At 41.8% G+C, this 121896-nt stretch overlaps 4 protein-coding genes across 6 annotated transcripts; all 4 read left to right on the top strand.

The window, feature by feature from the left end:
* Positions 1-30538: 30538 nt before the first annotated feature.
* Positions 30539-36443, top strand: LOC133425057 (L-threonine 3-dehydrogenase, mitochondrial-like). Its single transcript, XM_061715717.1, has 9 exons — positions 30539-30719; positions 30825-30867; positions 31018-31088; positions 32848-32997; positions 33949-34121; positions 34202-34292; positions 34373-34465; positions 34861-35037; positions 36087-36443. The coding sequence occupies exons 1-9, from the start codon at positions 30542-30544 to the stop codon at positions 36224-36226; spliced, it is 1116 nt and encodes a 371-aa protein (XP_061571701.1). The 5' UTR covers positions 30539-30541; the 3' UTR covers positions 36227-36443.
* A 4322-nt stretch (positions 36444-40765) lies between these two features.
* On the top strand, positions 40766-60792 carry rp1l1a (rp1 like 1a). 3 transcript variants are annotated; one of them, XM_061715530.1, is made up of 8 exons: positions 40766-40891; positions 49665-49917; positions 50088-50486; positions 50582-50846; positions 50987-55713; positions 55842-56798; positions 56886-57833; positions 58817-60792. In XM_061715530.1, exons 2-8 carry the CDS (start codon positions 49684-49686, stop codon positions 59276-59278), a joined length of 7992 nt encoding a protein of 2663 aa, XP_061571514.1. In that variant the 5' UTR covers positions 40766-40891; positions 49665-49683; the 3' UTR covers positions 59279-60792. The 3 variants fall into 3 exon arrangements, with proteins under 3 accessions (XP_061571514.1, XP_061571513.1, XP_061571515.1); XM_061715529.1 differs by lacking the exon at positions 40766-40891 and adding an exon at positions 47245-47413; XM_061715531.1 differs by lacking the exon at positions 40766-40891 and adding an exon at positions 47245-47413 and having other exon boundaries at positions 55842-56792.
* A 7286-nt stretch (positions 60793-68078) lies between these two features.
* On the top strand, positions 68079-92959 carry LOC133425315 (NACHT, LRR and PYD domains-containing protein 3-like). The gene is made up of 10 exons (XM_061716100.1): positions 68079-68312; positions 68396-68533; positions 70021-70137; positions 70642-70720; positions 70943-71153; positions 71799-73584; positions 73861-74034; positions 76957-77130; positions 89030-89076; positions 89207-92959. Exons 1-10 carry the CDS (start codon positions 68179-68181, stop codon positions 89734-89736), a joined length of 3390 nt encoding a protein of 1129 aa, XP_061572084.1. The 5' UTR covers positions 68079-68178; the 3' UTR covers positions 89737-92959.
* A 14342-nt stretch (positions 92960-107301) lies between these two features.
* On the top strand, positions 107302-121234 carry LOC133425313 (NLR family CARD domain-containing protein 3-like). The gene is made up of 9 exons (XM_061716098.1): positions 107302-107388; positions 111192-111308; positions 114061-114139; positions 114302-114512; positions 116558-118343; positions 118592-118765; positions 118850-119023; positions 120048-120094; positions 120225-121234. The coding sequence occupies exons 2-9, from the start codon at positions 111244-111246 to the stop codon at positions 120758-120760; spliced, it is 3072 nt and encodes a 1023-aa protein (XP_061572082.1). The 5' UTR covers positions 107302-107388; positions 111192-111243; the 3' UTR covers positions 120761-121234.
* The last annotated feature ends 662 nt before the right edge of the window (positions 121235-121896 follow it).

Here is a 121896-nt window from a genome sequence, read left to right on the forward strand (position 1 = left end):
AAAGAGGTGCAGATGGTTCGTGTCGTGTAATTGAAATAGGGCTCATTTCAAATTAATGTTTTAACTGTACGACTCCAGTTTATTACACCCCTCAAATTTTAGCTCTGCAACATAATATTTCATTTTGTAATACTGTATTTAACCCGGTCTTTGTACGTTTTGACCGTATAGAAACGTAATTCTCGTCAGTTGAGTGAAATAAGACCTGGAAACAGGCATTGTGGCATAGAATTGTCAAATCGGTTTAATTAACTGTACGAATTGTTACAGATTATTTTTGTAATACTGTATTTGACCCGGTCTTTGTAAGTTTTGACCGTATAGAAACTTAATTCTTGCCATTTTAAGAATGAGATTTGTTTACCTGCTGTACTCTACTGCCCTTACTTTTTAACAACTTGTGCTTAACTGTGTCTTGCCGTTTTTAATGTTGATGTAAAGCACTTTGAATTACCTTGTGTTGAATTGTGCTATACAAATAAACTTGCCTTGCCTAATAAAATAAAAAAAACAGACAGCGTTAGACCTAAAGTTGAGAACACTACTAGCATCCCCCCTACAGTAAATGGTTCTTACTACTTCTCTTATTAATTTATTGAGGAATTAAGAGTGAATCCTTCCAACATGTCAGCCTGAAGTGACCGAGACAGCTTCAGCTTCAGGTTTCCTCTCACAAACTGCTCACGTCAGGTCCTCCTGCAACATTTGGGTTGGATCAAGTCTAAAGTTTCACTTTCCCATTCAAAAACAGCCACCTCTTTCACCTTGAACCCTTCTCCGGTAGAGAGTAAGGTTCAAGAGAATCGCTGGTCGTCATGCTCAATGACCCTTTATCTGTTCATTTCATGGACAGATGTGTGAACGTTTAACCTGGAATTCGGCTGAATAAATCAGCCTTCAAATATCACACCTGCCGTCTAGATGCCAAACCTCGACTTCGGTGTTTTGCAAAAAGAGCCCAACGTTCTAGCAAAGTGCAAACAAGCATGTTCCTCGGTTGCTTTGTGGTGGAAAATGTTCCTCAAAGAGAGCGCCAACATTTACTCGACATGCCGAACATACTGAACACTCTGGTCTCGCGTACGTCTCCCCGTCATGGTAACAGTCGATCATTCCCTCAATAAACCGATCAACAGATCTATAATTTCGTGGCTTTTGTTCAACGGGCTCTCCCGACCACGGCGTGATTTGTGAGACAATCCTTTTTTTTGTTTTAAAAAAAGAAAATTCACAAACATTTTCAAAGCTTAAAGCATCAATTTACATAAACATTGAGGTCAACATAATGGGATATTGTTCAAAAATGTTTCCTTAAACACTGAATCACTACAAAGAGCAGAAATGAAAAATGAAAACATGTGCACATGTGAGAAGACAGACATTTCTGCAGCATTTCTACAAGCCGACTCTGTGGGTACAAAATAAAATACATCTTGTTAACCATACGTCCCTTGTTAAAAGAACAGCAAGGACTGCTGGGTATTATTTTAAGTAAATGTTAATTATAAAGTCTAGACGCATCTTTCAGCATTCGGTTTCAGAGTTTTTGGAGAAAAGCACCTTGAAATTCAAATGTCTGCAGTTTTTACGCTCTGTTCATCTCTAAAATTAATCTAACATCACATATTTAGTCGGTAGGCATGTATATTATATATATATATATATATATATATATATATATATATATATATATATACATATATGCAGCCCAGGATGTACTTCTGAAATCCTTCATATTCCATCTCTCCATCTCTGCCGTGGATTATCAGGAAGGTGCGTGCAGCCCTCCGTGCACGGATCATAGCCTCCAACTCTTGCTCGCCGTATCGATACGAGCGTGTTGATACATGCAACCGGCGTCCGAGCTCATTTCCAAAACCTCAAGGCCTCCAAAAAGACACAAACAACAGCCAGCGCCCCCTCTTCCAGGATGGCTAAATAACTCCTAGTCCAAATCCAAGTAGATTAACTAGGATACCTGAACTGAAATGATAACACAGACACCTTATTAATAAGGAGCCAAATCACGAGAAAAGTCATCTCAGGGCACCTCAACAACACTTATCCCAAATTAGTCCAATTAACACAAAGCTAATAATATAATAACCATATTATAAATACTAATAACTATTGGGTCCATAAGAAAAACCGACAGATGGCATCAAGACTTTTCTTCGTTCCAATCCATCCTGAGCAAGCACCAGGCGACTGTGGAAATAAAAAATGAACGGGGCAAAAAGAGGCTGCAGGTCGGGTCATCTCCAGTCCTGGAAAACATGACTGGACCGGCTGGTTTTGGGTCTTCAGGACTTTGGTTCCTGCTTCATACAGGCAGTGCACCTGTTACCATAGAAGGTTCGTCCATTTCTGCAGTCGGCATGAAGTACACTGTGTTTTTATTGAATTGTGGAGGGTAAATGTTACTAGATGTGTAAACTAAAGTATTTATTTTTCTTTCCGATACTGATTCCACCTTTAATCTGGTGCTGATTCCATAGAAGTGTAATTTTTCCATTTTTTTTAAATAACAAATCAGACAATGACTTATTTTAATGAACATACAAATAAGAATATATATTGAATAAATAAAACCATGAAGCTGACATAAACTCTTACCTGAGGCGATGAATTGTGTTGTTTTCCAGGCTGCTTTGGGGAGTTTTTGTGCTGCGTTTCATTCTTCTTTTCCTGTGACCTGATAAATGTGTACTTTATCGCCTGAATGCTCTTTAAATGATAAATAAGGCTGCTAGTATTGTTTTAGGAATGCTTGTGCCAACTCTGCAGACTGCAGCCTCGCCTAATGAGCTCAGTGCAGTTTTCCTGGAGGTTTTACAGCCTATATTAAACTGTTTCGTCATCATAGTGCTAATTCTAGATGGCTGACTCTCCAACAACTCACCTGCTGCTGCTTCTCCCCCTGGTGACTCAGAACGCGACGCTGCAAGACAATAGTTTCTACGGAAGAGTATTAGGGCCATGCAGAAGAAAAAATATTTGAGAGGGGAAGATTTTTTTTTATTGTGCACTTTGAGAAAAAAGTCAAAATGTTGAGATTAATGTTGAAATACAATTTCAAGAATAAAGTCGAAATTTCAAGAATAAAGTTGAAATTTCCTGAATAAAGTCGACATTTCGACTTTTTTCTCGAAAGTGCATAATGAAAAAAAATCCTCCTCCTCCAAAGTATTATTTTTATTTTTCTCCTGCCTGGCCCTAATTCTCTTCTGTACTTTTCACTTTGCAGGAGAAGACTGTTTGTCATTATTCAGTTGTATCACAACAAATGACGACATGTAAATAAGCATAAATCAAACAAAGCTGAAACCTATGAAATAAAATTTCAAATCTCACAAAAATAACTCAAAAATGCAGTAAATGTTTTACAGTAGTGCACAACTGGTCAAATCCATCCATCCACCTGTGTTTTATACCTGTATAATACGATAGATTACGGGAAGACGGCGGGAAAGAGGAGTAAACGACGAAGAACGTCTGTTAGACCTCCCGTTACGTCCCCCCCCCCCCAACCCCGGCCCATGGCAGCGCGCCAGCCACCCTCGGCCTTATGTGCTCGTAAAAGAAAATACGGGAAGGCATCCATTACCGTGTCTAAATTTCAAATGACCCACTAACAGGTTATCGCGAAACACATTCCACAAGTCAATGGTTTTAATGTCCGAGGGGGAAGAAAACTCTCAAGCTGAAGTTGGTGCTTTCAGAGACGCTGCTCAGCCATACAACACCCCATCAGCTACTGCAGGAAAGAGGGAGGCCATTATGCACATCATTTTTCTTCACTGTTAGCACACCATAGCGATCGCAGACCCCCCCTCTCACTGGACTCCTCCTCACATGAATCATCTTCCTCTTCTATAAGAACAAATATAAAGTAAAGGAGCTACCACAGCCCCCCCACCCCTGCTTCTCCACCCAGCTTCTCATCTCTGACTGCTTTTTGCTGCGTTGCTCCAACGTGAGGACTTTTCTGGACGACATAAAGAAAAACTCAGAAAGTGCAAATCTTCCTGTCGTAGATGAAGCATTCACGGTCAGAACACTGAAACCCACTTTATCCGACACCCAGCCACCAAGGCCATGCGTTCCCAACATGGCGTTCCCAAAAAGTTCTTCAGGAGCTAATGCAGATATCCATGTTCCACTGTAAATGCAGACAAGCCATTTCTATGTGACATTAGTTTGGTACCTTCAAATATACACATTTCATTAAAGAATCTAGTATTTTCTATTCTTCTTTTCACAGGAAAACATGCATTTGATTAGGCCTGTGTTGAAAAAAACGATTTTCCGATTCTAAATCGATTCTCAAATTAATTGCTAAAAATCGATTCGTATGTCTAAAGATCGATTTTTTTTCTTCATAACATTTTCGCCCGGTGAACTTTAATCCCAGTAGTCACGTCATTTAATTCACACATGGGCATGGTGTGAAACTATCAAACAATGAACATGGCGTCGAAGAGCGGCTGCAGCGATTGCAGTGACAGACCTACTAGTATTCATATGTTGCATAACTACAGTCATATAATTCATGCAAAAGCTCAAAAAGCATTTTTAATAACACTAACCCAAATCAATATTGGATTGAATCAAATCCTGATAATCGATTCTGAATCTTAAGAATCGGAATCGAATCGATTCTTGACATTTGAATCGATACCCAGCCCTACATTTGATCATTCTTGTGTGAATTAATTTTTCATTTTGATAGACTTGACAAAATGAAAAATTAGGCCTAGCTCATATCCTCTACGTTGGCTCTTATATACGTCTTCTTTCAATAAAGCCGTCACTCTAAACTGCATCTGAAATCTTTAGCAACACCGCAGGTAATTAATGCAGGAATTCAATTCAATTCAATTCAATTCAATTCAATTCAATTTATAAAGTGTCTATTGCAACAGAAGTTGACTCTAGGATCTTTCCAGAGACCAGAACACGACCCCCGAGCAATTATTACATAAACATAACATAAACAGTGGCAGGTAAAAACTCCCCTTTAGGAGAGAAGAAACCTGGAGCAGGACCTGGATCATAAGGGGGGACCCTTTTGAAGAAGTTGCCATCGTCGTACAGGGATTCCCTGCAACATGTCTCCAGTTAGGTGCTCAGATGCTGTCAAGCTAACACTGTGTTATTTAAGGGTCTGTGAATTTTGTCCACATTTGTTGTCTAAATCGGGGGGGAGGAGGGTCCTGGTCCACGAGGGTCGATGTCCTGCATGTTTTATCTGTTTCCCTGCTTTAACAAACCCTGCAACTGTGTCATTAGGAGACTTTTGCACACGTTGATGACGAGCTGATGAGCCATCAACGTGAACCCGGTGTGTTGAAGCAGGGAACCATATAATGCAGGACAGCCGTCCTCCAGGACCAGGATTTCCCGTCCCCTGCTCTGAAAGATTTCCAAATACGGCCCTGTAACATGTTGGTGACCTGGCTCCAGCCCTGTCTCCCGTTTTGGCCGGGGAACTACCGTCGTTTACTCCTCCTTCCCGCTGTCCTCCCGTAAATTCCCCAATTATACAGGTATAAAACACAGGTGGATGGATGGATTTGACCAGTTTGTGCACTACTTTAAAACATTTACTGCATTTTTTTGTTATTTTTGTGAGATTTTAGATTTTATTTCACAGGTTCCATTATTTTACACTTATTTGCATGTTGTCATTTGTTGTGATATAACTTTCCTGAATAATGACAAACAGTCTTCTCCTGCAAAGTGAAAAGGGCGGTCCCTCGGGAGCACTTCATAGATATGGCAAATTGTGAATAAAACAAAAAATAAATTCAAAAGAACTACAATTGTTCTGGTAACTGATACCAGTATCAGCAAAACTCACTGATAATACTTGAAAATACAAGTATTGCCTTGCAGCGTCGTGTTCTGAGTCACCAGGGGGAGAAGCAGCAGCAGGTGAGTTGTTGGAGAGTCAGCCGTCTAGAATTAGCACTATGATGACGAAACAGTTTAATATAGGCTGTAAAACCTCCAGGAAAACTGCACTGAGCTCATTAGGCAAGGCTGCAGTCTGCAGAGTTGGCACAAGCATTCCTAAAACAATACTAGCAGCCTTATTTATCATTTAAAGAGCATTCAGGCGATAAAGTACATATTTATCAGGTCACAGGAAAAGAAGAATGAAACGCAGCACAAAAACTTCCAATGAAGCAATTCACAATTCATCGCCTCAGGTAAGAGTTTACTGTATGTCAGCTTCATAGTTTTATTTATTCAATATATATTCTTATTTTTATGTTAATTAAAATAAGTAATTGTCTGATTTGTTATTTAAAAAAATACACGTCTATGGAATCAGCACCAGATTAAAGGTGGAATCAGTATCGGAAAGAAAAATAAATACTTTAATTTACACATCTAGTAACATTTAACCTCCACATTTCAACCAAAGTTCTGAAGACCCAAAACCAGCCGGCCCAGTCATGTTTTCCAGGACCGGGATGCTCAGGATGGGGGATTGTATCGAAGAAAAGTCTTGATGCGATCTGTCTTTTTTCCTTACGGAACAAATAGTTATTTTTGATACTTTATTAGCTTTGTTTTAATTGGACTAATTTGGGATACGTGTTGTTGAGGTGACTTTTCTCATGATTTGACTCCTTATTAATAAAGCTGATTTGAAATTAACCCAAGTGTCTGCATTATCATTTCAGTTCAGGTATCCTAGTTAATCTAATTGGGCAACTTTCTGAACTATAATTAATATTTAAGCATAATACCCACAAAAGAAGTAATAGCAGTAGAAAAGTAGTATTTCCATGGCAACGTGATAAATTTTATCAGCAATACTATTATTTTATTATTCCAGCTGTGGAAGTCGTCCTTGTTTAAGCCACATCAGTGAATTCCACTGATTTCCATATAGCCTGTTAAAATCTTTTACCTCGTTGGTCTCGGACCCGATAAACAACCTTGCTTTGTCAAGGATGAATTACAGAATAAAACAAGATTAGTGGGACCGTTTAAATTAAGCTGGAATGGTATTTGCGAGAACTCAATTTTTTCTTTTGAAGAACACAAAAACATTTTTTTTGCGGCTCCAAAAAAATGCACATTTTTACAGCGGAGCAAACGTGGGCACAAGCGAATGTGAGAATGTGTGGTATGGCGCTCGTAGATCATGTCCGTGTATTTCGGGCACGTCCTGTAATTTATACATTTTGGTGAGCACTTGTCAAAGAAATTACGAATATTTTTGGAAATGAAATTGACAGTTCTTACTCGGGCAAAAACCTCAGAAAATCTCAAAGAAATACAGCTGTGAAGAACACTATGGCCCGGGGTTACGTGTGCCCTCCGACGGAGGACGGCTACGTAACTGTTGTTAACAACAAACTCAATCTGTGCTCCGAGCGATGGGAAGAAAAAAAGGCAGGAAAAAGAACCTGTAGCAGTTCTTCTAGGCAAGGCAAGTTTATTTTATAGCACAATTCAACACAAGGTAATTCAAAGTGCTTTACATCAACATAAAAAGCGGCAAAACACAATTAAACAGTAAATAACAAATAAAATGAAATAAAATGATAAGAAAAGAGGTAAAATAATAAAAAGCACAAGTTGTTAAAAACTAAAGGGCAGTAGAATACAGCAGGTACATCTCATTCTTACAATGGAAAGAATTACGTTTCTATACGGTCAAAACGTACAAAGACCGGGTCAAATACAGTATTACAAAAGTAATCTGTAACAATTCGTACAGTTAATTAAACCAATTTGACAATTCTATGCCACAATGCCTGTTTCCTTCTACATGTACCGCCTGAAAAATGTCACAAGACTTTAAACTTACTAATAATGGAGGATAATGCAGTTGCTGGTGGGAATAACAATATTGCTGCATTTGGTGTCCTGAAACCTGTTTTTTTAAATCATCTTCTTCTTTGCTGCTCTTAAACACGGACGTTCATGAGCTCACTTCCGGGTTTCCGGGTTTCTCACCTCTGGAATTAATAACCAGTCAGTCATCCATTCCTTCACTGTTTTCCATCGAACCCTCCACATTTGTCAACTCCTCCTCGCCATCACATTAGTGTCTTTACTCCTTTTCCTTTCCTCCGACCTTTTTCCTCCCTGTTTCTGCCAAACCCGGCTTCATTAAAACGCTAATGAGGCCCATTAATTGACCCGCGGATCAATTCCGGTGCCGCTCTCCGGAGCCTCGGCTAATAAGGTGTGATCAGTGTTAGTTCTAGTCGCTGACGCGCCCGTGTGTGTGTTTGTGTGTTCTGCCATTACTCTGATCGGTATTGATTTCCTGTTGGCCGGCAGATGCCCAGGTGGACTTTCTCCAAAGAATCTCTGTCTCTCAAACCGACTATTTCATAATCACAGCCAGCCGAGGCGAGCGGCTCGGATAAAACGGAGCGTAATCAGATAAATGCACTGAGCAAGATTAAAAACACGCCTTCGGCCCAATGTTACTCCCTTATTTCCCTGCTTTCGTCTTTGTTTCCGTCCCCCGGCTCATCTCGATGTTTTGCATTATCCCCACCAGTCCGTCTGTGGTTTTGAAGTGTCGGGGAAGGCATGGTAGCCCGGACCTCCATGGCTGAAGCATCCCAGAGGTTATAAGAATGTCGACACAGCAAATCAAACTTTGATGGCATTCCCATATGCTTGCAGCTGACTGGGACCGTCCATCCCAGCCTACACAGTGCTGCTTCTCTAATAATTCTTCGGATTCCTCTTTAACCCTTAAAGACAGCCAGATGGCTGATGTTTAGTGCAAAGAACCGAGTAAGCAATGCATCATAAAATCTGAAAGGAAATGCACGCCTCGTAATTTAGCGTATTTAGTAATCTGAACGAGCAACTCCACTTTTAAACTAGTAAATGTACTACTAAATATTTACTCACACGTTGGAATAGTTATTCTATTTATAAAATGATTAAAACATCCGGTCAACTTTAAGGAGGAGGTTATTGCTGAATAGTTTGATCTAAATAGTTTGATCTAATAGTTTAATCTCCTAAAGGGGAGTTTTTCTTGCCACTGTTTGGCTTAAGGTTTTTTTCCCACTAAGGGAGTTTTTACCTGCCATTGTTTATGTTATATTTATGTAATAATTGCTGGGGGGTCATGTTCTGGTATCTGGAAAGATCCTGGAGACAACTTCTGTTGTAATAGACTATATAAATAAAATTGAATTGATCAAATTTCACATGAAGAAGTGAAGTGAAGCAACAGAAAAGAAAGTTTTGCTGGTTCCTGACTTTCTTTGTCTGGTTTTATCAGCGCGTCTCCTGCAGACGGGCCTCCCAGGACTCCCCCTCTGAGGTTTGCGGATGATATTGTTCTCTGCAGTTTGCATCTGCTGGTTTGATAATCCAGTGGTTTCGCCGTCAGAGGGGGATTCTGGGGAGAGCAAAAAACGCGCAACAACACACAAACTCCTGGACTGTGACGGCAGCCATTGTTCCTGCGAAACAATGTCTTCACTTTGATGTCTGTGATGCTTGGCCGGCCGAGGGAACTTTTTTCAATCTGTGCTTTTAGCGCTCGGCTCCCCTTCCTTTCAGCCTCCCCACTGAAAATCCAATAAAGTACAAAAATATGGTAATATCCACACTTTTAATATCCTACCAAATTATTAGCTTCTTTTTACTCCACATGCACAAAAACACATAAAAGAATATTTTATAATTAAAACACACATAAATCTTGGATGTGTGTAAACTAAAGAGTTTATAAGGTATTGAAATATATAAATGAGTATTTGTGCATTTTAGTTTTGAGCAGATAAAGTTTATTTATTTTATTAATATTTAAGGAGACAAAAGTCTTGTTTTGAGGAAACGTTCAATTTGTCTGTTTTTTTGTCCGACATGACACGTTGTGTGTTTTTGTTCCGTAAGCAGGGGTCACTTTTTGTTTCACTAAAACGCCATTAAAAGCCTGTTCAAAGGCTCGAACCCCCGGTGCATTGTCTTGCTGCAGGAACGGCGCGCCGGCCGGCCCGTGAGTGACAGCTTCAATCCTCCAATGTTCTTCCGCACAAAAGGTGACAAGCAGAAAGGAAATTGGCTTTTTTTTTCTTCTTCCTCTCCTACTCTCTCCTTTCTTTTCTTTTCTTTCTTGGTTTGCCTCCGAGCTGCTTAACCTGGGCCTGACTTCTCATTTATGAAAGCTCGTGTAGTTTTATCACCGACAAGGCCGTGCTTTTTTTCCTTTTACATTTTCCTGCTGGGACGAATACAACTATTTCTTATTTACAAAAACTGATGAATGGGAATTAATGTGTGTACAAAAACAAAACAAACAAATGTGAGTATTTGCATTAATTTTGTAAAAATCAAAAATTAAAACTGTTTTTCTTGAACTATAAATTAACTTATTGACGCTTTCATCCAACTTATCCTCAGCTGCTTTTAAACTAACAAAAAACATTTTTCAGGCTTGTTTTTAAATACTGTTTTCTGTTATTTTTACAGCCAGATCTAAATGTTTTCCTCCTAAAACCTGCAGATGAACCCGTGCAGCCGGCCAGGAGTTGAGGAGTTGAGGCCTGCCGCCGCTCCTCCCTGTGTGGCCTTGCGGCTGGAAGCCTGGAGTTTTGTGCCCCCTTCTGGCAACCCGGGCAAACGCTGACCAGCTGATGTAGCTGTGATCCACACAAGTGAGACGCTCCTGCAGTTGGAGGGGGGGAACACCTCCTGCGCCGCCGCAGAAAGGTTTCCACAGATACACACAGATTCATCAACTCCATCAGTCCATCTTAAAAAAGACTGTTAAATCAGCCTCAAAATGTTTAAACAAACCTCTCCGTAGTTCTTTTCTTGTATTATTTTTATTTAAACGCCCTCAATAATGAACTTTAACCTGCAGAGACTGGAATGGTTCAGAGGGAGAAGTAAAATATTAGCTGGAGCAACATAATCAGAACCAAATCAGCCGTTTCCCACGTCCCCCCCCATCCGCTCGGAGAACCAGACTCTCCATCTCCCCTCACTCACTCCCCACTCCCTCTCCTCTGCGACTCCATAACTTGTCACATTCCCCATTAATTTCAATGACAGATGCTGACTTTGCCTCTCCACCTTTTTCTCTCCCTTCGTTCTCCATCTCCCAGCGCATTTCCCCCCCATTTCTGCCTGATTCTCCCCCTCGTTTATCTCTGCCGCCTTCCCTTCAGCGGATCCGACGCCGTCTTCACCCGCTCGTCCCTGCTCCCTCGGCCGACTCTCCATCTTTCCTCCCGTTCGCTTCGAGCCGTCGTCGCCGAGAGGGGGATGAGAAGCAAGAAAGACGAAGAGAAGAGCTGGAAATGTGTGAAGTGGACAGGAAGCCGAATGTGGGTGGATTGAATAAATAACGGAGAAGAGGAAAAAGAGGAATAAGAGGAATAAGAAAAGGAAACATTGCTTTTAAGTACATCTGTGGTGCATGTGACCTTTATTTATTTATTTATTCTTTTATTTTTGCCATCATCTAAAAACCTGTAGCACAAAACCAAAGTTCAGCAACGAGATTAGAAACGTTGAATCCACTTCCAAACAAAATCCCAGCATGCATCCGACCAGCTCCATCCCATAATGCAATGTGGAGAGCAGTTTCTACACAAATGCAAAAGCATAAACTAAACTACACCAGCCGAGCGCCGAGGACTTCACTCTACACTCTCCAATTACACACTTTACTAATTAACTATATTTGTTCTTTCAGAACCAAAATGTTCCAAATTTTGTCCTCTTTAATTGATCCTGGGTTGTTTTTTTTATTCAATTCTTCAAATTCTGAGTCTAATGTTCTTAGTGTAAAATTCCCTTCTGTTTGATTCTTAAGAAATCATTTTAGTTTTGACTAAAATGTGCTGAAATTTGCTCACTGGTTTTGTCCTAAATTTCTGCGAATCCATTTTTGGAATAATCGTGAAACGTTTTTCCACCAGTTTGATCATTATTAATTTTGTAGCTGAACTCCACACCAAAATATTTAGTTTTTACTAAAAATATCTATATATAAAATATAAAATGTATTTTATTTCTCACGCCTAAATAAAGATAAATAATGCTACGAGGTACTCCAGCGCTGGTCCAGACCATCTTTACTACCCTCTGACTTTTCTCTATTTATTGATTTTATTTGCCCATAATTTGCCAATAAAAACAAAACAAGTAAAGAACAATTTTCAAAGCCTTTAAAGTGTTTTGATCGAATGCTTTTAACGCTGTATCTGTGAGTCCCGTGTCCTTTGACCATCTTCATCAGTGTCCCCCTGGTCGCCTCATTACTACCTGTTTTTGTTGTTATTTTGTCTCCAAACACGCTTTTAATTTGAAAGTGGCATCGATGGTTTTGAATGTTTAGATTCTACAAAAGCAGGGGATTAAATATAACTTCACAACATGTTTTTACAGTTTAATTTTCCATCTTTAAAATTAAATTTCTAAAACAAAAGAGAGAGGTTCAAGTGTCCATTTTGGGGCTCGCCGTGGGTTTCCGGGGCGGAGCCGGCAACCTACGTACTGTTTTGCAAGCAGGAGGGTAAACAAATCCCGTTTTAATAAGGCCTTGTTGCTGATAATCCTCGCGCGCCTGCAGGTGAGGACCAACATACGAGGGGACACCTCACACACACACACACACACACACACACACACACACACACACACACACACACACACACACACACACACACACACACACACACACACACACACACACACACACAGCGCAGCTGTCACTTGTTTTTCCAGGGCGGTACTGATCCAACAAGAACACCGTGGGTTTTCGGGAGCCGGGCCAAAAGAGGGAGGGACGGAGAAAAGGTGGGAGAGGAAGGGAGGGGCGAACCAGTGCGTGGAAACGACAGAAGGTGCGGGAGAGACGACAGGAAGGGAGACGGGAAGCGGAGGCGCTTCTCGAGTCAAGCACTCGGCGGTCGTTGCGACTGAAACCGAGTCTGAAGTCGAGCTCGTTACAGCTCAACTAATTCCCCACTTTGCTGTTTTGTAAGCATAATATGTTTGACGGGTGAGTCTTCTTCATGGTTACTTTACCCTTGTGTGCTTTACAGCGATAAAATTCTTTCAGTGTGTGAAGGAGGATTAAAAAAAAAGAAAAAAAATCAATTTCCCTCCTGACTGATTTGGGTACACAGAGCTCAGACGCCTTTCAGCCTCACAAACGCACTTTTCTGTTGTCATTTTTGCTTATTTCAGCGCGCTGGTAGAGGATTTTAATAAAGAGAGAGCCGGCTTAGCCTTGATTTTCCACTCATCTTCTTTCCTGTATCCTTTCTCCTACCTTTCTCTCAGTCTTTTCCCATGCTCTTCTTCTCTCATTTCATCCCACTTCCCTTTGCTCCATCTCATCCCATTTCTGCTCGTTATGAGCTGTGAAAAATTATCATCTGCAGGATGAAGTGGACAAAAATCCGCCCGGGCTTAATGGCCTGACAAAATGAATCGCGACCTTCCTCGCCATCCATCACCGCTCCGAGGCGGCTGCGGCGCGGATCTGTGAAGGTGCCGGCTTATTGATTACTGCTTGTAACTACAGGAGTGTCTGATTCAGTGCTGGCGGCGTGGCGGTGGCGCTGAGGGGGTTGCTGGGTGGAGGGGAACACAGCCAGGCAGCCAGGCAGCCAGGCAGCGTGCAGCACACTCTCACAAGAAAAAAAAGGAAGAAAAAAAACTCTTTTGATAGATTTTAAATGCTGAAATATTGATTTCTGTCTGGTCCAAGGCCTGGCCGAGCAGGTCGCAGCGATTTGTCGGCGGTATAATGCCGGACACCCGATTCCAGCGGCTACCATCAGTCATCGTGACAGCGGGAAAAATGAAAGAGCAGCGAGGGAAGGGAAGAAGAGAGAGGTTAGGAAAGGGGGGAGAAATAACTCAGCCCTCAACCTTTTACCTTCATGTGGTCGGAGCTCGCTCTCCTGCATGTGAGGCGCTGCACACGTGCAAAAAAAACACTCGGCTTTCTCTGCTTAAATAACAGAACAACAACAACAACGCCCCCAAAAAAGCAGCTCGTGAAAACACAAACCCCCCAAACCCGTGTATGTGTTAAGGTGGTGAGAGCGGAGGGGGGTGCAGGATAACGACCTGCTAAGGGACCCGACCATGAAAAGGTAATTATTGCTCTTAATTGCTGTCCGCAGACGACGCCAGGAAGCAGGCAGGTAGCATTAATCTACATTATGGCGCACTCGGGGCTTTTCTGCTGATTCACACTCATTTAAGGCGGCGCTGATGAACGAGCGCCGCTGCACGTTTAATGCTGAGCTGCGAGGAAAAGAGGCCCAGCTAAACTCCCCACGAGGCAACGCTGCTGCGTAAATATTATGGCAACAATCCCAGGAAATCTGCTCCTTATGTCACTAAAACAGGTGAATATACCTTCAGATATTCAATTTGGGCTGATCTGTAGCATTCAAATGCATGATAACACAATGCCAAAGAGGAGTGACATCAGCAATGATAGTAGAGGAGTGACTGTTTCCTCCCATTTATCTGCGACGGGTAATACGCATTGATTTTAAAATTTTATTGCTGACTTTTAAGGCCCTAAATAACCAAGCCCCTAGTTATTTTAAAGAACTTTTAACCCCCTACCTGCCAGGGCCTCCCTCAGATCAGCAAGGCCCTCTGATCATTCCCAGGGCCCGATTTGTGACCAAAGGTGATGGAGCTTTTGCAGTCCGGGCCCCCAAACTTTGGAACTCTTTACCTGCTGAGATCAGGTCCGCTAAATCCCCCACTGCTTTTAAATCTTTACTAAAAACATTCCTTTTTAGAAAAGCTTTTATTGTGGTGTGAATATTGTTATTAATTTTAGACTTGGTTATTGCTGTCTTAGGTTCTTATACACTATGCTCTGTATTTTTATCTTGATGTATTTTATTGTTCTTGGGAAGCACTTTGCAACTTCATTAAGAAAGGTGCTATATAAATAAAGTTTTTTTTATTATTATTATTATTATTATTATTATTATTATTATTATACCGTATTTTCCGGACTATAAGTCGCGTTTTTTTTTCATAGTTTGGCCGGGGGTGCGACTTATAGTCTGGAGCGACTTATGTGTGAAATTATTAACACATTATTACTGGTATATCATTTCACATGTTATTTTCACACTAAACTGCAACTGACGATGAGTCTGAGACGAGACTGAGACGTAGAAGAGGAAGCGCCGCATCTTCTAGCTCCGGAGTTAGCTGAGTTGTTTAAAAGTGACACCGAGTATGAAGATTTCATTGGATTTTATTTATTTGGAGTGACACGGATGGTTTGGTAAACTTCTTAGCATGTTATTTATGCTATAGTTATCTGAATAACTCTTAATATGTTATGTTAACATACCAGGCACGTTCTCAGTTGTGTCATGTAACGTAAGCGTACCGTACAATTATTCAGCCTGTTGTTGCCTCTATTCTATTTTTATTTCAAATTGCCTTTCAAGATGACATGTCTGTTCTTGGTGTTGGAATTTGTAAAATAAATTTCCCTCCAAAATGCAACTTATACTCCAGTGCAACTTATATATGTTTTTTCCTTCTTGATTATGCATTTTATTGCTGGTGAGGAAAATACGGTAATGCCAAGAAATTATACAGCGACAAAATTACAGTAATAAATCACAAATAGAAAACACGTAATATTGTTAGGATCTTTCCAGAAGTGGATTACCCTCGATAAATACGCCAAAAAGCTACGCCTCAGACTACAGAGCTCAGCTAGCAAGTTAGATGTTCAAGTTTATGACAGTAAAAGTGAAAAAGTGTTTATTGCCATTTGGCAGAGATCTTATCATCCTGTGTACAGTTAGCCAAAATAAAAAGTCATAAATGTTTTCAAATTCAGCCATATTCCCATGCACCTATTTATTATTACTCGATCCAAGTGCACTGGTAAGAGCCAGGTCAAATTATTTCTGCCCTACCTGCCTAGTAAACTCCCCGAAGAAGCTGCCACGTGTTAAATCAGAACTGCCGAAGTGGGCGTCACGCTCCATTTCATTAAAACGTGAGACGGAGCTCGGTCCAATAAAACATCACCATTCAGATCAAACTCCTCCGGACTGCAACGCAATGTTTTGGTCCTGAGAAAAAACTGAAATTAGGTCGAGAGCAGGTGGTGGCTGCCACCCACGCACCCTCCTCCCAACACACACACACACACACACACATGCACACACGCCTGGTGGGAGGTCTGAAGTCTGGTCCTCCACATTCCACAGACAAGTGTCTCGCACCTGCTAGGCCTCAGTCAGCCTTTACTGGCCAACAGATTAGGACGGGCGGACACACTCCAAATCCATGTACTTTACAGTCTGTGTGTGTCTGTGGGAGGTAGAACGATGGCGAGCGAGAGAGAGAGGGAGAGAGAGAAGATCCATTTTCCAAAAGGAGCCCTTCTGGAAGCATAAATTACATTTATTACCAGATTATGAGGATGTGTGAGCGTCTCCAGCTTTTGTTTGTCCAAAAAAAAAATAAAGAGGACGGACGTTAAATCACGGTATACCTGCCAGGGAAGGTCATAACTTAAATATCTTTGGTATGAGGGGCCGGGGGATAGCGGAGCTCACCCACAGAGAAATGTATGTACATACAAATGTGCGCACACCTTCAGCAGCCCATGTCTGACAGGTGCACATGTCAGTGCTTAGTTCAACCTGGATCAGAGCATTTGGTCTCACTCTGTAGCAGCCAGGCCCCAAGGGTGCATATCTGTGTGTGTGTGAGTGTGTGAGTGTGTGTGTGTGTGTGCAAGCCAAGGTCCCAATGATCAGCACCCAGACACTACCCATATTGTTTTCTTCAGTGGAGCTAGAAAAAGGAGGGTGATTTACAGAGCTGTCTGGCACTGGAGCACACGGATGCATGACTGACTCAGCCTAATGGAGTTTTCAGCTTTGGATTTACACTTCTCCATCTCTTGGAGGAGCCGAGTCGCTCGTAAGCACCACGCCGCCGCCGCTGCTCGTCATGGTGGCAGCCACGTTAGCTCCTCTCCTCCCGCCGCTGCTACCGAGCCAACCCCGTCTCAATTATGAACTATTAACAGAACCGCTGGCTTTGAAGCATCACTGACGTCACCACCATTCCTGCTTTGCTTGTTTCACAGATCCAGGAACACGACGTTCTACTGACATCGGAATATACACAGCTACTATAATCACTTTGATGAAACGACCAAAAATACACAAGAGCAAGACGAGTTAATCTGTGGAACAGCTTAGATACAGAAATGAAAATGTGTAGCATGTTATTACAATTCAAAAGCACCTATAAATACAAAATGATTTATACATATAAAACAAAGCTATTATACACATAGGCATGTACCTATGGACATGTGTATGTATATGTATGTATGTATATATGCATATGTATGTGTGTGTGTCTATATATATATATATATATATATATATATATATATATATACATACATACAGTATGTGTGTATGTATATGTGTAGGTATGTGTATGTATGTGCTTATATACTGTATGGAATTATATTTAGTAATGACATGTGGATTATGGCTGTATGTTTGTGTATGTGTTTGTGTTTGTGTTATTTTGCTCATACTCGGGCAACTTCTCATGATTTATTTATGTATTGAGTTTCATTCTCTAAATCCTAAATGCACTAGTTTATAAAAGCTAATATTTTTACTTTTTTTTTCTTTTTCCCTTCTTTTTTTCTTGTGAAAAGGGTAAGCGTCATAAGCTTCAGTCTACACTTTTGGTCCTTGGTTTTTAGATAAAATTGTATATATATATATATCTATATATATATATATATATATATATATATACACATATATATATATATATATATACCAAAAAAATTATAATTTTTTTGTTTTACACTGACGATTTACACCTGTACTTTGGGTTATTTGTGTTGTGGAAATTGAAAGGACCAATAAACTAAACTAAACAAAAGCTTACGAGGTGTTAAAACAGATCTAAATAGAGAGGGTGAGAAGAGGTCAGTTGTTGGACGCTGCCACTGTCACACGTGAAGCTGATAATGCTGGGAATCCGACATTAACGTGTTAACTGGACCTAAATCGCTTGTATCTGTGTCGGATCGCTGGACTGCCATCATGGCAGGACTGTGTAACTGCGCGCAGCTGCCCACAACTGCTGGCCTTAACAAATCACCCATTTCACAGCTCACAAAGTATTTAGCCTTCAGACTATGTGAACAAATCCATTCCTGAGCTTTTGGAAGGACACCCGCCCAATATTTCTATCAGCGACGCCAAGGACCCCCTTCATCAAGGAAATTCCTTCCTTAAAACGGAATCCGCCGCCCGTAATGGACTTGAATTAGTACTTCATCACGGCGCCGGTCCGATTACCGCCACTCTTTTCTTAGTTTGTTTCAGGCTTCAGTGACACCTCAAAAAAAACACAGGATACACCGGGTGTTTTAATTGCTCAGCTGCACACGAGCACGTGTTAGCCAGCTCGTTAGGCTCTGGCAAAGTGAAATAGACGAGCCGCAGGACTGGAGTCCAACCTCCGGTCATCCGAACTACATCCTCCTGGGTAAAGTTGCTTCCATCGAAAATTAGGACTAAATATTGTCGTCAACAGACCTTTATCACCTGAAGAAAACGAGACGCAAGGAAAATGCTGGTCATGTGACGATAACGATAATTAAATAGGATATAATGCAATATCGTAGATGAATAAAAACAAGACTAAAATGTAGATTGCAGAATAAAAACTCTGCTAAAATGTGTCTTCATCTTGGTTGACCTAAACGAGACAAAATGTTCTACCAAAGATCCTTAATGTCCATGTTTTCAGTAGTTTCTCTGGTTTAGTTCTGCTGCTGGGTGACGTTAGTCCTCAATCCCAGTCGCTGCAGCGGGGAATCAGATCCAGAAGATGCAGCTGCAGGTTAGAGGCTGATGGCGTTAACGCAGCTCTAGGTTCACGTCAGTTAAAAACAAAGTTACATAGAGAAACGTGGCGATCTGCTCTGGGGCTGGGAGGAGAAGAAGAAGGAGAGACCATCTTTGGATACACTTAACTACATAGACGTGGAAAAGAAAACCCAATGTGTCGTCGACAAAGAAAAAGATGGGGAGAAATGCGGAAAAATAAATATGTTGCAAACTCAAATTAGAGTCTTCTGTATTTGGAATGAATGTATTCTTGAGTCTATAAGGTAACAATAATATAATAATAAGATAACCTTGTTTGAATTGTAAAATGGGTTTGGCTAAATACAATCTTTGACTAAAACTAGACTAAAATGGACAATTCTGACTAAAATAAGACTAAAATGCTCAGAGTTTTAGTCGACTGAAACTTGACACGACTAAAAGGAGAATGAACGTGACTAAAACTAATAAAAACTAAAATGATAGCTTGACCCAAAGACTAGACTAAAACTAAAACTGAAACAGGCTGACAAAAACAACACTAACTCCTGGGTCACATTTATCAAGTAAGAACTACCAAGTACACAAGTCCAACAAGGACTATCGACTATGGTAACGACATCCAGTCGACCCGGTTTTGATGACACTAGTAGGGTAAATATAGTTGGTCTAGGTGATCAATACTTCATTTGCTACAGTAACTAGTTATCCAGAAAAGTGGGATGTGATAAACTGAAGCTAGCTAACGCCATATCATTGGCAGTTTACGTGACTAGCTAAGTCGTGACCACTGTTGAGCTTATTTCTATTCTTTTAACCAGCATCTATTGTGTTTCAACTGTTCGTTAGTGAGGGAGGGAGCCCCCAGCTGGAAGCCATCCCACAAATATCAGCTCTAAGCTGATAAACGACATTTTCAATAGGGAGGTCCGATTCCGAGTCATTTGCTTTTGAGTATCTTCCGATACCGAGTCCCGATCCGATACATTCGTTACATTTAACAAATGCAAAATAAACAGATCCAAGTTTTCCCCGATTTTTATTTTATTCACCTTATTTTATCATTTAGCTCTTAAACAGAGCAGTTCTCTTCGAGGTAGCCTGAACAATCAAGTAATAGTTAACTACAGTAGTAAAACTGGTGCAGATTTAAACAAGAATTTGAATTAAATTAAAACAAGCATCTCAACTTAAAATACCCAGTAGGCATGTTAACAAATAGGCAAATAAAAGTGCAACAGTGTCGTAAAGTAAGGCAGTAATGTGCTTTTTGTGGTTTTCAATCACCGTTGTAACTTAACTTTATTTATTTACCTCCGCTGTAACGCTGCTTTGTGCATGCGCAGATCACCAAAAACAAACAACTTTATTGAACTCACTTTACGTGACAGCCCACACTCCACATCCCACCTCCCCCATAGCTTTCTTCATATTAGCAGCCTTGTCGCGCAAAATTACGTAGACCTGTTGCTTTTTGATACATCGGTTGTTTAACATTTTTTCCATCATCTGTTTAATGCACTGATCAAAATAATGAGAATAAAATATATATCCGATCCCTGATCGGAACGTCTGAATCAACATGATCTGCCCCGATTTCCGATCACGTGATCGGAAATCAGGACATCCCTAATTTTCAACATAAAAATATAATTCTAACGATGACATGGTGGGCCAGAACTTCCCACAGATAGTTTCTGGGAAGTTTCCTGAAATTTAGAGTAATGTTGCATCCCTAATGTTCACTAGTGGTGCATGTAGTCGTCATTATACAAGAATCACCTCTGCTTTTCCTCTAATGATCACAAAACCTTTACTGGTCAGTCTCAGTTCCCATGTCCCCCCCATCTGAACCCCACTATCCCCCTCTTTTCAAGGGCTCGCCAGGATGTCATGGCTCCCGTCATCGCAGCTTTGATCCAACCGAGGATGTTGGCAACGGCTAATGGACGGTATATAAACTGGAAAACTGATTTCCTTAATCCACTTACATTTCTTTAGATTCTGGGCCGCAGTAAGCCCATTAGACCATAGAGCTGTGGAGAATCGGGGCAATAAGAGGTGAAAAAGTAACGGCGGCGGGAGGCTGAGGAGGCACGATTGTCTTCCGAGCGCAGCCCCCTTAAGAATACGGGACGCAACGTTTCATCAATTCATGCCTAATATATGCCGCTAAAATGAAAGGAACCTTGAGAAAGAGCCAAGCTGACTTCTTCATCGCCCACTTGCAGGGCACTAAGCTCGGATTTTTCTCTTGGGTGCCTTCTGCAACATTTATCCAGGAAAAAAGAAACCGAGGGAGACAGGAAGAGAGAGGAGGATCAAGGTCTCTCCCTATAATTACAAAGATAGCACGGTCTCACCCCCTCCCTTGTGGAGCCTCCGAGGCGTCACTCCCCGTCCCTTCATATTGTACAAAGACTGTTCTATCGGCCCGGGAACGGCATCATTGCTTGTAAATTAATTTGGGGTTCCTGTCAGCCGGGCCCCTTCTCCTCTCTTATCTGGCAGTGTAATATGGGAGGCTGAGAGGCCGGGGAGATACCGCTGAGAGCCTGGAGGAGCAGAGGTGAGGGGAGGCAGGCGAAAGGGGAGGGGCGCGATGAGTATTAAAGAGAAGAAAGATAGATAGGAGGAAAGAGAGAGGCAGGGACAAACTAAGAGAATCAAGTGAAGGAGGCGAATAGGTCCCAGCTGGATGTCAAGAGCGGATTCGGAGAAGGACCTGACTCAGTGATAAGTGAATATGGTCTGGCATCCTATTTTACACACACACACACACACACACACACACACACACACACACACACACACACACACACACACACACACACACACACACACACAGAGGCCATTTGTCATCCAGACTGGACTCTACTCCGAGAGGCCTCCACCTATTAGCACTATTTGTCGCCGTGTCACAGACTGCGGATAAATCTTCTCCCAAGGATCCTCGTTTAAATCCACCCCCTGTTACCAAAGGACCAACCCTGCCATGATCACATGAGCTCAACACCCACACACACACACACACACACACACACACACACCTCTGACCCTCTCAGTTGTTTGCAATTAACCCCTCACTGATATATGTAACCTCAATTCCCTCATGGCAGTAAATAGGCCTGAGTACGATCCCATTACGGGCCGGAGTCGTGATGGTGAATTAGGAGGGACTCCGGCTCAACGCTGGGTGGAATCGAAGCCGAGCCGATCGACACTCAACGTACGCGTGCAACATTTAGTTTACTTGGAATACAGCTACTAGATATTGGTGACACGTAACTCGGGGTTGGGCCGACGTAAAATATGGGAGGACAGGACAAGAAAGCGGCGGCGTAAATTAATACAGCTGTGTTATACATCACATCTTTACGAGGGGCTTTAATTTTCCTAATTTGAGACTGTCAGCGCTGTTTTTCAAGCCGACACCAATGGGGAGTGTGCTTGATAGAAGCTTGCTTACTTTAGAGGGGGTTATACTGCAAAGAGCTCAGGTGTTAAATAGAGATATTCCCTCACTGTACTCAAACACAGTTCATTTTCTCAGCCTGTGAGCAACAGTGCACAGTTATAGAGCACGAAACCTTACGACGCAATTCAAATCAGCTCCACCATGCTGCTGCAGCATTAATAGGATATTTCAACGCTCTGTAACTGAGGAGATTCGAGTAATGTAGTGCTTAAAAACACAGGAATTAGCATGCGCAGCCCTTCTACAAACAGGGGTTCGGGTTGAGAGTTACAGTTTGGTGAAAGAAAAGTGTCCCCAAATGATAGATGCTGCAAAATCCTTGTGTGGCACCAACCAACTGATCATCGCTGTAATACACGCTCGTAAAACGCCGTCTTAATGGTGTACATAATGATACCGTAGATCATCACTTCATTGCGTGTTATTGGTTAAGTCCCCTTTTCCAGTTGCATTGGAGTCTGTCTGTAAACAATGATCATTTCCACTCTGCATTCCACTTAAACAAAGAATATCTTCTTTTTCATGTGGAGAACCAACGCGGCCAGGACAATAAAAGCCTCCCGTTTTTTAAAGTCAAATCGTTTCCAGCAGTTACACAAAGCAACAATGAGCAACACCAGCCAGAAAATATGGGAACATATTCAGATATCTGGCGGGCCTCCAAACTGGCAAAAACAACAGAGGCTATTTAAGCAAATGAACAATAAGACATGAATCATCTATTGTGGCCTGTTCTGCCAGGCTGGAAATGAATCCACGAGAAAAATTGGTTCCTATCCAGTTGTGTGGGCTTGTGGAGGTACGCAGGACTGAAGTCTGAAGGATGATTCCTTCCTAATTTATATCAACAAAAGGACACAGTGTTTAGGGATATTGGTTATATTATTTACTCTGGAAAGGAAAAGTACACAAGCAAATAACTTCATTTTGTGTTAATTTTGAATGGACATTTGGCTTATTATTTGCTACAGAAATGTGAGTAATAAAATAATCATTAATATGTTTTTATGTGTATATTCTGCAGATGATTTTAAAGGATAAAACCTCATAACTCATAAATTGCCTCGTGATTTCTATGCATCTACCGCCATCTAGCGGCGGAAGGTGAATCCTGCAGTTAATTCTTCTTCTGCCTGAACATTAAAAACTTAAAATCGCAGAAAATTTTAGATTTCAATAAAAAAAATTAACATGATCCTGTTGTTTATTATTCATTATTGCTGATTTTTTTTTTCCAGAATTGTATAAGACTGCAGGAAAAGTTTTTTGAGATTTTTCAAAAGTGTTTCTTGCCACTGTTTGGCTTAAGGTTTTTCTCCCACTAGGGGAGTTTTACCTGCCATTGTTTGTTGTATAAATATGTTATATTTATGTAATAATTGCTCGGGGGTCATGTTCTGGGTCTCCAGAAAGATCTTAGAGACAACTTCTGTTGTATTAGATGCTATATAAATGAAATAAAATTGAACTGAAAACTGAAAAAACAACCTCTAAGTTGTTTTAAAGACAGAAAAAGGTCAGCACTGTGGCAGAAAGTGACAAGGAACTCATGCATAGATCAGAGATACAACAAATAAATAGTAGTTGTCAGCAGTTCTCTCTTCGTAACAAGCCATGCTGTTGGGACACGTGCAGAATGTGGCCTGGCATTGTCTCGCTGAAATAAGCAAGGCCATCCTTAAAAAAGGATGTTGCTGGGATGGCAGCAAATGAACGTATTCCAGATCCTTAAATACTGTCTTGTACAGTTGCACAATATTAGGGGGTGGTGATATGCAACGTAGCAGAAAATTGCGATTACAATGTGACTTCCGATATGCAAACCAACACTTTAGTGTAAATTAGCATCTTAATTAGCATCGTAGACACTAAGGCTCCATCTGATTGTAATATTGACAATTAGAGTGTGAATACATGCCTCTTGGACAATAACGGACTTCCATATGTTGAGGTATTTTTTTGTTTTCGTGAAACAAATATTCCACACTAAATGTTTGATATGTTGTGCATCCCTGCCGTCTTGGTTCATTAACTTTGGACTAAAACACCACTCGGGATGTCATCTTGGGCTTTAGGAGACGCTGATTAACATTTTTCTTGATCTTCCTGATCAATTCACCTCTCTGATCATTAGCTAAAATAAACAACACCACAAATAATCATTAGTAGCAGCTAAACTCCGCATGGGTGTGTTTGCCAAGTTGTCCACCGCTCAAGTTTGTGATGCAGATTAATATCCTCAGCTGCAACAGAGAATAAATCACTTGTACATAATTAAAAAGGGGCGAGGATATAAGTGACACTAGGTTTCATCTTAATTACAGAAGGATATTTGTTCCATTAATTTTACCAGCTTTGCGTGAACACATCTCAGCTCAATCACACTTGTCACTGTTCTAATAAAACGCTCTCAATCTGACAGACGCTTAATTTATTCATAAGGGCTTTTTATGATTTTAATAACCATGCAATGGCTTGCATGAAATTAATTTGGAGTAAAATCATGGTTGTATGCATGGTCCCTTGTAGTTCTTGTTCTTTAAAAAAGAAAAACAACACTAATCCATGCTATTACAAACCCTGATTTCAATGAAGCTGGGGAACATAAATAAAAACAGAATGATTCAACCATCAATCAACCTATATTCGGTTGAAGACAAGATATCTGATGTTCAAACTGATCAGTTCACTGCCAGGTAGGGTTGCCTTCACCCTTCCTGGCGTGGTGAATGTTTTTAGCCCCTTTTTTGTGAGTGAAACGATTTTTTAACCATTTGACTCGAACCTGAATTGAATTAGATGCATATTTATGAATGCCATGAACACATGGAAAACACATTATTATCCAGCAATTCACTTTAATACAAAATAACAAAATGAACTGAATAAAATAAGTATCTTTCTTAAACAGAAACGTGTCCTGCTTAACTTAAAATTGTATAAATAAATATAAAACAATAGAAAGAAAGCAGAACATCCATCATGTAATAGTGCACATTTTTAGTGCAATAACAAAAGTGCAAACAGAAAGTCTGTAAAAAACTTTTCTAGTTTATGAACATATTTGTACCTCAAAGGCCATGACTGTAGGCTAGTTGTAGTAAAACGGAAAAAAATAACTTCTGAACTCAACAGCTCAATGCCATTTTCCATTGGCATTTTATGACTATTTTTTGACTGTCACAGTAAATCGGACAAAGTGCATCCCTTTTTCAGCTCAATACGGGATGCATACTTTAGTTTATAGATACGTGACGATTCTGTTTTTCATGGGACGGTTGGCAACCCTACTGCCAGGCCGTATGTTTACCACCTTTCCTCTGAACTACTTGTGGATTGGATGTCCCTTCTTGAGGCCCCCCAGCCCACATGGTTGCGGCCTTCATAGAAGGATGTAAGGCGTTAATGCAGTGACGCCTGATTGATCAAAGGCCATGGATGGAGGGTTTCCAGCCTCGCCATTGGTGTGTAGAAATGTCTCCAGCTTCTCTGTGGCCTTTGACGATATTACAGACTGTAGACGATGTGATCCCTAAATTCCTTCCTTGTATGTTGAGAAACATTTTTCTCGAACCGTTGGACTATTTCCCCACGGATTTGTTCACTAAGTGGTAAATCTCGCCCCATCCTTGCTTGTGAACAACTGAGCCCTTCAGGGATGCTCCTTTTATACGCAATCATGGCGCCCACCTGTTTCCAAGTGTTTTTTTAAGCATTCTTCAAGTCAAGTCTTTCTCGGTCCTGTCCAAGGTTTATTTGGAACGTGTTGCATGCATCAAACTCAAAATGAGTGAATATTTGCAAAAGAAACAAATATATCAAGTCAAAATGATGACATATTAACAGAGGTGTATAATCCAGGTGCAGAGGTGTCAAAAGTATTCACATTCATTACTCAGGTAGAAGTATAGATACTAGAGTTTAAAAATACTCCTGTAGAAGTTGAAGTATCAACTCAAGTTTTTTACACAAGTGAAAGTATAAAAGTACTGGTTTCAAAACTACTTAAAGTATAAAAGTAAAAGTAATGTAAGGGGGAAAAAAGCCATTAAGGACAAAAGCCATTGAAAATGAATGTATCTTAGTATAATGCAAATATATTAAAGAACCATATATGTGTACTATTGAGCATTAACATGTGTTTCAGAGAGCAGGAGATATGATGACTAGTTGCCTATAAGTATTGTAATGGTGCAAAAAGTCAAACTTCAGAGGCATGTTATCATTTATCCTAACCTTTATTGGAATGTACATCCAAGTTTAGTTGCAGGAATCTGAGGGAACGGATGTAAGAACAAAACTGGACAAGAACATCTGAAACAACCACAACCAAATTCACTCTATCCGGATGACGCAATTTAACTGGATAGTTTTTTTTTTAAAGGCCGAAATGAAATAGAGTAACAAGGCTGTTTTTAAAATGTAAGGAGTAAAAGTAAAAAGTTGTCTGAAAAATAATTACTCCATTGAAGTATAGATAAGCAAAATTTCTACTTAAGTAAGGTAACAAAGTATTTGTACTTCGTTACTTGACACCTCTGTCCAGGTGCCATAAAGTAAAAACCCTGCCATGTTTCTGGATCAGCCTGTACATTTAGAACAGGGGTTTTCACTAACGACCTACCATCTACCTTTTTACTTTATGGCACCTGGATTATACACCTCTGCATATTAAATCATAATCATAGGAGGAAAAAGTCAAAATCAATGGCTACCATGCCACATTTGTGAACAACCAGGTCATAGTTCTGGAGGTACTAATATGATACTAGTTTATCTAATACTAACTTAAAGACACCAACTCCTCATTTAGAGGACCCTTATATGTTGTTTTTTAGATGTTTTTTGTTGTTTTTTCCCCGCAGAGGCAGTAATGTGCTTCCAAGGGGGAATCCGCCACGCAAAGTCCAGTAAAATGACCTGAGGAACAGGAAGTAATGACGCAGGTGTGTCGGACTCACCTTTTATGTCGAACTTGTCGTCTTCTCCGCTCTTTTCTGTCGAAGTTTTCCCGTCTGGTGAATTTCCTCCCCACTTGCTGCCATGTAGTTTGTTTCTTGAAAGAAGTTCTCGTGAAATTTGATGGCTTCGTTCAAACTGACGCGGAACAAAAAGTTAATTAATATCATCAATACCAACCGCGGTCAAGACATTATCTTAAAATATTTACAGTTAAATACACACAGTTTGATTAAAATATTAAAATAAAGTTATAGTACATCATTTTTGTTATTTTTTTTAAACCAGACAACAGCTTCACTCACACTTCACGTCTTTGTTCAGTCGTTTAAATGAGTTGAGCGTAATTAAACAGGAGATTCATAATGAACATATCCCGCCAGGGGGCGCTGTTGTTTCACATTGTCAAACCTCAAACATATTTTAAATAATTTAATGATTTGATTTGATTTGATTTTTTTTTATTTTGTACATGTAAAAACAAAAAATAAAGAGAAGATAAGAAAACAAAACAACAAAACAAAGAATTTCATCCTTTAACACTTAATATCTTAATTTACATGTGGAAAAAGGAGTAGGAAGAAGTGTAAAATTATTTAATCCTACCCCCATTTATTAATCATTTATTAACACGTATTTATAATGACTAACGATACTATAATTATACTCACACACTTACCTATACATACATACACATGATTGATTATTTATTTATATATGTACACACATGCCCATATAAATATGTATATAAATATACTTATTTACACCATACTATCTCTTAACTCCATCTGTTCTATATCTATGTATATATCTACTTACACACGTATTCACACACACACACACACACACACACACACACACACACACACACACACACACACACACACACACACACACACACACACACATATATATATATATACATATATATATATATATATATATATATATATATATATATATATAAATATATATATATATATATATATATATATATATATATATATATATATATAGCCTATATATATATACATATACATATACATATACATACACATACACTCATACATACATACACTCATACATACATACATACATACATACATACATACATACATACATACATACATACATACATACATACATACATACATACATACATACATACATACATACATACATACATACATACATACATACATACATACATACATACATACATATATTTACATACATATACACATATGCACACATGCATACATACACATATAATTATAATTAGCTGACCATTTCTGAACATAAATATAAACAAATCTACTCATTCACCCAATAGTAATATAAAAGAATACTCACACTTTATTTATCCCAAGTATTAATTGGTCAGTAATTATTAGACTGCGGTATTTTTGGTCACCGTTTCCGTGTGAGGGCTTTTATTTTGAAACTCCTCGCAGGAAGTTGGCGAGCTGCTGGCCAATCACAGCGCGGCGAGGTTTATTTCCCAACCACGCGACTAATTCATGTTTGATAACAAACCCGGCGGGGCTTGAAAGTCATCCTGTCATCCACCGGCTCGCCTCCACGTAAGGAACAAACACTTTTATTTTCTTACTTTCCCTGTGTTTTTTCCAAGCAGCCCTCCAGCTGTTTCCGCCTTTGTGTGGTTGAAGCACCAAAGCCTCGCTGGAGGATCTAATGTCAGAAATGACAGTTGCTGTTATCTGCTGCTCCCAGGACACAGGAGGGGCTGGTGTCCTGAGAACCGTGTCAGGTTGTTTAGGCTCGTATTTAGGATGAATAATGCAGGGATGGTGTAGAGTTTGTGTGTGGATGCTGTTTGATTCAAGTGATGACCCTCATAAACACTATAATAGAGTACTTTCTGCTTTTAAACTCACACATCTCCTAAAGTCGACGCAAACAAGCTGAAATAAATTGTTTGGACACGATGAACAGTCTTGGACATGCATATTATAATACCAGCTTTACCATTGACAAGTAAAATATCCATTGTATTTGAAAATTTCACAGGTGAAGGCTTTGATTAATCTGACTTCCCTATGAATTTAAGGGTGGTTTGGTATATAAAGTAGTCTATATTTAGATAAAGTCTGCAGAATTTTTTAAATCTCACCTTAAGGCTGGGCGATTTTGGAAAAAAATTAAATCCTCATTTTTTTTCTCTGAAAACCAGATTTTCAATTTCGATTTCGATTTTTTTTGGTAAAACTACAAAAGGAAAACAATGGAAAAGAATTGTTTCAAATATTTTATCTTAATTTTTAAAGAAAAATAGCAAACAAATTTCCCTATTGGGAATGAAGTGCAATTGAAAGATACTGTAAATCCTCCTTGAGTTTAGTAAAGTGACAACATTAACAATTTTCTTGACCAAACAAAGATGACTAGACGAGCTCTGTCTGTAATGCAGCCAGCTGCAAAAAAGGAAAATCGATTTTCCGATTTCCTTTTTTTAACATCGATTGTGATTAATAAATCCGATTTAGATTTAAAATCAATTAATCGCACAGCCCTATCTCACCTTAAAACTCATTTTTACTCACTAGCTTTTAACTTGCCATGATTGTTGTGTTTCCATTATGTGTTTTATGTTTTACATTGTCCTGTTTTGTTTTTCTTTTACTTTCACTTTGGTCAGCTGTTGTTTTTAAAGTGCTTTGTAAATGAACTTGGATGCTGTTTGATTCAAGTGATGACCCTCATGAACACAAGAATCTGCTTTTAAACTCACACAATCTCCTAAAGTAAACTCAAACAAGCTGCAATCAATAGTTTGGACACGATGAATAGTCTTGGACATGCATATTAAAATACTGTAATGTATTTCACAGGTGAAGGCTTTGATTAATCTGACTTCCCTATGAGCTTATGGGTGGTCTGGTATATAAAGTAGTCTATATTTAGATAAAGTCTGCAGCAGGCTTTGGGAGGCTAATCTGAGGTGGCTGTGGGGGTTAGGCAAGAGTCAATACTCATGTAATGTGCTTATTGTCATAGTTTCCCCCAGCTGCCTCCGGAGTAAGTGATGGGACTCATTTCTGCTGCAAGAAGTGGGATCTTAATGAAAAGTTGTTTGGTTTTAGTGCAGTGCATGACCAGGGGGATGCTGTAGGCTTGGTGACCCATCTATGCCCGTGCAGGAGGATCCACATCCATGCTTTTGTTTGCAGAAGGCTTTACGATGCCGCTGGTGCAGCTCGTGCGAGGCGCAGCGGTGCATGCTGGGAGCAGGTCTCACCGGAGTGCTGAGCGTTTGATCTCTGCAGGACGTGGTATCTGCTCATCCACGCAGCGTCTCTCCGGTTCGGAGGGATCTTCCTCAAGCTCTGATGGAGACCAACCCAAAGTTCTCATCACAGGTGGGTCTTTGAGACGTCGGCGCTCCCCGATAACGTCTTCCTGAAACATCCAGACTAGAGACTTGATTCCCACCTCACCTCTTCTGTTCTCTCTTCCTGCTGAAGGGGGGCTCGGGCAGCTGGGGCTGGGGCTCGCCGTGTTGCTGAGGCAAGTGGGGTGCATGAACAGAACTGGCTGGCCCAGAGCTTCACAGCTGGAGATGTGTCATGTCGTTCTTTAACAACGCTTGGATTCCCCAATTTTGATTGATTTGTCTTGTTTTTGCCCAGAAGTGATCAAGCTGATGTTTCCCCTCAGGAGGCGATTTGGGAAAAACAATGTGATCCTGTCTGACATCCGGAAGCCCCCCAGCCACGTCTACGACAGCGGTGAGTGCCGTCTTCTGACGACCTCGCTAGGGCTGGGGATTAGTGGTGGGGAAAAAAATCGATATTGCAATATATTGTTGCGCTCTCTGTCGCAATAAATAATCAAGAAACTGACGGCAAATATCAATATTTTATTACAACACACATAATGGATTTACGCGATTATTGTTCATGCACTTCAATTTGTCCAGCTGTACAGTGTTTACATTTACAGGACTAGGAGGCAGTGAGGTACTATGCAAAATTAAGTTGCTTACTGACTTTTCAGTATAAGAAACAAAGCAGTGCACTGTCCTGGTTTATATAAAACCTTTTATTAATGTTCATGCACTTTAATTTGTCCAGCTGTACAGTGTTTAAATTTACAAGCCTAGGAGGCAGTGAGGCTCTATACAAATGCACTTTCTTTGTACATTCTATGAAGTTTTGGCATTGAATAAATGCATAACTACAGACGTTTTCCTTTTTATGGGTATTTTTTCTTTTTCAGTCACGTATATCGTGATATATCGTTGATGAAATTTCTTACAAAATATATCGAATATCGTAGATATCGTGTATCGTGATATTATCGTTATCGTGGGCCACATATCGCCACAGTATTGAATTGTGAGTTACCCGATTATCACGGTTTGATTTGATCCGATATTGATTTGGGTTAGTGTTATTAAAACAGTTTTTTGAGCTGTTGCATGAATTATATGACTGTGTAGTTATGCAACATATTAATACTAGTATTATATTGAGATTCAATAGCAAGTATTGGCAGCTAATGATGCTGTAAGGACCAATCACCTCCCAGAATGCTGATAGAACTGCTTTCAGAAACATCGTGTGGGTCAGAATTATCAAACAGATCCAGGGCAGCAAACAGAGATGTATGAAATCGTTTTTATTTTTTCCCAGATTCCGTTTTTTATTTTTTCCATTTTCTGTGTTTTTCGGTTTAAAACTTTTGAAAATTTGGTTTTTAGTATTTTATGCAAATGTAACCCCAAGACAGTATATAAAGTAATGAAAAATAGAAAATGTATGCAATTATAACTGAAAACTTTAATGTTTTCATACCTTTTAAACATATTTAAACGCAAAAACATGGCACTAGTTATTCTGGTGTCCAACAAAACATTCCTTTTTTGGATATAAACAAAAAAATTCCAAAAGTTATTTGTATGAAATAAATAACTAAGAAATAAATAACTCAAATAGTCCTTTCAATAGCCATTTAAAGTGAAAAAAAGAAAGAAATTGCAACAGAAGCGTGCAGTGTCCCCAGGTTTTGGTGACCACTCTTGGAGAATTTTTTTCCTGAAAGAAAAGTTCATTTAGTCTAAGAAAAAAAAAAACTTTTATACAAATTCTAAACATTTCAGGAGTTTTAAAACCAGCGCTTTATTAACGCTACCGCTACTCTTCGATGCCATGTTCATTGTTTGATAGTTTAACACCACGTACATGTTTGAATTAAATGACGTGACTACTGGTATTAAAGTTCACCAGGCGAAAATGTATAATAAAAAAAAAAAGATCTTTAGACATACAAAACGATTTTTAGGAATTAATATGAGAATCGATTTAGAATCGGAGAATCAATTTTTTCCAACACAGGCCAAGTCCTCGCTGGATTCCAGTCCGGAATGGAGTTTCTTTCACGCGAGTAAAAAGTAGCATAAATGCTAAAGTGAGATATTTGAAACTGGGTTCGTGTGGTAAAGGTTTCTATGACTGGGCCGCTTTGTGACGCCTGTTTCCTGTCCAGGTCCATTCATCTTCTCCGACATCCTGGACCACAAGAACCTCAGGGAGATTGTGGTCAACAACAACATCAGCTGGTTGGTCCACTACTCCGCCGTGCTGTCTGCCGCGGGGGAAACGGCGGTCGCGCTGGCTAAAGAGGTCAACATCACAGGTGCAGGCCCACATCCCTGGTGGGGGACACAGCTCTGAGCGGCACGCTAACCCTGTCCACTAAAGTTGCTCTCTTCAAGGAAAATTATGACTAAATATCGTCGTCAACGAACCTTTATCACCTGAGGAAAACGAGATGAGACGCAACGAAAATACTGGTCATGTGACAATACCGATAATTAAATATATAATGCAATATCATAGGAGGAATAAAAATGAGACTAAAATGTAGATTACAAAATAAAAACTCTGCTAAAATGTGTCTTCATTTTCGTTGACCAAAACGAGACGAAATGTTCTACCAAAGATCGTTAATGTCCATGTTTTCAGTAGTTTCTCTGGTTTAGTTCTGCTGCTGGGTGACATCACGTCCTCAATCCAAGTCGTGGCCCGCTGGGAATCAGATCCAGAATATGCAGCTGCAGCTGCAGGTTAGAGGCTGATGCCGTTAACGCAGAGCTCTAGGTTCACGTCAATTAAAAACAAAGTTACATAGAGAAACGCGGGGATCTGCTCTGGGTCTGGAGAAGAAGAAGATCCATCTTTAGATACAATTTCCTACATAGACGTGGAAAAGAAAACCCAATGTGTCGTCGAAAAAGACAAAGATGGGGAGAAATGCAGAAAAATAAATATGTCTCAAATGAGAGTCTTCTGTATCTGGAATGAATGTATTCTTGAGTTTATAAGGTAACAATAATATAATAATAAGATAACCTTGTTTGAATTGTAAAATGGGTTTGGCTAAATACAATCTTTGACTAAAACTAGACTAAAGGGTCCTGGACAATTCTGACTAAAATAAGACTAAAATGCTCAGACTTTTAGTCGACTGAAACTTGACACGACTAAAAGGAGAATGAACGTGACTAAAACTAATAAAAACTAAAATGATAGCTTGACCCAAAGACTGAAAGAAACAACACTACACTCCACTTCTCTTTCTTCCTAGGTCTCCACAACATCTTAGACGTAGCCACCGATCACGGCCTACGCTTGTTCATCCCGAGCACCATCGCTGCCTTCGGGCCGTCCTCCCCCCGGGACCCCACCCCCGAGCTGTGTGTGCAGAGGCCCCGCACCATCTACGGCGTGGCCAAGGTCCACGCGGAGCTGATGGGCGAAGTGAGACTCACACTCGAATTTAAGACACATTTCCTCCCGTCTCCGCCCCTTCCTGAGCCTTTCCCTCCCTCGTTTCGCAGTACTACCACCACAGGTACGGGCTGGACTTCCGCTGCCTCAGGTACCCCGCTATCGTCTCCGCTGACCGCCAGCCCGCAGGAGGAACCACAGGTACGCAGCGTAGAGATGGAGCGAAGGTGCTCTCTGAGCTTCAGAGGATAAAACCAAACCCCCTTCCTGTCTTTTCTCAGATTATGCCGTCCAGATCTTCCATGCGGCGGTGAAGACGGGTCACTTTGACTGTTATCTGCGCAGTGACACGCAGCTTCCCATGATGTACATCGGTATGCCCACCCTTCTTATTCCATTTGTGTAGATGTCTGCTACATGACTGTCTCAGAAAATTAGAATATTGTGATAAAGTTCTTTATTTTCTGTAATGCAATTAAAAAAACTAAAATGTCATACATTCTGGATTCATTACAAATCAACTGAAATATTGCAAGCCTTTTATTATTTTAATATTGCTGATTATGTTTTACAGTTTAAGATTAAGATTCCCAGAATATTCTAATTTTTTGAGACAGTCCTGTATATGCTTGCTGATATCTGGTATCTCTGATATCTCTGGAAGGATACTAGAGACAACTTCTGTTGGAATAGGCGCTATATAAATAAAATTGAATTTGAATTTGATATGTCACGCAATGTTTACCCACGTTCCCCCTCTCGTGGCCAGATGACTGCGTCAGGGCGACTCTGGAGTTCCTGGAGGCTCCGGCGGACGCACTCGTCAGCCGCACCTACAACATCAGCGCCGTGGACGTCACGCCGCAGCAGCTCACCCACGAGATCCAGAAAGTGCTGCCCCACCTGAAGGTGGTCTACAATGTAGATCCCGTCCGGCAGGCCATTGGTGAGGTTTCTTTTTACCCAGTCTTTTCTCAGTCTTTGAGCTGTCCACACATACAGATCAGGTGCAGACTGCCGAACAACTGCCAGTTAGTGTTGTTTCTGCAGCATGTTTCAATTTTAGTTTAAGTGTAGTCTTTGGGTCAAGCTATCATTTTAGTTTTTATTAGTTTTAGTCACGTTCATTCTCTTTTTAGTCGTGTCAAATTTCGGTCGACTAAAAGTTTGAGCATTTTAGTCTCGTTTTAGTCAAAGATTGTATTTAGCCAAACCCATTTTACAATTCAAACAAGGTTATCTTATTATTATATTACTGTTACCTTATAGACTCAAGAATACATTCATTCCAGATACAGAATATTCTAATTTGAGTTTGCAACATATTTATTTTTCCACATTTCTCCTCGTCTTTTTCTTTTTCAACGACACATTGGGTTTTCTTTTCCACGTCTATGTAGGAAAGTGTATCCAAAGATGGTTCTTCTTCTTCTCCAGCCCCAGAGAAGATCCCAGCGTTTCTCTCTGTAACTTTGTTTTTAATGGACGTGAACCTAGAGCTCTGCGTTAACGGCATCAGCCTCTAACCTGCAGCTGCATCTTCTGGATCTGATTCCCCGCGGGCCGCGGGAGTTTTTATTTTGTAATCTACATTTTAGTCTGGTTTTTATTCCTCTACAATATTGCATTATATATTAAATTATCGTTATCGTCACATGACCAGCATTTTTTTGCATCTCGTCTCGTTTTCCTCAGGTAATAAAGGTTCGTTGACGACGATATTTCGTCATAATCTTTGTTGACGAAAGCGACTTTACTGCCAATTTGATACCCATATGCTAGTGGGCAACTGGTATTTGGACCTAATATCTATGAATATACAGGTTTAAAACGCAGCCATTTGTCCTTCATTCCTCTGCCACAGACACTTCAGGAGATTCTGCCAACTTTTAAAAATGGTCATAATATCTATCCTTTAATTGAAACCTGTTGTTTTTTCTGCCAAAATATATGAAGTTAATACCCTAATCAGCTGTCTCCGGTGTGTGTTTGCAGCGGACAGCTGGCCGAAGGCGCTGCAGGACGGCGCGGCGAGGCGGGACTGGGGCTGGAAGCACCAGTACGGCCTCCCAGAGCTGGTCCAGGCCATGCTGGCCCACATCAGCCAGGGAAACCAGCAGGATCGGCCCTGCTGAGCCACACGCCCGCAGCATCCCACACCCAGCTCTGTCTCAAGAAGGGAATGTGATTTTTAGGATTTTAGCTTTTTTTTTTTATCTGTTATTGTTCTGTTTTATGAAATCTTATGCAAAATATTTATGGGGGAACAAAAGGAGAATGTATTTGTCTACAGAAGAGTATTTGGACCAGGCAGGAGAAAAATAAAAATAATATTTTAGAGGAGGAAGAGTTTTTTTTCATTATGCACTTCGAGAAAAAAGTCGAAATGTCCAGATTAATGTTGAAGTACAATTTCGAGAAAAAAGTCGAAATGTTCAGAAAAAAGTTGAAATGTCGAGAATAATGTTGAAGTACAATTTCGAGAAAAAAATCTAATTGTATTTCAACTTTATTCACAAATTTTCGACTTAATTCATGAAATTTCTACTTTAGTCACGGAATTTCGACTTTATTCTTGGAATTGTATTTCAACATTAATCTCGACATTTTGACTTTTTTTCTCGACATTTCGACTTTTTTCTCAAAGTGCAAAATAAAAAAAGTTATTTTTTCTCCTGCATGGCCCTAATACTCTTCCGTAATTTATCTGGACCTCAGAGGTAAAAAAGACATTCCTCGTCATCATCATCATCTGCCTTTCCTCGGTGAACGTGTCCAGCTTCTGTCCTCGACGTGCTGGATGTGTTTAGGTCGTGTTGTGTCTGTACTGCACTCGTGTGCCTTCAGGGGCACCGCCGCCGACCTCGTAACCGGCCAGCGTTTAGCACCCTTGAAACGTTTTACCTCTGGGACTGAAACCAGGAATCCTGCACGCTTCCCACAGACGAGCAGGGTTCCCTGTGACACCCGAGGGCGCAGCTTCTCAGGAAAGGACACGAGCAAGGCTTTAAAATAAACAATTTGAGGGATATTACCTTGAAGAAGCTGCTTGACCTTTGCACTGTTTTTTCATGTTTAAATTATATTTATTGTTTTTCCATTGCAGTTGAAAGTAATGTATATAGTTTACATGTTTATTCCATTTATGGTATTCTTTTGGGAGATTTTCTCTTTCAAATCAATTTTATCTTAATAAATCCTTTTAAGATGCTAAATCTTCTAACTTTTCTTCCAACAAAACATCCTCGACACAAATATGACCTATGGCGCCCTCTGGTGGCCGATTCCTCCCCCTACATGATGAGCATGATGGGCAGCAAGCAGGGATTCTACCACCCTTGCAGCAGGAGTACAGACGACTTATAATCTTATAAAACAAATCAAGACTGGCTTTGGACGTACTGCAGAAGCAGCAGACGGCGTCCCTTGATCTTCAGCGACCAACCAGCCTGCGATGGTCATGTGATTCACCCCCAGTGAGGCCTTTAAAGCCCAGATTAGTTAGCCATATTGTGATCTGGCCCTGTGATGCCACAATAACCTACAAGTCTGACTTTATCATCCAATTACGTGTTTATAGGTTTAATTGTCGGGTGAATTTTGACAGCGGTCAGGTTTGGCAAATGCAAGGGACAAGAATGTGCGCATGTGGCGGTTTGTTGGATAAAAGACAACAAAATAAATGGGATATTTTCACAATATCTTTGCAAAAAAACTGAAATTGTGCATTTAATAGGCCACTTAGGGAATGAATGGATATCAAAGTAGGGGGAAAAGCCTCTCTGGGGTACAACAATGACAAGCAGTCTCCTGAGATAAGATTCACTGAAATACAAGCCTTTTCTCAACAGAGACTGAATTTATTATTATTATTATTATTATCATTATTATTAATAATAATAATATTTGATTAATATTAATAATAAGTTGTTATTATTATTGTTGTTATTATTATTATTGAATGAATGAATGAATGAATGAATTATTTTATTTTCGTGTCAGGACATTTAAATGACCCATCCCTCATGGGATTACACAGACACATTAATTACATCAAAATATAACATTCCGGTGTGTAAACCACCTACTTCCAGCTACAAATAATAATAAGGATAATAAGCAGCAACAAATAATAATAATAATAAATAAAATTAAAATGAAAACAAAATAAAATAAAATATCCCACACTAGAAAATGAACAAAAATACAAAAAAATTTAAAAAAATACACCCATATTATTATTATTGTTAATAATAATAATAATAATAATAATAATAATAATAATAATAATAATAATAATAATAATAAGCTTTGTGTGAAATGAACCAAAGACTAAACTATTTAGTTCAAGTCTCCACACCTGCAGTCTCTTTATATGTGCTATCTCTCTTTGTGTGAGAGAATCATAATGGACTCATGAGCACCTGGTTGCTATGGAGACGGACGTGGTTGCCGTGGCGTTGACGTGATGACGTAGCACGCACGTACGTACGTCTGGCAGGTGATCGGGATGCGTGGATTTCTTTTCTGCTAAATATCACATCAGGTGTTAAGACGGGCTGTATTTATCAAATGTCGTGGAACAATTCAGTGTTAGTCTGAAGTGTTTTAGACCGTAATTAAAGGTTCTCCACACTTTTACCGAATAAAATATGTCATAATAAGTATGTTGGAGGCTGCTATAAGGCTTATCAGCCGCAGATGGCTCAAGCTGCTCTAATCCTCTTTTGCAGGAATCCCACTCCTCCATCCTTCTCCCCCTCTCTCCCCCTCTCGTCTTCTGTCGCCCCCTCTTCTCCTCCATCCTCCTCTTCTGTCTCCACCGAACAACGGAGCGAGAGCTGTATGACGTCAAGTTGGCCGCGTTCCTAGTATACTGTATCCGGTGTGTTATCAACAAAATAAAAGCTTAGACCCCGTCCACACGTAGCCGGGTATTTTTAAAAACGAATATTTCCCCCCTCCGTTTAGAAAAAAATTTGCATCCACACGTAACCGAAGATCTGCGTTTTCGAACACATTCATAAGCATTCTAACCTGTAGATAATCTGCGGCTCCCGGGGAAGCTCCGCGGGCTCCGCCGCTCCGCCGCTCCGGGGCTCCGGGGGGCTCGGCGGGGCTCCGCGGAGGTTCAGCCTCCGCGGCTCCGCGGAGCCCTCTGTGTCGGTGTAACGCAGTAAGCGGCCGGTCAAGAGCAGAGACCATTTATTTAATAAATGGCTTGGAGAACAGATGCTGGATCATCTGTATTTCTATAGTAAACAAAAGTCGCACGTCAGAGCAGATTTGTTGTTGTTTTGGCGCATAATGTGACGTTCGAAAACGCAAATCTCCGGTTATGTGTGTCCACACGCATCTACATAAACGGAGTTTTCAAAAATCTTCACTTTGCCCGGAGTTTTTTTAAACCTTCGTTTATTTGCGTTTTCGTGTGGATGACAGGTCAAAACGGAGGAAAATATCTCCGGTTTAGCAGATATCCGCAGATATCCGGCTACGTGTGGACGGGGTCTTAGGCTGAACTTGAAACCATTAAATTATAGATTCAAAATGTATTTATATTTTTGCACTTTTAACACAAAAGTCCAGGAAGTGTGTGTTCAGTTATTCCTTAGCAAACATTTTTAGGATTATTATCTTGTTGTAGGCAGTACTCGAGTTGTAAAAGAAAATCAGGGGGGATGGTGGATTTTATCATATGGGGACAGATAATTTGTGCTGATTACAAATAATATACCGTAATATATTACAAATAATAGCACTGACCAAAACACCTGCAGAAATACTGCAGGAATGACATAGCAGCAGTTAAATGCAGCCTTCTGTAAGCTTTAAATATCCACTGGGCTTACATCAAATACATCAAAACACAACAATAAAAAACAGTTTTCTGAACTTATCAATATGACTCTGTCCTTCACAGGATAAGGAAAATGGATCACTGCAAAAACTCAAAATCTTAACAAGAATATTTGTCTTATTTCTAGTTAAAATGTCTCATTTTTAGTAAAAAAAAAAATCTCATTACACTTAAAACAAGACTCATCACTGGAAAAAACAACAATTTTCACCTGTTTCAAGTAGATTTTCACTTGAAATAAGTAGAAAAATCTGCCAGTGGAACAAGATTTTTTGGCTTGTAATAGGAAGATAAATCTTGTTCCACTGGTAAATTTTCCTACTTATTTCAAGTGAAAATTTACTTGAAACAGGTGAAAATTGTCAAATAAGTTATTTTTCTGGTGTTATTTTTCTGGCGATGACTCTAAATGTTGAAATAGCAGTAAAACCACATTCATTGATGAAATGACATAATGACCCAGTTTTACAGGGGGGGAGGATTTGGACCGTTTTTATTTCAGGGGGGATGCCATCCCACCTCATCCCCCCTCAACTCCAGTACTGATTATATTATATTATATGTCTGTAAACTTGAACTTGATAGGTCTGCAATAGTTCATTCATTGCATTCAGTTAATGGTGTAATTATATTTATTTCAACTCACCATCTTTATTTATTCCTTGATTAATGTATTTGTTTGTTTACTTCTATATTTATTTCAGTAAATTTTATGTTGCTTTGTGAAGAATTATTTTGAAACTCCAGATCATTGTGCTTCCGGTTAATGTTTCCAGCTTGAACACGCGCGGACGCCGTGAACGCGCCGCTCGTCTTTTTGCTGAGCGAGCGGCTGCGACCACGGCCGCTCGCGGATGCTCGCACTTTCTACGTTTCCTTTTTCCTTTTTTCCTTTTTGGAAATATAAATCAATCATTCCTGCTGCCATGAAGCCATACAGGTAAGATTTTTCTTTTGCTTTTCTGTCCCCCTTTGCGCCCCCTTTATTCCACCTGTTGATAAAGAAACATTGTCATACAGACCAGGAGCAACAGAACAAAACAAAACAACTTTATTTCACGTGTGTTTGGAGGGATTTGAACTTTGCATTATTATTTTTGGTTAATTATCATTGAATGTGCAGTGTGTTTCCTTGTGTGGTCCAGTTGTGGGACTGAGGTGAGTCACACCTGCTTACTGGCTCAGTGACGTGCAGGAGTCAGCAGGCGGAGGGCCAATCCAGCAGGGAGGCTCCTGCAGAACTAGGCCACATATCTATAATCTCTCCTGACTCGTGTTCTCCCGTCCTGCTGATTGAGCCGACTCTTCATCAGCACTTTACAGGAGAGGCGTGAGCTCCATCCTGTATTCTGACATGTCCCTCACCAGCAGACAAAACCACCAGGGATGGATTCCTTGATTGAACTAAGAGGAGCAGCCTTTAGGATGAACACCTTTGCAGCGACAGACTGCCTCTCTCCTGTCAGAGGAGCTACTCATCCCTGACTTCCTGTCTGTCCTGCAGTCTCCCAGGCCCACCCACTCCCCCCCGTCCCTCACTGAAGCTGTGAAGCAGATACAGGTTGATGAGAAAAACATGACTCGGAATGGCTCGACAAAATAAGATCTTTTTTTTTGTTTTTGGGACATTTAAAACCAAATGGAAATAGTAGCTGACCTCGTCTTCTCAAACATTTTCTTTTCTTTTATTACTGTTAGTAAATGTCAGTTTCCCCTGCTTCAAGTGACATCTATTATGAAAGGATTGTGTAATAATATTCAAGTTTATTGGCCTTCAGTAGGAAAACAATCCTTTTTTATAACATTATTGTTTTCCAGTGCAACTCTTGTTCGGTCCAACTTCCAGATGTGCTTATTCATATGATTTGTGAGGTATTTTTATAAGAAAACTCTTGCACACAAGCTAACCTTCAAAACATTTAGACATCTGCTCAAATGCTACCTACCTTCCTGATATTTATTATGGGTTAGTTTAACAGGATCTAATGCATATTGCAAAGGATAATAAATGAGAAGAACAAGGCCAAACCCATCATAAAAACTGGAAGTACTCGTATCCAGTGTCTTGCTTGCCTGTTTGACCCTGGAAGGAAGAGTAGCTGCAGTTCCTCGACTGGCCACTAGGAGGCTCCAACAGCGACTCAACCTCCAGTGACCCCCGTATTTAAATGTCTAACTTTTCAGCATGAATGAACATATTTACAGCCTGGTACAAAACGTTTTTTTTGTCTCTGTAGCTAGATTTTATATTCACAACCGCTCTACAGAGATGAGTTTCTAATGCAACTCATCAGGTACATTTATGGCAATTTTCCACTAGTACCTACTCAGCCTGGCTCGCCTCGCCTCGGCTTGGTTCTTTTCCACTAGGGGTCTAACGTGCCGAGTAGATACTGTTTCTGTATCTACTCTGCCGAAGTTCTAAGCGGCTGAGTCGGCTGTATCTGACGTCATCACACTACATGCCACCAATTGGCAGTGTTGTGCATTAACGAGTTCAAATGAACGCGTTCATTGAACACGTTCATTTCTGTGACAACGTTGAACTGAACGCAACAAATAAAGAAATTGAACGTGAACGACGTAGGCACAGTTCATCCAAGTGAGGGCTCTGTGGCGCTTGAACTCGGCAACCGTGTCAGGGGGGCTGATAGGAGGGGAGCCAGGGAAGGCGTTGAAGATGAGGGGGGTGTGGTTATCAGTTGGTGTGTGTGTGTGCGGTGAGTCTGTGAAACTTCGCCCCAGAGCTGCTCTCAGCCATTGTCCTCGATGTTATCAGATGGCTCGGTACAGTTCTGTAAACAGTCCACAGATGTTTGAAAGGGGAGGGCAAGTGCGGGGGGGGGGGGGGGGGGGCAGAGCCGCTTGTTTACATTCCACAAAGGAGATTGTGACACCAGCAGCGAGCCAAGCTGTCCTGTCAAGGTCAGATTGTAGAACCAACAATTGAAAGAAGGTAACCGGCAGACTCAAGTAATTTTCCGTCTGCCGTTAAGTCTCTGATACCTCAATGCGACTCCAAACAGACGAATTTGTGATCAATTCCCGCCGAGCCGAGGTTTCAGCCTCTCCAAGATCTTATCCATCTTGCAAATGAGCTCAAAGGCCGCTGCTAGCCTACGATTCTGTTCAAGAATCGCATCTAGCTTGCGGCCCTGCTCTCCCACCGTTAAAGTTTGAGTGCTTAAAGCAGCACAACGTAACTTTCAGCTTTTCTGAGTTTGGCGGCATCTTGTGGACAAAATCGGTAGTGTTTTACCAGAAAGAACACTACGTTTCCCATGAGCACCAGCGCGTACTGCTGGAAAACTCCTGTCCCGTCGCGTGCATTTGTTTTGATGAGAGGAGACGGGACGCTTTTCTGTTTCACCAAGTGAACAGAAGGAACGCAAAAAAAAGATGTTGGAAGACTGCTGGAAAGGAACTGGAATTTACCGGGATACCTTAAACAAGGAAGCCAGGGAGCGGTATATGGAGAAAATAATCATTATTAACGGTCTGGATCCATATGAAATCCCTAAGAGATCCCTGAATCCCTGAAGAGCCATGTGTTTCAATAAATTTGTATAATAGTACAACATACAGTACATGTTTTGTATCCCTCTTACTTCTCTTTTCTTTTTTTTTGACTGCTATATTATGTTGAAGAGGCGTGAGCAATATTTTTGTTTTCCTCGTGAGATTATTTTTTTCCTCTGCAGTTACAAATAGAGTTAATATTTTTTCCTCAACAAACTAGTTTTATCTGAAGATTGGGGTTAATCGCACCGCAGAGAGCTGGCCAGCAACTGCGTTTAGCTGGAGAAGTGGGGAATAAAACCCGTGTTTTGATCCGACGCCCGTCTGTGTGAGTGTTTGTGGTTTAAGGCTGTTTATGGTTCTGCGTTAAATCGACGCAGAGCCTACGGCGTAGGGTACGCGGCGACACGCACCGTACGTTGCGCGTCGATTTAACGCAGAACCATAAATCATGCTTTACTGTGTGTTTGGTCGTTACAGCCGCGATCCAAAGCGAGCCGACGGCTCTTTCACTCTTTTACTTTGTTATATCAGATACTTGGCCTGCGTGGTTCTGCCTCCGAGCAGGAAACCGTTGAAAAGTTAAACCATTAGGATCTTTTCCCCACGTCTGTTGTGTGGAGCTGCTGCAGCCACAACGCAGCAACAGCTTCTCCTGAGCTATGAGCTCCACGCCCCGCCCATTTTCGTCTCGACTGCGAATCGGGAAGGAGGGGGAAGTGACGTATGCCGTAAAGCAGTCAAAGTCGTAACGATTTGTAGTTTTTTAGTGTGGCAGGGTTCCTACCATGCTCCTCAAAGTTACATAGTGCCAGTGAAGGTGATACAGACTCCCTCAGACCATGACAGAGGTGTCATTACACCTGTTGGAAGTTGATGTACCATCACAATGACTCTGGAAATATGATATTAAGGTGGAAAAGTTACGTAGTGTTGCTTTAACCCCTTGCTCATTCCTCCAGTAACGTCGGGCAGCTCCGAAAGGGCCAGAACGGCTGTCGCCGACTTCCGCGATTGTCGATAGGCCAGGAAAATCCCCACTCCAATTAGAAGAAATCCTGCTATCATAAATCCAATTATGAAGGCGTCTTCCACGTCCTCGACGGACATAATCTTGAGGCACAACGGCTTCCAGTTTTTGTAGGAATCCATTGTGTATCCAGCAAAAAAAGTCCCGTCAGGACAGGAGGGCTCCCTAACCCCCTCACTTCTCGTCGCAAAAATTTGGTCAATTGTGCTGAGGGACCAGTTAATCAATTCCATGAGTGTAGAGTTTTCGGAGGAATGAAAATGAGAGGCTCTGAAGACAAGACAGGACAAAAGCAGTTGCAGGGAATGCTGATAAGGGAGAGGAGACGAAAAAGCGTCCGCCTTCGCTGATAGCCGGAAGAAGAAGATTTATGTGAGTAGATTATGTGAGTTTCAGCTTCACTAGGTCCAATTATTACGGAATACTTTTAACACATTTAAAATACTCGAGGAGACGACGACTTCACACTACATTACCCACAATGCAGTGCACACACCAGCATAACAACAGGCACCAGCTCCATGGCAACGACGGCCCGAGCCCAGTGCAGTCTTTACATGACCAGTGAAGAGAGAGACGATGTAGACACAGATGATGCCTTCTCTCATCATTATCTGCGGTAATTTTACACATCGTCTCCCAAAGAGTCCGACGGTAAAAATCTAACCCTTCTGTGCAAATTATGTCCACCTGCGCTGAGAAAACAAGTCTGAACGTCTGCCTCATCAACTTAACATTTGAAACGTCATGTGGAGTCTTCTCTCCCTGCGTTGTTTTAATTTTATATTGAATACAAGAATGCAAGCAGCAGATATATCAACTCATCCATGTTCTCCGTCTTTGGCGTTTTACTTCTGGAGCCATTAGCAATATTTCCATGCTTCTGGCACCCAACAACTCAGCAATACGGCACCTTCAAAGCCTTCAAAGCCTTCAGCTGTTCCGTTACAAAACATAGGCCCTTAAACGGTCCGTGTGAAGCCACAAATACATGCATAATTACAGGCTTTTACTTTATTTAATGTGATAACTGCATTATAGTCTGTAGTGATGACAGCGGGCTACTTAACACTTGTCTGTGATCTTGACTCGTGAGGTGGGAATAAAGATCCAACAGGCTGGAAATATCACAAAGCTAAGCAGGACCTTAGTGGACCTGGTCAGTATGACTGGACCGCTGAAAGCATTACCTCGTGTGTAATAATAATAATAATAATAATAATAATAATAATAATTATTATTATTATTATTATTATTATTATTATTATTATTATTATTATTATAATACATTGTTGTTACGAAGTTCAGGGTGAGCAGTAGGTGTTTTATGTGAGCTCTTAAACTGCAGGTAAACAGATTTTCAGTCATTACAATCCTCTGTTGACTAGAGCTGTGTGTGTGTGTGTGTGTGTGTGTGTGTGTGTGTGTGTGTGTGTGTGTGTGTGTGTGTGTGTGTGTGTGTGTGTGTGTGTGTGTGTGTGTGTGTGTGTGTGTGTGTGTGTGTGTGTGTGTGTGTGTGTGTGTGTGTGCGTGCGTGCGTGCGTGCGTGCGTGCGTGCGTGCGTGCGTGTGTGTGTGGGGACAGGCAGACTCACATGCCGAAAGCATTCCTGTCAGACAACGGCTCACCGACATCACGCTCTACCTTTAAGTATCATCAAGGAGTGTAAATGAGTCATTAAAATGAAAACATAAGCTCATTAAGGAAATGTCGAGAAATCCAATCAAGGATCAATCTTGAAGATATTTATCCAAAGTGGATTTTGTTGGCGACCACATGGGGCCGACCTTCTGTTGGTTGTTGGGTAGACTGTAGGATTAACACTCTTAAAGGCCCAATCCTGCACTTGTTAGATGAATAAAAGAAACACTTTTTAAAGTCAATGACTTGTCCGTTTGAACTTTTGTGCCAGAAATAATAGTGACATAATAAGTCCCGTCTACATTTCCTCCCACCAGCAGGTGGTGCTGTCCGCTCTGCTGTTTTACAGGAGTGAGTTTCTGCAGGTTGACGTGCGAGCAGGAGTTTCAGATTTAAATGGAAATGTAACAATAATAAAAGTCAGGTTTGGTTCGTCCTGTCTCTCAGGTGGAAAGATACGAGACTTTTGACTTCCTCTTCCTGCCTGGAAATTCAGAGCAGAAGGTTGCAGCGCTGATGGCTGATTTAGATCATTATATATGTTGTAACTCGTAAGAAGATGTCTTAACAGGATTAGAGAAGTGATTTTTACCAGGGTGGACTTTAATCTCTATAAACTCTATTTTTTTCATTTTGATTGAAGTTTCTCCTTCACCGTTCAGTTTATTCCCTGATATAATATATAATAAGGAATATAATATATATATAAGTAATATAATTCCTAATTTGATTTACAAACAAATAACCTTTAATTTTCTACTCAGTGATCATAAACACAGCTGGCATAATTATAATCATAATAATTCATACATTTTACCTTTCTCATTAGCAGCTTGGCCTTGCCATTAGCAACCCCCCTTTAGAAGACACACACACACACACAAACACACACACACACACACACACACACACACACACACACACACACACACACACACACACACACACACACACAGGTTATTAAGCAGGCTTTTCTTTCTATCCTTAGCCTTGTCCCTCCTGTCTTCTCTTTTCTCGCCTCATTTCTCCTCCCTCCATCCTCCCCCTCCTCCCCCTTGTGCCTGACTTACTGTACCTACTTACTGTGCCATTTTACCTCAAGAACCGTGGAAACGCGGGCGTGCGACGGGCGCTGCAGAAAGAGCCACCCCACCTTAACTTAGAGATCCCCGCACCTTCGGTGCCAACCCCTGGTCTGGTTGACCAGCGTAGACTTCCACACTTTTCTCCTCAGCTTTCCCCACATCTCCTTGGACCATGATTCCTAAATGTGTGAGTAGTCTGCTTAATAGCTTGGCGTAAAGTTACTGTTACCGTAACTGTTGCCTTATTGTGGACTTTGATTAGTGTGATCTGATAAAAAGTGTTGAAAAGATGTAAAGATGGTGATTATTTGGTTCACACCAAATTATCAATATGCATCTAAAGACACTCAGTTTATCGTTACCCTGGGTTATGATCCTTTAACCTGACAATGTGCGTAATAATTTGTGTGTTTATAATAGGAAAAGTGCCTGTATTTAGGTTCTGAACACATCTGATTCTCTCGTTTGGACATTTTTAGCATCTAAAGACTTGGAAAGTATCCAAGAATATCACAACTAAACAACCCAACAGTGACATTGATTGGTAGTTGAAGCCTTACATTTCTAGTCTCTTAAACTCATGATGTAGAGTAATAATAATGCAGTGGGCTGATAATGGGTTGTTTAAACCTCTGCAGAGAAAATGAGCTGAATTCTTCACTTGCGCAACTGTTTTCACACATCACAGGAGCATTGTATCAGTTTTTTAACCTATTCTCTTTAAAAAAAACACCATCTCCTCCAACCTATCTTTGAATTTTCACCATCTACTCATCAATCGAGCCAAATGCTTTCCTTTTTGCTGTAAGGATGTAGTTAAATGTTGGGTTTAGCCGTTATATTTCCCTCAAAGTGGAGCGATGCTGTCGACGAAAAGGTGGTAGAGAAAGCAAGGCCGAGGAGGGATTAGGAGGCATACTGTCACGTTGGGTCTGTCTTCAGATAAGAGCAGTGATTTGGCCTCAAGTCCAGCTTCATGGGACTTAAAAGCCTGCTAAGCCATCCAACAACATTTACCTTTTAACAGAGGTAATTGGAAGTATCACAGTTAAACCATCAAGTGTATCATTATTAACATTACACCATAAAAAGGGACTTCTTACTCCCTATGGGTGAGGTCAGGGGGTGTTTTTATAACTGATTTTCAATCTCTGTATGCCTAACTGCTTCTTAGACCTGTGAAACCCATCAAGACTTCAGGAAAAGCAGAATTTTTGTGTAATAGTAAAAACTTATAAAACATTTCATTGCACAAGCCATTTGGACGCAGGACAGACACTTATGGCGTGTCTTCCAGAGGATTTCAGGATGCGTGCCAAACCACTCCACTAAAAATAACCAGTCTTTAACATCTTCATGAATACGCATGGGGCCGCATTTTACACTGTCTGCTTACGTCATGCAAAAGTTTTTCGTTAAAGGTGAATCCCAGTTTAATCCCAGTCTTTTTGGTCCCAGATTTCCTGAATGGAGCCAGGATCTTGCGTTTCAGCCTGTGTGATAATAATTTCCCCATAAAGCTCCACATTTACACTAAAACTGGTCACCTAATAAGCCATTATGTTGGTCGTCTATAGCAGTGGTTCCCAACCTTTTTTCCTTGAAGCCCCCCCCCCCCACTTGTATCTAAGACCAGCCGGGCCCCCGGACCCGTATGTACTGGCACCAAAATTGTTTTTAATTGAAAAAATGAACATTAATTATGTTTTTTCAATACATTTCTCTTTGGTTTACTCTGTATACATATGACTTTGTTTTTCTCCAATGTCATCAATGTATAAAATACGCACAAAAGGACATAAAAGGACATACAAATATTTCTGAAAAATGTCTCTTTTAATATGAGACCAACATTTTTTAACATTTTTCCTTTAACAACCTGTCGGAGTTGATTAAATGTTGAGTAATGATATAATAATAAGGAATGAAATAATTTCCTGTGTTTGTCACCAGTGTATAAAAAACACAAAAAATATTCAAGATATTCATAAATTATTCCTAACAATGTCTTATGAATGACTCATTCGCAAATATAATTTTTACAACTGCATAATTTCAAAGCAGACAAAGTTTCGCGCCCCCCCAGGGGGGGCCTGGACCCCAGGTTGGGAGACACTGGTCTATAGGTTTGATTACAAATGGCTACAAATGGTTATATGTGATTACAAAATGTTTCCCCCTTCGAGCCAAATTCCATACGTAACAGCCTGGTGTGTCAGGTTGCCCTGTTAGCGGACGTCCTGTCCTGAATCCTCCATTGGACATCCTGCTTAGGACTTGTGACCTTGTGAGAATGATTAGGGAGCAAAGGTTATCTTACGAAATCAAAGAAACCTTCAATGAACTTGAATGTTTTTAAAACCCTTGAGGCCCGTTATGCATTGCTTGTCAGCAGTTTCTTAAGATGCTGTGTTGCATGTTTTTCTTGCGCTCCACAGGCCCGTTTGAGCTCAGAGCATGCATCCGGTCCAGATGGGGTTATGGGATCCCCGGCCCCCGTCTAAAAATGCCACGGCACCCCGGGCACCACCTCCTGTGTATTTCCGTCACCCACATGTGACCACAGCAGTGCCAGCCAAGAGGATCACCTTTTTCAGAAGCGGCGACAACCAGTTCGGGGGCGTCAGGATGGCCATCCACAAGCGCAGCTTCAAATGCTTCGACGCCCTGCTGGATGACCTTACTCAAAAGGTTAGTGGGATGGATGTGATGCGGGGGTCTCCTTTGAGGCTGACTCCTTGGTTGCAGCCACGGTGGACCTTTTAACATTTTACCTCAACAAGACCATCAGCTAAAGTTTCGTCAATATTTACAGAGGCTTTTGAAGTAAATAAGGTTCGTATTTGTGTATCCATGAACAGGTACCCCTTCCGTTTGGTGTGCGGACTATAACAACACCCAGAGGCACGCACGCCATCAAGCACCTGGAACAGCTCCAAGATGGCGGTTGCTACGTCTGCTCTGACCAGCGGCAAGTTAAGCCTATTAACATGGACCTGGCCAACAGACCCCGGGGCATCTGGGTCCATCACGGCCGCAGGCCTCACCGTCCAGAAACTTCATCTGTAACGCCGCCGGGCCATTCGCACTTGCCACTCAGGCCACGGCGGGTCCTCCTCGTGAAGAACAGCGAGCCTGGGATGAGGAGGAGCATTGTCCTGAACAAGAGGTCAACCAGAAGCCTGAGGGCGTTTCTAGAGGAGGTGTCTGAAGTGATGGAGTTTCATGTTCGAAAGCTCTACACGGCAGAAGGACGAAGGGTAAAAACTGACATTTGAAGATGTAGCTTTAAGGAAGAACATATTTTACATTCGATACTGTGTAGTAAAACCTTACACTGTGTAATTGTTTCCAGATTGATAGTGTACAGAGCCTGGTGACTTGTCCCGGTGTGTTGGTGTGCGTTGGCCGGGAAGCCTTCAGTCCAATGCTCATCAACTTCATTAGGAAGACATCCGAGGAGAAACTGCCGGGTCTTTACAGAAAGTCTCCTGGTCTTGGGCCCCGGACTCCTGGTAACGGGGCCCGATCTCCTGGTACCCATGGAGTAAGGTCCCCTCCTCATGGAGCTCAGTCCAGAGCCAGCGAGTACGACGAACAACACGAAAGCAAGAAAAATGGTACGTTTACCAGTCGAAATAAAAAAAGTCTCTTGTTTGATGGATGTTTACCAAACTCAGTTTCAACGGCAGACCTTACACTGCAAAAAGAAGTGGAGAAATGTGTATTCTCAAAAGTGTTCTTTCATTTTTCTTTTCAGTTAACTTTGGTTTAGAGACCAGGAAAAGCATCATCCACCCTCGCTCTGATTCCTCGAACCGCTCCACTCGTTTCTCTGTTTCCTCTGAAAAATCATACGGGCTCTCTTCCCAAGCAAGGCCAGCTATTATGAATGACGATATTGAAAAGCGGGTCCTAGTCAACAAAGATGGCAGTGTCTCCGTGGAGATGAGGGTCCGTTTTCGCCTCCAAAATGATGAGACTGTCCAGTGGTCCACGCAAATTAAAAGATCCCCCTCTCTGACCAATGAATCTTCCCCCCTGAGCCAAGCCCAGCCCCACTACCTGCAGCAGGGTCAGTCAGAAAGCTATTCAGACCCCGATTCTACACCCTATAGGGGTGTGGACAATTCCAGCCAACCTGTCAATTTTGCATTGGAGGAGAACCATTGCCCCTGCTGCTACCACAAAGAAGAGCGTCCATTTGATTTGTGGGAAAATCCGATACACACCTACAAACGTCCTCCCGTTCCACCCCCGCATCCATCCAGCCACCCTGTGAGACACACACACTCCTCCAGCTCGTCCTCGTCATGTAACTCCAGGAGGGTGCTTCGCTGCAGAGCGCAGCTCTCCAGGTCCCCAGGTGAATCGGCTTCAGATCACAGCCAACTGGTCCAGGAGGAGATGTGTGTGACGGAGCAGGTCGAGCGCAGAGTAGAGGTTGCGCAACATGGAGACACTCAGGTTGAAGTCTGCAAGGTCAGCCGATGCTGTAGTAGGACTGAAGTGGTTGCCATGGATACCAGTCTTCGACCACACAGCACAAAGTCTGCAGAGGGCGAGCTAACAATAGGGGAAGACGACAATCGGCCAGTGTCTGCAGTCAGTATCTCCTCACATGTTCTTCAGTCACTGAAAGAGGACCAAGATGATGAAGAAGAGGATGAGCTGCCACCCAGCGCTTCTCAGTGCTGCCATAGAAACGAGCCATCCCCATCCCCTAGCCATGCGACTCTACAGGATGACAAGCCAGCAAGCAATGTCTCAGTACATTCTGGTTACTCTGCCGAATCCAAGAGCCTCGTGCAGAGGGGAGGCAGCAGGACATTATCTGCAGTGTCTTCATGTCACTGTGGAAAGGCTACCCCACACTCAACAGCTGACGCAGATGCAGCCAGCACCATATCTAATGTAAGCCAATCCAGAATCCCAAAATCTGAGGAAGACCTGTCAGCTGACGTTGGGGATGAGGACGTACATAGGGTTACCAGTGGATTATCTGGTTGCAGCTCTCAAAGGTCTGTGGGGACCGGTGTGTGCTCACACTGCGGGGCCTGCAAACGTACTTCCAACAGCAGAGCATCAAGGATGTCTGACCAAGCTTCCTCACAGCCCACCTCCCCTCCCCCCGTCAGCGAGAAAGCCGAAGACGGCCATGACGATGCAGCCTCAGACGTCTCGGTGGAGTCAACGCAATCAAACAAGACCAATCGCACCGATCATGAGTGCCAGTCCGCCTTGGAGGAAAGAGCTCAGAGCGTTATGTCCAGAACCTCTAATCTAGACTTAAATAGAAAAGAAAATGAAAGGGCTCCCAGTGCCGCCTCAGCCACGAGCCAGAGGTCCAACAAGTCACACAAGTCTGGCAGTTATAGTATCGCTGCTGTTACAGCAGACAAAGAGAATGAGAGAAGCCTTAGCGCATTGTCTTCTCAATCCAATCTGTCTGCCAAGTCCGGCATGTCTCACAAGTCCAAATGCAACACTGAAGCGTTTGTCCACACTTCGAAGGAGGAAGCAGAGGAAGAAAACACTGTGGAGAGAACAGATGACTCTTTTTCAGACCAATCTGCTGCTTTAGTTAAGACTCAGCTGGAAAAAGAAGAAACAGACAGGCGAACTCACAGTAGCCTCTCTGTTAAGTCAGATGCTTCTGCCAAGTCTGGAAAAGCTGGCAGTGTCCTATCACATAAATCAGCTCAGTCCAGTCTCTCAAAAAAGTCTGGCACATCTTGCAGGTCTACTTGCAGCCACTGTTCAAGAGTAGTAGCCCCAGGTGATAAGGCAGAAGACGAACCCATGGGAAATATAACTGGAGAGGAAGGTGGAGCAGAGGAGGACGCAGGAGACAGGGCAGCAAGTGTGATGTCAGCAAAGTCAAATCTGTCTGCCAACTCCAACAAATCCCGCAAATCCAATAAAGCTTCAGAAATATGTTGTCATCCTAGGTCTGAAGCTGAGGGAGAAACAGAAGAAAGGGCAACAAGTCAGATGTCTGGGAAATTGTCTGTTAAGTCTAAAAAGTCATCCAAGTGTAATGACAATGAAAAGGCATCTTCTCCAAACTTAACGGTGGATGCTGGAGAAACCGAGAGCAAAATTACAGAAGTGGAAACACAAGAGAGGTCAGGAAGTATGATGTCAAATAAATCAGCTTCTTCTGCAAAATCGAACCGTGCAAAACCACAAGAGGACAGATCTCCAAGTGCTGCTTCTGGCCAATCGCAAATGTCCGCCAAGTCCAAGAAGTCAAACCACAGCAAAGGATTTCCAGATCCAGATGATGCTGTTGATAATGTCACTGAGACAAATGCAGAGGAAAAGGAAGATGAAACTCCAGACAGATCGGAAAGTGCCCTGTCTGTTAAGCTAGAATCTTCGGTTGGCTCTCACAAGTCAAATTCCGCCAGGAATCATTCAAGTCCAAATCTCGTCACCATTAAAACACCTTATGACGAGGAAAATGGGATACAAGAGAGAGCGCAGAGTGCTTTGTCTGGAAAATTAAGCATTGCATCTGCTGCGTCACTCAAGCCCGGTCGTAATGGAACAGCCGTTATTTCTGTTATTGAAACAACGGAAGCGGGTGAAAATGTGGACAATAGTGCACCAAAAAATCAGTCTTCTGAGCATTCTCACGGCCAAACACTCTCACCGAGAAGGACAGCTTCATCGCGGGCCCGTTCGCCCAAAGCTTCAGCTGCATCCCCCAGACCCTCTCGGTCCCCTGCACAACAGCTGTTGGACACCAACGGCCTCGAAGAGACGAGAGGGCCCAGTGCCTTGTCAGCTCACTCCAGGGTCTCTGCTCATTCAAGCAGGTCCAGCTGTCGGAGGTGTGGAGGGGCAAAGTCACCACTTGAAAATGCAAAGAAGAAAAAGGAAGGGGAGGATGCGGAGGGTGAGAAAAGTGATGAGACTTCTGAGCGACCAGTCAGCATCCTGTCATCATCGTCAAAGAGACAGAGGAAAGAATCGGGAGGCACGGAGCAACCTTTGAGTCGCGCTTCATCCGGATCGGTCTCTCTTGGTCTCCCAGAGGACCAGGAGGCAGCTGACTCAGACAGTGGCAAGTCTACTGTTTCTTTTAGCAACAACACTGAGAAAAAGGCTAAGAGCAGTGTGAAGACTGCAACTCCAGATGTCTCTAAAAGTCCAGAACAAGGAGAGAGAACAGGGTCCATCCGGTCTGAGAAGTCCAATAGTCATAGCAGGAAAAGCGATTCATGTCACAATCATCCAGGAGTTGACATTCCTATTATTGAAATGCCCAAAGGAAGTGAAGATGGAGGTGAAGAAGGTAGAGAACAAAACACAGAGAGAGCACTGAGTGCAATTACAGTCAAAAGCGGCAAGTCTCAAAGAGCCTGTTCTAACTGTAGCGTCAAATCAGCAGCTCGGATGGTTGATAAGAAGACAAAGGACAGAAGTGGTTGTTCAAGCCCCATCACAGTCACAAATGGAGTTGACGCAGAGAGTGTGAAGTCAACAGTATCAACAAAGGCTTGCGGATTGGACGCATCGACTGGCAGGACTTCGTCTGCAAAGTCAGAAAGCCTTAGAGGTCAGAGTAAATCCCCTGCCAGTGCCAGGGTTAAAAATGCCAAAGTAGCTGGCAGTGTTTCAAATGGTGAAACTGAAAACCAGGATACAAGCCGAGCCGGTAGCAAGGCCCAAGAGAAGGAAGATACTGATCAAAATAAGGCACCCAGTGTCTCATCCAAACGTTCCTGTTGTCTCAGCCCTGAGGTAGCACCTTCAACGCACTCAGAGTCCAAAAAATCTTCAAAGAAGAGTCAAGGAATTGCTACTTCAGCTCACAAGGCCAAGTCTAATGCAGGAAGTGACTGTGGTAGCGCCACACAGTCAAGTTGTCATTTACACAGCCCCCGACCGAGCAGCAAAATTGACGCAAGTAGTGAAAGCACCCTGTCCCACTCTCTGTCTGCTGCCGACCTGCTGAAAGAAACCATGGCTGCTGCACGGCAGCACAGCCAGCAGTCCAGATCCAGCAAAACCAGTGAGAGGCCTAAGAGTGAGAAAAGAATCAGGAACTTGAAGGATCATGGTGTGCAGGAGCTGACGCCTGCATGTCTCCCCAATGCATCCCCCAACGAGGTTGTTAGCGACTGGCTGCGGAGCATCCCGGCAGACAGCAGCATGCTCGCGGCCTGCAGCGATGAAGAGGCAGAGCAGACGCCGGAGGAGATGGAGGAGACAACTGAAGAGGGGGTACCAAAGGAGGAGGAGAGTGCTGAAGATCAGAAAGTGGACATGGACAAGAAAGTTGGGCCACAAGAGGAAGAAAATCAAGAGGGTGAAGCTAAATGTGCTCCAGCGGAGGAGGAGAAGAGCTCTGGTCCAACCTTAAGGAGTCCCTTGAGGACTTCTTCTTCTTCTCTCTCAAAGAACTGGCAATTCTCTGCTGCAGTAATGAAGGTTCTCCTGAGCTCTTCTCTGGGTCGATGTCGAAGCATGCCCGAGGTAAGACACTTACACTAACACGTTTTATTTTCCACTCTGGTTCTTGTTACTGTAAACTACTGTAACTCTGATGAAAGTGAACATGATTAACGGATATAACATCTCTGCACATTTGCTGTTTCTTGTAGGTGTCTCCGGTTTATGGCCGTAGACTTAGTACATCAGCTCAGGGGCTTTTGGACTGTTTGGCCCAGCTTCAGCTCATTGAGCCCACCATGAGCTGTAACAGTCACCAACTAAAGGACCACAAGCAAAAGTATGACGAGATCATGGGCGTCCTTCAGTCGCTCTGGCTCACCGAACCAAGGGACATAGCGACAAAGGATGCCAAAGAAGAGCAGGTGACACCACCAAGATCCTCATCTGGAGTCGGTATGAGCAGTGGTTCAGGCGGATCTGGGAAAGACAATGGAAACCAAGTAAGAGAAGAAACGCCACCAAAGGAGAATGAACCTCTGCATGAGGAAGAGGAAGTTGCAAAAGTTTCAGAAGAGGACGAGGGGAATGCAAAGGCAATAGGTGAGGAAACTGAAGCTCCCAAGGATGTTTCTAAGGCAGAAACAGCAGAGGAAGTGGTTAAGAGGGAAGAAGAAGGCCCAGTTTCTCAGAGTCCTGACAGCCCAAAAGCCACTGAGAACCCTTCATCATCAGACAAGAGCTCTACCAACAACAGCTCCAAGTCTGCCACCGATAATGAGAGAGAGATGCAGGACGACTCTCAGTCAGGCACACCCCCGGCTGCCCCACGAGCCTCCTTGTCCAAAAGACTATCCCAAGACCCCGACCCGGTGTGGGTTCTTCACCTTCTGAAGAAGCTGGAGAAACAGTTCATGAGTCACTACATTAAGGCCATGGCAGAGTTCAAAGTCCGCTGGGACCTGGACGACAACGTCATCCTGGATACCATGATCTCCGAGCTGAGGGATGAGGTGAGCCGGCGCATCCAGAGCAGCGTTGAACGCGAAATGAGGAAGATTAACAGCCGAGCTGGGAAAGTGAGCAGGTCACCGCGGCCGCCGCAGTTAGCAAACATCTCCAGGGAGTCCACCATGACAGAGAAAAGGCGCCGAATCCTGATGGTAAAGGCAAGACAAATCCTCATTCCACCTAACATGACACTTAACCCAGATAGTCTGGACCCATAATGAGTGTTCTTTTTTGTCTTGTTGTAGGTTATGAAGAACCAATCGGTAAAAACTGCTGACTCTGTAAGCGACGAGGAGATGACGGGCGAGTTCAGTGACCAGCGGAGTGAGGATGAGTACTGCCCATGCGATGCTTGTGTGCGCAAAAAAATGGCTGCACGGCCTTTCAAAAAGAACCCACTGGCAGCCGAAGCGCCTATGATGATGGAGTTTGATCTCCTCAAGATACTTCAGCTGAAGAAAAGCCCATCTCCTGCACCTGTGAAGGTGATAGAACCAGAAGAGTTGGAAGATGAAAGTATGGTTGAAGAGGAGGAGGGGAGGAATCTAGAAGTCGTCAAGGAGGAAGAGGAGGAGGATGAGACCAAAGAGGACATCCGAGCTGATGTCGTTTTAGAAGAGACAATCCCTGAAGAAGACGAGGAGTTAGAAGAGGAAAACGATGAAGCCAAAGGAGAGGTAAACGAAGATGAAGAGCAGCAAGAAGGAGTAACAAGTGTTGACGAAGCTGAGCAAGATGAGACATCTGAAAATGGAGATGAGGAGGAGGGATCAGGTGAATGCACATGTCATTCAGGCAGAGATGAAGAGGATAGCAACAATGAGGGAGAGGACGCTGAAGACACCAGCAACTACAGTGATGATGCAGGAGAGACGGGAGAAGGTGAAACTGGGGGAAATGAGGCAGAGACAGGAACTGGGGGAGAGGGTGAGGGGAGCGACACGGACATCGCGAAAGAAGCGACGGCTGGTGAAGACGAATCTGGAGATGACAGTTCTGCAAAAAATACAGCAAATGAAGAATCAACGCCGGTGGAGGAGGCGGTGGAAGGAAACAGCGCTTCTGCAGAAGCAGAGGACGAAGATGAGGGAGATGATGACACCGGTGCAGGGGAGTCACATGGAGAGGAAAACGGGGAAGAGAGCGAGGAGCAAGAAGGAAAGGCATCTGAGGAGGACAGAGCCTCCTCTAAGGTACAGATGGAAACTGAATGCTTTATAAATGTGGCACAGGGGTACTTTTACACTCTTAGCTCAGAGGGTCCCCCTGTAGGCTTGGAGGTCAAGTTGCTTTTCAAAAACAATGAGGTTTCACTTTTGTGTTTTAAGTACTTGTGCAAACAAAAAATATATTTATATATATGTTTTTTATGTGGTATATTAAGGTATTAACAAAGATCTAGTCTAGCAATGGCAGACATAATGTTTTGTGGGTGTTCTTAATAGTACTTTAGGGTTCGTGATCTCTGGATCAAAGGATGATGACCCATTCTGCACTCAAGGATGTGGATAAACTAGAAATTGTACGAGGGATGAGGAAGAGTGGAGGTCTGAGCCTCCTGAGGTCAACAGATCAGACCAGTAAGACCAGGTCCTTCTGGGATAGACTAGTAGGGGGAGCTGTGAGCATATTCCCAGAGTTCATCAGGCGAGCAGCAGAATATAATTTAAACTTTGTCCAAAAAACAGGCATGGAAGAAAAAAAGTGCTTTAGCCACATTTTAGGATTATGACACAAAGCTAACGTTAAAGAAAGTCTTCACTATCAAGACTAGTAATAAACAAACCCAGATGCATAACTAACACTTGCTTAAAACATTTTTCTTTCCATCACTCTATTTTAAAACTGCACTAAGTCTCTGAACAAGGGGTTAAAGTCTGCTGTACCTTAAAGAGGAATCTGACCTACTGCTTATTCTAAGCCTGTGGGAAAAGATAATCTCACCATCCAATTAGACGGCCTGAACAAATCTGTTTTGTTTGGCAGCGACGTCCATCAGCTCGGTTCTCCTGACGGGCATCTGCTGCCACCAGTCACCAGCTGCCTCAAAAAAAAAAAATCTTTTAAATGCTTTCCTGTGGTCTTCTCTTGTGCAGCTCAAGAAAAACTAACTGTAATAGTGTATAAGTAAATTATCTGGTTTAGTTTATCGTGACTCTTATTATTTAATCCCTAGAGTCGACATGCAAGTCCAGCTGCCTGCGTGACCGAGGGAGAGGAGGCAGACGCCGAAGACTCAGAAGACAGCAAGCATCGGAGCGACACCGGTGCTGAAGAATCTGGACGCGAGGAGGTTGACGGCACCGGAGGCGAGGAGGAGAAAGAGAGCGGAGAAGACGGAGACGAGGAGGCGACCGACGAAGATGCCGTAGAGGCGTTCAAGCCTGAGGAAAAGAGCGAGGAGAAGCCCAGCGGAAGCAAGAAGGAGAACGGCACCGTCCTGCATCAGTTCACCAAGGCCTCGGTGGAGTCTCAGCCCGGCTCCATGGAGGACGTCGACAGGGATTCACCTTCAAACCTTGTACACTCCATAAAAGTGCCCAAGAAGGCTGACGGAGTATCCACAGGGGGTGTTGTTGGCAGCAAGAGGAGCCGGTCACCAGGCAGAGTCAAAGCAGCACAAGGCCAAGGAGAGTGATAACGAGCCGGATGACTTCTGACCTGCGATACTCTAGAACCTGTGAGGAGGATCACAGGTTTAGTGAGCATGAAGGACTCATTGGAACACTTGAAGCACTTTATCTCTCCTGGTCCGGTGCACAAAGGGCGTCAGAGTGATGGATATTTCAGCTGAAAGGCTCTGAAACTGTAGAAACCTGAAACTTGAAACCACCTATTTATTTTCTGTAACCATATGAATTATACTTGTACTTGTTATTTATATATTTTCCAAGTTAATCACACTTATGAAGGCACATGCTAATATATTTTTGAAATGAAAAAAAAAAAAAAAAAAATCACCTTTTGGTGAATTATGTTAAGTTTTCTCTTGATATTTTACAGAGTCAAATAGCCAATAATATACCAAGTACCTCGAACACTTGTTTTCTGTTAATTGACTGTTTTTAGCTTGTTTGACAGAAGCAGTTTCTAAACACTTGGCTAATCTGTGTTTAACTTTTGGACTTGAAGTAAGTGCTGTATTCTCAGGAGTTTGGATGGGTCATCTCTTAGCTATTACTTAACTACCTGCGTAAACCTGTAGCCTGCTGAGAAGTCGTCTGTTTAAATCTACATAATCTCTGTGATGTAATCTGATTACTTAAAAAAAAAAGGACATTCTGGGAACATGCTCCTTTTGTTGCATTACAGGTACACAGTTGGAACATTGAAGTTATATTGTATAAGTACTTCTGGAGTACTGAGGAAATGTCCTTTTAAGGTTGATGGAAACCTTTGATCTGCTGCTCAAGCTTTATAGCTTTCCTTAGGTGTGTATTTCATGCTGTAGATTCAGGTTGAGGTTCCCGATACCTTACTGGACCCATGATTTTAGTGGTGCATCAATGGAGACACGGCGGAGCTTTATTTATCTGACATCTTACTCCTCTTGGTGGCTGCTCTTTGGAAAACTTACCAAGTTGCTTTCGTCCAACCAAGCTGAGGAAGCTGGGCTCCAGGCCAAGTCCTTCTCCTCTGTAGTTTTAAAGATGAAACACTACAAGTGGTTAGCATGTGTTCTGGATTTATATTTGCGGTTCAAGGAAGGTGGGGGTGTGTGCCTATGCTGCTATGAGTTTCTTTGGGTGTGTCATCGCCAAGTGAACGTCATGTACTTAGATCAAACTGTTATATGACTGTAACGACACTGAAAAAAATAAAATAAATGAACAGATCATTGCTTTGATATTGGTCGTGCTTGAGGGTTGACGTATTTGGAGAGTTATTCAGTTTTGGGTCGTCAGCTTTGCGTGTCCAAAACCCCAAATTCATATTTTTTTTACACTGTCTTCATTTAAAGGGTACATATTGTGGAAAAAGTGAAACAGAGTGTATATCTGATTACCAGAACTGTCGACCAAATGAAAAAGTAAAATATAAGATAAGCTTGTTACTTGTTAATAAATTTGAAACCAGGTTTTTTACTGAGCTGTTCAAATTTAGAGTACTGTGATATGCAGGGCCGGCCCAAGCCTCCATGGGGCCCTAAGCAACATTTGATTTTGGGGCCCTCTATTACTGCCAATAATACTGATTATTGATCATTCACACACCCACTATAAACTTATTTCATGTTCTTCCCTGTCATTACACTTGTAAAACTAGGTGTAAGAACTTTTTGTTGTAGTTAAATTGTAATCCACAGTGATTAAGAGCATGGAAGCAGACAACAGATTAACAAACTTGCAGAAAAATCTTTCAATTAATATTTAACAAAGTCAGCAACTGCCCCTACTGGCCACACAGAAAAGCAACAAAAGGTCAAAGAGCTGTACAGTTGCAGCAGTGTTGTTTCCATCATCCTCAGCCTGGCATGTTTTTACCCATCTATGGTTTTTAATCTGAAATTGTAGCAAGTTCAGCTACAAGAGCGGCCTGGGGTTGATTTACACTTAATATTTAAAGTGATATAGTACTAAGTGTGATACTGAGTGTCATCTACAGTGTAGGCCTACTAAAAGAAACAGAATAATCAAATAGATCATTTATAAACCATTTACTGTAAACACGTTATCTACTTTATTTTTGGTTTTAAATAACTGCAACAACAATTTGAAGGGAACAACAACAATAAAGTGCAACAACAAAGTACTACAAAAACTAGAACTATAAATAAAATCACTCAACTTAGACAAACAGTACCTCGTCAATATGTGTATTTATGTTAAAAAAAATGTTTTATTTATTTATTTTTTACTCTTGGGGGCCCCCTTGTGGTCACGGGGATGACCATGACAGACCGAGACCAGAGCAGAATTAGCCAGCCTCCCCCTCTGTAACTCCACCCAGCTGAATTTGCTGCACTTAACACCCAACAGAAGAAGAAATTGGTGTATCCTGGAGAGGTCAACAGTCCATCACAGGAATTAGGATTGAAAGGGTCCACATAATGTTCAGTTATAGGTTCATAAATGTACTACATTCATCAACTAGTTCACTTTCAAATTCTTTAATTTGTATAAATCTATTCTCTTTCCGTATACTGTACCTAACTATGGCTAAGTCTGACAGTTTGGACTGTTTTAGAAGTTGGTCCCTTCACCAGTAGGTGGCTCTGTCAGACTGGCTGAAAGTATTGACTGCAAGAAGAATGAAAGGGAACATGTCTGAGGTCCAATTATTCACCTCCTGCTTTTCATAAATATACATAACACTTGGTTTGAAACATGTCACTACCACAGCCAAATATCTTTGAGAAACAATTTGCTGAATTAATTAATTGGTTAATTACTAACTAATTAGTTACTATAATGGCAATCTTTCTTCTTCTGGCTACTCCACTTTACCACTACTATTAAGCAGTCTTCTTGGCAATAAGCTTGACATGAGAAAAATAATCTTCCAAGGCAGTAACTCTGTTCAAAAATAATTTTACTTAAAAGCAAAAAACAAAGTTACAAGATTCACTCTGAGGTATTGTCAAAAAACTGTCTTGCTCCTTAGGCTGCTTAATCTGGTCTGAGCCAAGCTACTGTGATGTCATCAGCAGCATAATTAAAGGAGCAACTCCACATTTTAAAGAACAAATATAAACTATTGTAAGCAATACTAATATGGCTCTTACATTTACTATGTAAATATGTCGGCTTTGAGTGTTGGAGACTCACAGTTGGAAGATTACAGGTTTGAATCCTGCCTCTCTATACATATTTCTCCAAGTGCTTGCATGCATTTTTTCTGGTAGTGACTCCAAAATCATACATGGACCATAGGAGTGAGTCAAAGTCAATCCTTTAAGTAACTAACAAAAGCAAAGAATCCCTTGTTTTTATTTCTATATTGTATATAAGTCTGATATTTATTGGACTTTTAACAAGTTTACAGTCTCAGTGCTGGTATTACTTCTTGATATAGAGCTTTTTTTCTGTAAAAAGGCTGAGAATGACATGTTAATGCTCTCTGATCCAGACCCGAGGTGAACTTGACCTTCTTGAGACTGCTTTTGCTCTGTGCTGTCCAACTGCGTTTGGCTCTGCACTAAAGGTGTGTCTAAAGCTGCTCAAGTGCGCTCAAGATGCACACACACACGCACATGCACGCACACACACACGCACACACACGTCACACTAATCCAATACCTGTGATTGTGTCTGTGCATTGAGCCAAAGAGGAACAGAGATTGAGGTTATTACGTCACACAATATGGCTGAACCTCAACCCACCTGACAGTGGCTGACAGTCAGATCATCAGTGAAACATCAACCAAGTATCAAATCTGAAGTGTTTAATATCAAACAATCTTAATCTCAGTATGCCAGAGTAGTTTTTTTCATGTAGTTTTTGTGTATATACAGTACAGACCAAAAGTTTGGACACACCTTCCCATTCGAAAAAATGGGGAAGTGTGTCCTAACTTTTGTTTGTACTGTACTTCATGACAACCACATCTCCACGGCCACCCTAGCAATTGGCTTCTGCTCTAGACAATCAATCTGATAAAATCTCATAAAATATTAAGTGATGAAAGTCCCTCTTGTCCCACCTGTCCCTCTTGTGGAGGTGCTAGAACAGCACCTCCACAAGAGGGACAGGTGTAAACTGACTTTAAAATCAAGTTCATACATAAGAGGAAAAACTCACAACTGTGCCCAAAAACTCACTTGCTACACACAGACACGGTTGGGAAACTGTAGCTTCCCCTAATTCACTGACATCATCAGCTGAGATGTAAAATACAGTTCAGCCTGTCCAAGGGAACAAAAAAAGAGGTGCCATAAAAGCTACATCGAGGTGCTGTTATTGTGTATTGTGGTGAAGTTTGGGTGGTGAGGGAGTGTGAGGAGGAGCAGCACTGGTGCACACAGGTGCAGACAATCAGGACGAATGGGAAACAGGAAGGTCAAACCAGAACTTAAAGGAGCTGTATGTAAGAGCAATAATAAAACGAATCATAAAATGACCCCGATATGTCAACAGTCATTTAAAAATCATGTTCATTTCAAATACTTATGTCACTGACAACAGCACTCAAGCCAGGATATTCCAGTTTAAAAAGAGGAGTTGCAGCCCTCAACTGATGTTTATGTTGTCATTTTTTGTTTTGGCCTGAAGCTCCACCCTCCACCTATCTCCCAATCACCAAGTCAGTATTGTTTCTGAAGCTCCACCCTCCACCTATCTCCCAATCACCAAGTCAGTATTGTTTCTGAAGCTCCACCCTCCACCTATCTCCCAATCACCAAGTCAGTATTGTTTCTGAAGCTCCACCCTCCACCTATCTCCCAATCACCAAGTCAGTATTGTTTCGGCATCCGGGTTGCCAGCTCGGCTCTAATTATCGCAGCCATGGCAGCCTACGTTCCTGCTGCATTCTGCAGCCTACCTGGCAACCTCTGGTCGGGGGGAGGAGGGGGAGGGTAGACGCCGCTCAACAATATTTTGAAAGTGACTGCAGTACCAGTTTTGGCCATTTCTTACAGACGGCTCCTTTAAACACAAAGACATGGGCTTCAAAATAAAACAGGAAGGGTCAAACCCTGACAAAAATAAACCCAAACCTGATTTAAGCTTTAAAAATGCAGTTTATTGAAACCTTCGCAGTAAAGTACAAATCTTGAACATGAAACTTTGTTCATATCAACTAATTCAGCATTTGACGTTAGAAACAATCATATCGGCCCCGGAAACAGAATATCTGCAACAAGTGCAGCAACTGCTCGTCTTTTAACAGGAACCCGCAAGCATGATCACATCACCCCCGTTCTGGCCTCCCTTCACTGGCTCCCTGTCTCTTTTAGAATTCATTTTAAAATACTATTGTTTGTTTTTAAGTCATTAAATGGGTTGGCACCAAAATACATCTCAGACCTCCTACACGTTTACACTCCCTCAAGGTCTTTGACGTCCTCTACTAAGTCACGTCTTGTCGTTCCCAAAACCAGTCAAAAAACTAGGGGCGACCGTGCTTTTTCAGCAATAGCCCCTAAACTTTGGAACGAGCTACCTCCCCACATCAAAATGGCCCCCACACTCGAAATTTTTAAATCTCGTCTTAAAACCTATTTTTATTCTTTGGCTTTTAATCCAGCATGAGAGTTGTGTAGTCTCTGTCCTGTCTTTTATGTTTCTGAATCACTGGTTGTTGTCTGTTTGGTGTGTTTTTATTTTGTGCTTTTATGTGCTCTTATCTATTTTACTCTGTTTTTACTTTTTTATTATTTTATTATGTCTTGCTTTACTCATTGTGCAGCACTTTGGTAACCTTGTTGTTTTTTCAAATGTGCTATACAAATAAAGTGGATTGGATTGGATCTTTCATCAACTCTTTCTCTGACACAGGTGCAGTTAAAAGTGATGACATTTTGCCTTTAAGATATTCACGTTGACATAGTTTCACGAACAAAAACATCTTATCATGAAGTGCATCTTGAACGTTCACAGTACTTTGTTTTGTTGGGGAGGCTGAAACACACCGAGATTTAACAGCCATCTTTTCTTAACTCGTGTTCAAAATGCCACTTGAGTATTTTATTAGTATTTATACAAATATTCAAAAATTTTAAAGCAATTTGCACACCAGAGATCCTGAGATGAGAAGCTTGATTTTGAGAGTCAAACCTGAGGTTTAGTTTTGGGAAAATCCTGCAAAAAAGTCTTTGGAAGTCCCCAAAAGTTAAGTCCAGTTTAGTCGGATCCTGAAGCTTTACGGCGTTGATGACATCATCCCAGTGAGCAGGCTTGCTTTAGAAAGATTACCAAGATCACTAAGGACTGGGAGTCTCTCCATGATGATATCCACTGCATCTGGCTCATGGCATTCGTAGATGATCATACTGTGATTGATAATAACAATAATACATTGTATCTGCTTAGCGCTTTAAAAAAAACACAAGACAAGCGTAACAGGACACAATCACACATTAAAAGCAGGTGTGAACAGGTGGGATTTGAGGATTGATTCAAATGTGGTTAGGTCTGTACAGTCACAGGTGTGTTTGGGGAGAGAGTCCCAGAGGGTGGGAGCAGGTATGGAGAAGGTTCTGTTGCCTCAGGTCCGGTACTTGGTTCTGAGGGCTGGAGACAGGAAGTTGGCGTCGGAGGGACGGAGGCTGCAGGAAGGAATGTGGCGATAAAGCGGGTTTGTGAGGTTCACTGACGCAGGGAGCCAATCTTCTCATCTCTCCTGGCACTACTCCAGCTAAAAGCAGCTCTTTCACTCAACATTCACACGGTTATTGCAGATCAGGGGATATTTTTTAAATGTTTCTATTTTATGTTTTATATAAACCTTAGTGAAACCCTTTTTTCTTTATCCATCGTAGAAAATCGTACAATTTTTTACATAAGCCAGGATGGAGGAATGTGTTGGTGAAAAGAAAGCCACAATGTGGCCTTACTTTGGCAGGTTCACGGGAGACAGTAATCACAGAGTACATTTAAATTCAAATAACCATTTGTCTTAGGGGTGGGATTAAAAGTTTTAATTCTGGAGTTAGAGCAAGTTAGAGAGACCAAACATTACTTGTGCTAAAAAGGTCATGTACAATGAACTAGACCAGTGTTTCCCAACCCTGGTCCTCGAGCCTCCCCTGTCCTGCATGTTTTAGATCAGGGGTCACCAATCCTGGTCCTCGAGGGCCGGTGTCCTGCATGTTTTAGATGTTTCCCTGCTTTAACACACCTGATTCTAATTAATCATTGTCACCAGCTTGTCATCCAGGGCTGCACAATTCTGTTAATGACACAGTCACTTGTATCATGGTGCAATGAAGCAGGGAAACATCTAAAACCTGCAGGGACACCGGCCCTCGAGGACTAGGATTGGTGACCCCTGTTTTAGATGTATCCCTACACCAACACACCTGATTCTAATTATTGGTCCTCATTAGCTTGTCACCAAGGTCTACACAACTCTGTTGATGACACAGGTATTTCAACATCGTCTCTTTTTTAGGCTGCAATCTCTGCACATCTTCCAGAAAGGGTATTGCAATTCATTTAAAGACCCTGATACCCTGACAACAGTTAAAACTCCAGATGTCACCTGACCTGGCACTGGTGCAATGGATTTTCTCACTGGTAGTAGTTGTCCGAACTGGCTTGCAGCACCAAATCGGCTGGTAGTATTGAGCAGGCCCCCAAAACTGCCAGAACATCCTTCTGGCTTGGGACAAAGCCAGGCTCCAGTCACTGAAATCAATCTACCAGCAGCTGGACCCGCCCACAACCCAAGTGGGACCCCAGGTATTGGACATTCTTCCATCCAACTACTCCCTTCTCCGGTTGGTAGTGACTCCATCCTGCGTCAGGGGCTTCAGCATCACGGCCAGTTGCCACAAATGCTCCATGGAGGTGTTAGAATGGATGATCTTTGATAGTAAACCAAGTTCCTAAAGTAAATTACAGTTAAAACAGAGACTCACACCAACAATGTGAGTCTCTTTTGGTCAAAGGAGGTGAAGTGGAAATTATTCTGTTTCTCCAGAACTTTCTGAAGTCAAATTTTTCTGCTTCTTGTCACTTCTTTGCCCGTGAGCTCCAGAAATATCCCGCACGTCTGTGTTGTTACAATAAATTCTTGCAGCGTAGTGGAGGTGGAGAGCTTTCCTGGAACTGGAGGAACGAGTTCTGTTACTGATACCTGTCCCACCTCCTCCTCCTGCTCCTCCTCCTCCTCCTCCGTCTCAGGTGCAGTTCTGACCCATTCCAGGATCAGTTGTGTCTCAGTTGGTTTTGTTCCGACTGCAGAATCTTCTCCTTCAACTCTTTGGACTTTTTTGAAGAAACTGTAAGTTTGTTTGTTTCACTCTTGAACTTTGCCTTCAGGAACTTTCCTCCTCGTTTCTGCTCCATCATGTTAGGAGAAGATGTTCACTGTAGAATTTGACCCTTCTTGTGTCTGAATACAAATTTACACGATTGTTAGATGAAAATATTTATATTTTATTTTATTGATCAGCTGATGATTAGTCTCCTTCATCAAACAAACTGCGAGGTGTTTTTATTTCCTGGAATGAAGCCGTCGTCTCCAGCGTTAAAGTCAGACTGCTATTTCCTGCGGAGCTTTTCAAAATAAAGTGTGGTTCCTGGAAGAAGTGGATGTTTTCTGCTTGTGAATGACGCTTGTCTCTGCAGGACAGCTTTATCTTTGAGCTTCTTCACATTTACAGGAACCAGACTGACGTAGAGGCCGAGTCTCATTCAGGTTTTTCCAGTTTTTCAACTCTACTGTTTCTCCAGTAAACACTCTGTTGTTCAAAGAATGTTCTATTTTTAATCAAACAAGCAAATCAGGGAAGTTGGTGACTGGAAGCTCCACCTCCCAATGCTGTCTGACTGCATTCAAGTGACACTGATATAAACACTAAAGAGAAGAGCAAACCAGTGCAGGATCAGCTGATCTCTGTACAGTACTAGTGATGTGTATTTCCTCTGCAGATGAAGGTGTGTGTGTGTGTGAGCTGGTGTGGAGGTGAATTCAGCAGAATGGATCAATGTGAGGACAGAGAGGAGGAAGTCCCTCCCTCTAAAACTCTGTGTGTGGAACATGAGAGTCAGAACCAAGCCCACAGGTGAGATGAGCATCTCTAACTGTCCGTGACTCTTCTGCAAGTCAGAGGGTCCAAAGTTACATCACCAAACATCATGATTACAGGAATCAACCTGGACCAGGACATGGACCTGGACCTGGGCCTGAACCTGATCATGAACCCAGCTGTGTGTCTTTGAAGAGTGACCGGTCAAAGAATGTTATTATTGAGTTTAAAGAAAACCAAAGTTCTGCTGTAAAGAAGTGAGTGAATCAAAATATTGAATATTGTGTTGGTGTGTAACTTCTGCCAAAACCATGTCGGACTTCGTGGGTTTCTCTGGTCCCCTCCCCAATCTGACCAGTGATGATATGTTTAGCCGCTTGTTATCGCTCCGCCGCTGGTTGTCTTGGTGGTGTTGAGAAAACGACATGGCCTTTATTGACAATTGGAAGACATTTTGGGGAAAGCCCGGTCTGATTAGAAGAGACGTCATCCCACTTCATCCCACCCGGGATGGTGCAGCTCTTAGTTCTAGAAATTATTACTGACTACTACTACGGACTACTAAATATACGATTTCTAAGCTCCAAGTCTATTAGTAAATTATCTAATTACCGAGACCAGGAGTGATATTTTCTGTTGAACAGAAACGTGGCTACAGGAGGAACAGTATATAGTTTAAATGAATTGTCGCGCCTCAGTTACTTTAATTATTATATTCCTCGAAGCAAAGGCCGAAGCGGAGGAGTAACGGCGATCTATTATCCAAGTCTTCAAACAAAATATAAATCTAAATGCGATTATAATACATTCGAAACCCTCACGCTTGTTCTAAAACTCCCAAGCTGGAAATCAGAGAAGCCAGTTTTGTTAGTGGTAGTGTACCGGCCCCCAGCTGGTGCTTATCTAGAGCTTAGCTCCGCAATATTTGGAAGACCTGATAGCACCTTATATTCCTAACAGAGCTCTCCGTTCTCAGAGTGCAGGTTTACTCGTATTTCCTAGAAGGACAGGTCTTCTGATACCAAGAACCGTTACTATGGAACCAACTTCCAATCTGGGTTAAGAAGGCTGACACCACCTCCACCTTTAAAACCAAACTTAAAACCTTTCTGTTTAGTAAACCTCTAGTTAGAGAGTAACCCTCTAGTTATTGTTCAGTAAACCTCTAGTTAGTGTTTAGTAAAACTCTAGTTAGTGTTCAGTAAACCTCTAGTTAGTGTTAGTAAACCTCTAGTTAGTGTTAGTAAACCTCTAATTAGTGTAACTCTAGTGTGTTAGGGCCAGTAGTCATAGCTGCGACTGCAGGACCAGACTAAAGCAGCTGGTCTGAAACAGAGCTTCATCCTAGATATGCTGCTATAGAGCTATGCTTTTGGGGGACACCAACATGATCCACTGAGCGGAGCCATCACCCCTCCTTCTCTTTCCTTTCTCAGTTATTATTTATAAGTATCTAATCAACATAATTGTTCTCCATTGTTCTTTTAGTTTCTTGTGCTGGTCCGCCCCCTCCTTTTCTCTTCTGTGTATGTTTGCAGGCCAGAGCTTGAGGAGCTGCATGCTGACCTGCAGTACAACCCCTTGTAATAGATGCTATATAAATAAAATTGAATTGATTTGAAGTGAAAAATGCTGTCAATTATTTATTTTTAATGATTTTTAAATAGCCTGAATATTTTTATCTTGATAACATAGTTTTAGTGTAAACAGAATTTGTACATTTCAATGTTTTGTCTTCTATCAGGGTCCATCAGAAAAGAGACTCTGGTGCAGATGAACCCAGTTGTTTGTCCTTGAAGAGTAACCGGTCAAAGAACGTTATTATTGAGTTTAAAGGAGACCACGAGTCTTCTTCAGAGAGGTGAGTTGTATTTAAAGGCATTGAATGAATTTAAATCAGTCCTCACGTTAGGAAATGTCCACATGTTCCCTCTTGAGTAGATCCATGTAACCCTGGACCCCTGTGGTCCTCCATCTCCTGGCTTTGGTCTTCCAACTCATAGACCTTCATCTCCTGTCATGAGCTTTTTCCTCTTGTTGAAACATGTGGAGGTCTTACCTTCCAGAGGACTGATCATGATGATGATGATGAGTTTAATTTTCCATCAGTTGTCCATGTTCCTGATCTTGTTGTAACCTTTCTTGGAGCAGAACTGGATCTTGTAAATATGTGAATGAGCAGAGCTCTTATTGAGGTCACATGTATGTTGTCGGTGGGATCAGCAGAACTAGTAAACCTTCAGCACCACAGCCAGTCCTCTGATGGACTGTCCTCATCCAAACATGACTTCATAGACCTCCAGCTTGTATTTGTCTCTGTGAGGACAAACATGATGTGAGCTAATTCTTCCTGATTCCTCCACAGAGTGGACCAGCAGAGCTCAGAGCCTCCCAGCAGTCCGTCTGTCCAGCAGCATCAGACACAGTTGGACTCCATATTTCTGGTCTGTACATGGACAACAACTGCTTCTCCATCTGTTCTGGTTATGTTTGTCTCCATGCTGGTCTCTGGAGACCAGTGGACTGTCAGTCTGTCCAACATGGGTCTGATGTTTGTCTCCATGCTGGTCTCTGGAGACCAGTGGACTGTCAGTCTGTCCAACATGGATCTGTTTGTGTCCATGGTTTCAGTCTGATTGTGTCCTTCATGTGGTCTTCTGTTCCAGCTGCTGGAGGACAACATTGCCGTGTTTGTGAAGAATGAGCTGAAGAAGATCCAGAGGGTTCTGAATCCAGATTACCCAGAATCCCTTGAGCATCTGTTGGAGGGTGAGGATGAAGAGGAGTGGAAGAGAAGCAGAGATGCGTTTGTGAAGATCACAGTGAACTTCCTGAGGAGAATGAAGCAGGAGGAGCTGGCTGAGCGTCTGCAGAGCAGTAAGAGGATTTCTCTGAACAATTAAGCTGTTGAATAAATGACACAGAATCAGGAGATGAACAACATTCATAGATCAGCCACAACGTTAAAACTACTCAAAGTTGAAATGAAGAGCTGTGCTCATCTTTTTCCAACAATGTTCTGCTGGACTCAAATCTGCATTCTTCATCCACATGATGGTCATTATGACCGATGACACCCACCTAAACATTTCTGCAGACAAGTCTCTGGTCACACCTTGCTTAGGAAGGTGTCTAAGAACACGACTAACAATCTGAGGTGTTCATTTATACTCCAGACTTCTGAGATACCAACCTGATGTGATCTGACAGCAACTGTTGGGACCAATTCCACTCCAAGTCTTAAACCTGGACCCTCCACTTCAACCCTCAAACCCACAACCCCTCAGGCTCTACTGCTAACATCCTGGTATTAGAAGCTCCAGTACCCCCAGATGTTCTTGTCACTTCCACGTCCTCAATGTTTAGAGGTGTTTGAAAAGCGATCTACTCAATATCGTACAGCTCATCGTAAAGTTACAGCTGATCAGTGGATGTTCAAATCCTGATTGTTTTTAGAAGAATTAAGTTGTTGAGTGAGCTTTATAAAACACTAAATCTCTTTCTTTACGTTATTTTATCAAGGTGCGTTTGGTGCAGTTTATCAAAAGCAGCTGAAGTCTAAGCTGAAGAAGAAGTACCAGTGTGTGTTTGAGGGGATTGTTAAAGCAGGAAACCCAACCCTTCTGGAGCAGATCTACACAGAGCTCTACATCACAGAGGGAGGGACTGGAGAGGTCAACGATGAACATGAGGTCAGGCAGATTGAAGCAGCATCCAGGAAACCAGACCGAGCAGAAAAAACCATCAGACAGGAAGACATCTTTAAACTCCCACCTGGAAGAGATGAACCAATCAGAACAGTGATGACGAAGGGAGTGGCCGGCATCGGGAAAACAGTCCTAACACAGAAGTTCACTCTGGACTGGGCTGAAGGAAGAACCAACCAGGACATCCATTTCTTGTTTCCATTCACCTTCAGAGAGCTGAATGTGCTGAAAGAGAGAAAGTTCAGCTTGGTGGAACTTGTTCATCACTTCTTCGCTGAAACCAAAGAAATGTGCAGCTTTGAAGAGTTCCAGGTCGTGTTCATCTTTGACGGTCTGGATGAGTGTCGACTTCCTCTGGACTTCCACAACAATGAAGTCCTGACTGATGTTACAGAGTCCACCTCGGTGGATGTGCTGCTGACAAACCTCATCAGGGGGAACCTGCTTCCTTCTGCTCGTCTCTGGATCACCACACGGCCTGCAGCAGCCAATCAGATCCCTCCTGAGTGTGTCTCCATGGTGACAGAGGTCAGAGGGTTCATTGACCCACAGAAGGAGGAATACTTCAGGAAGAGGTTCAGAGATGAGGAGCAGAAAAACAGAATCATTTCCCACATCAAGACATCACGAAGCCTCCACATCATGTGCCACATCCCAGTCTTCTGCTGGATCACTGCTACGGTCCTGGAGAAAGTCCTGGAGACCAGAGAGGGAGGGGAGCTGCCCAAGACCCTGACTGAGATGTACATCCACTTCCTGGTGGTCCAGGCCAAACTGAAGAAGGTCAAGTATGATGGAGGAGCTGAGACGGATCCTCACTGGAGTCCAGAGAGCAGGAAGATGGTGGAGTCTCTGGGGAAACTGGCTTTTGAGCAGCTGCAGAAAGGAAACCTGATCTTCTATGAACCGGACCTGAAAGATTGTGGCATCGATATCAGAGAGGCTTCAGTGTACTCAGGAGTGTTCACACAGATCTTTAGAGAGGAGAGCAGCCTGCACCAGGACCAGGTCTTCTGCTTTATCCATCTGAGTGTTCAGGAGTTTCTGGCTGCTCTTCATGTCCATCTGACCTTCATCAACTCTGGAGTCAACCTGCTGGAGGAACAAAAATACACCTTCATATGGTGTAACGCAAGAGTAGATACTGACCTCTATCAGAGTGCTGTGGACAAGGCCTTACAGAGTCCAAACGGACACCTGGACTTGTTCCTCCGCTTCCTCCTGGGTCTTTCACTGGAGACCAATCAGACTCTCCTACGAGGTCTGCAGGAACCACAACAAAGAAGTTCAGATAACAATCAGGAAATAATCAAATACATCAAGATGAAGATCAGTGGGGATCTGTCTGCAGAGAAAAGCATCAACCTGTTCCACTGTCTGAATGAACTGAATGATGGTTCTCTGGTGGAGGAGGTCCAACAGTCCCTGAGGTCAGGATGTCTCTCCACAGATAAACTGTCTCCTGCTCAGTGGTCAGCTCTGGTCTTCATCTTACTGTCATCAGAAGAAGATCTGGAAGTGTTTGACCTGAAGAAGTTCTCAGCTTCAGAAGAGGTTCTACGAAGGCTGCTGTCGGTAGTCAAAGCCTCCAAGAAAGTTGTGTAAGTACCAACAGAAACATCTGTTTTAATTACATTTAATGATTTAATTACAGCCCAATGTTGTGTTCAAGGAGAACCTCAGTTAAATTTACTGTTAAACTGAATTCATGTAGGACCAGTTCACATCAATGATTCATCTCAGGAAACTTTACATGAAGACAAATGCAGCAACACTTAATAATAATTAATAGTTCACTTTATCAGTACTTATTAAGGTTCTGTTATTTATTTCTTGACATAATCAATGTTTAAATAACTTAATTATCTCCTCTGCAGGTTGAGTGTCTGTAACCTCTCAGAGGACATCTGTGGAGATCTGTCCTCAGTTCTCAGCTCTCAGTCCTCCAGACTGACAGAACTGGACCTGAGTGACAACGACCTGCAGGATTCAGGACTGAAGAAGCTGTGTCCTGGACTGGAGAGTCCACACTGTAAACTGGAGTCTCTCAGGTCAGAAACTGTTGACTGTTAGAGCTGTGGTTTATGTTGAACGGACTTCTAAAGTGTCCTAGTGTGAAGTTCATGTGAGGGGTTCATGGCTTACAGTGATGGACGGTGTGACCTGACACTAATGGACCTTGACCTTAGAGTTCACCCTGAATCTCTTTGGAAATTGTTCTGGTCTCTTTGGTTTCCAATCATATTTTTTGTCTCAGTTTTTTAATCAGTTGTCTTCTTGTGTCCACGTCCAGGGAGGTTGTCTACAGTCCTATGAACTGTAAACTGTGGTCTGGGCAAAGGACTTGGTACCTCCCAAAATGATGAAGAATAATTTCCATAGTGACGTGTTAAATTAAAGTGTGTCTTGTAATGAACATCTTAGGTATCTTCAGTCTTCAATTAAATTAAATTCAATACAATTTTATTTATATAGCATAAATTACAATAGAAGTAGTCTCTAGGATCAGAACATGACACCCGATCAATTATTACATAAAAATAACATAAACAATCGCAGGTAAAAAACTCCCCTAGTGGTAGAAAAACCCTAAGCCAAACACTGACAAGGAAAATTCCCCTTTATGAGGGAAGATACCTTGATCGGGACCGGTGGAACCTTCCTGCCAGAGGCCAACTGGGCAGAGCAGGAAAAGAGAGAACAGACAGAGAGAATGAATAACAGAGAAAGGAGAGACACAGACATGATGACTAACTGGTGCACTACAGGGGTGACTATATAAGCAGATGTAGACAGCAGACACTGTCAGCAGGCATATACCATACATCCGTACAGACAGGTGGAAGCAAGCAGTGCCAAACAATGACAGGGGAAAATGGAGGGGAGACACCTTATGCAGGACCTGGATCATAAGGGGGACCTTCCTGCCGGAGACCAGCTGGACAGAGCAGGAAAAGAGAAAACAGAGAGAATGAAGAACAGAGGAATGAGAGACACAGACACAATGGCTAACTGGTGCACTATAGGGATGACTATATGAACAGATGTAGACAGCAGACACTGAGATGGTCAGAGGTGGGGGGGTCAGCATGCAGCTCCTGAAGCTCTGGCCTAAAAACATGCACAGAAGAGAAAAGGAGAGGGGAGACAGCACAACAAACTACAAGAACAATGGAGAACAATGATGGTAATGAGATACTTATAATTAATAACCAAGGGTTGATATGAACAAAGGAAAGAGAAGAAGAGGAGAGAAAGAGGGATGAGGGGCATGTTTACTAAACACTAACTTTAGGCTTTACTACAACCTTTTACGTTTGGTTGTAAAGGTGGAGGTCAGCACAACAAACTATGGCTATGACATACTTATAATAAATTAAAAAAAAAAAGAGGAGAAGAGAAGTGGATCATGTAGGTGCCCCCCTGCAGCAGAGGCCTATAGCAGCATATCTACCACCAAGCTGTTTTCTTTTTGTTTTTTTTATCCCAGATTTTTTTCCCATTATATCACCCAGTGATGGGCATTGCCATCCTCTAACAACCCCGGGAGGCCCTGCACTGAACTCAGGTCTCCTCCTTAACCTGAGGAGTGAGCAGGCCGCTTCTTTTCACCAGGCAGAGTGGGGCTTCTCTGGCCGGACGTAACACGTGGAGCACGTTATTCCAGCCAGATCCTCCCCACCCCATCTGGCACCCCGGTTGGCCAGAGGGGGCATGTATAGCCCAGGACTGTGTGCATGTTTTTGTGAGGGTAGCTCACATTGCTACCCAAGGGAACACGGGGAGAACATGCAAACTCCACACAGAAAGGCCCTTTCACCAACCCCACCCAAGGTGTGGGCACTGAAGTCATGGGGGAACTAACACGCACTTCAGCGCCCACAGCGTCCCCGGCGGGAATCGAACCCAGGACCTTCTTGCTGTGAGACGGCTGACTACTGACTCCATCACACTAGAGTTTACACTAACTAGAGGTTTACTAACACCAACTTGAGGTTTACTAACACTAACTAGGGGTTCACTAACACTAACTAGATGCTTTACTAAACAGAAAGGTTTTAAGTTTGGTTTTAAAGGTGGAGGTGGTGTCAGTCTCCTTAACCCAAACAGGAAGTTGGTTTCTATATTAACGGTTAAGTAACGGTATTAACTAGGACCTGCGAGTAAACCTGCACTCTGAGAACGGAGAGCTCTGTTAGGAACATAAGGTACTATAAGGTCTATTAGGTCCTAGGCCGTTTAGGACTTTATACGCAAGTAAAACAATTTTGAATTGGATTCTGAATTTTACGGGGACCAATGGAGCGATGCTAACAATGGAGAGATGTGGTCTCTCCTGCTGATTCCTGTCAGCACTCGTGCTGCTGCATTTTGGATCTGCTGGAGCCTATTCAGCAAATTACTTGGACATCCTGCTAATAATACATTACAGTAATCTAGTCTAGAAGATACAAACGCATTAATTAGTATTTCCCTCTGGGAGAAGATGGTCCTAATCTCTATGATATTATGGAGATGGAAAAACGCTGTCTTACAAACCTGATTAATATGCTTTTTAAACCACAAATCCTGATCAGAAATAACACCAATGTTTTGCACAGTAGCACTGGAGGCCATCGTAACATCATCTTATCCCTTCTTAAGATGCTTGGGACCAACAATAATAACCTCTGTTTTATCAGAATTTAGAAGCAAGAAGTTAGTGGACATCCAGTCCTTGATGTCCTTAAGACATGCCTGAAGTTTCAGTCAGTCTGATTATTAAAAGGGTTAAAACTGCTACCCCTCCCAACGATTCCAATTACACTTAGATGTTAAAGAATATATTAACCACAGTTAGAGAGCTGTGAAATGTTTTATTCTTTGATGCGAAATAGTGCCATTTGCCTTCTTTTTGTCCACCTTAGACCGCCTCCAACTTCATATTTTGTAAATATTACCCAAAACAAGCTTTTTTTGCTGTGTTTCTGCAGGCTGTCAGGCTGTCTGATCTCAGAGGAAGGCAGTGCTTCTCTGGTCTCAGCTCTGAGCTCCAACCCCTCCCATCTGAGAGAACTAGACCTGAGCTACAACCATCCAGGAGAGTCAGTAGTGGAGCTTTTGTCTGCTGGACTGGAGGATCCACGCTGGAGACTGGACACTCTCAGGTACGGACACAGCTGCTGTAGACACACACAGTGTCTGATAGATGAGGACGTCTCTGTCCTTAACTCGCATTCTGTCACATTCAGAACAGCGTGAGGAACTTGATGCGTTTCAGCATCAATCATCTAAACTCCATCATACTTACTGATGGAGCACACAGATTCCTGCCTCTGGAGTCCTGATGTTGGTCATTACTGCCCATCACCTTTGTCTCACACTAAAAACACTCAATCCCAAATTATCCCAGCTGAGATCAGAAAAACTTTCATCTTTTGGGTGTTTTCCAGGGTAGTCGGTCTCTGACATTGATCCCATCTTCTCTGGAGATGAAACAGTAGCAGTCTCTGGATGTAGAAGAACATTATTGTGCTGGATTCTTCCTTGTGTTGACGTGATCATCATCTTTGTGCCTCTCTGGCTTTGAACAGAGATCGTTCAGCAGATCAAGTTGCTGCTGCTCATCTGGTGCTGCAGCAGAGCTGATAGATGCAGTTCACAACTCTGAGCCGTTATCGGCTCAGTAAACATATCAGAACCACAGCAGGGTGGTTTTCAGGCCCATCACAGCACAATAACAGCTGCACTTTCACTCATCTATGATATGGTATCCTCCTGCTCCTGATTCAGCAAAGGAACGTGACGACCACAGGTCTTTAAAGATGCTGCATTCAAGTGCATCTGTCCAAGTGTTGGGCTGTTCCTTCATCAGTGTGAGAGCCATGTAATGTCCATGTTTGCTGAAAGATACTGTGCTGGTCTGACACCCCTCCTTAGCAATTAGGTCTGGCAATCCATTAGAATGGCAGACATACTGTAAAATTAGAAACAAAGTGACCAAACTGAACAGAAAAAAGAACAAAATGTATTATGAAACTAAGATATATAATATAAAGCATGATGGGAAAAAGCTCTGGGGTACATTGAATAATATCATGGGCAAAAAGAGTCAACGCCATCCTTGATTGATGATGATCAGAAGGTGAATTTATTACGAAACCTTTTGACATTGCTAATCATTTTAATAATTACTTTATGGACAAAGTGAGTAAATTAAGGCAGAAAATGCCAAAATCCAGTTGTGAATCATCGTAAAATGTATAAAAGAACAAATAATGAGGGATAAGAAATGTACCTTTAAACTGTGTAAAGTAAGTATAGAAGAGGTGGAAAAATTATTGCTGTCCATAAATAATGAGAAACCAACTGGAATAGATAATTTAGATGGAACGCTATTGAAGTGTATTGCCAGTCATATTGCTGCTACCGTTTGCCACATATTCTTTTTTTTTTTTTACTTGTCTGCACACATATTAATGGTTAATACCATGCTGGTAAGAACCTAAGGCATATATGTGCATTGTTAATATATTTATCTCATTAATATATATACATATATATATATATATATTAGGGTTGTCCCGATCAGGATTTTTTAGCTCCCGATCCGATCCGATCACTTGAGTTTGAGTATCTGCCGATCCCGATTTTTCCCGATCCGATCACTTTTTTTGGCTCCCGATACATTTCCGATACTTTTTCCCAATCAGATACATTTTGGCAAAGAATTAAGTAAAAAAGTAAAGTAAAAAAAGTAAAGTAAATTAAGTAAAAAACTGTATTGTCCATTCTCTCCAACATGGACATATTTTTGTTTTTTCACTGACTGCATCATTGGATCAAAACAAAGCTTATCAGCTCTGGTGCCACAAAATGTAGAAACATGAAATTGTAAACTAAAACAAAAAGTTCAGAATAGTAAAATAACAAAAATAAATCAATTTCACTTCAAAAGGAGGTAGTTTACTTACGAGGTTTAAAAGTTGAATGACATCCAGTCAAACTCACAATCAATAAGAAAATGAAAATACATTTTGGCTTAACCGTAGTGCAGAATTCTCAACAGCATGAAATGAATAGCAGCAGATATTCATTGTGGCTGTTATAGTTTTCTGTCACTGTGTTGTGCTGATGTCACGCAGAGCGTAGGAACCAATTGTGGTTGTTCAGACACGGACCCTTTAGACCGTAACACCAGCCTGCAAAATAGCAGTCCGTCATCTCTGTGTTGTTACCGAGTCAATAAAGTGGACCAAAAGATGATTTACGAGTGACGGATAATCATTTACATAACACTACAGTCACTTTTCTCCGACAGCTTTTCTTTGTTTTTAAAACTTTCAGACCGTTTATCTGAGCGTAGCCTAGCTGCTGTTAGCTCTCTGTTAGCCACGCTTCCTTCCCCACCAGCACAAACGATTCTTCAGCCGCCGGCGCTGCCCAAAATCTTACAATAAACACACATCAACTGTCTGTATTGTTAAATGCAATTATAAAATGATTAAATAATTAATATATGTTAAAACATAGGCACAGAGCAATAAGCAAACAAATAAGACGAACTGGCCTGGAGCTGCTGGAGCCGCTCTGAGCTGCAGCTGGGGCTCAGAGCAGAGCCGCCCGGCTCTTCTGGCCGCTGCGCCGACTCCGCGCTCCCAGCGCTACCGGGTCGCGGAGTCGGAAACCAGCCGGCCGAGCCATAACAGTATGTCCCGATACTTTTTTGGCCGATCCCGATCTTTTGAAAATGACGTGATCGGGCCCGATCGATCGGCCACCCGATCGATCGGGACAACACTAATATATATATATATATATATATATATATACACATACAAACCCAGAAAAGAAAAAAAAAACGAAACCGGCAGAAACACGAGCAGCAACCGTCCCAGGTCTTGAGATCCAATCACCATCTAAGCTAAGCTACCGCGATTAAGTAACCCCAAAAACTATAGAGCCATCATGCAGGTGAACAAGCCGGTATATCTGTCTCTATGTGTGTGTGTGTGTGTGTGCGTGTGTGTGCGTGTGTGTGCGTGTGTGTGCGTGTGTATGTGTGTGTGTGTGTGTGTGTGTGTGTGTGTGTGTGTGTGTGTGTGTGTGTGTGTGTGTGTGTGTGTGTGTGTGTGTGTGTGGCTATGTGTGTGTGTGTGTGTGTGTGTGTGTGTCTGTTTGTATGTGTGTATATATGCGTGCGGCTATGTGTGTGTATATGTATGTGTGGCTATGTGTGTGTATGTGTGTGTGTCTATGTCTGTGTGGCTATTTGTGTGTGTGTGTGTGTGTGTGTGTGTGTATGTCTGTGTGGCTATGTGTGTGTGTGCGTGTGTGTGTGTGTGTGTGTGTGTGTAATAATCCGATCAAAGCTCCACCTGAAGTGTATATATAGTGGGGGAGGGGGGGGCGCAAAAGACCCGAGAGACCCGAGGCTGACAAGGAAGAACACGGAACCCAGGCCACCAGCAACCCCACAGAGGGCGAGAAGAGGGCGGGAGGAAACCCACCCCAGCGAGGCCCGTCCCCTCCCAGCGGCGGCCAAGGGGGCCCGCAGGCGGGGCCCCCTTGACCACAGGAAGAGGCCACAGGAAGAGGCAGCCAGGGAACCCACGGCGGCGGACCGGGACCCAGGCGAACCCCGACCACCCGGCCCGGGCCGGACATGCGGCCAGGAGGCCCTCACCCCCCAGGCCAACGACCCCCACCCGGCGAGAGGCCAGCCTGCCCGGAGAGACAGAACCGCCCGCAGGCAGGCGCACCCGCCCCTGCGAAAGCGGCCCTCCAGGACCAAAGGAGCGCTCCTGCGCAGAGGCAGCGCTTTTTTGATGAGGGAGGTGATGTTCAGCTCCCACTTGAAGTCCTGGGTTATGATGGTCCCCAGAAAGCGGTAAGACTCCACAGTGTCTGCTGGAGAGTCACACAGGGTGAGGGGGGCAGGTGGGGCTGCGTTCCTCCTGTAGTCCACTATCATCTCCACTGCGCGGCTTAACAGACTGATGACTGGAGGTGCAGCTGTTAGTGTACAGGGAGAAGAGCAGAGGAGAAAACGCAGCCTTAAGGGGATCCGGTGCTGATGGTCATGGGGTCAGAGACATGTTTCCCCAGCTTCACCCGTTGCTTCCTGTCAGACAGGAAGTCAGTGATGGGATGATGGTGTTGAAAGCAGAGCTGAAATCCACGAACAGCATCCTGGCGTAGGTTCCTGTGGAGTCCAGGTGCTGGAGGATGAAGTGCAGGGCCATGTTTACAGCATCGTCTACAGAGCTGTTGGCTCTGTAGGCGAACTGCAGTTGATCCAGTAGTGGGTCGGTGATGTTTTTGAGGTGTGGCAGCACAAGGCGCTCAAAGGACTTCATTACCACAGAGGTCAGTTAGTCTTAAATATTCCAAAAACTAAAAGCATGGTATTAGGTACAAATTATGCATTGAGATATAAACCACAGCTGAACCTGATTTTAAACAATATAGATGTTCAACAAGTGGAAGAAACAAAGCTATTGGGTGTTATTGTAGATTGTAATCTGTCATGGACGAGACACATAGGTGCTTTTCCACTAGTCTATCGCCCGTCTACATCCCTTTTTTAATTGTCTCGTCAGCCACCAGGTTTATGAACATCTGAACCTCAGAGTTGGATCACCAAACAGACCTTTGCGCTGTATAATAAAATCGCTGCAACCCGCCAGTCGTTCTCGCGCTGACTCCCGCTTCCTGATTCAAACGTCTGGCGGCCCCGGCCCCCGACCAATCGGTGGCGTGGAGGGTGATGACGTCAGATCCAGGGTCGACTCAGCACGCTTAGAACTTCGGCAGCCTCGGTACAGAAAAAGTATTTGCTTGGCACGGCTCCACCCGCCTCAGCCCGTAGTGGAAAAGCGCAAGACGGGGGCGTTGCGGGTAGAAGCGCGCTGAGTAGGTACTAGTAGAAAAGGGCTAATAGATGCTGTTGTTGGGAAGATGAGAAGGAACATATCGGTTATTAAAAGGTGCTCAGCTTTTTTGACACCATAGCTGACCAAGCAAGTTCTGCAAACTCTAGTATTGTCAAACTTAGACTATTGCTCAGTGGTCTGATCAGGTGCGAACAAGAAGGAGATAGGAAAGCTGCAGCTAGCTCAGAATAGAGCAGCTCGGCTGGCCCTTCGATGCACACTAAGGTCTAATGTAAATAAAATGCATGTCAAGCTCTCCTGGATGAAAGTCACAGAGAAACTGACGGCATCACTCCTTGTTTTTGTCAGGAATATTAATGTGTTAAAATGCCCGAATTGTTTATATAACCAACTGACACGTAGCTCTGACATACATACCACACATCTCAGTGTACCACACAATCAATGCAAAGAACAGTTATATATCGAGCCATAATAGAATGAAACACTCTTCCAGGACAGATTACTAAAGAAAAAAACAAAAGCAAGCTTTAAAAGACAACTGAAACAACATCAAATAGCCCTACGCCGGTAAACAATTCTGCACATGTAGACATACACATAGGATACTATCACACGCGCGCACTCACACGCACACGCACGCACGCACGCTCACTTATAATTATGTTTATTTATTTTATATTTTATTATCATTATTTTTTTTAACAATATGTTTATTGATTTTCGTTTTTTTGACAGAACATACAGTCACAAGCAGTTTTCCAAATATTTCTGTGGAGCCTCAAAAAGCCCTTTCAGGGCCATCATCAGTGTAATACTTTAGTCCAGGGGTGTCCAAAGTCGGTCCTCGAGGGCCGCAGTCCTGCATGTTTTATACGTCTCCTTGCTTCAACACACCTGATTCAAATTAACGATCGTCACCAGCTTGTCATCAAGGTCTGGACAACTCTGTTGTTGACACAGCTACTTTTATCACGGTGTGCTGAAGCAGGGAAACAACTAAAACATGCAGGACACTGGCCCTCGAGGACCGACTTTGGACACCCCTGCTCTAGTCCATTATTAGACTTAAACAAAAAGAGCATGTTTTACTATGCTTTAAACAAAATGTCAAGAGCTATGACATCCCAAATATCCCTCTTCTCCCCACCCTCAACAACCAACACTCAAGGGTGAATTAAATCAAATACAAACATACAATGACATAATATCAAATCATATGGTAACCCCCCTCCCACCCCACCAAAACAAAACAAAACGAAACAAAAAATATACGTATAAGCGGTCCTGCTTGCTTATAAAAGGCATGCCAGCTTCCACCAGCACCGCCCCTCAGGTTTTAATCATCAATTACAATTACATCAGTTACTTTCCAGGAACTGCATAAAAGTGTCCCATATCTCTGTAAACTTGTTTAGTTTCCCTTTGACAACATACATTAATTTCTCCAGTGCCAAGCATGACGCCATCTCCCGTAACCACATTCCCCGTGTCGGGCCATCCATACTTTTCCACCTTAATGCAATCGCTCTCATAGCCTGAAGTAAGGACAGGTCAATCAAGGGAGCTATTTTGCGGCCTGGTGCATAGTGATCAGGATAAATACCCAAAATACAGAGCCTTGCCTCAAATGGAACCACCGTGTTAGTCATACGTGAAATAATGTTAGTTACATCCATCCAAAAACACTGAATTTTGTGGCATTCCCACATGCAGTGCAGCAGAGTGCCAGCATAACCATTACATTTTATACAGCTATCAGGAATGTTGGAATTGTAGTGATGTAATTTTACAGGTGTCACATAAGTTCTGAATAGCCATTTGTATTGAATTAGTTTTAGTGCCGAATTTATAGTCTTTGTTTGCGCCTTTAGACACGCTTTTTCCCACTCATTTTCTGTTATATTAATTCCCAAGTCGTCTCTCCATGCATTGAGTCTACAGTGGGAGTTATCCTTCGATTTGGATTGTAGTATACTGTACAATACTGATAGCTGACCCTTACCGTCTTTATTTCTTACAATGCATTCCTCTATATCTGACATGGGGGGTCTATCCAGGGTATGGGCCTGTGATTTTATAAAGCTTTTAACCTGTAAGTACTTAAAGAAGTGGTTTCTAGGTATGCCATTTTTACAGACCAACTGATCAAAGGTCATCAGATTCCCATCTAAGTACAGATCAATTATTTTACCCAGGCCTCTGTTAGCCCATTTTTTAAATCCTCCATCAGCTCTGCCAGGTATGAAGTTATCGTTACCCCATATTGGGGCAAACTGAGAGAGTTTGGGTGTATCCCCAGTGTAGGCATGCACCTCATGCCAAACAGAGAGGGTGTTTTTTACAAAAGGATTTTTTGTCTGCTTCTTGAGTTTTTTAGCATGAGTGGAGTACAGATACGACTGGAGAGGTAGACCTGATGTTGTAGTACATTCAATAGTTAGCCATGCTGGAGGATCGGACGCTGAGAAATAAAACATTGCTGTACGCAATTGTGCCGCCCAGTAGTACCATTGTAAATTAGGGACCTGAAGCCCACCACCATCATAGGGGAGATACAGCAGAGTCGTATTCTAGGACGTCTGTTGCTCCATATAAAATTCGAGAACAGATTTCTTAGCTTACAAAAGAAGGATTGTGGAAGTGGCAGAGGAATAGATTGGAATAAGTAGAGGAATTTAGGCAGAACTGACATTTTAAGGACATTAATGCGGCCTAACATGGAGATGGGCATGGACATCCATCTATTCAGAGATTCAGTAATGGACTGCACTAAAGGATCATAATTGGAGGCAACAATCTTTTCAATTTCTGGAACAACATTGACCCCCAAATATGTAAAACCCTTAGAGGCTGAGAAAGGCGAGATGGTCTGTGGGTGTTGCGTCTCATCCTTATTCAAAAATAAAATACTAGATTTGGAATTATTGACCTTGTATCCTGAGAATTTCCCAAAAGATTCTATTAACGTAACTAGTGTTGGTACAGATGATGCCAGGTTGGACAAATAAATAATAATATCATCAGCAAAGAGTGAAATTCTATGCTCTGTTCCTTGTATTTTCACCCCTAGGATTCCCGGATGTTGCCGTATGGCCAGGGCAAGCGGCTCAATAGCAAACAAAAATAATAGAGGGGACAGGGGGTAGCCTTGTCGCGTCCCTCTGTGTAATCTAAATGGTTGGGAAATCTGATTGTTTGTCAAGATCTCAGCTGTTGGGTTTGCATATAGGAGCTTCAACCATTTAAGATAGACGTCTCCCAGTCCAAATCTGCTCAGAACTTCCATCAAATATTCAATCAATCCTGTCGAAGGCCTTTTCGGCATCCAACGACAGGATTGCGTTATCTTTAGCATCATGCTTTTCATATAATATATTTAATACTCTACGTATGTTATGGAATGCTTGGCGTCCTAGAACAAAACCATTCTGGTCATTAGGGATCAGGAAAAGAACATACTTCTCAAGCCTCCTCGCGAGAGCCTTGCAGAGAATTTTGGTGTCACAACACATTAGGGATAGACGACGGTAAGATCCTCTTTCTGTGGGTGGTTTGCCAGGTTTTGGGACCAGGGTGATTAGTGCAGTTCGCAGGGATGGAGGTAGGATTCCTGACTCATATGCTTCCTCAAACATTTCCAGCAGAGGGGGACAATTTATCTGGGAACAATTTATAGATTTCTATGGGGATCCCATCCGGACCTGGGGTCTTTCCATTTTTCATTTGACTCACAGCTTCTGACAATTCATTGATCGTTAAGCGTTTGCTCAGTATAGTCTTGTCATGATCTGACATGATTGGAATGTCAAGGTTGTCCAAAAATTCCGACTGTAACCGTGCATCATCTGGGTATTCAGATTGATAAAGGGATTCATAAAATGTTCTAAAGGAGTTGTTAATTTCCACTGGATCCACTGTATGATTTCCGTTTTCTAACTGAATTGAATTAATAGCTCTATGTGACTGCATTTCTTTAATTCTCCATGCGAGAAGCTTACCAGCCTTATCCCCTTGGTCATAATAGGACTGTTTCAGCCAGAGAAGATTTGCAGCAATTTTATTGGTGGATAACTCTTTATACCTAGTTCTCAACACAAGGATCTCCGTATGCTTCTCTGGATTGTCATTTTCATATAGCTCTAGCTCCAGAACTTTAATCTGAGATTCAAGGCCAATTAGTTCTCTATGGTGGGATTTTGACTTATAACTTGTATAGCTTATCATCACACCTCTAATATAGGCTTTAAATGCCTCCCATCGTGTACCTGCGCTGGTCTGATCTGTGTTTATACAAAAGTAGTTATCTATATTATCACCAAGAAATCTGACGAATTTGGGGTCTTGGAGCCATTTTGTTTGGAGACGCCACCTGGGGGGGCATCTGACAAGCCCTGGTACACAAAGAGAAAGTGATATGGGAGCATGATCAGATAATACTATGCTATCATAAGCACAATCAGTCACATGGGGTAGCAGACTCATAGAAATCAAAAAGTAATCAATACGCAATTAAGTTTTAGAAGTACCAGAGTAACATGAAAATTCCTTTTTGTTAGGATGGAGTTTCCTCCAGACCTCAGTTAGGTTAAGATCAATTATAGACTGAAGTAAGATCTTTCTGGCATGCGAATGAGAAGCATCAACACCTGTGGAGCGGTCGTTCAGTGGGTCCAGCACACAGTTATAGTCACCACCAATTATATATTGTCCAGGAGTAGAGGATACAGTAAGAAGTAGATTTTGAAAAAAGGTGGGATTGTCCATATTGGGCCCATAAATATTTACTAGGGTAATTGGGGATGTCAATATTGTTCCTTGTAAAATAAGGTATCTGCCTGCTGGGTCAATTACTTCATGGCTGAGCCTGAAGGGAACCGATTTATGAATTAAAATAATAACCCCTCTGGCTTGAGAGTTAAATGGGGCTGCAAAGACTTGCCCAGGCCATCTCCTTTTAACTTTAGTCATGTCAGTCAGATGTGATTCCTGCAGGAAAATTATTTGGGATTTAAGTAATCTAATTCTGCCTAATACCTGTTTTAATTTAACAAGTTTATTCAATCCTCTGACATTCCAGGATGTGATCTTAATTTCTGAGTTAACCACCATTGAGCATGAAACTACCTATGCAGCAGGAAATCACAAATGAAAACATATAACATAAATAAACAAATAAATAAAAATGAAAAAAAATAAAAAATCCCCCACATGTATAAAGTACAGAAAAGCACTCTGAGGCCCCCTATGCATGTCCCCAACTGATAATACATATTTGTAACCCCTTAGGTAACTACAGACTTCAGTTATTTTGAACATCTGATCCTCATAATGAGGAGCAGTGTGACGTAAGAGCCTTATAAGCCCCATTCTTCGAGGGCTCCAGCAAACTATTAAATAGTCAGACCATTTGAACATTTCTGAGAACATATGAGTTTCGCCTTTGGCATATGCAGATTGTTGTCAAATAAGGAGATAAAAGATAATTAAGCCAAACAATAACATGGTAGAACAGCTTCACTTTCTTAACAGTACGTCATGAGGTTGTTTACCTCTGGCCACAAGGGAGCAGCACGTGTCCTTTGTTTACCTTTGGCCGCGCAGAAGCAGCAGGTGTCGCATAGACACGGCGCAGCATATTCAGTTCAGGCTACCCATCGTTAGGCGCGGGTGTGGAGGCAGTATTTCCCTTTATGTTTTGGACAAACGCTTCTGCGTCGGGGGCCAACGTGAAGGAGTGTCGCTGCCCGTTGTGTGTGATAACCAAGGTGGCCGGGTAGAACATGCCGTAGCGGAGCCCCAGGGACTGGAGCTGCCTTTTCACCGCGTCAAAGAGCCGCTGCTGCCGGTGAGATTCCGCTGAGAAGTCCGGGTAGAACCTGATGCTGTGGTTTTCAAACCCCACATCTCCCATTCTTCGGGCTGCTCGCACAACTTTTTCTTTTTCTTTATAGTTGAGGAATCTCATAATTACCGCTCTTGGCCTTGAATCCTGGCCAGCGATGAGTCGTCCTATCCGGTGCGCTCTCTCAATAACGGGAGGAGTGAGAAAGGTGTCGGCGCCGAGAGCTTTTGGTAGCCATCCTTCCAAAAAAGCACACATATCTTGGCCCTCAGCTTTCTCAGGGATACCAATGATTCTTAAGTTGTTGCGGCGGCCTCTATTTTTCTGCTCTTCCACTCTCGTTTCCAGCGTGGCGCATTTCTCTTTCAGCTTTTTAATAGTGCTGTGCATGGCATGTAGATCGTCCTCAGCCTTCCCAATTCTGTCTTCAGTTTCTGTTATCCTGTTTGCTTGGCTTTGTAATTCATTCCTGAGTCCACTTATCCCGGCCAGCACATCTTCGAATTTCTCCGTGAAGTCCTTTTTCATGGAGCGTATTGCGCTGAGGACCTCAGAGCCGAGCTGCTCTGCAGGCGCGGCCTCCATCATCTCCCTGTTAGCAGCAGGTGCGCTAGCTGCAGCTTCCGAGGTAGCTGGTGAATTTGGTGGTGTTGAACTTGCCCCGCTATTCTTCGGGATTTCCTCACCACTAGACTGCCCAGTGTTATATTATTTCAAGTTGTGTGAAGTTCAAGCTGTTTAGGGTCTCTTTAACAATTATTTCAGCAAGTTAGCTTCGGAGCCTCGTCAGAGTGCGTCTCACCAGCTCCACGCCATAACCGGAAGTTATTTTATTATCATTATTACTTTTTAATCTAATTTTGTTATTGAGGTTATCTTGCATTATTATTATTACTGTTAAGGTTGTTTTATTTGACTGTTAAGTGTACTTAAAGCAGCACAACGTAACTTTCAGCTTTTGTTGGGTTTGGCGGCGCCTTTGGACAAAAGCGGTAGTGCTTTACCAGTAGTGTGGCAGGGTTCCTACCATGCTCCTCAAAGTTACATAGTGCCAGTGAAGGTGATACAGACCCCCCCGACCATGACAGAGGTGTCATTAAACCTGTTGGAAGTTGATGTACCATCACAATGACTCTGGAAATATTATATTAAGGTGAAAAAGTTACGTAGTGTCGCTTTAAGCAGGGAATATCAGTATGGATCATATTGTTTCTGTACTTGTAAATGTATATTGTTATGTCTGTTTGTTATGTGTGGACCCCAGGAAGAGTAGCTGATGTACTGCATCAGCTAATGGGGATCCTAATAAATTCAAACTCATTTCAGGGTGGAGCCTGCTGGACAACGATGGTTGACACCAGGTCTGAGGAAATGTAAGTGTGTGTTTATTTCATTCACACATTCAACCATCTTCACACTGTCACATCACTCATTCATGAGTCCATCAATGATCAATAACAGATCAATAATAACTGCAGCTGGGTTGTTTGTTCTTTCCATCAGATTCCTGTCAACTTACCATCGATACAAACACAGTCAACAAACACATCAAACTGTCTGACAACAACAGGAAGATGACATATGTGAAGGAGGATCAGTCATATCCTGATCATCCAGACAGGTTTGATCACTGTTGTCAGCTGCTGTGTAGAGAAGTTCTGACGGGTCGCTGTTACTGGGAGGTCCAGTGGAGAGGAAGAGTTTCTGTATCAGTGAGTTACAGAGGAATCAGAAGGAAAGGACTCTCTAATGACTGTATGTTTGGGAGCAACGATCATTCCTGGAGGCTGCTCTGCTTTGGTGATGATGGTCGGTACTCAGTCAGGCACAATGGCAGAAGAACATCTTCCTCCTCCTCTTCCTCGGTCTCTGACAGAGTAGCAGTGTATGTGGACGTTCCTGCTGGAACTCTGTCCTTCTACAGCGTCTCCTCTGACGGACTGATCCACCTCCACACCTTCAACACCACATTCACTGAACCTCTTTATCCTGGGTTCTGGTTCAGGTATGGTTCTTCAGTGTCTCTGTGTTGAGATCAGTATCACCAGTCTCCTGTCAGAGAAACTGTTGGACAGAAAGTCCAGCATGATTTGAAACTTCTTCCTCCTCCAGTCCTTTAAAGATGGAAGCTGCCGTTGTTCCAGGATCCATATGTTATTCTTCTGTTTCCAGTCAAAGCTCCCCAATGAACATCAGCATGATGTTTTTTCTGAAGCTCAGTTCAGAAAAAACTTCAAAATTCAGTTAATGTCAACTGCAGTTAGTTTTCTGCACATGTGGCCAACATTGATATCAGAGAGGAATCACTGAGCTGCAATCAGCTAAAATGAAGTTACAAGCTGCAGACAGATCTGAGCACAAGGTTGGTGTGCAGCCAGGATTCATCCTGGTCTTTATTCACACCCACTTCATGTTCCAACCATGACATCACTACTGGACTGTCAGGTTCCTGTCAAAGCCAGGTTTATTTATATAGCACAATTCAACAACAGTGATGCACAGTGCTTGACACAGACATTAAAAAGCATGATATAAATAAAAAAAAATAAGATGAATAAATTTAAAAAAAATAAAATAAAACATAATTTAAAGGATTTAAAATAATCACTTGGAAAATAATTAACCAATGAGATGCACTAGTTGAAGCTGAGTGCTGACTTTTAATCATTCTTCTTTGACTCCAAAACACCATTATTTCTGTTTTGTCTTCATTTAACTGAAGACAATTCTGGCAGGGACGTGCGGTCAGGGGAGGCAGGGGAGGCAGAGCCTCACCTGTCATCATGACAAGTAAAAAAATAAATAATTCTAACATCAAATTTATACTAACATTTGTCCACTGATCTTTATGTATGACTAATTTCGAACATTTATTTTAGTTATTAACATTTATGATTGTCAAAATCGCTGAATTTGCCTATTTCCTGTTCAAATACAGGGCTGAAACGTGAGGTGAGGCAGCAACGATCCGAGCCTCACCTCTGATTGCGCAATCCATCACAAACTGGGCTGATACGTGTGATTGGCCCGTGCTGGTTGCCGTATCTCTGCATGTCGCCAATATAATGTTTGCAGATACGTTTATTTGACCTGATTTTACACAGTCTGGCTAATGTCTTTAACCATTAAAGTCTAATGTTTGTCAGTGAGATATTTAGTTTCGCTGATGGGAAATAAAACCGCAGTGAAAAAGGCAGAGGGTGAGGCACAAAAATACTCTGCCTAACCTGAAGGGGGCGAACGTGAGTCAACGCCGTTCGCTCACGTACTAAAATAAGGAGGACTTTTACAACAAAGTAACAGAGGTTTTTGTGGCGAAGGACAGGCGCCTGGACTTCATTTACAAATAAAAGTAAGACCAAAAACAATCTTATAATAAAGAGATTAGACTAAGAAAAATACAATAGAATATTTAAAAACTAAATTTTGGCCTTAAATTAAATATTGTTTGTTTTTCTTTTCATGCTTTTTGTTGAGCAATCTGTATTAAATTGATTAAAGTATCAGAATTAAACGTTTTAAAAACAACTGAATATTTCACTAAAGGTCAAAATTTAAATCTGCGGTTTTGTACACCAGTCTATACTCTCATTTATGTTGTATGAATTATAGAATTGCGACGGCCAACACATGGAGGGTATAGTGCAAATGCACGTTTTTTTCTTACCTTTACGTATCTGTAATATGTACCGTGTGTGCGCGCGTGCGTGTGTGCCCTTGTGTTTTTTTGTGAATAATGCTGATGAGATATGAAATAACCAGTAGCCAATTGAATAAGCTACCCTTTTTGGTTTATATATTTGTAAATCTGACTATAAAGGAGTCAGTGCCTCACCAACCATGAACCTCAACGCACGTCACTGAATTCTGGCACATCCACTCTTTAATTTGATCAATGTTTGAATTGATAATTGATGATAGTTTCCTGGTGAGATGTTATATAGATGTGTCTATCATCTGTATAGTTATGGTAACACATTTAGTTATTTTTCATAATTTGAGCAAGCTGGAGCATATAAATGTTTAACAGTCCCCAGAATGGAACCTTGAGGATCTCCACATGTTATTTTGGTTGGCTCCGATTTGTAGTTACCTAAAGACAAAATTAGTCCCCTTCTTTTAGATAAGAATCTAAATCTAAATTATTTTTTCTTTATTTTTACTGCTGCTGTTTTTAAATGTTTTAAATGTGTTCTGCTGGTTTTATTTTTTTAATGTGTTGTGTACAGCGACCCTGAGTGCCAAGAAAGGCGCCTTTAAATAAAATGTATTTTTAAATAAGACAAGTGCTGTACCACAAAAGTCCAGCAGTTCTTCAACCGTTTTATCAAGATATTATGGTCGTTCACAGCTCTGTCAGAAACTGCATCATATGAACGTCTGATATATAAAATAAATGGGAAACTGGACACTTATAATGAAATCTGGGACCCATTTCTAACACAGATCATGGATCAGGGAAATGTGAAATAACATAAAAATGACAGATGAGGATTCAGAAACAGAGTCTACAGTGCACCATGTTCGACTGGCGGGACGGGGATAGGGTCAGGGGATGGGAGAAAAAATTTCCTTTCAGATCAAACATTCACTGGGTTAGTTTTTCACGTCTTCATATGTATATGTACAGCAGGAATATGTTATATGTACTTCTAGGTATAGAATGTCATATATAGTCATTATTTAATTTTGATCTTTTATTATTATTTCACTTTTGCTGTGTCTTTAGTTTCTATCATCAATGTCAACCTTTTGTGAATTCAGCTGTATCTGCTATGATACGTATGTATATTTATTTATTTTTTGTTTTTTAACTTGTTTTTATATACCTCTTTATTTGTATATTTTTGCTGCCCTGATTATACACCTGTGGATGCATTGGACTGTCATGATGAATGTCTGAAGGAAACAATAAAAAGCATAATTGAAAAAAAAAAGAAAAGATATTATGGTCAACCGTGTTGAAAGCATCACTGAGATCCAATAAGACCAAGACTGAAATGCTGCCACTATCCGTATTGGAGTGGATGTCATCAAGGAGCTTTACTAGAGCTGTCTCAGTGCTGTGATGTGGCCGGAAACCTGATTGGAAAACATAATTTATTGTTAGGAGGTTATACAGCTATTGAAAAAACTGCTTTTTCTGTGATTTTACTAAGAAAGGGGAGGTTTGATACGGGCCTATAACTGTTCATAAGTGACCTGTATAGATGAATAAAGTGCTTTTGTATATATGTAAATTCTAACCAAGATGAATAAAATGATCCATCCATAATCTAGAACTGCTTACTATTCAGGGTCACAGCCTTGTTGATTTTAAACTGTACTACGATGATTTTTATGTACAGTACATCTGTCAGTACAAGGAGAAAACAACGTGCTCCTATTTTAGTGTGCAAAGCGGACGCCAAATGGATCCTCAGAACGATTGTAGAGTTGAAAGGGAACTCAAGGATGTTTCTCTCACTAAAGATCACTTAAGTCTCCTACCGGACTGGAAGCCTTTTTGTTTTTCCCTGTGGGTTCCAGCGAGGTTGCTCAGCAAGTCGATGGAAACACCCACCTCAAAGTTGCCTTTGCTCCCAGCTCCTTGAACCGAATCCACCGAAATATCTGCAGAGCTGTGGTCAGACATTTCCCGCAGGATAAACCGTTTAACAATACTATGAGCAGCAATCCATCCACTTGAAAGTGCCACTGGAGGAAATTTTAGACCATTTCCAACTCATGCAGTTATATAAAAATGGTCCTCTGTTGGGCCACTGTGATTATGAAACTTTTGTGAACATTTGTGATTAGGTGAAAAACGACTTTAAAGCTGTCTGAATCAACCTGATCTCACAAAAATCCGTGAAATGCCCACGACCTCTCACCACCATTTTCCGTGGTACCAACACGGAAAATGGTATAATTCCGTGTGAGCACCACAGATATTGTACCATGCAAAGTCAATGGGATCCGTTGTCGTGATATATACACGGATTATGACATTATTATTATGTATATATTATTCTTTGTTATAGTGGCTAAATTATGAGTTTTTGTCGCGTAAGGTACTGTTTGTTACTGTCAGTTTGTAAAAGCATGTTTTTAACGCTGTTTTAGCAGTGTTTTATTGAGGTTTTAATGGGAGCACCATGGATATAGTACTATGCGAAGTCAATGGGATCCGTGGTCGTGATATATACGTGGATTATGACATTATTATTATTTATATATAATTCTTTATTATATTGGCTAAGTTATACGTTTTTGACGCGCAAGTTACTGTTTGTTACTGTCAGTTTGTAAAAGCATGTTTTTAACGCTGTTTTAACAGTGTTTAAATGGCGTTTTGATGATTTTTAACAGTATTTTGACGGCAAGTATTTAACCATGTTTTCTAGTATTTAACGTAAATTTGAGTATTTAACCATGTTGTTTGCTGTCGCCATGACGACGGAGGTGTCGTAAGTGATGTGAAATTATTATTTTTAGCAAAAACCACAAGCGTTTCCTACTTCTAACCAATCATAAGTGGTGCATTAACCTAACCAGACCTTAGCCAGAGCGTCGTCCAGCCACAAAATATAATTTTTAATTGCAACCATTCTCCCATTCCGTCAAACACAGGGAATTCCCTGGGCATCCTCTCTACGTCATAGAGTGACGAGCGTAGATCCTGATCACGTGACCACTGCCCCGATCGCGGATCTGTTTTTCTTTTTTTGTTTTTTTATAAACTTTAATTAACATTTCAACGGACGTGGAATTAAACCGTTAAAGGAGCATGAGGCAGGATTGAGGCAGGATTTATGAGAAAAATTCGTATACGTTTTAAGTTTTCTAGTAATGTCAGATGAAGCGTTCCAAACCAAAAAGAATGAGCCCTCTAGCGTATCTCTCCGTTGCCTTGAACAGGTTGTGTGCTGCAAAATGTGCTGCAATTGTGACCGGAATTTCCCGCGCTGTCCTGCGGATGTGACGTCTCATGACGCTGCATGCGCGTTCTCCCCGTTCTCCCGTCCCGGCTTCGCTGTATGCTGCAGTACCCCCGACGGCCGTCGTGGCGAAGGGTGGCGATAATGAGTCTCATTTCTTAAAAGGAGCCTCATGCTCCTTTAAATATAGTGCTTTTGAACGGTAAATATTAAAATAAACCGTACACAGGTACATTTACAACTTATATTGAATCACTGTGAATACATCAGTCAGTTACATAATGTTAAATAGTAAGTATCCTTATAAACAAACATATTTACAATTCCTTAACATACATCATCTCTGTAAAATTTAGTTACTATTTCAGATGCACTACATAATAGATATATTCAATTGATATATGTTTTTTTTAAACGTTTTTACACGTTAACCAAACCAATGTGACTACAAATATGGCGCTATGTGACTCTAGGGAAATGTAGTTCATAGCTAATATTGTTTTTTTCACAGAAATGGAGGTTGTTAATACTAAAATAAGAGTGTACATAGTAGTTTAAGGGCATGTGTAAATATATTTTAAATATATAATTGTTAAATGTGTGAAAATTAACTTTAACCATGTTTTACCCTTATATTATAGCGCCACCTAGTGATGACTACTCTGGCATGATACATTAGATCAAGAGGTTTCCATAACAGTTGGTTTCATGTCTATAGTCCATTTTATCGCAAAATGATAACCCTTTAAAAATGCATCAAGGTCAAGGTTCAATGGTCATTATTTCAAAGCAGGAGGCATGTACTGTATGTGCTTCATTCTGACTTATGTTAATCTACAGGTCAAGGCCTTTTGCTTTTGTCATAGGATTAAGTTTCATTTTTACCCCTGTTGGGTCGCATGGTGTAAAGTATGACCCCCATAGCTCCAGCCTGGATAAAAATAAAAAAAACTTTCTTTTTTTTAAATTCTTTGGTGGGACTAATCTTTCAATGTATTGATGTTTTTCCTAATTACAGTCATACATTGTGTTTTGGGCTAGAATATACCTTATTTTACCTAACAACTACATCCTGGGTCAGAATGACATACAGTAACATCCCTCCCCCCCCCCCCAAACACACACACAAAACCCTCAGAATGATCCTACATGGTCAGGATTATAGAATATTATAGGGTATTACATGGTTAAGGGGTAAAACATGGTTAAAATTAATTTGAATAAAAACATCAATACAGGAAGTGGAGACAGGCGATATTTAAATTAATTGTCTTAACCATTCTTCCGGAATGGGAGAATGGTTAACAATTCCTGGTTCAAAAGTAATTAAAAATGATATTTTGTGGCTGGACGACGCTCTGGCTAAGGTCTGGTTAGGTTAGGCATCACTTATGATGGGTTAGAAGTAGGATCAAAACACCATTTAAACACTGTTAAAACAGCGTTAAAAACATGCTTTTACAAACTGACAGTAACAAACAGTAACTTGCGCGTCAAAAACGTATAACTTAGCCACTATAATAAAGAATAATATATAAATAGTAATAATGTCATAATCTGCGTATATATCACGACCACGGATCCCATTGACTTCGCATAGTATATCCGTGGTGCTCCCATTAAAACCTCAGTAAAACACTGCTAAAACCGTGTTAAAAACATGCTTTTACAAACTGACAGTAACAAACAGTACCTTGCGTGACAAAAACTCATAATTTAGCCACTATAACAAAGAATCATACTGTATGTACAGTATGTGAGGTAAAGAGATGTTGTATCTTGTGAGGATGAGTTTGAGTGTCTGTTATAATGCCACTGTTTTGTAAAGTGTGGCTGGAAACAATTGTCAATAAATAATCCTCATATTCAGAGTAAGCAAGCTTCTTTTATGAATTGTCAGGGTAATCATTCACTATTGTATGTTCAGCTTGGTCGTGATGGTACTCGGAGAGCTTGATATTTTATCAGGTGGTACACACTGTAAAAAGTTTGAGAAACACTGCTCTAGGTGCTTTCCAGAGACCCAGAACATGACCCCTGAGCAATTATTAGATAAACATAGACAGGTTGGAGTCTTCCCTAACCCGGAGCATTGTTGGTTGGTGGTGACGTATCGCGTCACGTCACTTCCTGTTTGTTGTTTGCAGTCTGTTGCCATGTGTACGGTGTTGCAGGCTCTTAATCCTCCAAACCTTCTAGTCTAAACATAGATTGTTTTCTGATAAAATAATACTATATCTCGTAAACATCTCTTTTTAATTGAGCACTTGCACATTTTCTCTTCTGTAACTTTCATTGTCACCAATCACCGGTAAATTTTCTGTCTGTTAGCCTCTTAGCATGGCATCCTTTTCTCCCACGCTGCTGGTGTTGAGGAATTTATCAAACCATTTTAGAAGTCCGCTTTGTGGTTTTAAGAGTTTATTCAGCCGGCGGTGAGCAACGTCGACACAGACCAGGGGTCTGGTTGAAATGCTGACCTCGAGTGATTTTGTAACAAGCTTTTTATACAAGAACAAACAACAGAAATAAACAGGTCAGTGAGAGACAGTCAAAGGTGTGATCTTTCGTCAGGAAATCCATATATGGTTTTGTCTCTGCGGGGGGAAATCCGACCACTCCCCCGGTGCCGGTCTCAGCAGGGATGCAAGGCGCAGAAACTGGAGTGGCAATGTCTAGAGGCACTGAATAGACAATGCGCTGCGCGGCAAGTCGTCGCCCCGGCAGGGGTCCTCAGGAACTAGAGATTGCATGTCAATGCCCTGAGGGGGACATGAGTTCAGGAGCCAACCGCAAGGCGGCGTCGTGTCCCCGCAGGGGCCTGGAATGCCTCATCACTGGCAAAGAGTTATCATAAATTTGGTTTACATAAGTTATACATGTCGGCAAATACACCCGTCTACGTCAGTCGGAAGTCACTAAAATTAAGATTGTGTCGGTGTAACTACACCAAAACCATGTCGTCGCCGTAGGTTTCTCTGGTCCCATCCCCAATGTCACCAGTGATGATGTTTAGCTGCATGTTTTGGGGAAAGCCCGGTCTGATTAGAAGAGACGGCCTTCATCCCAGCCGGGATGATGCAGCTGTCGCTACCTGATTTGAGTCCCTACCCGATTTGAGTCACACATGCGCAGTCGCGTCCAACATCGTCGGCCATCTTGGAAAGCAAAATACAGCAACACCACTTGGACAAACTATATACATAAAAATAAATGGAAAAAAGGCAAACCCTCCATAGTATGTTATAAAAACGAAATAAAAAATGATATAACATCTATAAAGGTAATATCAAAAGAAAATCAGTCTAAGTTACAATCTTGCTACGCTTAAACACTTTTGTTGAAATGTCAACCCCTGTGATTATTTTATTTTGTGATTATTTTATTTTATTTCTTATTTTTTTATTTAATCTTAGAAGATAATCTTGGAAAAAATGTATAGGTATACGTATTCACTTGTGTGTTGTGAACTTGTTATGTTTCAGTTGCAAACAAATGTTTCCTCCAAGGAATTTTGTACTTTTGATATGTTAAATAAAGTTTATTATAAAAAAACTACTCACAATAAGTTAGGGATATTATTATTTACATTTCAAAAGTACAAAATTCCTTTGAGGAAACATTTGTTTGCAACTGAAACATAACAAGTTCACAACACACAAGCGAATACGTATACCTATACATTTTTCCAAGATAATCTTCTAAGATTAAATAAAAAAATAAAAATAAAATAATCACAGGGGTTGACATTTCAACAAAAGTGTTTAAGCGTAGCAAGATTGTAACTTAGACTGATTTTCTTTTGATAGTACCTTTATAGATGTTATATAATTTTTTATTTGGTTTTTATAACATACTATGGAGGATTTGCCTTTTTTTCCATTTATTTTTATGTATATAGTTTGTCCGAGTGGTGTTGCCGTATTTTGCTTTCCAAGATGGCCGACGATGTTGGACGCGACTGCGCATGTGTGACTCAAATAGGGTAGGGACTCAAATAAGGTAGTGACAGCAGCTCTTATTTCTTGAAATGTTGCCAATATTATAAACACTCCCCCTGACAATCCAGGGTCCAGGCCAGGATGCAGAGCTGCAGTCTTAGATGCTTCTCTGGTGCTTCTCGGGGACTATCGCCTGCCAATAAAAATATAGGAGTGCATTATGCAATTGGCGATTCTAACAAGGTGCCTAGCAAAATAGAATTGGTGTCAATTCCCCGCCCTCTAAAAGTTTACCAGGTGCAGCGTGATACAGGAATTAATCAAAATAACCTTGCAAAAATGAAAACAAATCTGCATTAGGTACCAATTAGAGACCGAAAAATTTGATGCAGACTACTAAATATATGATTTTTAAGCTCCAAGTCTCTATTAGTAAATGACCGATTTTACCGAGACCAGGAGTGATATTTTCTGTTTAACAGAAACGTGCCTACAGGAGGAAGAGTATGTTAGTGTAAATGAATTGACTCCGCCCGCCTAGCTACTCTTTATATTCCTCGAAGCACGGGCCGAGGCGGAGGAGTAGCGGTGATCTATAAATCCAGTCTTCAAATAAAATCTAAACATAAATGTGATTATAATACGTTCGAAAGCCTCCTGCTTAGTCTAAAACTCCCTACTGTAAGTCAGTTTTATTAGTGGTAGTGTACCGGCCCCCAGCTTGTGCTTATCTAGAGCAGGGGTTCCCAACCTTTTTTGTGCCGAGGACTAGCAGAAGTATAAACAAAAAGCTCAGGGACCGGTTGACAATGTATGTCAATTTTAATAAAAATTTTAGAAAAAAAACAATGCATTTTAAAATGCAGGCTATCATTGTTTTACTAACTTTACAATGGTTTCAGGTGCATATATTTATCCACCAACAGGTGGCGACAACCACTCATTTTACAAAAATAACAGCCTATTTCAATTGCCAGAGATATGAAGCCCTCGTTGCAGCGACGTTAGCTGATGTTGTGGTCTTTAAAACTTGCTTCTGCAAATCTAACTCACGTTTTTTCCTTTCGAAAAAATCCACTGATTTGTCTTTGAGAGAAGGATGTTTTGTATTTAAGTGTCTTTGAAGCTTGGATGGCTTCATTGCTTCGTTGCCGAGCGTTTCTCCACATAAAATACATAGTGGGTTTGGCGCCTCCAAATCGCCCGTTGCAACAAATCTGTATTTTATAGGCCTATACATAATGTCGTACTTGCGATTAAAGCTTTTGCTTTTCTTTTTGGTAGGATTTTCCACTTGTTCATCACTATTTCTTTTACTCGAACAACCAGTAAAGAAACGGCTCATGGAGGTTTGCTGAGGTCCGCTCATCTCTGCAGCTGACTGTGCCTAACCTGCAGCACCTGTGCATTGCGCTGTTCAGTCCGGTCGGGTACCAGAACTTATTGTCCGCCAAGCCATGAGAGGGCTGTCACTCAAAGAAACACATTTCGATTTATACAAGTTTTGGATGAAATTATATGACAAAAAAATGCAAACATTGTTTTCTTAAATTTAGTATGAGGTTGCTTTAATTATGTGGCAAATGACAATAAACACGAGAAAGATGGGTACTTCAATGAAAAATAGATATTTTATTCAACTTTGCTGCTGTTCATACAAAAAGTAAATAAAAAAAGCAAGGACAGGCACAGTGATCAGTCAGTATAGACATAAATCCATAAATAAATAAACCTCTGTCCATTATTTTTTCATTTTTTAAGGACAGGCAATTGTGTGATATAAAAAATAAATGATAAAATAAAATAAAACGTCTCGTATTTTTTCTCCATCAAGTGGGTAAAATGGGTTCTGGATGGCAGGACGTACATACTGGTGTATCATTTGTTGAAACCCGTTACCATCAACCATGGAGAGCCTCATATCACAGATCAGCATCTGCAGTATTGATCAGTTATTGATCAGTGAGCGCAGTCGTCTGGTGCGGGGAACACGTCTGCTTCTTTTGCAGAAAGGGGTCCATGGTGGCTCTTCATCGGTCTGCATACATTTAATTTAAAATACTTTTGTCAGGCACAGTCAGGCATAACGTTAAAGCTCTCTTTTAAAGTCAAAATACGCTTAATATCTTACCGAGGCGAGTCCGTTTCGTTCAACTGTCCGAGGTGCTTTCTCTTCAAATGCTCGTGCATTACAAACGTGCTCCGGTGATAAGCAAGGTCTGCTTTGCAAACCTTGCAAGTCTTCTTTTTATTCGCCGTATCCAGGCTAAAATGCTCCCGAACTTTTGAAGTTTTGTTACCCGCAGCTGCGCTGAGACGCAAAAAAAAAAAAGGCTGCGCTGAGACGCTGTCGTGCAGCGCGGCTCTCGGCAGAGATTGTATGAGTTAAAGTGAAGTGAGATGCCTCACTCCATTTGGAAAAAAACGTCTGGTGACAATTGCCGACAATTTTGAATCGTTGCAGCCCTAATTATGATCGGAACACAAGCCATTTCACGGCCCAGTAGTAACGGCTCTACGGCCCGGTACCGGTCCGGGGAACGGGGGGTTGGGAATCACGGATCTAGAGTTTCTGTCTGAATTTTCAGATTTCCTATCTGGTTTATTGATCAGTACAGATAAATTCATCATAGTGGGTGACTTTAATATTCACATGGATGTTGACAGCGATTATCTTAAATTAGCTTTTGATTTTCTTCTAGAATAATTGGGCATCTCACAAAAAGTAAACAAACACTGTTTTAATCATACCCTCAATCTTGTCCTCACCTACGGTGTCGAACCCAATAATCTGTTGATGTCGCCTGTAAACTCCCTCTTATCTGACCACTATTTAATAACGTTTTAATTTAATATTGTCGACGTTGAAGTGCAAAACAGGAAGTATTATTTTAGCATGTTTGATGTTTGTCCGATAAAGCTATTGCAAAATTTATGGAGGCCATTGCTCAACTTACAACAGTGGAAAATAGTGAAGCAGTTGAGGCCAGTGACCTGGGTTCTACCTTTGCAGATGTTGATGTCCTTGTTAGTAACACTCAGTGGCGATTTTGGTCTGTAAATTTTGGTGGGGCCATGCTGGAAAATCTTATGCAATCAGTATCAAGTGAGAGAAGGGACCACAGCACCTTTGACCACAAAATTGCAGCTGAATAATGCCATCATCACACAAACAGTGCCAATCTAACGACATATATTATCATATCAATAGCGCTACCAAATGGGCAGTGTTCAAGAGCTCATATCAAATACTCAAGATCGAAACAGCAACGTGACAACAATAAAAACACAATGCATAAGCACGACCGTGCACGAGCATGGCGTGTACGGCGCACATGCAATACACAGCAATTAATATACAAAGCCACCACACAGTATACCACAGCCAAACAGCCATTTCAGCACCACAGACAGGTAAACAGCTCCATCAGCGTCGGGGAGCCCACGTGAGGTTGTGTCCCCCCCACACCCACACCCACACATGTATCGCCAGTTGCGCATTACACAAAGTCCACTATAATTCAAAGAATATAAGTACATGGTCAGTTCCACTATAAAAATCTGTTAGACTCACCGGAACTCACAAGGAAAGCAGTAGAGCGCCTTTTTTGACGAGCTCCCGGTTAACCAGAGTTTCCTTTTGAACCATTCCTTATTAAATGTCCTCGTTTTGTCTTTTCCGGCTTGACAAATGGTTAAATCATCCGGTCGATGTGGTCCCAAACGTTTTATTTCCAACTTGATCTCAATTGCTAAAGTGATAAATCGCACACTCACCAAATAGTCAACTTCATTCATTTTGAAAGAATGAAACGTCACCTATCAATCAAAGTACGTAGCCGGCGTACGGCGCGTGTCGCCGCGTAACCTACGCCGTAGGCTCTGCGTTGGTGTAATGCAGAACCATAAATCAGCCTTTATTCTGGCGCGGTTTGAAAAAGACAAGCGAGTGATTATGTACATTCGCTAAGTGAATATGATGAAAGTAAAATATTTATTTCTCGCTAGAAATAGTTTTTTTTTTATTCAGTCCGCAAATGACGGCGAAAAGCATTCTGGGAAATTCTGGGAACAGCCAATCACAGAGTGAGCTGTTTGACCGCCGGCCGATGCCGATTCAACATGTCTGCTTCAGTTCAGAGCAGCCAATGAGAGGCGCTCTGGGGCCCTGAGCTCGCGGCCCCACTGTCGAAGCTAATGTGTGCGCTGTACACGCGCACGCGCGCGCAGCAGTTCACCAGCTAACAACATTACAGGCAGAGGGGACATCTCCGCCGTGCCCCACCGAGCGGAAACAGAGGAGGGGCTGGATCAGGCAGGGCGAACTATTTACACACAGTTACACTACAAAAAGTGTCAGCAGATGAAATTAAGTTGCATCAAATGAAAACTGCGGACATTTCATTGGAGACAAATTTATTATGAACTTATGTTTAATGACACATAATCTTCCCCTGCGCAGCAGCGCACTCTGGTGGGGCCGTGCCCCACCGGCCCCTAATGCAAAGACGCCAGTGGTAACACTGCAGATTTGCTGCACCAGCTTTAGATGCAGTTGCTCCTTTGAGAAGGAGGGTTTCCAACCATACCAACTCCCTGGTATGATTCAGATATCTGCATGTTGAAACAAAACATGCGTAAAATGGAAAGGAAGTGGTACCCTTGTAAGTCTGTAGACTCCTATCGTGAATGGAAAGATAGTCTAATAGTATATAAAAAAGCCATTTGCCAAGCTAGAACAGCTTATTATTCATCATTGATAGAGGATAACAAAAGTAATCCACGTTTTCTGTTCAGCACTGTAGCCAAGCTGACAAAGATTCAGCATTCCTGCAGCTCTCAGTTGTGAAGACTTTATGAGCTTCTTTAACAGTAAAATGATCAAACTTAGAGAAGAAATTAACCAGGCCCACACGGTAGCGGCTTTGATCGCTGATGTAAGATGTAAGTTGCTTTGGATAAAAGCATCTGCTAAATGACAGTAGTAGTAGTAGTAGTTTCTATGCTATGATGTATTCTGAACCCTGACTGAAAAACTTCAAATAGATCATTTCTATACAAATGGTCACAAAACTGGCTTACAGCTACCTTTTTCAGACTTTTAGATACAAATGGAAAGTTGGAAATTGGTCTATAATTAGAACAATAAGTTCACATTCAAATTCTTTAACTTGCATTAATCTATTCTCTTTCCGTATACTGTATCTCACTATGGCCCTAAGACTGACGGTTTTTACTGTTTTAGAAGTTGGTCCCTTCACCAGTAGGTGGCTCTGTCAGACTGGGTGAAAGTATTGACTGCAAGAAGAATGAAAGGGAGCATGTCTGAGTTCCAATTATTCACATCCTGTTTTATACAAATATACATTACAACAACACTTTGTTTGAGACATGTCACTACCACAGCCAAATCTTTGAGAAACGATTTGGTGAATTAGCATCATTAGCATCTGATTTGATTTGATTTGATTTATTCACACTCACACATGTAAATTGGTCTCCTGGAGAAGCTATCAAAAGCTTATGGTAGGAGCCAATGAACATATACACGTTCTTTCCCTATAATAAGGTGTTTGTGTCTAGTTTTGTGGGTGTGCTGGGGAATGGAGATTGGGATGAGTTGAGTTAGTCTGGGATTCAAACCTGAGACCACCTGATATATTATACATGCGTTATGGAAGTAGTTATATTCTTTGAGATGAAGAATACCATAGTGGGCAAACAGATGGCGAGTAGGTGAATTAAATTCAGTCCAAGAGATGGCATGGATAATTTTTTCTGTAAAACTTCTAATTTTTTTAGATGACTGGGGTAAGTATTACACCAAATAATATTGCAGTAATTTAAATGAGGTTCAAACAAGGTTTTATAAAGAGTGAGAAGGGCACAGCATGGAAGCAGGTGTCTCAGTTTGAAAAACAGACCAACATATTTAGATAGTTTTTCCACAAGGTGATCTATATGACATTTAAAATTTAGACAGTCATCAATGAGGACCCCAAGGATCTTTGTAGTGTACTCTGTACTCTGATTAGTTACTATGTAAATATGTTGGTTTTTAGTGTTGTAGACTCACAATTTGATGGTTACAGGTTTGAATCCTGTCTGAGGCCTCTGTACATGTTTCTCCAAAGGCTTGCACACATTTTTTCTGGTAGTGACTTCAGTTTCCAAAAACATGCATCTCCTGTTTCAGTTCAGTCAGGATTACGAAAATTATTTAATTTTCTAAATGCCACAATAATGAGAGAGAGGATTTTTTTAGAGAATTCGAGGCCAAAAGTATCCATACATTTCCCTAGTATTTAATAGCATTCCTTTTGAACTGCATGGCTGGGTCAATAATGTTGGATAGCTTTCCACAGGGTAGGGGAGTGGTAGCCTAGTGGTTACAGAGGGGGCCTGGAGGCTGGAGGCTGGAGGCTGGAGGACCCAGATTCAAGCCTCTGGATTGCAACTGAGGTCAACCACTTTGGGCCCCTGAGCAAGGCCTTAACCCTTATTCAAACCTGAACCCGAATTCTGGCCCATTCCTCTTGACAGAACTGGTGTAACTAAGTCAGGTTTGTCAGTCGCCTTTCAGATCTGCCAACTGTCCACACTGTTTTAAAAAAACTGCAATACTAGGAAATTTACAACACTTATATTGTCATCGGTTTTGGCTTCATTTATGGGAAACATCCCTGTGATCAGTACATGGCTCTTCAGCTCAGGCCACACATAATGGCATGTTATGAACATGTAATCATGCACATGTTGTTTGTCATACATTTGATTGCTTCATGACCTCAAATATTTTCCTGACAACATCGTCTCTGTTTTAGGCTGCAATATCTGCACATCTTCCAGGAATGGTAGTAGGATCTATATTTCTTCAACTTTAGCTAAGACTCGACCACAGCTACCATAGCACCAACATTTTTTGAGTTGGGATTGATATTAAACACAAAGTTAATGTTCTCAAGTTATGCAAAAAGTTTTATTTTAATAACACACCCCTTTGATAGTAAACCAGGTTCCTAAAGTAAATGACAGTTAAAACAGAGGCTCTCTGTTGGTCAAAGGAGGTGAAGTGGAAATTAAACAGATCCATTCTTCCATAAAGCTTTGAAAACCGATGTCGTCTCTTCAAGTCACTGAACTAGAATCAGGAGTTACTTGGATTTTCTCTGTGACTCAGCAGAAAGCTGGAAGCTACTTCTCTGTTTGGATTCATGAGTGACAGATGAAACAATGCTGAATGATAACGATAATGATAATCTTTACAAACCAACATACATCAACAATGATCAGACCAGGAAAGTTTGGACTCTAAATTACTGATGGATGTTTGTGAGATAGAAAAAAACATGTTGAAGTTTTCATGGCAGGAAAACTCTGAAATGACAGCTACATGTGACTGATTTCAGACTCCAATGCGGTTGTGAATATTTTCTGCTTCTTGTCACTTCTTTGCCTGTGAGCTCCAGAAATGTCCCGCACGTCTGTGTTGTTACAACAACTCTGTCTGAACTTTCAGCGTAGCCGAGGTGGAGAGTTTTCCTGGAACTGGAGGAACAAGTTCTGCTGCTGATACCTGTCCCTCCTCCTCCTCCTCCTCCTCCTCCTCCTCCTCCTCCCCCTCCTCCTCCTCCTCCTCCTCCTCCTCCTCCTCCTCCTCCTCCTCCTCCTCCTCCTCCTCCTCCTCCTCCTCCATCTCAGGTGTAGCTCCTCCTCATTCCAGGATCAGTTGGATCTCAGTGGGTTTCGTTCCGACTGCAGAATCTTCTCCTTCAACTCTTTGGACTTTTTTGAAGAAACTGTAAGTTTGTTTGTTTCACCCTTGAACTTTGTCTTCAGGAACTTTCCTCTTTGTTTCTGCTCCATCATGTTAGGAGAAGATGTTCACTGCAGAATTTGATCCTTCTTGTGTCTGAATACAAATTTACACAATTCTTAGATGACAATATTTATATTTTATTTTATTGATCAGCTGATGATTAGTCTTCTTCATCAAACATACTGCAAGGTGTTTTTATTTCCTGGAATGAATCTGTCGTCTCCAGCATTAAAGTCAGACTGTTGTTTCCTGCTGAGCCTTTCAAAATATAGTGTGGTTCCTGGAAGAAGTGGTTGTTTTCTGCTTGTGTAACAGTTGTGTAATGAGGCTGTGAAGAAGGACAACGCGTGTCTCTGCAGGACAGCTTTACCTTTGAGCTTCTTCACATTTACAGGAACCAGACTGACGTAGAGGCCGAGTTTCATTCAGGTTTTTCCAGTTTTTCAACTCTGCGGTTTCTGCAGTAAACACTCAAAAAAGTCTCAAAAAATGTTCTATTTTTAATCTATTTTTAATAAGTCTGTGACTGGAAGCTCCACCTCACACTGCTGTCTGACTACATTCAAGTGACACTCATATAAACACTAAAGAGAGGAGAAAACCAGTGCAGGATCAGCTGATCTCTGTATACAAAACCAGTGATGTGAGTTTCCTCTGCAGGTGAAGGTGTGTTTGTGCTGGTGTGGATGTGAATTCAGCAGGATGGATCAGTGTGAGGATGGAGAGGAGGGAGTCTCTCCCTCTAAAACCTCTCTGTGTGGGGAACATGAGAGTCGGAGCAAAGCTCAGAGGTGAGATGAGCATTTCTAACTGTCCGTGACTCTTCTGCAAGTCAGAGGTCCAAAGTCACATCACCAAACATCATGATTACAGGAATCAACCTGTACCTGGGCCTGTACCTGAAGCTGAACCTGATCATGAACCCAGCTGTGTGTCCTTGAAGAGTGACCGGTCAAAGAATGTTATTATTGAGTTTAAAGAAAACCAAAGTTCTGCTGTAAAGAGGTGAGTGAATATTGTGTTGGTGTGTAACTTCTGCCAAAACCATGTCGGACTCCGTAGGTTTCTCTGGTCCCCTCCCCAATGTCACCAGTGATGATGTTTAGCCGCTTGTCATCGCTCCGCCGCTGGTTGTCTTGGCGGTGTTGAGAAAACGACGTGGCCTTTATTGACAATTGGAAGACGTTTTGGGGAAAGCCCGGTCTGATTATAAGAGATGTCATCCCACTTCATCCCACCCGGGATGGTGCAGCTCTTAGTTCTAGAAATTATTAGACACTCTCCCTGACAATCCAGGGTCCAAGCCACGATGCAGAGCTGCAGTCTTACACGCTACTCTTCTGGACTGTCAATAAAAAGATAGGAATATATCATTTAATGGGCGATTTTAACAAGGTGCCTAGCAAAATAGATTTGGTGTCAATTCCCCGCCCTCCAAAAGTTTACCAGATGTGGCATTATAGAGGCGTTAATCAAAATAACCTCGTAAAAATTAAAACCAATGCGCATTTGGTACCAATTAGAGGTCAAAAAATTTGATCCGGACTACTAAATATACGATTTCTAAGCTCCAATTCTATTAGTAAATGATCTAATTACCGAGACCAGGAGTGATATTTTCTGTTTAACAGAAACGTGGCTACAGGAGGAAGAGTATGTTAGTATAAATGAATTGTCGGGCCTAGTTACTTTAATTATTATATTCCCCGAAGCACGGGCTGAGGCAGAAGGAGTAACAGCGATCTATAACCCCAGTCTTCAAATAAAATTTAAACCTAAATGCGATTTATAATACATTCAAAAGCCTCAAGCTTAGTCTAAAACTTCCAAGCTGGAAATCAGAGAAGCCAGTTTTGTTAGTGGTAGTGTACCGGCCCCCTGCTGGTGCTTATCTAGAGTTTCAGATATCTGCATGTTGAAACAAACATGCGTACAATGAAAAGGAAGTGGTACCCTTGTAAGTCTGTAGACTCCTATCGTGAATGGAAAGATAGTCTAAGAGTACATAAAAAAGCCATTCTCAAAACAGAATAGCTTATTATTCATCGTTAAGTTATAGTAACCCACGTTTTCTGTTCCGTACTGTAGCCAGGCTGACAAAGAGTCACAACTCTGCTGAGCCATGCATTCCTGCAGCTCTCAGTTGTGAAGACTTTATGAGCTTCTAAAGCAGTAAATTATCAGAATTAGCAAAGAAATCAACCAGGACCAGGGCGTTTCTTTAGCTTTAGCGTCTTCCTTAGGCTCTGACTTGAATTTACATTGTTTTGATTCTGTACTGTAGACCTCACTGAGCTGACTTCAATCATCAATAAAACTAAATCACCCACGTGTATGTTAGACCCCATCCCGACTTGACCACACAAAAATGTTTTTTTTTCTCTTATTTGAACGACAATACTGGACCAGATCAACTTATCCCTAAACTTAGGATGTGTACAACAGGTTTCTAAAATTGCAGTAATTAAACCTTTACTTAAAAAACCTTCTCTTTACCCGGACATCTTAGCTAATTATAGACCAATTTCCAACCTTCCATTTGTATCTAAAATTCTGGAAAAAGTAGTTGCAAGTCAGTTATGTGACCATTTGTATAGAAATGATCTGTTTGAAGTTTTTCAGTCAGGGTTCAGAATGCATCATAGCACAGAGAAGCAATTGTTTGAGTCACAAATGACCTTCTTATGGCCTCAGATAAGGGATTAGTGTCCATACTGGACCTCAGTGTTGCTGTTGACACTGTAGATCAGCATTTTACTGCACAGTTTACAGCATGTTGCCGGGATTAAAGGGGCAGCTCTGGGTTGGTTTAAATCATATCTATCTGACAGGTTCCAGTTTGTTCATGTACATGAGGTTTCTTCAGAACAAACGAGGGTCTGCTATGGTGTTCCACAGGGTTCAGTGCTTGGGCAAATCTTGTTCAGTTTATACATGCGACCATTGGGAAGCATTATCCAGAATCATAGGATACATTTTCATTGCTCTGCTGATGATACGCAGCTATATTTGTCTATGAAGCCAGATTAAACAGAAACGTTAGTTAAACTTCAGTCATGTCTTAGGGACTTCAAGGACTGGATGTCCACTAATTTTTTTATTCTAAATTAAAATAAAACAGATGTTATTATTTTTGGTCCCACGCATTTTAGGAAGGGATTAGATGGTGTTGGGAGGGCTTCCATAAATCTTGGTGTTATTTTCGATCAAGCTTTGTCATTTAAACTGTGTCAGGTTTGTAAAACAGTGTTTTTCCATCTCCGTAATATCGCAAAGATTAGGAACATCCTCTCACAGATTGATGCGGAAAAACTAATTCACGCGTTTGTATCTTCCAGGCTAGATTACTGTAATGTATTATTAGCAGGATGTCCAAGTAATTTGCTGAATAGGCTCCAGCTGATCCAAAATGCTGCTGCGAGTGCTGAAAGGAATCAACAAGAGAGACCACATCTCTCCAGGGTTAGCCTCACCCCATTGGCTCCACGTAAAACTTAGATGTTATGTTGAGAAGGGTTTAGTATGGAACACTGTAGCTAGGAGGAGAGCGCACACAGGAAGTATTACGATGTTTAATCGTCGGCAAAATTATCACAAAAAACAAAAACTCAAAACTCACCAACCACTCGTGGATAAAAAACAAAATCCAGAGGGCGGTGGCAGAAGGCAGGCTGGCCACAGGAACGAGGAAACAATCGAGGAGCTCAGGCATGAGGTAAACCACGTAACAGGAAGGAACTATCTGGCATAGTGGAGGAAGAACCGGTCTTTTATGGGGAGCTTGATGAGATGGGAAACACGTGTGCCTCGATGAAGCCCGGGAAGGAAATAGGCCAGCCACGCCTCCTGCCACACACCCTGGAAAACCAACAGAGCACTACGGAAGCGTACTGCATTCACTTGAGAAAAAAAAAATCTGCTCTGTTTTTCTGAATTAACGAGATAAAATTTTAATTATAAAAAAAATCTGCTCTGTTTTTCTGAATTAACGACTTGCAAAAAGCTGTCATTCACTTGAGAGCTGGATTACATGGAAGCAAACATGTTCCTGTCCAGTTTAATCCAGTTTTATTTTGCTTTTGGTTTGAAACATTGGGAGATACTCTTGTCTTTAAGTTATATAGATGGTATTGTTATTAGTTTGTTGACTTTGCGCCTCAGGCACCTCAGGACTTTGCGGTTGTTCAGACAGAAAGCCCATTCTGATCTGCTGGACATTATCTCGTTAATTCAGAAAAACAGAGCAGATTTTTTTTTCTCAAGTGAATGCAATACACTTCCGTAGAGCACAGACGAAAACCAAATATAATACAAAACCCCAGAACTTGACATTAGAATCCAATTCAAATTTGTATTACTTGTGTATAAAGCCCAAAACTGTCTCTCCTTTCTCTGTTCTTCATTCTCTCTGTCTGTTTTCTCTTTTCCTGCTCTGCCCCGCCGGCAGGAGGGTCCCCCCTTATGATCCAGGTCCTGCTCAAGGTTTCTTTTCTCCTAAAGGGTTTTTTTTCTTGCCACTGTTTGGCTTAAGGTTTTTCTCCCACTAGGGTTTTTTTTACCTGCTATTGTTTATGTTATGTTTATGTAATAATTAGTCGGGGGTCATGTTCTGGGTCTCTGGAAAGATCTTAGAGACAATTTTTTTTGTAATAGATGCTGTATAAATAAAATTGAATTGATTTGAAGTGAAAAATGCTGTCAATTATTTATTTTTAATGATTTTTAAATAGCCTGAATATTTTTATCTTGATAATGTAGTTTTAGTGTGAACAGAATTTGTACATTTCAATGTTTTTTTCTTCTATCAGGGTCCATCAGAAAAGAGACTCTGTTGCAGATGAACCCAGTTGTTTGTCCTTGATGAGTAACCGGTCAAAGAACGTTATTATTGAGTTTAAAGGAGAGCAACAGTCTTCTTCAGAGAGGTGAGAGGTATTTAAATGTATTACATTAATTTAAATCAGTCCTCACGTTAGGAAATGTCCACATGTTCGCTCTTGAGTAGATCCATAAAACCCTGGACCCCTGTGGTCCTCCATCTCCTGGTTTTGGTCTTCCAACTCATAGACCTTCATCTCCTGTCATCAGTGTTGGGGTAGTTACTCAAAAAAAGTAATCCATTACATATTACTAGTTACTTTTAAAAAAAGTAATCCCTTACACTACTTAGTTACTGGTTCATGAAAGTAACTAGTTACATTACTAGTTACATTACTTTTGGATTACTCCGCAATATCACCTGAGCTGCACCATAACTCGATTGCCAATGAACAACATATACAGGACTGTCTCAGAAAATTAGAATATTGTGATAAAGTTCTTTATTTTCTGTAATGGAATTAAAAAAAACAAAAATGTCATACATTCTGGATTCATTACAAATCAACTGAAATATTGCAAGCCTTTTATTATTTTAATATTGCTGATCATGGCCTACAGCTTAAGAAAACTTATATATCCTATATCAAAAAATTTGAATATTCTGGGAATCTTGATCTTAAACTGTAAGCTATAATCAGCAATATTAGAATAATAAAAGGCTTGCAATATTTCAGTTGATTTGTAATGAATCCAGAATGTATGACATTTTTGTTTTTTTTTATTGCATTACAGAAAATAAAGAACTTTATCACAATATTCTAATTTTCTGAGACAGTCCTGTAGTTGGAACTTTATTACTGCAGTGCCCACTGATCAGCACCAGAAGTCCCGTAAAATCCCTTAAAATCCTGTAAAACCACGTTAAAGGCTGATTTATGTTTCTGCGTTACACCAACGCAGAGCTTACGGCGTAGGGTACGCGGCGACGCGCACCATACGTGTGCGTCGCCGCATACCCTACGCCGTAGGCTCTGCATCGTTTTAACGCGGAACCATAAATCAGCCTTAAGTCAGACAAATGTTGCGCAACGCGTGAAGACGCATGAAAGGCAAGTTTGATTTTCTTTTCTGTTCTCCCGTTCTACATGTAGCTGAAAAGCTTAAAGTAACTAAAGTAACGTATTTTTTTTTGTCTTAGAGTAACTATAAAGGGATTACCCAAATTACAACTGTAACGCGTTACATTACTGCGTTACTGGCGAATGTAATCTTGTTACTTTGTAACGCGTTACACCCAACACTGCCTGTCATGAGCTTGTTCCTCTTGTTGAAACATGTGGAGGTCTTACCTTCCAGAGGACTGATAGGGCCTTTTTTGTGTCAATAGGAAACCATGAGTCTAAGAGAACCAAGATCACATGTGGGGTTCCTCAAGGTCCATTCTCGGACCGCTTCTATTCAACATCTATATGCTACCCCTAGCTCAGATTATGGAACATCACAACATTTCCTACCTTCCTTATGCGGATGACACACAACTCTATATTTTAGTGTCACCACATGACTACAGGCCCCTAATCTCATTGTGTAACTGTATTCACCAAATCAATGAGTGGATGTGCCAGAATTTTCTCCAGCTAAATGCAGAAAAGACAGAGGTGATAATTTTTGGCCCTAAAAATGAAAGGGAAAAGATCAGCGATCACCTTGGCTCCATGTCATTGACAGCTAGGAATCAAGCCAGAAATCTTGGTGTAATTATTGACTCAGACCTGAACTTCAACAGCCATCTAAAGATGATCACTAAATCTGCCTATTACCACCTAAAAAACCTTGCTAGAATTAAGGGGATTCTGTCTAAACAAACATGGAAAAACTTATTCATGCATTCATTTTCAGTAGGTTGGATTATTGCAAGGCATCTTTACAGGCCTTAACAAGAAATCTATCAGGCAGCTGCAGCTGATCCAGAACGCTGCCGCCAGAGTCCTTACAAACACCAGAAAACTGGACCAAATAACACCGGTCATGAAATCACTACACTGGCTTCCAGTGAGTCAAAGGATAGAGTTTAAAATCTTACTGCTGGTCTACAAAGCACTGAATGGTCTTGGACCAAAATACATGGTTGATCTGTTAGTTCCCTATGAAGCTCCCAGACTCCCTTAGGTCATCTGGATCTGGTTTGTTGTGTGTCCCAAGAACCAGAACCAAGCAAGGTGAGGCAGCGTTCAGTTATTCTGCTCCTCACCGGTGGAACAAACTCCCTGTAGACCTGAGGTCTGCTCCAACTGTCAGCTCCTTTAAATCAGGGTTAAAAACATTACTGTTTACTCAAGCGTACTCTTAAATTAAATTTACCTGCTGTATTCTACTGCCCTTATTTTTAACAGCTTGTGCTTTTTATTATTTTACTTCTTTTCTTATTCTTACCTATTTGTTATTATGTCTTGCCGCTTTTAATGTCAATGTAAAGCACTTTGAATTACCTTGTGTTGAATTGTGCTATATAAATAAATTTGCCTTGCCTGGCCTTGCCTTGCCTTGCCTTGATACTGATGATGATGATGATGATGATGATGATGAGTTTAATTCTCCATCAGTTGTCCATGTTCCTGATCTTGTTGTAATTTTTCTTGAAGCAGAACTGGATCTTGTAAATATGTGAATGAGCAGAGCTCTCATTGAGGTCACATGTATGTTCTCAGTGAGATCAGGTGGACTAGTAAACATTCACCACAGCCAGTCCTCTGATGGACTGTCCTCATCCAAACATGACTTCATAGACATCCAGCTTGTGTTTTTCTCTGTGAGGACAGACATGATGTGAGCAAATTCTTCCTGATTCCTCCACAGAGTGGACCAGCAGAGCTCAGAGCCTCCCAGCAGTCCGTCTGTCCAGCAGCATCAGACACAGCTGGACTCCATATTTCTGGTCTGTACATGAACAACAACTGGTTCTCCATCTGTTCTGGTGATGTTTGTCTCCATGCTGGTCTTTGGAGACCAGTGGACTGTCAGTCTGTCCAACATGGATCTGATGTTTGTCTCCATGGTTTCAGTCTGATTGTGTCCTTCATGTGGTCTTCTGTTCCAGCTGCTGGAGGACAACATTGTCATGTTTGTGAAGAACGAGCTGAAGAAGATCCAGAGGGTTCTGAGTCCAGATTACCCAGAATCCCTTGTGTATCTGTTGGAGGGTGAGGATGAAGCGCAGCGGAAGAGCAGCAGAGAGGCGTTTGTGAAGATCACAGTGAACTTCCTGAGGAGAATGAAGCAGGAGGAGCTGGCTGAGTGTCTGCAGAGCTGTAAGAGGATTTCTCTGAACATTTAAGCTGTTGAATAAATGACCCAGAATGCCTCAGGAGATGAACAATATTCACAGATCAACCACAACATTAAAACCACTGATTTGAACCACTCAAATCTGCATTCTTTACCCACATGAAGGTTATTTTGACTGATGACACCCACCTAAACCTTTCTGCAGTCCAGTCGCCCCCACAGGTGAAGTCTCTGGTCACACCTTGCTTAGAAAGGTCTCTAAGAACAAGACTAAGAATCTGAGGTGTTCGTTGATCCTCTAGACATCTGAGATACCAACCTGATGTGATCTGGCAGCAACTGTGGGGTCCAATACCACACCAAGTCTTTAGCCTGGACATTCAACTTCAACCCACAAACCAACAACCCCTCAGGGCTCTACTTGTAACATCCTGGTATTAGAAACTCCAGCACCCGAACAGTGTTTTTGTAACTTCCAATGTTGTCAATGTTCAGAGGTGTTTTAAAAACTATCTACTCAATATTGGACAGCTCATCGTAAAGTTACAGCTGATCAGTGGATGTTCAAATCCTGATTGTTTTTAGAAGAATTAAGATGTTGAGTGAGCTTTATAAAACACTATGGGCCAAATCCACAAAAGGATTGCGCGGCTTTTGCGGCCGCTAAACCGGTGCAAATGAGACAAAAAGAGAGCGTCTAATTCACAAAGCACCCGCAAAGGGCGAATTGCTCCACAAACTGCGCTGCCAAGCAAATAGTGGCAGTCTGCGCCGGTGCCATTTGCATGCATGCAAATTAGGTAATATTCATACATTCGGCGCAAAATTGCCCCCTTTCTATGCAAATAAGCCTCATTGCAAAAAGCGCCTAATTCACAAAGGCCAGCGCTATTTGCCACACGCAAAAATAGTGGAGCAAATACCGTCTTTCAGAAGCGTGTATTAAACTGCGCGCAAACTCCTCACTCCCCATCTTACATAAGGGGCTGCTTTATTACAAACAATTCCACCATATAAACATATAAATCTAGAATGTGTGTGTTTAACAGCTGACCTGTAGGTGTGTGTAGCAAAACAAAGAACATGAATTACCATTAGATCCTGATCTGATCCCGATCCGGTGTTAATGAAGTTACTGGTGCTGTGCCTTGTGCGTAAATGCGCACAGCCTCTTAACATTTGACATTTCATTAGCTTATGTCATACAGACACTGAAGTCTTTTGATGTGTGTGTGGAGATGATGGCTATGTTCTACCACACGATGGTGGCCAGTGTACTCTTTTTTGCTGCTTTGTGTTGGGGGGGCAGCCTTGCAATCAAAAACACCAGGCGACTGAACAAACTGGTCAAAAAAGCGACTCAGTGTTGGGCAGGAGTCTGGACCCGCTAAGATCTGTGGTGGAGAACTGGACTATATTTTAGTTTGCACTTTACATGATATTTGTTTAAAAACCTTATATGTTTATTTTAATATTATGAATGTGCTTTTATTGTCTGAATGGAAGTGTGGTTGATTTTTATGTTTATGTTTTGATGAGCTGCTGGACGGTTGAATTTCCCTTTGGGGATGAATAAAGTTCTATCTATCTATCTATCTATCTATCTATCTATCTATCTATCTATCTATCTATCTATCTATCTATCTATCTATCTATCTATCTATCTATCTATCTATCTATCTATCTATCTATCTATCTATCTATCTATCTATCTATCTATCTATCTATCTATCTATCTGCATGCGAAATACTATAAGTACAAATACGTGAAAGTTGAGGCTATTGTGCTCTCTGCAGTTTTCATTAGGGACCAATCTGTGTGCTGAAATACGGAGAACACTGGAAACAGCTCCGCTCACTCAGACAAGTGCAAATTGCACTCAGCCGCAAAACTTTATGGGCGTGTTTGCTCCGGTATATCATTAGAGCAAAATCTTTTGTGAATAGGACCTTAAAGCAGGGCAAATTGCGGGCGCTAATGCAGCGCAATTTACAGCGCTATTTGCGGGCGCAATCTGTTCTTTGTGGATTTACCCCTAATTTTCTTTCTTTACATTCTTTCATTAAGGTGCGTTTGGTGCAGTTTATCAAAAGCAGCTGAAGTCTAAGCTGAAGAAGAAGTACCAGTGTGTGTTTGAGGGGATTGTTAAAGCAGGAAACCCAACCCTTCTGGAGCAGATCTACACAGAGCTCTACATCACAGAGGGAGGGACTGGAGAGGTCAACGATGAACATGAGGTCAGGCAGATTGAAGCAGCATCCAGGAAACCAGACCGAGCAGAAACAACCATCAGACAGGAAGACATCTTTAAACTCCCACCTGGAAGAGATGAACCAATCAGAACAGTGATGACGAAGGGAGTGGCCGGCATCGGGAAAACAGTCTTAACACAGAAGTTCACTCTGGACTGGACGGAAGGCAGAACCAACCAGGACATCCAGTTCTTGTTTCCATTCACCTTCAGAGAGCTGAATGTGCTGAAAGAGAAAACGTTCAGCTTGGTGGAACTTGTTCATCACTTCTTCGCTGAAACCAGAGAAATTTGCAGCTTTGAAGAGTTCCAGGTCGTGTTCATCTTTGACGGTCTGGATGAGAGTCGACTTCCTCTGGACTTCCACAACAATGAGTTCCTGACTGATGTTACTGAGTCCACATCGGTGGATGTGCTGCTGACAAACCTCATCAGGGGGAACCTGCTTCCTTCTGCGCGTCTCTGGATCACCACACGACCCGCAGCAGCCAATCAGATCCCTCCTGAGTGTGTCTCCATGGTAACAGAGGTCAGAGGCTTCACTGACCCACAGAAGGAGGAATACTTCAGGAAGAGGTTCAGAGAAGAGGAGCAGACCAGCAGCATCATCTCCCACATCAAGACATCACAGAGCCTCCACATCATGTGCCACATCCCAGTCTTCTGCTGGATCACTGCTACGGTCCTGGAGAAAGTCCTGGAGACCAGAGAGGGAGGGAAGCTGCCCAAGACCCTGACTGAGATGTACATCCACTTCCTGGTGGTCCAGGCCAAACTGAAGAAGGTCAAGTATGATGGAGGAGCTGAGACAGATCCACACTGGAGTCCAGAGAGCAGGAAGATGATCAGGTCTCTGGGAAAACTGGCTTTTGAGCAGCTGCAGAAAGGAAACCTGATCTTCTATGAATCAGACCTGAGAGAGTGTGGCATCGATGTCAGAGAGGCTTCAGTGTACTCAGGAGTGTTCACACAGATCTTTAGAGAGGAGAGCAGCCTGTACCAGGACCAGGTCTTCTGCTTCATCCATCTGAGTGTTCAGGAGTTTCTGGCTGCTCTTCATGTCCATCGGACCTTCATCACGTCTGGAGTCAACCTGCTGGAGGAACAAAAAAACACCTTCAGATGGTTTAAAATAAGAGCAGAGACTGACCTCTATCAAAGTGCTGTGGACAAGGCCTTACAGAGTCCAAACGGACACCTGGACTTGTTCCTCCGCTTCCTCCTGGGTCTTTCACTGGAGACCAATCAGACTCTCCTACGAGGTCTGCTGGAACCAAAACGACAAAGTTCAGATAACAACCAGGAAACAATCAAATACATCAAGAAGAAGATCAGTGGGGATCAGTCTGCAGAGAAAAGCATCAACCTGTTTCACTGTCTGAATGAACTGAATGATGGTTCTCTGGTGGAGGAGGTCCAACAGTCCCTGAGGTCAGGACGTCTCTCCACAGATAAACTGTCTCCTGCTCAGTGGTCAGCTCTGGTCTTCATCTTACTGTCATCAGAAGAAGATCTGGAGGTGTTTGACCTGAAAAAGTTCTCAGCTTCAGAGGAGGTTCTACGAAGGCTGCTGCCGGTGGTCAAAGCCTCCAAGAAAGTTTTGTAAGTACCAACAGACACATCTGCTTAATTACAATCACATGTGTTCATGGAGAACATCAGTTAAATTCACTGTTCAACTGAGTTCAGGTACATGTAGGACCAGTTCTCAATGATGATTAATCTCAGGGAACTTTACATGAAGCAGCACTTAATGATTAATAGTTCAGTTTATCAGTATTCATTTAAAGTTCTGTTATTTATTTCTTGACATAATCAATGTTTAAATAACTTAATCATCTCCTCTGCAGGTTGAGTGGTTGTAACCTCTCAGAGCACATCTGTGCAGATCTGTCCACAGTCCTCAGCTCTCAGTCCTCCAGTCTGACAGAACTGGACCTGAGTGACAACGACCTGCAGGATTCAGGACTGAAGAAACTGTGTCCTGGACTGGAGAGCCCACACTGTAAACTGGAGTCTCTCAGGTCAGAAACTGTTGACCGTTAGACCTGTGGTTTATGTTGAAGGGACGTTTTATGACTAGAATTTTTTTTGCTGTCTTTCTGCAGGCTGTCAAGCTGTCTGATCTCAGAAGAAGGTGGTGCTTCTCTGGTCTCAGCTCTGAGCTCCAACCCCTCCCATCTGAGAGAGCTGGACCTGAGCTACAACCATCCAGGGGAGTCAGCAGTGCAGCTTTTGTCTGCTGGACTGGAGGATCCTCGCTGGAGACTGGACACTCTCAGGTACGGACACAGCTGCTGCAGAGACGGTATCTGATAGATGAGGACGTCTCTGTCCTTTACTCACATTCTGTCACATTCAGAACAGCGTGAGGAACTTTATGTGTCAATTATCTGAACTCCACCATAACTGAGATCATACCTACTCATGGAGCACACAGATACCTGCCTCTGGAGTCCTGATGTTGGTCATTACTGCTCATCATCTTTGTCCTACACTAAAACACTTAAAGCAGCACTATGTAACTTTTCCACCTTAAAATAATATTTCCAGAGTCATTGTGATGGTACATCAACTTACAACAGGTTTAATGACACCTCTGTCATGGTCTGAGGGGTCTGTATCGCCTTCACTGGCACTATGTAACTTTGAGGAGCATGGTAGGAACCCTGCCACACTAAAAAACTACACATTTTTACGGCTTTGACCGAAGAAAATAAAAGTTTTTTCGGAGGAGGCGAAAAAAAAAAGCGAGAGAGTAACAAGCTAAATGCCCGGACAAGAATAAACATTGGCCCGGCGTTCACTCGCTGGCGTGAGATGAAAGACGAGGAGGGATGTCCGACCGATAGGGATTTATGAGGATAAAACAAGAGACAGAATTGTTATGATACAAATGTAAATGTAGAGTTCTATGTTCAATAAGAATCAAAATTAGAATGTTTTCACATACAGGGGATTTGTCTCCATTGAAAGTTACATTGTGCTGCTTTAACCCCAAATGATCTCAGCTGAGATCAGAAGAACTTTCATCTTCAGGGTGTTTTCCAGAGTAGTCGGTCTCTGACATTGATCACATCTTCTCTGGACATGAAGCAGTAGCCGTCTCTGGATGTAGAAAAACAATAGTGTGCTGGATTCTTCCTTGTGTTGCCGTGATCATCATCTTTGTGACTCTCTGGCTTTGAACGGAGATCTTTCAGCAGATCGAGTTGCTGTAGCTCATCTGTTGCTGCCATGGGAGCCATGTAATGTCCATGTTTGCTGAAAGATACTGTGCTGGTCTGACCCCCCTCCTCTTTTCAGGGTGGAGCCTGCTGGACAACGATGGTTGACATCAGGTCTGAGGAAGTGTAAGTGTGTTTTTATTTAATTCACAAATTCAACCATCTTCACACTGACACATCACTCATTCATGAGTCCATCAATGATCAATGACAGATCAATAATAATTGCAGCTGGGTTGTTTGTTCTCTCCATCAGATTCCTGTCAACTCACCATCGACACAAACACAGTCAACAACAATATCAAACTGTCTGACAAAAACAGGAAGATGAAATATGTGAAGGAGGATCAGTCATATCCTGATCATCCAGACAGGTTTGATCACTGTTGTCAGCTGCTGTGTAGAGAAGTTCTGACGGGTCGCTGTTACTGGGAGGTCCGGTGGAAAGGATATGTTTCTGTATCAGTGAGTTACAGAAGAATCAGCAGGAAAGGAGAGTCTAATGTCTGTGTGTTTGGGAAGAACGATCATTCCTGGAGCCTGTTCTGCTTTGGTGATGATGGTCGGTACTCGGTCTGGCACAATGGCAGAAGAACATCTTCCTCCTCCTCTTCCTCGGTCTCTGACAGAGTAGCAGTGTATGTGGACTTTCCTGCTGGAACTCTGTCTTTCTACAGCGTCTCCTCTGACAGACTGATCCACCTCCACACCTTCAACACCACATTCACTGAACCTCTCTATCCTGGGTTCAGGTTCGGGTTGGGATCTGGTTCTTCATTGTCTCTGTGTTGAGATCAGTATCAACACTTTCCTGTCAGAGAAACTGTCTCTGTTGGACAGAAAGTTCAGTCTGTTTTGAATCTTATTTCTCCTCCAGTCCTTTAAAGATGGAAGTTGCCGTTGTTCAAGGATCCACATGTTCCAGGATCTTTGACAGGAGCCAGTCAAAGCTTCACAGTGAACATCAGCATGTTTCTCTGAAGTTCAGTTCAGCCTGTGTCATGGTAAAGGCAGGTTTATTTATATAGCACAATTCAACAGTTATTCACAGTGCTTACACAGACATTAAAAACATTAAAAAGACATTAACGAAAAAGTGCCACTAGAGGGAATTTTAGACCATTTCCAGCTAATGCTGGTATATAAACATGGTCCTCCATAGAACACGCTGAAAAAGAAACAAAAAAACAGAAAACAAATCAGGATTTATTTAAGTTTTATGCAATATCCATAATTTATATAGGAAAAATTAATTGTAAGATTAAAGAATCAGCAAATCACCAATAAAGATACAGAATAAGCATTTTATAGTCTACTGCCTAGTCTATGCCTTAACCAATTAATACTTTTTCCATGTTGTTCCGAAATTTGGATTGAAAAAATGTTAAGTTAATCTTTAGAGACTTAAGAAAAATAAATATAAGAATGAAGTTACATGTAGACCATTGACCAGAGGCCACAGGACTTCAGACACCAAGTCCTGTACAGGGTCACAGGGGTCTGCTGTAGCCTATCCCAACTCATTACAGGCAATTATGTTCACTCATTGTGAAATAATAAAATTCTCACTTACATTTAAACCTTCACTATCTTTTAACACTTGTAAATAGTGAAAAGAAAAGTGTAAATAAATTCTGATTAATTTGAATGAGAGAAGTTTGTGTTTATTTTATACATATTTGTCTCAGCTGCTGGTTGCAAAGGTCTGTGCTCGGACACGTGTGCACGTGTAACGCCTCCCCTGGAAACAGGCTGACATGTATGGAATAACAGCTACCTTGAGAATGATTTTGCTGATAGTTATTATTTTCTTATTAGCTGATGGTCCCCCGTTTTGATTGATTCATTTTGATAATTCATTTTGATAAGTAATCTTTTTTTTATTAATTATTAATACTTATCAAAACACAATTATTAATAACTCTTTA

The sequence above is a fragment of the Cololabis saira genome, chromosome 24, assembly GCF_033807715.1.
Source record: "Cololabis saira isolate AMF1-May2022 chromosome 24, fColSai1.1, whole genome shotgun sequence".
NCBI classification, from domain to species: Eukaryota; Metazoa; Chordata; class Actinopteri; order Beloniformes; family Belonidae; genus Cololabis; species Cololabis saira.

Bases quoted from the DNA above. Each gene is read 5' to 3' on its own strand.
- LOC133425315 (XM_061716100.1), top strand. From the start codon at position 68,179: ATGAAGGTGTGTGTGTGTGTGAGCTGGTGTGGAGGTGAATTCAGCAGA. The intron at 70,721-70,942 runs GTCTGTACATGG...CTTCTGTTCCAG, and splicing joins AGTTGGACTCCATATTTCTG to CTGCTGGAGGACAACATTGC. The intron at 89,077-89,206 runs GTAAGTGTGTGT...TCTTTCCATCAG, and splicing joins GACACCAGGTCTGAGGAAAT to ATTCCTGTCAACTTACCATC.
- rp1l1a (XM_061715530.1), top strand. From the start codon at position 49,684: ATGCATCCGGTCCAGATGGGGTTATGGGATCCCCGGCCCCCGTCTAAA. The intron at 50,487-50,581 runs GTAAAAACTGAC...AATTGTTTCCAG, and splicing joins ACACGGCAGAAGGACGAAGG to ATTGATAGTGTACAGAGCCT. The intron at 50,847-50,986 runs GTACGTTTACCA...TTTTCTTTTCAG, and splicing joins ACACGAAAGCAAGAAAAATG to TTAACTTTGGTTTAGAGACC.
- LOC133425057 (XM_061715717.1), top strand. From the start codon at position 30,542: ATGCCGCTGGTGCAGCTCGTGCGAGGCGCAGCGGTGCATGCTGGGAGC. The intron at 30,720-30,824 runs GTGGGTCTTTGA...TTCCTGCTGAAG, and splicing joins ACCCAAAGTTCTCATCACAG to GGGGGCTCGGGCAGCTGGGG. The intron at 30,868-31,017 runs GCAAGTGGGGTG...GTTTCCCCTCAG, and splicing joins GGGCTCGCCGTGTTGCTGAG to GAGGCGATTTGGGAAAAACA.
- LOC133425313 (XM_061716098.1), top strand. From the start codon at position 111,244: ATGAGTAACCGGTCAAAGAACGTTATTATTGAGTTTAAAGGAGAGCAA. The intron at 114,140-114,301 runs GTCTGTACATGA...CTTCTGTTCCAG, and splicing joins AGCTGGACTCCATATTTCTG to CTGCTGGAGGACAACATTGT. The intron at 118,766-118,849 runs GTCAGAAACTGT...GTCTTTCTGCAG, and splicing joins TGTAAACTGGAGTCTCTCAG to GCTGTCAAGCTGTCTGATCT.